General features: G+C 51.6%; 1 protein-coding gene and 1 long non-coding RNA gene across 2 annotated transcripts; one reads left to right on the top strand and one right to left on the bottom strand.

Annotated features, from left to right (window-relative positions):
- Nucleotides 1–18,854: 18,854 nt before the first annotated feature.
- Nucleotides 18,855–58,512, bottom strand: LOC119234852 (tyrosine-protein phosphatase non-receptor type substrate 1). Its single transcript, XM_037497900.2, has 9 exons — nucleotides 58,434–58,512; nucleotides 40,960–41,325; nucleotides 35,540–35,857; nucleotides 34,677–35,006; nucleotides 34,574–34,576; nucleotides 32,838–32,948; nucleotides 29,942–29,966; nucleotides 23,763–23,802; nucleotides 18,855–21,409 (listed from the first exon to the last, which is right to left on the bottom strand). Exons 1-9 carry the CDS (start codon nucleotides 58,510–58,512, stop codon nucleotides 21,143–21,145), a joined length of 1,539 nt encoding a protein of 512 aa, XP_037353797.1. The 3' UTR covers nucleotides 18,855–21,142.
- Nucleotides 56,066–90,942, top strand: LOC119234847 (uncharacterized). Its single transcript, XR_008552587.1, has 6 exons — nucleotides 56,066–56,161; nucleotides 57,549–57,702; nucleotides 64,806–64,871; nucleotides 66,097–66,155; nucleotides 90,277–90,335; nucleotides 90,851–90,942. It is a non-coding gene; the product is annotated as an uncharacterized LOC119234847 (long non-coding RNA).
- The last annotated feature ends 43,700 nt before the right edge of the window (nucleotides 90,943–134,642 follow it).

Below are 134,642 nucleotides of genomic sequence, written 5' to 3'. Positions count from 1 at the left end.
GGGTCTTATGGAGGTCAGGCGATCACTGCAGTTTTAACTCAGGTCTCTTCCACAGTGGGTCCCCAAGCCCATCTTGTGGTTACTTCCTCAGTTCTAGAATGCATAATTGGAATAGACATACTCGCAGGACCCCCCACGTGGGTCCTCTGACTTATGGAATGAGGGATGCCATGGAGGGGAAGGCCAAGTGGGACCCATCAGTACTGCCTCTATTTAGGAAAATCATACCTCAAAAGTAACACCCCATCATACCCTCACTCAACACTCCGGTCTAGCCTGTGCAGAGGGCAGATGGTGCTTGCAGGGTGACTGGATTATCAGAAGGTGGTGATTCCAATTGCAGCTGCTCTACCAGAAGGGTTTCATTCTTTCAGCAAATTTACACTTCTCCCGGTACCTGGTATGCAGCAGCTGACCTGGCAAATGCATTTTACGTCCACCAGGCCCACCAGAAGCAGTCTGCTTTTCTGGCAAGGCCTGCAATGCTTCATGCTCCTACCCCAGGGGTGTATCAATTCCCCAGACCTACGTCATAATCTGGTTTGTGGGGATCCTGATTGCCTTCCCTTCCACCTGACATCACACAGGTCTATTGCATGGAGGACCTTAGGGAATGCATTTAGCAAGCAGGAAATAGCAACTACCCTAGACTTACTGGTAAGGAATTTGTGTGCCAGAGGGTAGGAAGTAAATTTGAGAAATATTTAGGGCCTTCTACCTCAGTGACACATCTGGGGGTCCAATGGCTGTGGCATGCAAGATATCCCTTCTAAGGTGAAGGAGAAGTTGCATTTGATGCCTCTAACCAAGAAAAGCATAATACCTAGGGGCCTCTGGATTTTAGAGGCAACATATACCTCATTTGTGTGGTTACTTTGGCCCCTTAACTGAACTACTAGTTTTGACTGGGACCCAAAATAAGAGAAGGCTCTGGAATTGGCCCAGGATGCAGTGCAGGCTGCTCTGTCCCTTGGCCACAGATCCAGAATAGCTGAAGGTTTTGGCTGTTTTGCCTGAGAGTCACCTCACTTTATTATCAATGCTTCTGGGTGTAAATATATTTACTTAAGTATATCTCTATTTCCTTATTCTCTTAGTCACTCATCATGTAACATGAGATGTTTTATAACAGTACTTCAATATTGCTCATTTTACATCATAGAATTTAAGTTACAGGACATCAGACAAGAGGAAAGTCACTCCAGGCCTTTCTCTCCTCTTCTGGGGAAGGAATTCATGCATTTTCAGTCATCATTTTATCATGTTAGATGGAATTTTGACCTCGTCTTGTCTTTATTTGGAGGGGAAATGTCTCTTTATTTGGAGGAGGTGCCTCTCTGTGTTGAATTGCCAAGGTGTGGACATGTCACGGTTACATTCATGTGTCAACTTTGCTGGGCTGAGGGATGCCCAGAGAGCTGGTAGAACTTTCTAGGTGTGTCTGGGAGAGTGTTTTTGGAAGAGATTAGCATTTGAGTCAGGAAATGGAGTAAAAACATCACCTCACCAAGGCGAGAGGGCCTTCTCCAATCCCCTAAAGGCCAGGTGAGGCTGAGCCACACGCCCTGCTGGACCCGGACATCTGTCTTCTGCCCTCGGGCTGCGATGCTCCGGTTTTCAGGCCTTGGAGTGGGACTGACGCCACTGACACTCCTGCTTCTCAAGTGTTTAGACTCAGACTGACTCACACCATGGGTTTTTCTGGGTCTCTAGCCTGAGGACGGCAGATGTGGGACTTCTCAGTCTCCACAACCACATAGGGCAATTCCATAAGAGAGAAGCAATTCCTCTCTCTCATATATGTCAGTATGTGTCTGTCTTTTGGTTGTGCTTCTCTGGAAAACCCTGACGAACACGGATGTGCCTAGCAGTGCTCAGAAGAGGTCCAGAGCCCTGGAGAGGTGCTCTCAAGTTCTCTGGGGCTTACTCATCCCTCCCCACACCTCCAGTGCTCACCTCCATGACACTCTGGCCTGGGAACTTCAGTTAGGTTGTCCTTCCAGCTGCAGCTCCTTGACTCAATCCTACCTCTGAGCTCCTTCTAGTCTCCCCTATGTGCCCCATCGTGCCTTGGAACTCTTTACCGATAGTAAGCTGGGGCAATTGTAGGGTTCCCATTTTTTATTTCCCATCTCTTAGGGGCACAGCCTTTTGTCCAATTAGAAAACTGTTTTTTTTTTCTTTTTATTACTGGCTTTATTATAGAATTATTTAAAATTTTTTTGTGAATAGAAGTTGGTTTTATTCCTTTATTTTTTAAGTTCCAAATGTACACCATTGTAATTCGACATCTGTAAACACTACATCACAATCACCACCAAAGTCTAGCTTTGCTGGCCCAGTCCATTCAGCACCATCCGGCGGACCCCTCTCCCTGTCTCCCCCGCTTCCCCACCCCTTCCCCTCCTGTAACCACCAGTCTTTCTTCTGAGAATTTGTTTTCTTGCTTGTTTTGCCTAGCTGTCTCTGCTGTTGTTTCAGGTGAGAGATTAAATTCCCTCTTACTCCATGTTGGCCAAATCAAAGGTGGTTGAACCCACGTTTCTTCTCAGGGAACCAGTATCGCCCCAGGTGTTTCTGCTGGGCAATTGGGACAGAATGCTACTGATCTAAGCTGTTCTCATTCCTCTTAAAAATGCCCAAAAATAGGGCCTCCCCAGTGGCGCAGCGGTTGAGCGCTGGGTTGCGAAGCTGCCCGCAGTCTCTGCAGCGCTGGTTCGATCCCCAGCTGCTCCCCGGCCACCAGAGGAGGGTCCCACATGGCACGCAGACCTCCTCTGCCGCCCTCTGCTCCCCCCAGCTCCCCTCAGCAGTGTACCTTGGTCCTTCTGCCTGCTCTGCTCCCCGCTCTGGCTCTGGTGAATTCTCTCACCCTCCTGCGCTTCTGACTGTACCCAGTGCTTGTATAAATAAATCTTTTTAAAAAAATGCCCAAAAATAGATGACTGGATCAAGAAGATGTGGTACATATACACAATGGAATATTACTCAGCAATCAAAAAGATAAAACGCATGCAATTTGCAGCAACATGAATGGAGCTGGAAGGAATCAAGTTCAGTGAAATAAGCCAGGAAGAAAAAGAAAAATACCAGATGGTCTCACTCATAACAGGAATTTAGAAAACCTAAATAAGGGATCAGGAAAAAGACCAATTATAATAAAGTAAAAATCAAAATCAACAAGCAACTCTAAGCCAGAGACACACTACGGGAGGGTGGGGAGGAGAGGAGGGATTAGGGTCAAAATAAGGGGGGTGGGAATTGTATGGGAATATAACCAAGATGAAAATGCATACATTGTGCAAAAATGAAAAATGATGTAAAAAATATATAAAATAAAATAAAATAAAAAATTTGAGACATTTTTCAGGTATTTTTACTTTTCCTGACTCATTTAAGTCTCAGCAAAGAGGTCTTCACATGTTACAGGTGCAGAAATAGAGACTCCAAGAGCTTAGACAAAAAGGTGACGAGTTGGAAGAGAGGGGGTTCAAAACCAGGTCCTCTCTGACGTCAGATCTGTGTCGTTTCTTACATGGAATTCCCACCCGTCCTCACCTGCACCATTATACTCTGCGAGGCTTTGTGTTCATGGTGTACTTTTCCCTCTCCCTTTGGGCTCTGAGACCTCCTGTCTTTGTATTCCCACAACTCTGTGTTCCACACAGGGCCTGGCCGGTGGGAGATGCTGAGGGAATTTTTGTTGAACAAATGACTTCCCCCCTCTGTTTGCCCTCTCAGTGCTTCCTGCCATCTCTAGTCCATGTCTGTCTTTTAAGTAGGAGGTATGTTGCCAGAAGCACACACTACAGGGTGGGGGGGCACAGGTGGGATTTAAACAGCAGCTGTTACCTGTGAGATGCACCTCTGCTCTGCGGGGTGAGTGTCGTGAAGTGAGGTCAAGATGGGGTCGGCTCATTAGGGCAGAAAGGGCTGGCAGGCATTATGTAAACACAACCTCTGGGGGATTTTTTTTCATTAAAGTCCTAAGATATTGGAGAAGGGATATTCAGCTTCAGTCATCAAAGGAATTCAAATTAGTAAACAAAATATTAGCATAATTTAAAAACCAGCAACACAGGTATGGTATTGAGAAAAATATTTGTAAGAAGATACTCTCATTGCTGCTGATGGCATTATAAATCAGTATTATTTTTCTGGAAAGCCATTTAACCAATCTTATCAAAAGCCTTAAATATGTTCAGACCATTTGACTCAGCGATTTTGCATCTAGAACATTCTATCCTAAGGAGATAATCGGACAGGTGTACCGTGATTTATCCACAAGAATGCTCATTGCAGCACTGTTTATGTTAGTTGAAAACTGGGGACTTGATAAATGCATCAATTCAAAAGACAACCCTGCAGCCTTTAAAAACAAATATGCAGAAGAATAATGACAAGAAAATGTTTATGAACAATTGTTGAGCTAAGAAAACGCAATTATAAAATTATTTGCACATTAATCATAATTAATACCTCCTGTGTGCTTTTCTTATTTAATTAGCTCATTTAGTCCATACAACAGTCATGTGGGGCTGGTGTCGCCCTTTGTGGATGTAGAAACTGTAACAGGGAAGGAGGTGGAATAGCTTCCTGCACAGGTGGTGGTGGCAGAGACAGAATGCCAGCCCCGACACCAAGTCCCACCGTCTACACTTCAGCCTCTACAACAGTGGTTCTCAAAGTGTGGTCCCTGGACCAGCTCCGCATTACCTGGAACTTGTTAGAAATGCTAATTCTCAGCCCTTCTGCTCAGAAGCTCTGGGGCTCCGCATTGTATGTCTGGTGACGCCTGTGGGATTTGGAGACCTACCACGCTACACTGTTCCAACTTGTCTTGAATTTTGGTCTTAAAAAATGTGTATGGACATATAAAAAATGCCCAATGGATTTAGTCACTAAAATATTAACAGTATCATTTCAGATGGAGGGATGCGGGATGATTTTGATTTTCTCCTTGTGGGGTTTTTGTCATTTCCAATGATACAAATGTAGACAATTGTAGGGGCAGGACAGGCCACAGTGCAGGTTTTCTGATCCCATGCAGACCGGGTAAAGGAGGAGTCAGAGTCCTCAGTGGTTTTTTGCAGGTCTTTTATTGGGGTTCAGCGGGTACGTGGCAGGCTGGGGTGCTGTGGGGCTGGGAGGCTGGCAGTCGTCCCAGCCCCCAGCAAATCTTCACTCTATCTGGGCTCTCTGGCGTTCTCTGCTTCTGCTTCGGGCTGCTTCTCTTTCGGCTTCCATTTCGGCTTCTGCTGCTGCTTTCTCGGCTTCTGCTGCTGCTGCTGGTGTCCCCATGACGCCGCCTTAAAAGCCCAGTCTTAGCCCAGGTGAATCCCATCTACCTATGCCCACACCCTACTCCAGGTGCCCGCCATCAGGCATGCATTCAGGACTGCAAGGATCCATCATCTATCCTGATGGCGGGAGGGCAGAAAAGCCTGACATTTTTCCTTACCGTACAATAATGAACATTTGTAATGAGGAAAAAACCTCAGATATTTAAAAAAAAAAAAAAAAAAAAAAAAGTCCCTTGGGAGAAGTAACTGCAGGGGTGTGGACAGGAGGAGGAAGTAGTTTTCCCAAATCATTAGAAGCTCAAGCAGTGCTCACAGAGGCATGTAAATCACCAGCAGATCTTGTTGAAATGCAGATTCTGAGTTAGCAGGTCCCAGTGACTGAGATTCTGTCTTTCCAACCAGCTCCCGGAGACCACACTTTGAGAAACAAGGGCCAAAGAGATGGATGTGCAAGTCCTGGAAGGCAACCCCCACCCCCACCCCCAGAGGAGACCTTTCCAGCTCCAATGGTGTATCTTAGTGCTGAGAACAGAACAAAGAACCACTGTCAAGTGAATGCAGGGAGATGCCTTAAGCAAGGGGATCCTGCTGGGGACCAGGAAACTAGGGTTTGCTCATGGTTCTACACCTATCCAGTAAGCCATGGCCCCCCAGCACTCACTAGGCAGGGTCACACCGGGGTCCTGCTTTGTCTGACTCCATGTGGATACTCCACTCAGCCTGGGCAAAGGCTGCCTGAGATTTCAGCCTTGATCCAAACAGAGTTTTAGAAACCTGGCAACTCGAAATCAAGGCAGATTTCTGAGCAGCCCAAGGAAAGAAGTTGGAATCCCTAAGCTGAGGTTTCCGTAGAAACATTAACTCATCCACATAGGCTGTGCGCTGCATTTGGATTACAGGTTAGGCTCGTAAGCCTGAAATAAATTATATACTCTTCGTATTATTCAGCACTGTACTGTATAATAATAAATTATACAGTTATAGGCCTCAGCCCAAGTTATAACAAATTATACCACAGCGTATAATTACCCTGCACTGCACCATATAATAATAAATTAGACAGCTACAAACCTAAGTTGTGATTCCAGAAAGAGATATGAGAATGAACATGGGCTGTTGATCCATTCCTCTGATCAGAACATTGTCAGCCAAGCCCGGGGCCAGAAAAAGGGCCCTTCCTGCCTGCCTGCCTGCCTGCCTTCCCTCCTTCCGTGTATTTGGATGCTTTCTTGGTTTTGAGTATAGACTTGACCTTGGGAACCTGAGCTGACTCAAAACTAATCCCTGTCCTCAAGGGTTCCCAGGCTGTGGGGAGAACCACTTGTAACTGAAAATGCAACACGATGTGACACCAGCTGTAGGATCAGCACAACCATAAAGGCAGACAAGAGTCAAGTGCACTGGACAAGATGTCACCCCCTCACAGCCCTGCATAGGTACAGCATTCCTAATTGGCAGGAGAAATGAACAAGGTAGATGTGATTTGCTCAAGGTCATACAACTGGAAGGGCAGGCCGAGGATTTTCTAAGGCTGAAAGCTGACAGTTCTATTCCTCTGCTGTTCAGTGGAGTAGGGTTGGAAAGCAAAGTATATAAAAATTGCACGTGACACAGCTTTGGAAAGCACCATCTCCTAGTGAGTCTGGCACAGGAGCAGGCTGCCCTTCAAAGCTCAAAGGCCTGGTGTGATACTAGATTGTATCATGGGCTGATGCTAGAGGGGAATAGGCTCTGCTGTGTGCGCTTTACACGCAGCTGACCTCACCCTCTCAACCATCTTAGGAAACTGTACGCTTAGGCCCATTGGCAGATGACGAAACCGAGGCACAGAGGGGAGAGCAATTGGTCAAGGTTACACAGAGACAGAGCTGGAAGCTAAATAGGCAAGTCTGGTAGCCAAAGCCTGCATTCCTCACCACTGGACTGTTGTTTTGTTACAGGGCAGGGAGAGGTGTACCCCAGCTCCCCCCAACAAAACCTACCTGCTCTAAATGGGTTCTGCCATCCGCCGCATCAACACAAAACATATGAGACTTTAATGGGAAGGATCTTTAATAAAACTCGGAAACAATACAGGTAAGGCAAAGAGTCTAGCTTCTAAATGAAGCACCCAAAGTTACCCGTCCCCTCGTGGGTAAAAGTCCATCCAAATGGGATTGGCCCAGAGCAAGGCCCCAAAGCCTGCCCCAAGTCCAAAGCATCTTCCAGTGGGGACCCACAGAAAAGGGTCAGAAACAACCGGACAAGCCCGGAAGGAAAAGAGCAAAATCAACATCAAGATAAAAGCTGCCATTGTCACCTCCCCACGGGTCTCACCCACATCTGTGTCACCCAGTCCACGACCAAAAGGCAAGCGCAGTTTCTTCACGTGTCTCTCAGCTCCATGTGCCTCCTCCAGGTCTCCTTCTGGATCCATCCTTCTTCCTCCTTCCTCAGTCTCCTCTGCAGCTTCTTCTCTCTCTGCTCAGCTCCACCCTCCATTTGGGTGGGGCAGGGAACCTGGAACCTCCCCCTTTCCTGGGGACCCCCCTGTTACAGTTTGAAAAACAACAACAACAAAAAATCACTTGACTGTAAACTCCGAAGAAACCCTCAGGTGGCTGTGGGAGGGGAGACTCAGGGGCTGAGTCCTGGAGAGCAGGTTCCCATCCGGCTCTCAAACCCACTCGGGGCGTGCGTATGTCACTCTGTGCTGGGCCTTATTTAGCCACTCTTGTCTCTTCCTTCCTTCCCTCCCTCTCCCCCTCCCTCTGTCTCCCCCTCCTTTTCTCCTTTTTCTTCTGTCTTCAGAGCCTGTCCAGCCTGCATATGCTGATTCCGAGTGATCCAATGTAAAGATATCACTGAAGCTAAATGGTTAAACTGCTTTCAGACTCTAAAGAGCACAAAAGAAAAAGCCTTATCTAAACTTTTCTCTTTGATGCTTGTACTTAAGATGCAGCTTATCTGACATCCTGAGCAAGGAACAGCCCAACCTTGAGCTGAGCTCCCAGCCTGCTGGGGACTGACTGGGAATGCAGAGAAAGAGGGGCTCCTGGGGGAGGAGGGGTGCATCACCAGAAATCAAAGCTCCAGTTGCCTGAAGAAAAGCCTCTTCATACTTCGTGTCTGAAGTGCCCGTGACTAGTAAGTTGCAGCCAAGCTCATGTTATTGTTGCCTCTAACCTGACTTTTCAGATGAGAGATCTAGGAGGAGGGGTCCTTGGGCTCTGGCCTCATGCAAGGTGGCAGGTGGCAGGCCCCTCTGTGCATCTAGTGTGAGTCAGAAGTTTCTATGGATCAGCTAGAACAGCATCAGAAAGGAGAGCAGCTGGACTAGAGCAAAGACAGTCTGGACCCCAACTCGGACTGTCATCGCCCCAATCTCAATGCCAGGAAGACCTGCAGGAGAGCCTGGCCCCTTCCCCACAGTGCTGCCCTTGCATCTGCCCTGGGGGACTTCTGGGGGGTGCAGGGTCAGCTGGTCTGAGCGCCTCCCCCCAGTGCAGCAAGAGGAACAGCGAGCAGCTGAGCGACAGCCTCTCTCAGGGGCCTGCGCCGAAGGCCAGAGTGGGAGGAAATGATGGTGGCTTCTTTACTTGCGTCCTGGAAACCCGGAACGAAACCACACCTGTGTCAAGGTCAATCCAGGTCCTTACAGGGCAAGGAATTCCAGAACATGCAGCTCTAGTTTGGCCAGGTTGACACAGTGACCAGGAAATCCTGGTGACCAAGGAAGGACCCTGCTTGGGAGCACCGGGTTTGCCTTCCAGCTCCGACCTCCACTAGCTCTGGAGTCTCAGCGGAGGCAAATGCTTGTTGCCTCAGTTTCCCCACCTGTAAAATGTCCACACATTCAGATCTCCCATGTTGCAGAGTTGCTGGGAAGATAAAATGAGACGAGTCCAGTCTGGCCGCTGAGGCGTCATCAGCAGTTAATGAATAACAATTGCCATGTGTGTCACAGAGTTTGCCCGCCACCTATCTCTACAGGAAAAAAAAGTCCCTTCTTTTAAAAGATAAAATTTTAAGAAGTAGTATGTCGCAAAACCCTCTCTCAATTAAGTAACTCACCAGGTCCCTCTCAGAAAGATAACACAAACCATCTTCCAAAGCCTCCCAAACCAAGATCAAAATCAGACGCCACACACACCCCATCTTGAGGCGCCGAGCTCTGAGCGGGCCTTTTCCTGTCCCAAAATAAACAACACAAATAAGCCTTAAGTGATGAGAAAATAGAAAAATTATGCTTCAATGCTGCTGCAGATGCTGTGGCTGCTGATTAAAAGAAAATGCTTTCTTGAAAAAGGCCACTTATGTAAAGGAAATGTGGCAGCAGAGCAAGATGGAATGGAAGCCAGGGAGGCCGCTGCCATGGGGGGCACTGCCAGGGGATGCTGGGGGGAGGGAGGTGGGGAGCCGGATGGGGCCAGAGGGTCCAGAGGAGAGCTGTTCCCTCCTTTCCTGGTGCTCAGACATGGTGGGGAGAAGGGTTTACCAACTGGCCCTTCATCGTTGGTAACTGCAGGGCCTGTTTTCACTGCCACCTCAGTGCCTTGCTTATTTTCCCTACTGAACAGAAAAAAAAAAAAGCAAATTCTCTGCGCTTGAAGAATAGGGCCAAATTGGCCCTTGATGGGGTGTTGAAGGCCTCTCTCTGCCTCCCACTGGAAAAGGCAGCCCCTGGGAAGTCTTTTTAGCTACTTAACCTGATTCTGAAATTTTCTTCCTAACAACAGGTAATTCAAGGTTGCAACAAGAAATACAAATTCGTTGGAGACTTGTGGGTTTGTACCAGGGCTAGGTGGAGGAAAGCGTTCCCAGGAGCAACACAGGTGGAGAAAGTTCAGTGTGGACACGTGGACTCTGGCTTGTGTGCTGGGAGAGAAACAGAGGCAATATGGCGACCTGGACATGGTATTGAAAAATGTTGGCATATCAAGTCCAACCCACCCACTTCTAGGAATTCAGGGCAAGGGTGTTTATCACACAGGTGTTGGCAAATAGGGAAAATTTAGAAACAGCCTAGGTGTCCAGCGTGAGAAATTTGTTATTTAAATTATGCTGATAACATCCATCAGCAGAAACTGGCTCCTCTTCCTGCAACTCCTTCCACCATCAGCTGGTCCCTACCTACCCACCCACCCCATGGAGGCATGCTCCACGCTGGAGGTTGCTCCCCTGGTCCCTGTCTCGGGGGCCCTCTTGCTTGCACAGTCTCTGATGCCCAAACCCAATGGAGGACCTTCCTCATTCCGGCGTCAGTGCCCCTCTGATCCACTGCTGGTGCAGCAGCCAGAGTGGCTTATAAAAATGCCCACTAGAGCAAATTGCCCCTGCTCCACCACTTCTGGTTTCCTTCGGATAGAATCTAAGCTCCCCATCTTGCCAGATGCAGCCTGCCTCTGATCATCATTTTAAAAATACTGGTTCTGCAACCACCATCTTTATCACCCACCACTGAGCTCAGCCCAGTCTGGTGCCTTGGCTCTACTGTTCCTGGAACAGCAGCTAGAATATACCTGGAACATTCTAGCCCTTGCCTTCTTCCTCCTCTTTCTGCTGGTAGTAGTTGGAATGTTATGCTGTTAGGGAGTCAGGAGAGTGTATGAGTGGTTTTCCCTCCCCCACTCAGTGTCCCTCCCTCCCTGGCCTCATCTTATTTTCTCTGTTGTGCTCGGCACCAGGTGAAATGATGTGCTATTTCCGTGTGCTTGTTCATCATTGTGCCCACTGGGCCTGAGAGCAGGGGCGGAGTGTGTCGTGTGTCCTTAGCTGCTGTCATGTCTGCCACAGTATATATGTTTGGCAAATGAAGGAAGAGAAAATATTAGGGAGAGCTGTTTTCTAAAAATGAGATAGATCTCTTTGCCTTACTTGGAAAAGTGACCCAAATATATAAAGCAAGTGGAGGTAAGCCTGTTTATGTAAAACAAACAAACAAACAAACAAAAAAACCCAAGTCTATACAATAGGAATAGCTACTAGTTTTTGAGGACTCACAACCTCTGGATCCAGTTCTAACCACTTCGGCATTTATTGTCATGTCTCTTTTGCTCTTCCCAGGAACCTTCTAGGGTAAGTACAGTTTTAGGCGCCATTCTACAAAGGAGAATTGACACAAAGATGACAGGCTATTTGCCTAAGTTCACACAGCTGGAAAGCAGGGCATCCAGAACACAAATCTAGAGATTCTGACTCCAAAAATAAATTCATGAAAAGCTGTAGAGTGACTATCTCAGAGGGCAGAGAGGGATGCGGTGAGACTCGGGCGGCCTGGGGTGCAGGGAAGGGGCCAGATGGCAACACTGTTTTACAGCAGTGTACCGTCTTGGGCAAGTCAACGACCTTTTCCGTGCTTTTCTGGGTACAGTGGCTGGCCCCCAGAGCATGTGAGAGCTGCTCACATGCAGGTTGTAAGCATTTGGGGAAGCAGTTTCCCCTCACTGCCTGAAAACTGCACGCCACTTCCTGGAGCCAAGGTCACCTAGGGAGATCCACAGTGCCTAAGTGCTGGGCTCAGGTAAGGGCTTTCCCTACAGGCCCCAGGCACCAGCTGGTGCCCAGCAAGCTGACCCTCTGCCCTGGAATGCAGCTCCTGGGCGTCCCAGCCAGGGGATTGCAGCAGGGCCATTCTTGAAATAGCTGAGCTCTGAGCCAAGGTGCTGGGAGCAGGGAGTTCAAAGGGCCTTTGCTGCTGTTTTTGGAAGAGGAGACCTGCTTCTGGAGACACACATCTTAGGAGGACATGCATTCGGAGCAGGTGGCTGTGGAATTTGGTGCATGCGAAACAGCGCTATTTCTGCAGATTCATGAGGAGGGTGTGATCTTGTGCAAACTCCCAAGGTCTTATCATCTGTGACTCCCAAGATCTTATCATGGGTGACCTTCCCTTCTGAGCTCTCATCTGGGGCTGCAGCTTTAGAATCCCCTTCCCCGCCACCCCCAGCAACCTGGGACTTGTCTGCTGCCCCTGTGTGTCCGCAGTATGGCCTACGTAGATGCCATGCTGAAGAATGTTTCTGGAAGGAATGAATTTCCCCCTTCACTAGTTTCGTCACATTGGAAAGACCCCAGTTTTAACCCTGCTTCTAGGACTGATGAATTGGGTCACTTTGAACTTTATTTTCAAGGTTATAAGGCTCCAGAGGTAGCCTGTTTGGGTTTCAACCCAGGGTCTGCCTCTTTCTAGCTGAATTTACCTTCTCTGTGCCTCAGTTTCCTCATCTGGGGAATGGGACCCCCACAGGGCTTATCTCACAAATGGTCATGAGGGACAAATGGAAAGTGTTTATACTAAGGACTAGCTCAGAGTAAAGTCTGAAAAACTATGAACTTACTGTGATATCAACTATATAAAGGTCTAGCTTACAAGCTATAAGATGCACTCATTTTGAGTGTTGCATAGCTAGGCACACACATTTAGCCAGCCCCTCATTCAGGATTTCCATCTCCCCAAATGTTCCCTCTGTCCCTACAGTCAGCCCCCTCCCCCTGTACCCGATTCTCTGCTTTCCCTCATGACAGATGAGTTTTGCTGATTCTAGAACTTTCTACACATGGAACAATAGCGTGTGCACATGGGGAACACATTTGACTCAGCATGTTTTTTCCGAGATTTACTCGTGTTGTTGTCAGTACCAGCAGTTTTTTTTTTTCCTTTTTATTGTTGAAACACATGTTATTACCATTTACTTTCAGTCTCAGTTTCCTCATCTGTAAAATGAGGTTAATAACTGACGCCTCATAGAACCTGCAAAGAACAAACAGGACCTGGGATCAGCCTACTGCCATGCTGAGCCCCACACAGAGGACCCGGCACTTCACCCTGCAGCAGAATCTCCCCTCTGCTGCTCCCCTGCTCTCCGGGGTGGGGGTGGGGGTGGGGGGTGGGGGGTGGGGGCTGAAGCCTGGAGCCCAAAGGGTCAAGGACGTTGTGGAGTTGATGGGGGAGAAGCCTTCTGAAGAGATGCACAGCCCAAGATGACCGCCTTGTTTATAAAGCAGAGTGTTATTTTTTAATTCTTCGCCTGTGTCCTTTTCCCTACTTCCCTCTTTTAAGGATAATTAAAATGCAAGCTGGCACTCCCTGCAAGGAGACAGCTGAAGATTTAATTGCCCCAAGAAAAATTTTCCAGTGAAAGGTCCTGCAGTAATGGCAGCTCCCGGCCTGGCTGCCCGAGCCCCTTCGCGGCGGGCACATAACATCAGCGGTAATGCGTTAATCTGCATGTGCACCGGGTCCACTTACTGGCACTGGGGGAGCCGTGGCAGTGCGGAGGCCACCGCTCAGTCAGGCCGCAGCCTTCTCGCCATTAAACTCTCACGCGGCCTTGTTCCCGAGACAGGGCTGTGGCCCGGGGCCACGCGACCAGCTGTCGCGCCAGCTGACCCTGCCCGGGGTGGGCCTGTGGGGGCAGCAGGTCCGGGCGGCTGGGAACGGTCGGTACCTTCCACCGCGAGGGCTCGGCCTGTTGTCCTTGAAGTGGGGCCAGGAGGACGCGTCTGTGAGCGGCCAAACCCCGCCAGCTCTCGGAGTCGGGCCATCCGCGGTCCGCGCCAGGGTTGTGCAATTTCAGGGGAAAGACATCTTTGCAATCTCTCATCCTGTTTTCTAAGTATAGGCCCTTGTTTCCCCAGCTGAGGCATCAAAGGCTCAGAGCAGGGTCACCGGCTCCTGGCCTGTTAGGGAGTGTGCATCAGTTTTTTTTTTTTTAAAATCGGTTGCTCTGAACCCCACATCATGATAAAAGGCAGAATGACTCAGTGCGAAAAGTCAAACGGGCTGGGGTTTGAATCCTACTTCCAAACCTGCCCGCCAGGCACTTGCAGTTCTCTTAAGATGCCAAACAATCTCCAACGTCCAAGGCTTTTTTTTTTTGTTGTTGCTTGCTCTTTATGCTCTTTTTCCTTTTTCTTCCTTCTCTCCCTCCCCTCTGTTCCTTTCTTGCCACTAATGACTCCATGCATCTATTCATCCATCCATGCATCCTCCCTGCCCCCCAACCTTTCCCATTCCCCCAGCTTCTCATCCGCCATCTTCCCATTGCTCCATCCCTCCTCCCATCCTTCTGACAAATATCAACTGGGTGCAGCCTCTGGACTGGATACAGGAGTTGCATTGGTGAGCAAAGCCATGACCTCCTTCTTCTGAGGCAGCTGTCAGCATAGTGGAAGAGAGGGGTGTTAGTCAACTGTCACAGGTATCACAAGTATCACACAATTGTGACAAGACGTGCAGAGAAGTTCTAGACAGGGCTGTTATAGTGGTTAGACACCAGGAACAAAGGAACAAAGGAACTCAGTCCAGTCTCTGGGTTGGAGAACAAGCAAAAACGACCCAGCAAGTGCTCCAGGCAGAAGGAGCAGCATGTGCAAAGGCCCCGTGGTCCATTCCAGGAACGTTAGGAAGCTGGTGTTGCCAGTACAGGGGCCAGCTCCCACAGGAAAGGCTCATCTCTGCTGGCACTGACTCCTCCAGACCAGTTTCACATCTAATCTAAAAATTTTACTCTCATGTTCTTTTTTCAAAAGCTTGTAAATACCCATGTACTCTGGGAACCAGCTTTTCCCTCCTGTGGCTCCCTCACGAATGTGTTCTTTATGTGTGTGGGTCATATTTTATACCTGCCTGGAAATGACATGGTGACACCCCTCATCCTGGAGTACTCGTGCTGGGCTTGCCAGTTGCTCTGGCTCCCCAGCACCCTGTGCACTCACCAGGGTGGGGCCATCTTTTGTCAACATGGCGTCCTCAGACTTTTGCACAAGGCCAGGCTCACAGCAGGAGACTGGCAATTATTATCGCCTGAATGAGTGATTTTGAGCCTGTGTCTTCACTTCACTGAGTCGTATGTTCTTATCTGTGAAACGGACATCTCTACACCATCTCTGAAGGCATAAAGGGTGAAGGAAATAAGAACTCAAGTGCCTGAGGGCCTGCCTGACACATTCTGCCCGGCGTGTGCTGAGCTCTAGTGCCCCTGCTCCGAGGGATTGGTCTCAAAGGTAGGAGGTGAAATTCTGGTGCTGCGGAGCTGGTTGGGGGGTATGAGGTCACTGGTGGGGGAGGGTGGCTCACTGAGGGGTCAGAGCGGTCAAAGATGGTGTCACCTGGCATTTGGCAGGCTAGGAAGACCAGCCTGGCCAAAGCGTCCAGTCTGGGCTGTGAAGGAGGAGCAAATGTCTCTAAATAGGTCTGCGTGGGCATAGGCAGAGGGCCCTGAAACTAGGTCGGGGTGGTGGATTCTCCCAGTTTGGGAAGAGGGAGCCATCTCGGGTTAATGAGGGAGGTGGGGCATACCAGCCAGGAGAGGAGACACGCCATTTCTGAGTGCCTCTGAGCACCTGGCCATGGCATGTGGGTGCAAATGCATGTTTGGGTAGAATGTGAGCGTGTGTGAGAGTGAATGTGTGTGTGGGATAAGTGGGTGTGAATATGAATGTGATCGTGTGTGTGCAGGGATGGGTTTGCAAAGGTGTGAGTGTGGAGGCTGCACGTCTGTGTGAGTGTGTTGCAGTGTGAGTGTGGTGAGTGTGAATGGCTGTGTGTGGGAATATGTGTGTTGACTGCACTGCACTGTTGCAAAGGCCCTAGGTCGGTTCTCTATTTAAGCAGCTCTAGGACCCCTGAGTGCAGCCGCTGCTGGCCCGTTTCCCAGGTGACTGGGCTGAGGCTCACAGATGAAGGACAAGCCGAGTCACAGGGTGACGCTTCTATGCGCAGCTGCCTCGGGTTCGCGCGGGAGGAGGGAGGAGGCGTGCGGAGTAGGGTGGATGGAAGGGGGTCTCAACGGGTGCAATGACGCCAGGCACGTGGTTCATCCTCGTGGCCACCTTGGCCGGCGTGCCCAGATCTGTCCTTGTCGCTCGCTGTTTCTTGTGCTATTTGGGTCCCTGGGATGCTGGCTGGCAAATGAACTCAATGACACTGCTCAAGCCTCACTGGGCCAGACCCTGGCTGGACTTGGGGACCTTGACACCATCTTTAAGAAGCGGTCAATTGGAGCAGCATCAAAGTTTGGGGGTGGGGGTTGAGTTCCCAGGGAACAGGGCACTGGCCTTTTAAAAACTTTGAGGGAAAATTTACATATAGAGACGCAGACATGTTAGGTGCGTACTTGATGGATGTTTATGTCTGCAACCCCCACTTTGGAGACACAGAGCACCCCACTGCCCCAGAGGGCTCCCGCAGGATCCTGCCCATCTGCCTCCCCCCAAGAACATCAGGGGCACGTGTCTTTTTGGAAAACACTTTCAACTTCATAATTCTGTGTTCATGACTATGGTCATGCTTAAAGGACAGTGGGGGGACAGTGAAGACCCCAGTGGTGGCAGGCTGAGCCCTGGGAGGTGCTGGCAGGTGGCTCCAGTGATCAGGCAGGTAACCAGGACAGCCCTGACCTGACACTTTGTGGGTGAGACCACATGACGTTTCCTGGCTCCCAACAGAGTTAAGGGCACAGTCTCTGTCCCTCACTGTCTCTTCAGCAACCCCTATCCAGTGCCCACCCCCACACACGGGGACACCACTTCCCTGGACAAGGAGGCGTGGTCCCTCTGTGCTTCCATTTGTCTCGTAAGTGGGGACAATCACAGCACCTACCTTATAGGTTTGCTAAGAGGATGGAGTGAACAGATTAAGCAAGTTAATATTTGCACAGAGTCCAGACACATCTGTCTGACATGCAGTAAGTGCCTATATAAAAATTAAATAAAACCACCTCAGTCTGATGGGAACTAGGGCCGATGGGAATAGGCCAGAAGATGCAGGGGCTTTTACAGCCAAGCATTAGAATCTTGGGGAAGGGGCAGAGATTTTCCTGATCATCATATAAAATGGGTAGGGATGCAGGAGGTGAGGGCCCCTGGGTCCTCACGAGAGGGGGGCTATCATTCTCCTTTGCATGAGGAACCCACAGGGGGTGCCCGATGAATGCCAAATGGTTGACTGATTTCCTGGCCGCCAGGAAGAGGGTCACTCGGCTTCCATCAGCTTTCATTTTGCCTGCCAACCTGCAGCCCTGGGGACTTGGGCCATGGAGAAGCGAGGCCCAGGTGCTGCATAAAATACACGCCCCAGTCTCCTTGCCTGGACATGCCGTCCATCATCTCCCACCTTCCTGGAAAATGGGAGGCATTTTCCCCACCACTCGGCCTGAATTCATGCCTTGAACACCGCATCCCTGCAAGCGGCACATGCCGACTTCACAGTTTGGCCCCGAGGGGGGCCAGGCTGAGTCCTCCATCACAGCCAAGGGCCAGTAACCCCACGGGAGGCCCCTTGCTCCTCGCTCTGATCATGGGCACCAGGCCAAGGGCTCAGGGGTGACCCCGGAGGAACATGTGCATCTGAGTGTAAGTCCCAGGTCGACTAGAGGCTCATTGTGAGAGACTGGCAGGCCCCACACACCTCCTGAAACTCCACTTTCCTTTTTGGCAAAATGGGTGCAGCCACCACCATCCAACAGTGGTGAAAATGAAACGAGGCACCACTGTGTGTGTATGGGGGGAAGGGGCAGAGGTGACTAGACACCTTGAGTTCACATTGTGGTTCCACCATGGGATACTGGGAAAAAATGACTTAACTGCTCTATGCCTCAGTTTACCCACCTGTAACATAGTGATTACAAGAGCTCCTCTCTCATTTGGTGGCTGGGGGATTAAATGAGTTAATGCTGTAAACCATTTGGCCTACTCATCACCACTGCAGGCTATTATCACTGCTAATGATTTTGCATATTCAGTGTCAACACACGCTGTATCAATTATTAACTCCGTAGTTGGACACGGAAGTCAGGCAGCTAGAGTCTGAGTCTTAGCAAAAGAATGCAGTTGCAGTGTGATTCTGCATGTTACACTACCTCTCTGTGCCTTGCGAGGTCAGTAACCCTACCTATCTGGAGTTGGGAGGTTTAAAGGAGTTAACTCATGTAAAGTGCTGAACCACAGTAAGTAGTGTTGATACTATGTTAAAATCATTATATACTTAGCATCAACCATATTAATGTTCTAGTGGAGGGGAAGTAAGGAAACTAACATTTATTGAGCACCTACTACATACTAGCCCTTGATATAGTCATCGGAGAGGGTATTCTAGGGTAAACATTAGCGAGATTAGGGAGTGACCTACCTGTCCAAGACCTTATTGAGTCAACCAGACCCCATGTGTGAATTTTAAGGCAGGAAGAAGATCCAACACTCTGGAAGGCCTCTGAGTGCTGGTTACTCTTCAACCCCCACGGTAAACCCAGTGGAGTTTATTTTGTCCCCGTCATGCCGATGACAGGCCTGAGCCTCAGAGAGGTGTGTTATTTGAATGCCTGCTGCTTTGAAGTACCAGAGTGGATTCAGTCTGTTGTCTCCCGAATTCTGTGTATGCAGCAAACACAGCCTCACACTGACTCCCTCTGAGCCAGGGAGACAAGTCAGTGTGGACAACGCCCACAGGGAGGACCAAGACCTGCTGTTCTTGTTCCCGAGTCCTGGGGCCACACCTGCTGTGCTCCGGGCCCCTGGGGCTGGGAGACATACTCACAGAGACAAGGACACTCAACACCCAAAGGGGTCATTGTTACCCAGAAATCTTTATTACAAAAATATTTTGCAAGCCAAAAAGTTTAAGTTGCAACTATATACAAAATGGGGCCTGTTTCCTTCCCAGCAGTCTTAAAATAAACTCCCGAAACCACGCTCCGTCCACACTGTTGATTCGACCTCTTCCTTTTCCTGGGCTTCGATACACAAGGTATGGGAATCTCCAGGCTGCCAGGCTGGAGCTAAAGCTACAAGACTTCCTTGGAAACCTTTATTCCCCTTCCAAAATTCAAAATGAAATGAAATTAAAATGGCACCAAGAAAACATTCTTTTAAAATCCTATGTGTGTGCATGTATGTGTGCACGCACGTGTGTGCGAGTGCTCAAGCACGTGTGCTCTCTCTGGGCAGAAAAGAGGGAGATTCAAGTTTACAAGCCAACCCTTTGTAATTTGGAAACAGCCCAAGCCAGGTGGCTGGGCCACTGTGCTCCCAGATGCCACCGAGAAACTGGCTCATAGGGCCAGAGCACCCCACATGGCCTGTTGGCTCAGCAGATTCCTGGATGCCATCATGTCAAACACCAGATCACTGTCCCCTAGAGGGCTGGCCTGTGCTGAGCTCCTGAAGTTCACCTGTAGGACCTGCTGATGGGCAGGGAAGACTCAGCCCCTGCTCTGCCTGCCTGAGCCAGGAACCCCTCGGACATTAAATGGTCAAACCAGGGGTGTGAAGTTGAGCATCTCAACACTAAGTTTTGATGATCATACGTGAGGCCAATAAACAGGACTTGCAACGTCTGCTTGCCCCGGGCCCAGGCAGCCTCCAAACTGAGCTGGAAGGGAAAATTTGAGGGTCATAGGTCAGTACCTCTGCCCAGTCTCCTGAGCCAAGGGACAGGAGGCGGGTCAGTCCTGGCGTCGCTGCCGCCCTGTCCTCCCGGCTGTCTTGGATTTATTCCAGCTTGATCCTGACTGGGTTTGAGAGCAGAGGGGAGAAGATTCCCTCTGCAGGGATTAGTTCAGAGAACTGGGATGGGGAAAGGGATCGGGGAATAGCCAGGTGCAGCTTCTTGACCCTGCACAGCCCTAAAGTGCTGAGAGTGTGGGGGAACACCTTCTGCTCCCCTCCTTCCTGGCGCACAGACTGAGGCATCAGGTCTCAACAAGACTACTGGGGAGGAGCAGCCTGGAGCAGCACTGGGCAAGCCTGGACTTACCACACAGGGGTCACGGAAGGCAGTGCTCCCGGCCACGTGGCTCGACTGGGAACAAGGCCAACCGAGTCCTGAGAGAAGGCTGAGCCTTCTTCCACGAGAGGCTTCTTCCCATCCTTGGGCCTCTGGGACTTGGAGGAGCTCGGTTTCTGCTATGAGAAAACCCCTCCATGGCCACCGACTCTTAAACCTTAGACAGCACAAGACCCAACCATGGGTTTCAACACATGACAAAGAGCCGAGAGAACGTTGCTGCTGTTTTAAGAAAAAAACAAAACAAAACACCACAGATCAAATTTTCTAACACCTCAGTTTCAAGATTGCACGTTTCACATTTCTCAATAATTTACAGGCGTCCACAGCGGGATGTTGCTGAGTTAGTGCTAGCTGGAGGAAGCAAGCTCGGGTCTAGAGAGGAGGCGGGGCCCCATGGAATGTCACAGTTGGGATGACGGGTCCTCATGGAGCTCGGAGGGACACGAGGACGACGCGGGTCCATGGTGGTGGTGGTGGGGTTCCCCAAGGGTCCTCTCCTCCCCCGGGGCAGGGGGTTCTCAGTCCAGGGATGGGGAGGCCAGGACTGTTGGCAGCGACCACCCCAAGTCTCGGGATGCAGGTCCCAGAGTTTGTCCAGCTTCCCCGAGGAGAGGGCAGTTCGTTCTCAAGGGAAAACATTTTCCCAAAGCCCCATTGGGTGGTGGTGGGCGTGGGGGGAGGAGATGGGGTTTTCTCTCTCCTCACCCTGGAAGATCAGACTGCAGAGCATCAAGGAGGCAAGCAAGGGTCTCGAAGACCATGACGAAGACCCACGGTTGATGGAGAGAGGCATGAGAGTTCTTGGACCCCCAGTGGCAACTCTGGCCACTTCCCAGGTTCCCTGGCTGGTTTGGCAAAATCAGCCTCCCTGTCTAGCAACACCGGGGGTGTGGCTGCCCTGAAATGGTGGAAAGCCGAGGGTTGGGGAGACAAGAGCCACCCTCACCCTTGGGTTCCAGGGCCTGTGCCACCCCGACCCTCCAGGAGCTGGGCTGGCTGTTCTCATCACGGCTGCCCCGTGTGGGACAGGAAGGCTCACGGGAACAGACCCTAGAGCTGGCGCCGGTCCGTTTCACTTCCTCTGGACCTGAACACTGGCATACTCCGAGTAGGACGGCTCAGGCTTGGGAGCTGGCTGCTTGTGGCCCCGGTTGAGGTGGACCATGTCCAGGTCGGCATAGGTGAGTGTGTCCTCGGCTGCAGGCGGGGGGCCGGTCTGGATGCTGGCATACTCCGTGTGGTTGTTGGGGTCTGCAGCCAGGGGCGCAGATTTCTTCCCCTTGGGCAAGTTCAGGTCTGCATATGTGATGTCGTTGTTGATGTCGTTGGTTTCCTGGATCTAAATGAGATCGGTGGGGGGGGAGGGGGTCATTCTGGAGAGCCCAGCCACTCACCTACCCAGCGTGTCCTCCTCCGATGGATCTTCCTAAAGCCAGCGCGGCCACCTCACAGTCCTGGTTCAATGTCACCTCCTCCCGCGGTTCTGTCTGGCCTTCCCCCATGCTCTGCCCTCGGCCTAGACTGTCCGCCCCTCCTCCTTGCAATGAAACCCAATGTACCATGTAAATCTCAGCGCAAGCCTGGCTTCATCCTAAGACCTGCCCTCACGGTGCGGGGCTCCTGCTCTGTGCTTCCTCAGCCGTGTTTTCCACGAGAGCATCGGCCACTGAGGACCATGTCTGTTTTGGGACCTGAGTAAACGCTGATCCCCCAAAGGGTGGGGACATTTGGTCATTTAGTAATTTACTCAACAAATATTCACACAGCATTTGCTACGATGCAGAAACCATGGCTGGCACAGGAGCCCAAGTGATGCTGAACGAGTAAGTGAATGAACGAATGGGTGCATTCACTCGGGGGCTGGATGGAGACAACCATTTCAGCCTCACTCAGGGTGAACGCGGGGACTGAGAGATGGAGTTGCTGGGCTGTGGGAGAAAAGAGGCACCAGCTGGCTAGGAGGGGAGGGCTCTGCTGTCCAGAGGCCAGAGTTCAAATCCTCCTTCTGTCTTCTTTCACTGAGGACTATGGGCAATTCACATAACCTCTCTGGGCCTTGCTTTCCCCATCTATAAAGCAGGGCTAACAATAGTACCTGTTGTGGGGCTGCTGTGAGGATCGGATGAGATCATCCAGGTAAACCTCTTAGAAGGGAGCCTGGCATGTGGCGACTGTTCAATATATGCTCATAATCCCTGACCACCTGGCCCTTGGGGAAATCTCCCCTGTGCTAATCTTATCCCACAAGGGCCACCTTAAAATGGAACGACAAAGTTGGTTGCCTCTGTGCCTGGCACTGATGCCATGGACAGCGTGGGCAGCAGCTACAAGCAAGCACTGCTGCGGGGCACCACCATCACTGAAGATCTCAGGTTCAATAGCGAGAGGCACCATGCAACCACAGCCCTGTGAGGGAACAGCTATGTACCCCAAATTAGAGATAAAAACCCTTGAAATCCAGGGAGACAATGGTCAAAGTCACACAGCTGGAGAAGGCCCAAAGCGTATGGGACTCCGAAGCTGTGGTCTATCCCCGAGTCTCTCTGTCCTGAACCCTGCTGGTGCACCCACTTCTCTGCGACACCCACACAAACAGCATCAAATTCTCTCCCCGGCAAGGGCCTGGCCTGGCCCTGGGTACCCAAAGGCAGGTGGCAAGCTCCACAGGAGTGAGTGGTGGCCCCCCTGCTCGCCACCTGGGGCCAGGCACAGTAGGTGGTCAGCAAGCCTTGGCTGACTATGAATTTTTATAGTTTTCCTGACCCATTTTTCTCATCCTTTCCCTTGAAGGTCCAAAAAGCAGTCCAGAGGAAGAATGACTGGGGGGAGGCCCCCCCCCCCACCACCCCGTCTCACGATCGGAAATTGTTTTGTTTTGTAATTACTACTGAGCTGGGACCCAGGGCCACCAGGGGCCGTGCTGGTCAGGACAGCAGGTCACAGCCTATAAACACCAGCCTTTTCCTAGCCCCGAGCTTTCAACAGATGACATCGAAAATGACGAGCGCCAGGAAAATGTCAAGGACAGCTGGTGACCTCCCATGCAGGGTTCAGGGCCCAGCCTGTCTCCTTACAAGATGCAGAGGAGGCCTCTGCCTCCAAGGTCTGCCGGTGTCAGTGGATGAGGAGCAAGGCTAGCTTTCTCGGACGCAAGCCAACACTGCTCCCGGCAAAATCCCTCAGCAGCACCGAGGAGACACTGCCAGCTCGAGGGAGGGTGCCCTGGCATGAAGTAATTAACGACACAGGGTCTTTCCATCAGCAAAGGAGAGAGGTCTGGCAGGCCTACGCTGCTCTGTGGGATAAGGACGGGGCTGAAGGAGGAGGTAGAAGCATGAGTTCCTGTGGAGGGGCTGGCCTGGCTGGTGAGCCCAGGCCCAAAGACAGGCTCCTCACTGAGGGGGGCTGCAGGCTGACCCCAGAGGCATCATTTACACAGAATGCTGTGTGACGGGGCCCCACCCTGGAGCTGTGTGGCGTGTGGCACCAGTCAGGTGGCCAGGACAGACTGGGGCGCCCTGGAGGGAGAAGGAGGGAACCTGGAGCAAAAGGGGGAAGGAAGGTTCCTCCTACCACTACCCTCCCACCCCAGGGAGGCAGTCTTAATTTAGAACAGGAATTGCAACTCCTCTCCATGCAAGGAAATCACACCATTGAGTTTCCCGGGAAGGGCATCACACCAAGGACTGTACCTGGGTTATTTCTCTGGCATTCTTCTCGGGCTCATGCAACCTAAAAAGGAAAGAGACAAAGATAAAAATATCCTCACTATCTCCTGTGCCCATGCAACTCAATAAGAGTAACATTCAGGACCCACTTCCCATGGGTGGAGGACACAGCTGCGTATGGGGTGTCTGGACCAGGGGCTCAGTCACCCCCACTAAGAAGGAATTTTAAGCAATGCACTATTATTTTCTTTACCCACTCGATGGCAAGGATCTTTCAAATCCTTGGGGAAGGCCTGGGCAAAGGGGCACTTGCATAACATTGCTGGTGGGAGCGGCAACCGGTGGAACCCTTGACAGAAGCAGCTGGGCCAAATCGAGAAGTGGGAAGTTGTCCTCATCCTTTGACTCATAATTGCACATCTTTTTGTGTTTATTTATTTTTTTTAATTCAAAAATAGAGAAAAGCTTTCTCCACAAAAGCATTGGTCACAGGGCGGGGTGGGGAGGGCAGTTCTGATCTTCCAGCACTGCCCATTGGGACTGGTTAAGGCAATGAGGGAGACTTGTAGATAAAGATTTAAAATGTTTACGGTGAGGATTTTTTTTTAATCACAAATGATCACATTAAATTGATAAATGAAAAAGCAAGGCTGATCACTCTGTGGAATGATCTCAATTATGAAAAACGTGTGGGGAACGATGAAAGGAAACAGGGGTGCTATAAGCAGGGGTCTTTGGGTGGCATTTTTTTCTGCTTTATAGTTTCCCACATTCTTCAAATGTTCCGTATTATGCACACCCAGGTGTGATTTAAGAAAGAACAGAGACGGGCCAAGAGTCTTGGTTAATCAAAGAAGCTATTCATGCACTTGATTCTGTAATTGGAGGCCGTGGCTTGGCTCACCGTGGGTCATGGTCAAGGTGGTGAGCAAGCCAGAGAGGCCGGTTCTGCGGGAGTTGTGTAAATTCTCAAGGCGGCAACTCAGAGGATGTTAGCCTGGATAATGTCAGAGATGAGCAATAGGGCTTGGCAGCGGGGTTATTAATGGATTTGGCATGAGTACTTGGCTCAGAAAGCAGTTCTGGGGCACAACAGGCCTCACGTGGCCACAGAAACAGCCCTCCAGAAGCAGGGCCACCGTCTGGTGAGGAAGATCATGCAGATCTAGTGGCACCCCACTGGTTTCCAACCCTCCAGGGGCTCCCACTGCCTCTGGTTCAAGTCCAAATGCTGGTAAGCCCACCGGATCCAGTCCCTTCTAACACCCCCAGGCCCACCACTCACTTAGCTACCCACCAAGTATTTCCAAAGAGTTCCTTGATGCGACATATTTTATGTGTCAACAACAGCCTCAAGTGACCCCCTCAGCTACTTTTCTCTTGGTTAACCTTTGCGTATTCTTAAGGACAAGACTAAGTTGTCAACTCCGACAGGGGCTGCTACCGGGGCTGCTCCTCAATGATGATTTCCAGCCTTCTTGCATGTTTTCCTTCTGGCTTATGTGTCTGTCTGTCTGCCTGCTATGCTTCCTTTCCACATGGGTACAGGTGCTCGAGAGTGGGTAGAATGAATGCCAGTCGGCTGCCCCAGGGCTTCTGCACACCCAGTCTCCCTTGCCTCGTCATCTATTTCACTCCTCGCCTCTCAGATCCTGTTTTAAACTGTCCTTTCTCAAGAAAACCTTCACGGAACCTCCAGACTTATTTCTTAGAAGCCTGGTTCCCCTCCCTCAGTGTATACTGCCAACTGGAAACAACCATCCATTTTTCCCTGACTGTCTCTCCCCTGGTCTCTGCTGTCTTGGTGAGTGGCACCGCCACTACTGCTCCCTGTGCTTGGCTAATCTTTCTTTCTTTCTAATCCAAATTTAATCCACAGCACGCCTTGTTGACTCTGCCTCCAAAGTGTCTACCAAACCAGCCACTTCATCATCTTCACCATCCTAGATCCCTGGCTTCCTGAGGCGCTTCCTCCCTGAGGTCCCTACTTCAAGTCCTGCCCCTCTGCATGGCATTCTCCGCCTGTAAAATCTGTGAGACAGAAGTAATGGCACATCGTTTTTCTGCTCAAAACACCCTACACCTCCCCACCACACAGTGAGATTCATCTCCATAGCCTGACTGATGAGGCCCATGTCACCTGCCCCCACTGAGTGCGCCACCCTTCCATCCTCCACTCATTCACTCCAGCTGCCCTGGCCTCCCCGCCCCAGCCCCGTGTTCCATGAACAACGTCCAACTGCTCCTGCCTGGGGTCTTGGCACCAGCCATTCCCTCTGCTTTGCCCCAGATATTCCCATGGCTGGAGCCTGTCCAACTTCAGCTGCCTCCTAAATGTCACCTCCTTAGATAAGCCTTTTCAGACTGGCCGCCCCCACCCCCCTGTTCTGCTCCCTGCCTGGCTATATTTTTATTTTGTTAGCAGCTGTATCACCTCGTGTATTAACCTCCTGGATTGTTTGGTCACTGGCCTCCCAAAGGGTCAGGAGACCCATGTGGGCAGGAGCAGCCCACCTCCTTCCCCATGGCAGCCCCAACACCTCGCCAAGGGCTGGCACGGTACTAGCATTCCAGAACAACTGCAGAATGAATGAATGAGTGAGTGAATGAATGGATGGATGAATACCTCTCCCTTTACCTAGATGGGCCACGAGACGGGGTGTCTTTTTGCTCCCCTTTGTAATCCTGTAGCTGAAGGCCTAGCACTAAGCTGTGCTCAATCCAGTGAATAAATGAAAGAATCAGGGAAGCCCTAAATATTCTAAGAATAAACGCAGCGGATATCTGACAAGCGAGCAAATGGCAGACTGAATGAACCCCAGTGCCCAATTAAGGGAGCAGAGACACATTCCTCTCCGGTCTGAGCTGGGAAGATTACAGACAATGTTTTGCATGTTCGCTCTAACCCAGGGAGTCGGAAATAGCCAGTCTGTCCACCAGCCCTGCAGCCTGAAGGGCCCTTTGAGCTCAAAGCAGCGGCATCCCCCTGTGACACCCTCCCCGGGGTGCTCTGTTGTTACCTGCCGTCCTCAGGAAAGTGTCTGATCCCAGCCAGCGACTGAAGCTGCCGCTGACGGGGGGAACCACCATTACCACTCACTAGCTATTGCTCTGGTTTAGAGAGATGAAAGGGAGCAAGTGATCTCACGGCTCCCTTGGTAGGCTCACGTTGGAAAAATAGAAAACAGAAAACGCTCGCCTTCTCTGGGGAAGGAGAAATAGGCAGCGAGAGGCATCGGAGCAGCTGAAGAGCGTCAGAGGCAGCGTCAGAGAAATGTGGGGTGAAGTCACAGACAGCACTCACTAGCTAGGGCGCCCCCGGGGAAGGGGGGGTGACGACTTCCCTAAGCCTCAGTTTCCACAGCTATTCAAAGGGACAGTAATTTTGTAGAACAGGGTTCTCTAAGTCTGACTCAGAAACCGCAGCCTCAGCAGCACCTGAGAACTTGCTAAAAATACCAGTTCTTCATCAGAAACCCTGGGGGTGGGGCCCTGTAATCTGTGTTTTAATAAGTCCTCCAGGGGATTCTGTCTGCTACACATTCAAATTTGAGAACTGTTCTATTAAAATGGGACAGTAGTAAATCACAGGGTTTTTGCTATAATTAAAATCACCAGTGGGCTAATATAGGTAAAAGCATAGATCAGTTCCTGGAATATAAGTAAACGATAAATGTTAGCTGCTGAGGCTGTTGTCATTACTATTATTGACACTGCCCTTTTCTTCCAGGAACTTATTGTCTAACTGGGGAGAGTAGACAAGTAAAAATAATGACAACAATAAAAGCGAAACAAGAGAGATCGTTCTGTATTTCGGATGAAGCCACTGAGAGGGAGAGTTTTAAGGATTCAATGAAGATTAGTAATTGCTGGAGTGGCCTGGAAAGGCATTCATTCATTCCTTCACTCATTCATTCAACGAACATTTACTGAGCACCTATTCCATTTCAATTCAGCAGTTATTAGCAGTGAACGTGAGGGTAATGGTCCCTGTCCTCAAGGGAGATGGTTATAATATGGGGACAAGTGTAGAGACACCTTGAACACATCGGGGTGTCAGTGCAGGAACACCAGGAGAGGCCCTGTCCCTGGAGGAGGTGTTGTCCTTGCTGGGCCCAGGAGGAGAAGCAGGAGGTAAGGAGGTAAAAGGAGGGGTGCCCACTCTAGCCTCCATGTTGCATAGCCCCAGGGGGTGCTGCTTATCAAGCCAGCTGTGACTGTCACCTCCAGACTTATGAGACCCTGGGCGGTATATGAGCAGGGTTGGGGGCACATCTCAGGGAGAGAGGTCCATGTGAAGCGCTAGCAAGACAGTGGGGATGCAGCGGTGGGAGGGGTGCAGCATGAGCCACAGATGCGAGGGCTGAGGAGTGGCCAGCAGTGAGACAGTCCACGTCCCCAGGACTGGACCACAGGAGCTCGGGCAACTCAGTAGGGTCTATGGACTATGCTGAGGGCCACAGGAGCCATTGAGTGTTCTCAAGCAAAAGGTAGAAGCCGAGTCTTGTTAGGAAAAGTGTACTTGGTTTGGAGACTGTGCTCAGTGCAGGCACAGCAACAGAAGCAGGGAAGAGCCTCGCTCTGCTGGAGAGTTGCCTGCTGGGCAGGGGATGAGGAGGCTGGGAAGTCAGACAGGGCTCAGACCAGGAAGCCATCTGTGGAGGTCAAGGCAGAAAGCCAGGCTTTCTCCCAAGGGCGCTAGGGACTCACGCTGCCAGGAAGAAAGGAACACACGCTTCTCAAAATCCCTTGGGGGTGGAGGGTGAAGCTCTGGCAATGCAATCAGTGCCCCTGACACAGGACACGGGACCTCCAGGACCCCAACTTGAGACTATCCATGACTGTACCACTCATCAGCAAGTCCTGACAGCTCTATCTCAAATTAACTCCAGACTTTCACCATCTCTTGCCAATACCACCACCTGGGCCCGGCCAGCTGGGTCACCACAGCAGCTTCTACCCTCACCTCCTACAGCCTGAGCCCCACACAGCAGTCAGATCATTTCCCTCCTCGGGCTCCTTGAGCTCCTGGGAGTGAACCCCCAGTCCTGTCAACTACCACACGCCCTAGGCCATGGCCCCACTCCAGATCCTCGGTTCCCGCTTTGCAATTCTAAACTCACAAAACAAAAAATCAAAAGGTGCGCAAAACCCATTTGGTGGCAAAGCCTGACCCGAACCAACAAACTATTTATAGCGTCTACTTATCACCCTGAGTATGAACATTCACATGTTTCCATGCAGGTACATTCACGCGGCAGGTTAGGGGCTGCCTCTACTCTGCTGGGGGCAGAGATGGGGGACTTCCTAAAAGCTGCAAGTCGGGGTTAGCAACTGGCTACTTGGGCTTCGGCTGGGAGACGGTGGGCCTGTTCCTGGTCTTCCCCTCCGGCCCGTCCCTTCCTTCTTCCCCAGCCACACCGGCCTCCCGACACAACCCATCCAGGCCCTGCACGCCTGCTTCCTTGGCCAGGACACCCCTAGCCTTGTTCACCACTTCCTAGCTCAGGTGCCTGCTCAATCCCCTCTTAGAGGAGGCTCCGCCCCCCTGAGACAGCTGTGCCACTGGTCTCCATGCCCTCGCGTTTGATTTGTCACCGCCGGACACGATCACATTCATCTCCATCCTTACTACCTGCTTCTCTCTCTGGCATCTGAGCCCCATGGAGGCCTGGGCTGATGCTTCTTACTGCTATGTCCCCAGCACCCAGAACACAGCTGGCACATAGTAGGGACTCAGCAAGTATCACTGAAGACAGGATTCCACAAACTAATGTGATGTGCTGTCATTGCCTGAGCCTCTGACCAGGCCGTGGGCTCAAGCTGCGGGAAGGTCCTTTCTCTCTTCACCCTGGCATTGCCGGGGCCACTGTGCTGAGGGATTCCATGAAGCAAAGAGCAAAGCATACAACTTGGATCTGGGGGTGGCATGTGCAGGACACTTGGGGGTTTCTGCCACAGTGCAAATGGTACTTGGTGGGGGTCTCCCTGCCTGTGGACAGCATGAAGATATCAGCGCCTCCATGCACCAAGACAATAATCAAAAGCAGACCTGGCGCAGGGAGCATACAAAGGAAGGAAGCAGAAATGTTGACTGGCATGCGAGTGAGGGTCTGTGGTGTGGATCCGGCGCTGCAGTTTGTGGGGCTGTTAAACAACCAAATCACAATCGCAAAAGCATAGGAGCCCATAGAGGCACTTACCTTGTAGAAGAAGTGGAGCCCTTGGCTGAAACAAAAGAAGCAAAAGTCAGTTACTGAACCTAGAAATACACCTGACATAATGGTTTTGAGCAAAGGTTTGCCTTTGGGAACATTGGGAGGAATTGGTGAAATCAGATTCTCCAAACCATACGACACCCCTATGAACGCCCCAGTGGGGTGGGGCACTACCTTCCAGGGAGGAAGACCGTGAGCTGGGCCTTTCCGTTTTCCCATCTCTGGGGTTGCCAAAAAGCCAAAGGTTGCCAAAAGTCAGATCCCAAAGCAGCTTCAGATGGGGAGAGCCAGCTGCCTTCCCTCTGCCCGGTCTCATCCACTCGTCACACACCTTACCTGAGATGCCACCCAAGCCAGGCCCTAGTCAGGCCCTTCCCTGCTAGAGAACCGATTCTAGCAGGGCTTCACATCAAGGGGGTGTGGACCCCACTTCTGCTACCAACTCACTTGCTGTGTGACCCTGAGTGGGTCATTTCCCCTCTTGGAGCTGGAGCTCAGCTCTCTGACTTGCAGGGTGGGGCTGGATGTTCACTTATTTTTATGTCACCACTTTCCTAAAAAGGATCTTGGGAAGAAAGAAAGGGTCCGTCTGGTTCAGAGATTTTAAGCCTATAATATGGGGCATCCCGCAGAGAAACTGCGGGGTTCAGCCACCATTCGACTCCCACTTTGCTGTAACGTTGTAATTAAAGAGCAACATGCACACTCCAACATGCTCTGCGCTGCATTTCAACAGGCTGGAGGCTGTGTGCCACTGCACGGGCGCTGAGCTGGCAGGGACGCCCGGTGCCCGCGCAGCACTGGACTCTCAGAAGAGGCCACCACTCAGAAAGCTGCCGCTCTGCATCAAATGTCTCAGCGGAGGCCACTAAGTTGCAAAATGCTGGGACACAAGTTGTCTCAGAGCCCAGCAACAGGGACATCGATCACCCTCCGTGATTTCACGCCCAAGAGACTAGAAGATTCCTTGTGGGCACAAAGCTGGTAAGTGATAGAGTTAAAATCAGGACATGCAGTATTCAGGTAGCGGGCCGGCAGACCCCTCCAGGGACCAAGGAGGATGAAGGGGGTGTCATTAGGGTGGAGCATGTGCAGATTTGGCCCCAAATATGGTCCCAGGAGACCCCACTGCTCAGGTTTGAATCCTGACGCCACCACTTACCAGTGGTGAGACCCTGAGCGAATGCCTCAGTTCCCTCACCTGGAAAATAGGGTTAGTTATACTACCGCAGGGGCCGGGGGTGAGAACAGAGCAGGGACGTAGAAGAGCTGAGTGCTGGTTGTCACTATCGCTGGAGGCCACTGCTCAGGAGCTGGGTGGCTGTCTCCAGTGTCTGCATCCCTCCAAGCCCCATTCCTGCTCTGAGCACGGCTCACTAATTCCTAAGCCAAAGGTATGAGCTCAGGCATGCTGGAGCCGACATGGTCCCAGGATGAGCCTCTAAAGGGGGCCTGGGTCACTAATGGGTGCCACGAACGCTCCATCTGGTGGGCTGGCTTGTCACCATGGTGGTCGACGGACCCCACTTCCCCACTGCAGGAGGAGTCCTTCCTGTGTGGGGGCTCTCCAGCAACTTTAAGGAAACTGCCGGGAAGATCTGGCAGGACCCCTTCCAGCTTCCGGAGGGCAGCTTGAGGCTCGGCGAGTACTCACAGCTGAGGCCAGCCAGCCAGCCCAGGAGGGAGGGAAGCTTGGGGGCCAGAGGTGAGCAGGATGTTGACCAATGCCCACCCCAGCTCAGCCCAGAGGTCTGGGCACAGAGGGGTTTTGCTCTTTACAGCTGTGGGACACAACCAGCATTTTTAAGAGAATATAGTATAGAATATGACAAAACAAGAAAATATCAGAATTCCAGTTTCATAAACAGGGGTGTGCACACTGGGTTGAGACATAAAATGAATTTCTATCACCTGTCATGAAAAAAGTTTCAGACACACTGGCTTAAGACCATCTCTTCCGAGAACAGGAAAGAAAACGAGTGTATTTCTGAGGTCTGAGAATGTGCCAGAGCTAATTATTTCACAGGAGCTATTTGTGTTTCGTAACTACTTCTAAGGGAGGCTTGCTCTAGCACTTCACAGATGAAACTGAGGCCTGCAGAGGCCAAACTCCATGGGTTGGGAACTTGGATCATCTGACTCCAAAGTCAGAGGCCTTGTTACAGGAATAACACACACACACACACATGCACATGCACACGCACACACACACATATGCACACATGTGCACACACAAGCAAGGGGACGATGTCTTGGCTTTGAACTTGTACCCTCTTGCAGTGCAGTCCAAGGCTGCACACCTTGCTGCTATGAGAACTTTCCAGGGCGAGGACTCATAAAGAAAACGGACCACAGGAGCTAACACCTGCCGGGTGCTTGCTCTGGGCTAGGCACTTTCTTAACATTTTACGCAGAGTCACCTGTTTAATCCTCCCAACACCCTTGGCGGTAGGTGGGGCTATTCTCCCCACTCCTTTCCAGCCTCCTGCCAAGGGGCTGAAGGTGTCACCTGGACATGGTAGAGGAAGGCAGACATTTGCCAGGGGCTCTGGGAAGCAGTTTCTTCCCTGACACATATAAGAAGAGTGGCTGAGTCCCTTTTTGCCACTGACAGCTCCCTGCTCCCCACCTCAGCAGTGATCCCATGAGGATGTAAGGCCCGGAGCAATAGTGGCCACCCTGTAACCACAAGGGGCGGCTGTAGGAAGGATCCAGCTTGGCAGGTGCTGTGTCAGCTCTGGCACTGAGTTTCTAGTCACTGGAAGTAACTGGAATCCTCACGGCTTAGGCTACAGGTAGGTCAAAGCATGCTTGGGGTCGCTCCCTCTGGGAAGGACAGCCCAGAGGCAAACTCTTGAGGAAGAGGAGGGAATGCACCCACCTTTTCTCTGCCGGATCCGGAGGAGGTAGAGGGTGGCGATCAGCAGGGCCACCAGCAAGGCACACACCACGCCCACTGCGATGAAGACGGTTTTAAAGTCCTTAGGCTGGTCTGGGGACCACAGGGAAGAGAGGCTTCAGGTTGGCAAATTAAAAATGATGAAAATGAAAGCCCATAGTCTCTTCTCACCACCAGGCAGGCATCCTTAACAGAACATGTGAATGAGTGGGTCTTCTCAGATCTTTCGAGCCATGTTGGCACATTGTCACCCCACATGGGCCACCTGTGAGCAGTGAAAAGCCATGCTGAGGTGCCAGTGGAATTCTGGCTGTGGGAGGTGGGCAGAAATCTCGCTCATGAAAAACACAAGCCTGTCCCTCCTCATCTGGAGTGAACCACAGAGCAGCCACCCCAGTGGCACAACCCATTTGAAGCCCCAAATCACAACTGGGGTATCACACAGCAGCTGGTGGGGGTTAGAGGGGGCTCAGAGGTCTCAGGGGCTGTCCCCGATCTGTGCCTGGAACCTGGGTACAGGAGCTCCGGTTCCCAGACACCTGAAATGAAGACAGGCACTTGTCCTGCCCTGGGGCACAGACAGGAGGTCCCAGATGAGGGCACAGGATTCTAAGACACAGAAACAGGGTCGGAATCAATGTCCTGGGGTGTGAACTTGAACAGATCTCCCTCCAACACCAGCTTCCTCCAGTGTTACGGATATTAATAACAAATCTCTACTCATTGGATAGCCCCAAGGATTAACTCACCAACCAAGCAATCAACCAACTAATTCACTCTTTCATACTTTCTGAAAGCATTTCTTGAGTGCTATGAGGATCAGGTCCTAAAGTCAGGATCCTCCACAAGACAGTATGGTACCTAGCAGCTGGGACTCAAAGCTATGGGGTCACAAAGCTCATCTCCTTCAATACTGTCGTGAGCAAGCAGAGAGGCACTGACTAGTCCAGGTCACCCAGTGAGTCTGGGACAGACCCAGAGTGGACATCCACCTCCCCTGTGTCCCCACGCAGAGTTCACCCTATGAAAACCTCATCTGGGTGACAGCCAAGAACAGCCTAGCAGGGCCCCCAGGCTTCTTTAGAGCTCACCTGCTCCCCTAAATGATGCATGAAAGAAAGAAGTGACCTCTATTCTTATCCATTTAAAGGGCATGCTATGTTCCGGGCATAGCCATGCTAATGACAGATAATGGGACATTGAACAGTGACACTAACACTCCAAGGAAGGGCTGCCATTTTGAAGAAGTGAGATCCATGGCAACAGGTTGGAAAGTGTCAGACCTGACACCTTTCACTCCCCCAGAAGACTGGCAGCTGATCATCGCCTTAACTGGCACTCACTGGGTCTGCAAATGCTCCTTGAGAAATCCCACAGAAACAGCCACTCAGGTAACAGAATATGCACAAGATGTAGGTCACAGGGATAAGCTGCGCCGCCCCAAGTCCCTGCGCCACCCCGTATAGGGAGCTAGTTATGGCACCCTGGTTGGGGGGGTTTAAAGAGAGCAAGGCGGGGGATGGCGACATGAATGGCGGAGGTAGTCATTGTGAGGTGCAGACAGCAAGGGCAGGGCACGCAAGTGGGACACCCTCCCCCACCCTCTGCTCTACATGTGTTTATGCAGAAAGACCTATAAAGACATGTCCCAAACGCTCATCAGTGGCCACTCTTAAAATGTGGGGATTGGGGGAAGGGAGCTCACTTTAAGATTCTACTTTCTTTATGGAGTTCTAGATTATTCTACAAGCATGGATTACTACTTATAACATTAAAAAAATAAAATTAAATAATTCAGGTCAGTTGGCATGGTGGTCTCACCAGGGTTTGGCTTTGTGTCCTGCTTGTCCTTGTGAGCTGAGGCCGCCAGGGTGAGGGCTTTGGAGACCGCGGGCTGCCCGTCATGCTCCACCTGGCAGGTGAGCACCACATTCCCCCTGTGGGCAGAAGCGTTCACCAGGAGCCAGCTCGTGCAGGTGAAGGTCCCATCCTTGTTCTCCAGGAGAGTCGAGGGCTTTTCTGTTCGGGACAGGTTTCCATTCTCCAACCAGGTCAGCTGTAGGTTCCGGGGGTAGAACTCCTTCACCTGGCAGGTGACATTCACCTGGTTCCCTGCCGCGGGATACTGGGAAACCTCCAAGGTGGGCGGAACTGTAACAGCACAGGGCAGAAGCTCTGACCTTATGGCACAGATCCCAGGGGAGGGGGAGGCCTGTCACTGGCCCCCCACCGCAGCAGGGGGGTCACCCGGGACATGCTGGGCAGGCAGCGGCCTCCAACACTGAGGCTCTCTCTGCATGTGTGTGATCACTAAGCACAGTGCCCAGCACACAGTAGGTGCACAAGGACTGGAGGGCACAGGAGGGAAATCAACAGGCCCTGCCCCTGCAGGCAGCGGTGGGATCATAATCATTGTGGCAAATAAATGCCACCCCCAAGCACCTCCGGCAGGGCAGTAGGGGGTGCCCGGTGATGGGGTGGCCGTGGGGAAAGTTCGGGAAACTGCAGGACACGTGGGAGGTGCTGCCCTGGCAGCTGCCGGGGTGACTGGGGGAGTGACCCACACATGCAGGGCTGGTGATGGCCAAGGATGGTGGGACTGGACTCTGGGATATCAGCGCCTGGAGCGAGTGGGGAGGAGCAGGCTGTGTCTCGGCCAGGGCCGGGCTGGGGGGGGTTCACACCTCGGATGGTCTCAGACAAGTTGGCTGTCCCATGAAGACCGCCGCCCTGCAGGGTGACGTGGGCCACCTCGCAGATGACCTGGGAGCGGACGTCCCCCGGCGCCAGCTGCACCGTGGCTGTGCTGGAGACGTTGTAGGAACCGGCCTCTCCTGGGGGGTCCACGTTGGGCTGGGGGGCTGGCAGCTGTTTCCTATTTTTGAACCACTTCAGGCTGATGTCTCTGGGGGAGAAGCCGTGGGACTGGCAGGTGAAGGTCACCGTCTGCCCAGGGATGGCCCTCTCTGTGGGTCCCGATACCACAGGGCGAGAGGGTTTGGCTACGGAGGAGAATTTGTAACAGTAAGCGTGACTGTGACTCCCACCAAGGATAAGCGGGTGACACTGTTTATAACTTCATCTGATTATTGTTTCGTCTCTAGCAGTGCTGGGGGGTCATCACCCTCATTTAGGGACACCCAGTCTCCCAGAGGTGAACCAGGATCAGGGGATGGTGACAGGGTTGCAGGCCTGGGTTCAGAGTCCCCCTTCTCTCTCTCCAGAGGATTTCCAGAGTCTGGGGTCAGGAACAACATGACCTCAGTGTCTATAGCTGTTCCTGGCCAGCCCCCAGAACCTTTCCAAAGTCAGAGAAGCATTCACAAAGGAACGCAGGGGGACAGGGGACCCCGTGGAGGCTGGAACCAGGCAGCTACCCAGGAGAGGGGGCCAGGCACCTCCCTTCCTCATCTGTGAAGTGGGACACAGGGTCTCGCTCCTGGGTGCATGAGGGAAGCAGGCCGCGGAGGCAAGTTTCCCAAGATAAAGAAACGCAGATCAGTGATGAGCCCAGGCCTGGTCTCCCAGCTCTCCCCGCAGGCGGTGAGGGATTTACTCCAAACTTTTCATTTCAAACAATTTCTCAAGTAGGTCTCATTGGTGCCCAGCTCTGATTTTGAAAGGAGACAGAGGGGTGCTGAATTGGGTTTCTCCTCCTTGGGTTCTGTTTTGGCTTGGAGACAAAAGATCCCTGAGCCTGAGGAAGCCAAAGGTGGGCGTCTCTCAGTCATTAAATGGGAAAAGACACAGACACAGGCCTAGAAAGTGGCAGAAGCATCTCCCTCATCCTGAGAACACATAAGCAGTGAATCACTGAGGGCAGATCTCCTCTGGATCCTACAGGGAGCCTCCAAACTGTCTATTACTCCTCGCCACCTTCTGCAACAGACAAGACAGCAAATTCACAAATATTTGCCCTTGTAAACATTTAACTTGCTTCCTGAACTCAGCAAACACTGGAGGGCAGAGCAAGGAGGTGTCCGCAGAGTAAGTCATAATTAGCCAGCAGCCCAGGTGTCCCGCAGGGAGAAGCTGTGGTCAGTCACCCTTTATCCAGAGCCTCCTGGCTGACCCCCCCAGCCCTTCAGCCCTTTAATCCTCCCAGTAGCCCGAGGGAGGCCCAAGCAGGCCCCATGTGTGGATGAGGCTCAGGAGGAAGGAGGCTGGTCAAGGGCACTAGCAGGACAGACCACGTGAGTGACCACTTCACATCTCTGCTCTGCATCCTTGAGTCTCCATGTGTATTTCTGTGCAAAGTGATCAAAGCTCCACCCGGGCAGAGGAGTGAACACAGGCCATGTTCACAGCAGGTGCTGACAACCAGCTCCGAGGCTACTGTCCTAGTGCTGGTCACCACCCACCTGAGACTGTCAGGGCGGAGGGGGGCAGGTGGGTAGGCAAAGGCCCACAGGGGAAACACCCAGGAAAGAGGCAAGTCCTGCAGCTGCTCTGAAAAACCGATTGAGAAAAGGAAGAGAAACCCCAAATGATTCTCTCCGTTTTTTAAAATAATCCTCTCAGGAAACAAGTTTGGCAAATTTGCTTTCAACACACACACAAGACCACAGGTGCTTTCCTACAGGTTTCTCTTTACAGAGAGGTGGAACATTTTGAAAGGAGGGAAGACAGATTTCATCAGTGGCATTTTGCTATAACTAGGTGGGGAGGGCTCTGGAGCTACACTGAGTATTTGGGGCGGTTCCAGAGCCTCTGTAGACATGATTCTAAGACGAGAAGGTTTCCCCAGTGGAAAGTGGAATCTGAACAGGGAGTCTGGCTGTCCTTCCTCAGGGCGGCAAGTCACTCTCAGCCCAAGCAGAGCTCGGGAAGAGCGTCCAGGCCACTGCCTCGTACTTATTTTCTTGGGCCTCCCATAAGCTATCACGGGCACCTGCTACTGGGAAGCAGCACACCCTGAAGCGCTGTTAACAGGCCCCAGTAGCATGAAAACCACTTCAGTCAGGAGGAAAGAAGACAACTTTTCCTTGGTCACCTTGAGAACTTCTAATACAGGGATTCCAGGGCCTGGCTGTGATCAGCAGTCTCTGCCCGGGCTCATGTCTGACAATCAGAATTTCCAGGATGGAGTCAGGCCCAGGATCTTTTCCAGGTGATTTTATTTTCCAGGGATCCTAATGAGCAGCCAGAGTTGAAAGGCCACATCCCAGTTATACCAGAGGCCTAGAGAGGAGGAGGACCACCATGGCTGCCACTGAGGGACATTCTCTAGCCCAGGCACTGCCCGAGTGCGTCAGTGTCTCGCATCCCCTCCCTGCAGCTGCTGTGAGGTGGGAGCATCACTGACGGATGAGGACACTGAAGCCCAGGCAAGTGGATGAGCTGGAACATAAGCCCAGGCTGTCAGCTCAACCCGAGCTTGCAAGATCTGCCCCGACACTCAGTGACGCTGGCCACGGCACATCGAGGGCTTTCCAGATGTCCTTCCAACCTCTCCTACCCTAGAACAATAGCAGTGGTTACCACCACTTCACAGGTGGGAAACTGAGGACTTAGGGGAAAGTGAGACTTGCCCCAGATGACACGCTTGAGGAGGGGGCACCGTCGCCCTCAGCAGGCTCACGGCAGCCACCTAGCTTCCTGCAGCAGTTGGTGTGATGCTCCCCGTCTATGGGTGAGGAAACTGAGGTCCAGAAAACTAACCCTGAAGCATCACGATTTGGGGGGGCTACTCTGCTAGGTGAGCGGATAGGGGCCAACTCCTCCCACTCTCCATGAGTAGCCTCATCCTGCAGGTGAAAAGACAGACTGAGAGATGAAGGCCACCTCCTCACCCCACTGTGTCCAGGGGAACTTCCTGCAGCCTCCCAGCCGTCATGTCCACGAGAACATGCACCCCACTTTCATGACCCCACACTGACCACCTCTTCCCCTTTTCCTCTGAGGTTCTGACTCCAGGAAATGAGGAGTCATCTCTGGGTGCCCAGGCTGGGGTCCTGTAGCAACAAAGGCAGCCACGGGCTCCTGCCCCATGAGGGTCCAGCACCTACAGGAAATGCCTCCTCCTAGTATCAGTCCGCAGGGCCAGGGCTGGGAGTACGGTGGTGGGACTACAAGGCCCTCCCTCTCCACACCTCCATCCCCAGAGCTGCTCCCATGGGTGTTCAGTGAAGGAGCAACTAGGCTCCAACCAGGCCTCCAACCAGGCCCAGCACACCCGGGGGAAGCCTCCTGGGAGTTTGTACATATCTGAGCTGAGTCTTCAGGAGCAGCTCAGCACATGATGAGACTCTGCAGAATCCGTGTGATCTGGGGAGCAGAGCAGCTCTGCCTCCTTCCCAGGACTTTTAAAAAAATGCTCATTGTTGAAGAACAGAACGATACAAGATTTTAAGAAAGGGTCAGGCTTTCCTTCACTTTACAAGCAGTGGGGTGTGTCTGAGCGCGGGCTGTGAGTTAAGTTCATCTCAGCTCCCCTGGCAGCTCAGGTCAGGCGCCCTCTCTGAGCCTCAGAGTCCTCATCTATAAAAGGGGCACCTGGTCCCCCGCTCCCAGCTGGTGATAAGAGCAAATGCCGTCATGAGACAGCATGTGACACCCGACTGCTCCCTTCCTCTCCCCCTTCTTCCTTTCTCATCCAGGGTCTCATCTGGAGGGGCCTTGGGGCAGAGAAAGGGGCCCCATTAGGAGACAGCAGATCTGAGCACGGTGGAGCCACTCACTGGCTGTGATTGCCCCAACAAGGGACCCACCACAGGAAGTTGAGTAAACTCTGCAAAGCAGAATAAGCCACCTTCCCTGCCTGTCTGGGAAATGTGGGGAGACTCGACGGCTGCAACCATTAGGAGGGAAATGTGACAGTATCTGCACATTTGAAATGTGCATCCCCAACCTCGAAGGCACCTGCAGGGGCATCTCCCACATGAGCAGCTGAGCGCGAGGCTATCCCGCAGTCTGTTTCACAGCTTAACAGGAGCGAATGATGTCCTGCAACCCAGGCTGCGCGTAAACAGGGCCGGCTCGCTGTGTGCAGCGTCGTGCAGTGTCGAAGCAGTGGGCGACGTGCAGCTCAGGCCCTGGGGCAGGTGCTTGATTTGGGATCATGTGGCTGAAGGCTGGGAGAGGTTCTCCCTCACCTACGGGCCTCAGGGTCTGGAGATGAGTGATGTGACATTCCCATCTTTGAGAAACCAACAAAGAGGAGAAATGCTGGTCTTGGGTCCATGAGGACGGTGCTTCTACTCATGCCTTCCCTGTGCCAGCCTCTTCCAAGGACACAGTGTCCATATCTGGGCAGGAAGTAGCCTGGCCTGGAATCAGGTCTTGAATCTAGAACAATTCTCTCACTCACTGAACATGTGATCTTGGGTCTCTGACATCCCACTTGACCATGGGGGTCTGGCTGGATGGTATAAAGGTCCTTCCTGGGCTGACATTCCAGGGCCAGGACCCTCGGCCTCTGCAGAACACCTTCCCTGGGCATCTTTATCCCCTGAACAGTCAACCCCTATGTCACCCACTTGGGGAAGCTCTTCCCTGAGTGAGGGACATTCTGTGACACCCCAGCTCTGCTTGGAGTCTAGAGGGACTGTGTGAGTTAGTTCCTAAATCACAGGAGGATTTGCAGACAGACCCAGAGCAAACACCCCACCTCTGTGTGTCTCATCCAACCAGGCCCTCAGACTAAACAGTAAGTCTGTGCCTCTTACGAATTCCTTCTTGGTGTGATGTTCGGAACCAACTCCCTCTCTGTCCTGCACGGATTTCTCCTCACTGGAAGGAAGATAATGGAAACTCTCTGGAAGAACCTTTGCTTGCTTTGTTGGCTGCTGCTTCCACAGCTCCCAGAGCAGAGCCACACAGTAGGGCAGTAGGTGCTCAGTAAGTGCTGAGCAAAGGAGGACTCTCCCCATTGAGAGGGCCCCTCCCTGCAGGCAGGAGTGAGATTGGCTCCCTCGTCCGTGGAACCAAAGGGCTGGACGGGGTTGAAAGGCAAGGGCTGCGGAGCCAGGACGACCATGTGGCCTTGAGAATCAGGTCATAAAGAGCAGCACCCACAGCCACACCTGTTTCCCAGCTGCTCAAAAATGAAGGCTATTGTTAGTGACCTGCTGCCACACGCGGGCGGGGGCCCCACGGTACTCACCACTCACGGTGACCTGCGTGCCTGGTCCCGACTTCACTTCTGTGTCAGGGCTCCCTTTCTGGAACTTCACACAGTAGTAGACCCCAGTGTCTGCTTGGGTGATGTTACTGATGCGGATGGAAAAGTCCTTGTTGTCTCTGATTGTGGGATCTGAGACACTGGTCACTCGGGGGAAGGGGCCTTCGTCTTTTGTTCCTTTGAAACTGTAGGCTAACTGCCGGCCTGGACCCGACCCCCTGAACCACCTGACTGTCCCCACAGGGAGCAGGGAGGTCAGGGTGCAGCGCAGAGTGGCCGTCTCTCCGGCTGCCACCGACACGGACTTGTCAGGCTGGATCACCTGCAGCTCCTCCTCGCCGGCCGCTCCTGCAGGGAAGCAAAGTGGTTCCTTGTTCATCCTGCGGGACCCTGTGGACTTTCTCAGGGTTATCACAAGGACCCGCTGACAAGTGCTCACCTCGGGGAGGGGGGCCCTGAGCTCAGCACGTGGGGGTATCATCCCCTGGAACCCCCACAACAAGCCTGTAATCTGAGGCTGTTTCAAATGAGGAAACTGAGGCACAGGGAGGTTAAGTGAGGTGGCAGAGAGCAGGTTTAGTGCCTGAGCCTTTTCTGCATGCACCATGTCTGACTGGGCTTGCATTAAATCTGAATTTATGAGGAAAGGGTAACAGTGTTCCTCACAGAGGGCACAGCCTGGGCCAAGGCTCAGAGATGTGGGACAGCATGGTGGGGTGGGGTGGGGGCTCTATAAAGGAGGAAGCAGGTCCACAGCAGGGAAGTGACTTAGCAGCAGGAGCCCGTGGAGCAGTGGAGAGGCAGGAGGCCTTGCCTTTGAGGGGAGTGACTTACTGCTCTTTGACCTTGGTGCTCTCGGATGCAACAGGGGCTGGTGCTCCCGAGCTTAGTGACTGCCCGGCACCCGCAGGTGTGAGTGCCGCCCTCAGTGTGGGCAGGTCCCTCTAATGCCCTCGGAGCCTCAGCTTCTCACCTGACACAGTCACTATGACCCCGTCTCCATGGCGCTCAGGGAGAGCCGAGCACAAGCCTTGGCCAGGACAATGTCGACAAGTGGCTTTTACACCCTAGGTTAGCCACTGTGGTGGGTGTCAGACTCCTTACCCACCAATAGGCAGACAGCCCCTAGCCCTCTGCTCTGTTCTGGAAAAAAAAATGAGATCACACACGTACGTTTCTGTCACTGAGACATCACTCCCACAACCCTTGCTGAGCCTCACACGCCAGGCTGCGCTGGGTGCTGCGGACACTGGGGACACACACAGGGTGACCCCAGGTCAGGCTGCAAAGGCTGCCAGGCTGGAGGGCTACAGAGTCCCGGAGTCCCATGGGCAGCAGTGGGGAGGGGCCGAGGCCCCAAGTTGGAGAACATTAGGTCCCAGAGACAGGGACCCCAGGCAGAGAGATGAAAGGAAGAGGGGGGTGTGGCCAGAACAGGTGAACAGGCAGGAAAAGATGTGAGACTGCAGGTGCTCAGAGCAGGGCACAGTAGGGCCCCCGAGTTTAAGCACAGTAGGGGGTGGAGGAAAGGACAGAGCACCACGACCTTGGGGAAGTGGTGGGGTGGGGACAAGCACAGAGACAGCAGATGGAGAGGGAGACAGAGGCTGCAGTGCAGGGAAGCGGAGGAGACAGGCGTGGGCGCAGAAGCCCTGCGCACGTGCAGACGGGCCGTCCGGTTTCCACCTGGAGCAACACTGACTCGACAGGTGACCCTGACCTGTCCCGACCTAGGCGCCTTAGCCTGTGTGTCAGACAGGGCTGCAGCCGATGCCCTGAGCAGACCCTGCTCTTGCTGGGCAGGAGAGACTGAATTTGCCCACCAACCCGGGGCCTGGCATCACCGCAGGGGGCAGGACACCTAAGGGGAAGGAGACCCATGGACTCCAGGCTGTCTTCACAGGGGCAAGTCCAGGGCCTCAGCACAGGCCTCTTAACCTCCTGCCCTCATTCCAGTCAGTTCCCAGGCCAGGCCCACTCTGGTCCTCCGCAGACGGGAGGAGCCGCGGAGGGACAGCCTGAGGTTGGCCAGCCCACCCGGCGCAGAGGAAGAAACCAGAGTCCATGGAGGTCATGGAGGCTGGTGGCAGGCACGTGGGGGAGGCGGAAGGCCTGCTGGAAACATTCCCAGTGGGTGTGCATTCCAGCAGGGAGACTGGACAAACCGGAAATGCCACCTGGAGGAAGCACCAAGCACAGGGACAGGGGCACAGGTTGCCCTTTAACCAACCCAGCTCCCACCTCTCTGAGCCTCCATTCCAGCACACAGAGTTGGGTACAGGCATCCACCCCCGCCCTGAACAGTCCTAAGGCCTTCAACACAGGTGGGCAGTGAGTGCCTGCCTTAGAGGTGCTGGCGAAATTTTAGTTTCTGTTCCATTAATACAGATACTTTATTTCCATCCTTGATCTCTGAACTGCCATGTCCCCCCACTCCCTGCCACCAGGACATAACACCCATCAAGAACTGTTTCCAGCCCCCTGCCTACAACAGTGTCTGTTGGGCCCTCAATAAATACACACTGAATGATCACATTAATGAAGGAAGGAAGGAAGGAGGGTGTTACTTGCTCCGGGGCAAATGCTCTCTCTGAGCCTCCTTCCTCATCTGTGACAGGGAGATGCTACAGGCCTGGAGCCTGCCACTGTGCCTGGCCCATGGGCGCGTAATAAATGGCAGTTATTATTATCCTTTTCAATAACACCGCACAGGGCTGTGAGTCAGCAGCCCGTGGGGGAGCCGTGTGAGGAGAGGGGGCTGTGGAGTCGGGCGTGCGGCGTGTTGCAGCAGGGCTATTCCTGTGTGCCGCTGGAGGCCGGCAGTCACACCCGGGCAGGCGATAGGAAAATCTGGAGTGGTGTAGGGCCGCGCCCCCCCCCCCTTTTTTTTTAGCTCCTCTTGAGTTCTCTCCACCAACTGCAGCCAGATTTAGGCAGCTTAATTAATTAGCTAGTGTTTATAAAGCGTTTGAAGAATTTTAAAAGTGCGACGTATGTGCCAAATATTATTTTAATCTGTGTATGTGTTTTTTTCCAGCAGAGTTTTTCCCTTCTTCCTTGCTTTTCTTTCTCTCGGCAGGTTCTGTCTGGGAACCAGGCTTGTTAAAACTCACTCCTGTGGTTCTGGGCCTGGGGTCACCACGTTGGCAGGGCTGACAAAGCCATTTCTGGCTCGCGTCTGCCCTCCTGGCACAGAGAGCAGCTGTCCAGGGGCCTGCAGCAAGTCTGGGAGGGGCTGGCGCTGGGCAGGCGTTCTCACGCACTGCTGGTGGGAGTGGAAATTGGAACAGCCCTCCGGGAAAGCAGTTGGGCAGGAAGCGCCAAGGTGTGAAAGCTGCTCACAGCCTTTGCCGGGCTCTTACACAAGGATATAACCCCACATATGGGATGGGGTCCCCGCATCCTAATCTTGAAAAAGTTGGCGAACACAACGGCCAATGGAAAGGAAAGGTGAAGTGAATTCCAGTCTAGCCCCTACATGGATCCAGGCAGCCAAAAAAGCCATTGCCCTGAAAACTAGTAATTTGGAAATTTTTACATGGCATAATTTCAAATGATATTATGATTATGCAAATAAAACCTGTTCATTGCAAAGCATTTAGAGAAAACAAGAAAGTATAAAAACAAAATAATTATTTCATAGAATACCATCAAAGATAATGGTGATTAACATTTTGATGCTTAAAATATGAGTGAATAAAAACAATGCAAAATCATACTCGGATACTAAGGAAATGTACAAACATATTATAAAAATAAAAAATCAGAAATACCCTAATGTCCAAGGGGAGGAGACGATATGATTCTATAATGGTGAACCCCCAGGACACCAACTCTACAGCCAGCAAAATGACAATGTAGAGTTATAATTACTGATACAGAATGAATTTGAGATCAGTCAGTTACTGAGTACAGACTCACTGTGATTCCAAACTTCAAGTTTTTGAAAAAAAAAGTATGTGTGATATTAAAGATTAGCAATGATTAATGGTAAGTCATAGATTTACAAGGGATTTTGCTTTTATGTTTTCTGTTTGTATTACTTGAGCAATAAAGAAGAAGGAAAAACTGTGATTTCAGTATGATGATGACTTTGTAAAATAAAATGAAACTATATATAAATAAACACTGCAAGGGACTCTACAAAGCTATAAAATGCAGCTATCTTTGGGTCATGAATCTAAAATAGATGAGTTTTTCTCTTTCTCCCCCCTCCTTCTATTTTGGATAATTTTCAGTTTCTAAACTGGATGGATATTAAAGACGAGCCACAGTATTCCCATTTTGTAATAACAGAAACCAACACACATAATATATGTGCATGTTACATATGTGTTCATTGTTTAAATGAGCCCTCCACCTCCAGGAATTTTGTCTGGTTTGTTCACGGCTATTTTCCCAGCTCCCGATACAGAGTTTAGCAGAGTAGCTGCTTAGTAAATATTTGCTGGTTGACCAATCGAACGTCTAGAGAAAAGGTTTACAGTGATAAACACCATGATGTTGAGGGATCTTCTGTCTGGCAAATGGGAGCAAGGATGGGAGCGGACACATTTTCTTTTTACTTTACAGTAAACAATACCTTGAAATTGTTTTATGTTTGTTTGGTTTTTGTTTTTTTTTTTGTTTTTTTTGAGGTGGGGGTTATAAACATTTAATGCTTTTGGAATAAAATTAATGACATAACACCTGTAAGTTTTCTCCTGGGAGACTTCAACACAGTGGGTGGTCACTGGGCCTTGTGTTTGCTGGAGGAGGGAGCTGGAGGCCACAGGACGCAGGAAGCCGGCGCAGGGGCGGTGATGGATACTGGAGTCACCGCGCGCCAGCCCTGTGCTGAGGGCTGCGAGCGGCTGGTCTCTGGCCCCCGGAGTTTGCACATGAGCAGGGGAGACAGATTTTACAGAAATCGCTCAGATGACGATGTTTGGCATGAACCCTCCACTGAGTGACTCTGCTGGCCTCTCTGACCCATGTCCTGCCCTCTCCCTGTGACTGGCCGCGCCACCGCCCCAGTCTTGTCTGTCAAGGAGGAATGAGGCGTGGGAGAAGCAGTCGAAGGGGGCTGAGAACTGACCAGTTGGCTTTGGGGCGGCGGGGGCAGGGGTATGTATATATTAGATATATTAGCAGCATTCATTCATGTGTAGCTTTTGAGATTAAGAAAAGATGAAAACACTTTTCATCAGAAGTGCAAAAATAAGCATGGATGCTTTTCTAATGGAAAAAACAAATCAATTTAGAATGAAAACTTGGCGGGGGGTGGGGTGGGGGAGAAACGGGTCCACCGTGATCCCTGGGTGCCATTCCTCCAGAGCCAGCCTTTCCCCTCTCTCCCAGGAGCCAGCCTTGCCCAGACAGGTGCCCGCAGGGGAGTCTCCCAGGCCCTGGAAACAGTGGGTCGCTGGGGCAGGGGCTTGGGGGACAGGCCGGAGACACCCCTCAATCTCCACAGACTCCAGGAGCCTCGGGGGAGGCTGGAGCTGGAGCTCCCCGGCAGTGCCAGGGCTCAGTCCCATGACGGCTGGAACGACAGTGCAGCCCGCGGCCGGGCAGTTGGCATCCCCTTCCCTGATATCAGCGTTACCACCGTGCTGGCAGATCATTGCCCCCACAGCAGCCCATCAGGCTCTGCCTTTGGCATCTTCTGGGATAGGGATGAAGGCAGCATGCAAGAGTGTGGAGTGTGAAGTGGGGATGAAAGCGGGAGTACACAGGAGTGAAAGGGAACAGGTGCAGGAGTGTGCACAGACGTTCACATACCATGCAAGGGTGCACATGGGTACATGCACGAGACGATGTGTGCAGGGATGGTGAGTGTGTCACGGGTGCATCTGCAGGAGGACAGCAAACAGGGCACGAGGGGTGCCAACTATGTGTAGGAAAATAGCCGAACAGTAGGGGGCTGGGCTAGGTTAGGTGGGGCATGTTGGCGGAATGAGGATGTGCATGTCCCAAATTTCTGGGAGGGATGTGAGCATGGGGGTGCATGTGAATGTGCATGTGGGGAGAAAGGGCCAGGAGTGGTGTGTGCATGTGTGCATGTGCACATGTGCAGGGAGGGCATGTGTACAATGGAGTGGCATGTGTGAGTTTGTGTGATGATACAGTGCTGGGGAGCAGGGACGACAGCATGTGTGGGGACACTGTATGCACCCTGGGTGTCTGTGTACCTGCGCCTGTGGGTGTGCAAGCTGCGAACATGCCTGGCACTTATGAGCTCCTCCGTGCAAGGAGGGTGGAAGGGACGCTCCCCTCAAGCATGTGATCAGCAACTGATGGGCAGCACCCTGCATGGCACCCCCAGATCTCTCCTGCCCTCTCACCTCTACTCATGGGACTGCCCCTCTTGGGATGCCATCCCTTCTTCTCGGCCTCGGGCAGTCTTCAAGGCTGACCACCACGTGCAGGAAAGTGGTGCGCGGACGCGCCCTGGCTAGGAAGCACAACCCTCTGGAGAGCACTGACTTGCTCTGTGGGAAGCGGGAAGGTCAGCCTGCAGGAGCCCTGCTGGAGCTCGAAGCCTGAGTTCTGAGCAGTCGGACCCTGGGGCTGCGGTCACCAAGGGGTTACCCCAGGTAGATGGCTGTGTGGGCTCTGCGCTTCCCAAGAGGGTGCTCTGGGCTCCCAGACAGGTGAACAGGGCTCTACAACCACAGCCCTGCACTGATTTTCCTCTTGAATCAGACTAACTCACTCCTGCCTCCCAAGCCCCACGGTGCGACCAGGCTCTGTCCACACGCCATGGCCACAGAACCAAGTAAGGCTGGTCTCCGTGCTCATGTGGAAGCGTCCTGGACACAGGCAGGGCGCTCAGTGAGCAAGGAGAGGCTTGGGGGTGGGGTCTTGGAAAAGGTGGGTTCTGGAAAGACTTTCTAGAGCTGGTGGGCAGTCTGAAGACTGACCAAGACCGGGGAAGAGGAAAGTCATCCCAGGAGGGGTAGTCACACGAGCAGAACTGAGGGGAGAGACGAGATCCAGGCAGCAGGACAGAGTCCTTGGGACGCGCTAGGTATCTGTGAGCAAGCTGAGAGGGCCAGCCTGGGACAAGGCTAACCTGGCACCCTGAAGGAAAGCTCTCCATGCCAGCTGAACAGCAGGCCATGCACTCACTGGACAGCAATGCCCCAGGTACTGCAGCAGGAATACCTGCACTGGGGCAGCACAAGTGGGGCACTCGCGGTGAGCTTATAAATAAGAAAGGGCTGGGCCAGGGCACTCTCTCCTCGACCCCTACTGCAGGCAGCTCTGAGAACTGGGCACTGTGCCATATCCTTGTAGTCTGAACATGTAATAAGCAAATTCCTCAGGTGCCAAGATAGTCTAATGCTCAAGTTCTGGGGCCAGAAATCCCATATATCTGATCCCAGGGGAGATGACTTGGCAAAGTCACTTTCCTCTAAGCCTCCATGTTCTCACCTATAAACAAGGGGGTACTACTGTCTGCCTCCCCAAGGTCAGAGGGTCAGTAGTGAGAAGAGCTGAGAATAGTACATTCCCCAGACTCCCCTTTCTCCCCATTTCCTGCAGCCCAAGAGCAGGTCCCGCCGGCTCAGTTTCAAAGGTATGGTAGATTCCAAAACCCACGCTAGGGAATATCGTTCCTTTGGTCAAAATGCTCCTGCAGCCCCCACCACAGTCAGAGTGAGACCCGGCATCCACCCCTAAGGGCACTAGAGCCTTGCTCTCAACCACTCCAGATTCTCCACTCACCTCAGGGGCTTTGCACTTGCCACCATCTCTGCCTGGCACTCTCAGCCCCTGCAGAGCAACACGCTGGCTCCTTTACTGCCCTCAAACCCATCTGAGAGGCCTTCCCTGCCCCTCTCCCCCATATAAGATACTCCCTCCTCAATGCCCCTTGTTCTGCTTTATTTTTCTCAGCTCCCCCATCACCCAATAGATTGTGGAGGTATGTGTCAATTTCTTTAGCAGTCATCTCCCTACCCTGGCCTTAACTGTATGCTCTTGAGAACAGGGACTTGACTTTGTCCCTGGGCTATCCTCCTGGCTGATGTCAGTGGCCTGGCATTTGTCAAATGTATCTTCTAGTTTGGATTCCAGCTCTGCCCTTCATGAGGCCCCAGGAGACATCTAGACCCCTCTGGACCTCTGGTTTCTCCTCTGCAGAATGGGGATAATGATAATGGTAACACAGGGCTTGGCTCATTCTTGGGTGAAATGCATGTGAATGGCTCAGCACCATGCCTGGCACAGAATAGGCACTTCCTGCAGGGCAGGTGTTACCAAGTGTGGGCATTTCAGAAGGAGGGACAACAGAATATCAGAGGAACAACAGAGGCTCACAGGCTTAAGCTGAGAAGCTAAGGATTCCCTTCAAGGCAGAACCAGCTCTGCCCTGACAAATGCAGGAGCCACTGAGAGTGGGATTTGTGATCAGACCGAGCACACTGTTGGCAAAATGTCAGGAGGCAGGGAGGGCGGAGGCCCTGGTGAACCTTTGCTGGCTGCAGACAGGACCTGGAGGCGATGAAGAAATGCTTGCCGTGTGCCCTGTCTACAAAGCAGCAGGGAAGGACCCCATTTTGCAGAAAGAGAAACTGAGGAATGGGAGTAAGGCCTGGAGAGGTTGAGGGCCAGCTGGTGTCCTTCCAACGTGCAGTGCACTGGGCCTCTGGGACGGGCCCCGGTGGTGCTGGCTGTGCTCTGAACAGGGGCAACTCGGGGATGAGGCCAGAGAGCAAGAAGCCCTCACTTAACCATCGTGACAGCTGAGTGACATGAGGGCTGTCGTCACCATCCCTGTCCCACAGAGGAGGAGAGGAGCGGAGGGGCCGAGACTGAACTGGAGCACAGACGTCTGCCTCGCGCTTGGGCGCCAGGGCTCCTCCTGCGATGACGATGACGGGCGCCCTCCAGCTCAGGCTGCTGGATTCTCAGCCTGCCAAGGACGTGCACACATTTTCCCAGCCGAGATAAAGGCCCCCTTAAAAGTGACACGCATTTATTAAACGACATTTGCCAAGGTTTCAGCACACTCTGCTGTCGACGGCAGACAGTCTCCGGACGAGATTTTTCCCCAAGCTGACACTATTCACTGATGCCTTTTATAGCACTTTTTGCAGCTTGTAAAAGCACTTTCCATGGTTCTTAATTCCCTTAAACCTCAACAGTCTCCACGCAGTAGGAAACAGTGGCAGCATTTACATTTTGCAGATGGGGAAACTGAGGCTCAGGGTGGGAAAGACACTTGCTCCAGAGCACACAGCCAGTCAACAGCATGTGTTGGATTCCAACCCAGAAATGTGTCCCAAAGCAGCCGTTCCACCGCCTCCCCAACTAGCCAGAAACTTGGCTGATATCAAGATAGGGGGAAACAGAGGCTGAGGGGGCGGTCATGGGTTTCAGCTCTGACAGTGTCGAGCACTGACAGTGCCAGGAGCATGGCAGGCTCACCAAACTCTGCCGGGACCCAGCAAGGGTGTCACCAAGCCCATTATGCAGAGGACAAGACTGAGGGTCAGGGAGGTCCAGCCACCTGGACAAGGTCACGAGGCGGTCAAGGGGTCTGTCTCCACTGTCACCTACCACACTAGATCAACTAGTGCAACTGAGGGCCTTTGGGGAAGGCTGACCCGAGTTGGCCCGCCACGCCAAACTCCGGGCGAGAGTGTAGCACTAATTGCATCACGTTTCCTGTTTGCCTGCTCATTCATCATGGTGTCTACACCGGGGCAAGCAGTTCTGTGTTCCAAGAATTTTAAGTATAAATTCCAGGGTTTTTTGGCTGCCACCCCCCACCCCAGTTGGCACTGTATTTCTGTGCTTCCTGATGTGCTAGGGATCCCTACAACAGCACCATGGCAGGGACTGGCGCTGTGGCCACTGCCCCAGCCACAGTGGTGGGACTGTGCAGTAGCTAAGGCACAGCTCTGCTTTCAGACCAGGGTCACTGCCATCGTGACCTCAAGAGTCTGAGCCTCCTTCTCATTCAACCAATAGGTACTAACCCACTCCTGTTGCCAGACCCTGTGCTAAGGTTCCAGGAGGCCCAGCAGTGAAGAGACGCAGGCCCTACCTTCAGGCAGCTTCTCTCCTAGTGGGGCAGACAGGGCTGAATTAAGGAAACAAATACAGAAATGCTGGAAGTGCTAAGAAGCAAACATGTTTGGTGCTGGGATAAAGAACAAAGGGGAAACTCTTTTAGAAGGGGATGGTTGGGAAAGGCGTCTCTGAGGAGGTGAGATTGCAGCTGAAATCCAAAGGAAGCAAAGCCCAGGGAAGGTATTCCAGTAGGAAACAAGAGCAAGTGCAAAGGTCCTGTGGTGGGAAGGAATCTGTGCTTACGAAGAACAGAAAGAAGGTCACTGCGATTGAAACCCAGGGGGGAAGGAGAGTGTGGTATGAGATGAGGTCAGACAGAGAGGTGTGGTCCAGAGAATGCCATGCCGCATGGACCATGGACACGAGTTTGAGTTTATTCTAAGGGCCACGGGATCTGCTGAAAAGTTTGGAGCAGGACCAAAAACATTTGATTCACTCACACTGGAAGGGACATGAATGGAGGCAGGAAAACAGTGATAAGGATGCTGCAGCATTTAAGGCTCAAATCATAATTCTGCACTTATAAGCTGTATGACCTTCGGAAAGTCACTTCACCTCTCTGAGTCTTGGTCTTCATCCACAAAACTGTGATGAGAATTAAATGAGAATATACAGAGTAATAATGATCCTGTGACAAGGCCTGATATGTTCAATGTCAGGTACTCAATGAGCCAGACCCTCCTTGATCTGCTCCTGACCTCTCCTAACTCTTCCCACCTCGCCTCCCTGTCCTTCTGCCATTCCTGGAAGTAGCAAGTTATTCTAGCCTCAGGGCCTTTGCACATGCTGTTGTTATTCCTTCTGTGTGGCATGCTTTTCCCCTGATATTCCCATGGCTGCTCCTCTGTTTTATTCAGCTACTGCTCCTCAGAGAGGACCCTCTCAGCCCCCACTTGACCTTCCATTCCCTCATCCTGCTTTGATCTTCCTCAGGACCCTAGTCTCTACGCGAGCCAATGATCAGTGGGATCTGCTTTCTCTTCTGCATTAAAATGACAGCTCCCTGAGAGCAGCTGTTTTTGGCTTTTTTGTCCATGTTGTATCCTAGCACCCGGAGCTAACCCTGGTGCACAGAAAATGCTCTAGCATATGTGTTAACTGAATATTCATAATTAAAACTACCATAATGAGGACAGTAAGGCGGTTAAGAGTAAACTGAGGTTTGGATCAATTAAACTGTCACTGCCTAGGTGACGCTGGGAGGAGTCCAACTTAGCCTTGGGAAGTCTCAGTTTCCCTATCTGTAAAGTGGGGATGAAGGACCCCATGCCTTCTGGCTTGTTGGAGGATTAGACAAGAGTGCACACTGAGATGTATGTCAAAGTATTGATAACACCCAACATCTAGCCCCTCACATCCCACCCCAGCAAAGTGACGGGTGGGTGAAACAAGACCAGCAGATTGGTGTTGAAGCTGGGGTTCGTCCTCCTCATCCTGCATATGTTTGAAATTTTCCAAAATAAGGACAGGGAAGAGCTAGCACAGATTCAAAGCTCGCCCGTGTCTCGCACATAGCGCTCTGTTCCCCTCCACCACGGGCTTCCATTTCCCAAGGAGACTGTCGGCTTTGAAGAAATGGAGCACTGGAGCCAGCCCTGGCCCGGCACCACCCACGCCGGCCTCCGCCCTCCCTCCCTCCCTCCAAGCTGGAGGCTCATCGCTCACCCAGGCTTCCAATCTCCCTCCTGATCCGAGCACCTGATCTCCCTCAGCTCCTGGCGCTAATCTGCAGCCATCTAACACCCTGCGCCCCCAAATGGATGTGCCAGGAAATCTCACAGACACAAAGAGCCAATTCTGTATCACTTCCGACTTCCACCTCAGCTGTTTTGCATCTTTCTGGACTTAGGGTCTGGCGAGACACCTGGCAGGGATAATAAATCTTGCGGAGGCTCGGTCAGAGAGCCTGGCCCTGGAACGCCCGAAGTTAACAGGAAAGAAGCTTCAGCTGTGAAAATAGAGGCTTCCTTCTCCAGTGCGGGATGGAAATGTATCTTGGGAATACCCCACCTTTGCCACACACTGGTTGCCAGAACTATGAGAAGATCACCAAGATAAGAGGAGGGCAGCACCTTGAGCCTCAGTTTCTCTCCCTGTAAACAAGGTTAAGTAATGTCTAGTTAATAGCTTGGGCTTGGGGGTCAGGCAGACCTGGGTTGTCACCCTGTCACTGTGTAGCCTTGGGCAAGTTGCTCCACCTCTCTGAGCTCCTTGTCCCCATTGGTCAAAGAGATCTGATGACAGCAACCACCCAGGGTGACTCTGCCTTCCACTGAGATCACACAAGCCAAGTGCTGAGCACATTGAGGGCCGGAAACAATGGCTCCCATTATTATTACTTTCGTATTTTCCCACGGAATTCAGGATCCTGTCAGATTTCTAGCTTTAACGATGGAAACTTCCTGCACAGCCCAGTTTTTAAAAGCCTTGGCCTGGAGGACGGAGGCCTGGCGTCCCACCCAGGCCTTGCCACGGGGCTGCCGCGTGAGGCCACTGCCCCCTCCCTCCCCCAGGCTGCAGTTTTCTTGGCTGCACCACGAAGTGCTGGATGAGACACTCAGCTCCACTCTGGCTTGCCAGGTCTCAGAATCCACAGTTCCAGACCCAGGCTTCTACGGATGGAACAGAGACACCTAGAGGCAGGCGGTGCCCACAGTGCGGTGCCAGCAACAGACGTTTAATCACACTAGCCTGGGCTTCTGCTCAGCGTGTCCATCCCCCACAGCAGGAAAGCTACAGGGAGAACCCTCCAGCTGAACAACATTCGCCCATAGTCACTCGGCGGCTTTCATTCACTTTGCTGTTTTGTGAGTGCCCACTGTGTGCCAAGAGCTGTGCTAGGTGCCTTCCAAAAGTTGGACTCGATTTCCTAGCCGAGGAAATCCAAACAGAACAAAACCATAATAATTACAATGCCGGCCACTGTGTGCTGAGCTCGCTACACGCCACGCACGGCTTCAAGCATTATCACGCATTAATTGACTTAATCCCTGAACTAGAGTTGTTGACGTCATTTCTGTTTTACAGATGAGGGTGCAGACACAGAGAAGTTCAGCACATTGTCGGAGTAGGTGGCAGAGCTGAGATTCACACCCGGGGATCAGGCACCAAGCCTGTGACTTAGCACTGGGCTCTGCTGTGTCTCCACATGGAGAGGCTGAGTGATGGTTTGGCTGCAGACCCGCCATGCAAACCAGGTGTTAAACATGCACACATATGGGGACGGAACCAGGAGAAAGCCACGAGTAGCCTCAGACAGCGACAGATAAATCCTGGGGGCAGAGCTCAGCGGAGGAAGAGCTCCCCTGCTAGAGGAGGCAGCACACACTGAAGGATGAGGAGGACCTGGCCACCCGAGGATAAGGAGGTATAGGGAAGGGCACCTCTGATGGCCGGAACAGCAGAAGCGAGGGCACAGAGATCAGAGTTTAGCTGAGGATGTGGATTTATACAAAAACATTTACCAAAGTGGGTTAGGCCACATGTTAATGGGTGTTATATAAATCGAACGCCTCTTGCTCACATGTTCCTGGAACGCTGGCACAACCGGGGTCCAGCTTGGGATTCTACAACTCTGGGGCTTTCTCAGGATCTTTAAGCTGCCTGAGTAACCGGAATGCTTTGGCCTGTAGGGAGGAGGCTGGGTCATCCTGCAGCAGCTCAGCAGGTCAGCTCTTGGGAAAACAGGTGGCGGAGATAGGGCCTGCCAGGGAGGAAACCCTGGGCCCAGGCAGTTTTTAATTTTTAAAAAAAAACTTGGACCCATTTGACAGTTTTGAGCAGGGGAGTGACATGATCTGCGTTGTGTTGACAGACCAGAAATCTGAGCACATTTAAAAAGAGAGAGAGGGGGGAAAACCTTCCATCAGTCCAAGACTACAAATAAGAAAATAACCTGTCGCACGGAGCCATTGGAAGCCGCGAGCGAGTGCGTGTGGGATCCGCACACAACAGTTTTAGACTCCTTCCTCTCACACACCCCCTCTCCATCTGTTGCAAAGGGCACCAGGAAGATGCAAAGAGGAATATTCCAGCTCTGGGGGCTCCAGAGCTTGGCAGCCCGGCTGGGAGGGGCTGTTAGAGAGCCACATCCTCCATGAGTTGTCATTGGTGAGGCCAAGGGGTGTCACTGTTTCCTTCCTCAGCGCTTTCACAGGCACGGCTGTGCCTCAGTTACAAACGAGTGCCCAGAAGGACCCCTTCCTCACAGCCCCAGCCCAGAGCTTCCTAAGCCAGAGCCCCTCTCGGGCATGCCTGCTGGCTCCCACTAAGTAACCCTGATTATGTCATTGGGTGTTTCCCTTCCCAGCTACGCAGTCAGGAGGCCTGGATTCAAGGCCCAGGATCCCTCTGTCTTACTCCTTGGACAGGCAGCTTCTCCAGTTTGGGACTCTATTTTCCGCATCTGCAAAATGGAGACAGCAGCCAGCTCCTGCTTTGCTTTGCTGGTGGGTGGGATTATGCAGATAAGGGGATCAGCACACAGCAGCACACAGCGAACACCCAAAGCACACTGGCTCTCCCCGCTGCTCTCGGCACATGGTTCACATCAGGACTCCATGGTGCTGAATCACAAGGAATGAATCACGCCAGGAGTCTCCACAGGGTTGGCAAAGGGATAATTAATGGCCAGAAAGTACCCCCAGAATACCCCGACTTTAAAGGACCTGCGAACAGCTTGAGCCCACAGGGGCCCAGAGCCCACCCCACCCACCTCCTACTGCCCTGTTCTTGTGAAAGGGGAAGTGAGACAACTTCACCACTCAGGAAAGTACAGAGGAGCCACCAGCATGCTATTCTGTACTGAAGGCACAGAGATTACCAGAGAGCCCAGCTGTACCCCAAAGCCTGAACCCCAATTCAGCAAGGCTTCTTCAGGTCAGAGCAAGGCAGAATGGGAGCTCATCTGAGGTCTGCCCAGTAGGTGACCCACAGGTTTAAAGACCCAGGTGGGCCACGCCCCGAGGAGGTCACAGGTACAGTGACAGGCTCTCCTGTTGTCACAGAGCCAGGCTGCCCGGTGTCCCAAGCCTGGCACCTCGCCCTTCTCCAAGTCTCAGAATCTCTCTCAGAGAAGTTGTTCCAGGGACCAGGCATCGTCTTGGCTCTGAGAACACAGGTTGGTGACTTCACCCGCATCTTTTTAGACTTTCCCTCTGGCAGCACTTGTGCTGACAGCAATCTTTAGAAACTTCTTCCTCTTCCTCCCCCAACCAAGAAAATTCACATGGCCAGCCCCCTCCAAACAGTGATCATGTGAAGCCTCGGCGATCATGTGACACTCCCAGGCTGACAGTTCTGCCTGAGACACTAGTAGTCATTCAATCCAAAGCCGCCTTCCTAAGCCTGACATTTCAGTTTCTCACTCGAACAAATCCATTTTCTTAGAAAATTGGACAACTGCCTCCTTCTACCTTCCTACCCTTCTGTCTTGCCGCTCATCTGCTTTGTCATAAATTCCATGCCTGGAACAACTGAGGGAGGGGCCAGAAGCCTCCTCCTTGGGCCAGCCAGGTGAATCGCCTGCCACAGCCCCGAGCACCACCAGGACCCCGCAGCACACAGTGAAGGAAGCTGGGAGGCTTGAGCTACCAGGGGACACCCATGTCTTCCCCACCAGCCTCAACCAAGAGATTTATTCTTACCGCCTAAGATTTATTTATCTCAAAGTTAATCTCGGCCCCTCTGCTGCTCCCACTTTTTCAGGCTATTGATGCTGAATGGATTGGAACGGAAGTTTTATGGCCTAATCTTTAGCATTTTATAGATTGTTTTTATAAGGCAAAAGGGGGAGATTTGCTCTCTAGAAGGGTGTTGGTGTTCCTAGCCAGCGCCCCAGGAAAGGCAGGTTGCCCATCTGGACACTTGTTAATAAGCGTCACTGCTCATTTGCTAGGGACTGAGCCACAGGGTCCAGGTTGGAGAAGGGTCTGGAATAGACATTTAGAAATTAACTCGGGCCCAGTCCCATGCTTTAGGAAAATTAGGCACTTGTGAGAGATGGGTGTGCATTTGCAGGCCAGGAAGGACAGCAGGGCAGGAACTTGGACTTTTGCAGGGTATGAATGGCCAGCTCAGGCAGAAAGCAGATCTGAGATGCCACTCACCAGGGATGTGAAATATGCCAGAGCTTTCTTCTGCCAGCAAGGACCCAACTGTAACAGAAAGACCCACGGGTGGGGTGGGGTGATGCCTACGTGGATTCCCAGGGTTCAGGGGAAACTGCAGGGCAAAGAAGCTGCTGTCCACCCCCACTTCTCCCTCCTCCTACTCTTTGCTAGTTCTCCTTTTTTCCTGCTATCAGATGGTTACCAGTCTCTAGGCAAATGCTGGGGGGGGGGGGAGGGAAATACTGAGCTCATCTTTACCTCTCTCCTCAAGGGAGGGAGGTGTAGCAAGCCCTCTGCTGACAACACAGCTTCAAGTAGCCAAAAAACAAGCTCCCCATTCTTCAACCCCACCCAAACCCCTTTAATGCTGGTTCTCTGGCCTCCCAACCCTCTCAGGAGACCCACGGTTTTGCAAAACCCCTTTAAGAGGCTGGACTCCTGAATGGTGACCTCACCCCTTGGCGAACACACGATCCCCCACAGAGCCCACCTGCTGGAGACACCCAGGTGTTTGATGTAGGCCAACAAAAAGACATGATCAGAGCCACAGGTAACAGTCCCTCGGAACACCTGAACTGCAGGGAGCAGCCTCGAAGGCTGGGGGAGGCAGGAAGTGGGGAGAGAGCCTGAAGATCAGCAAAGACCATCCTGCAAGGCGCTTCGGCAACCACAGGGAATACCAGGGGGACAATCCATGGTGTTTTTACATCAGGATCTGTTGATTCCAGCAGCTCACCCCAGGGTTACCAAGGCTCCCTTCCCCTCTCTATCCGCCCCCCCACACACACACTAACACTGTTTGTGCACACCAGAGGGAGAGCTCGCTCTTCCCTAATTGCAACAGCCTGCTTCTGTTCCATCCCAGGCAGTACCCAGAGGACCTCTGCCCCCACAGCCTTCCTTCCCACCCTGAGATCAAGCCTGCCTAAGTCCAGAAAAAGCATCCGGAGAAGCCGGGGGCACCTTGCTCTGAGAGCCTGCTCCCCGTCAGACTGGCAGGGGCTGGGCGAAGTAACTCACCTCCGCCAGTCCCAGTGCCCAGCACGGTGCCTCCCACCTAGAGTCCGCAGAGACTCGGCTCTACCTCGGGCTGTGTGACCTTGGGCAAGTCACTGGCCATCTCTGGGCCTCAGTTTCTGATCTGTAGCCGCGTCTGTCAGAGGCGGCTTCCAGACCCCTCTCCCCCGCCGCGGCGCGCAGTCGCTGGGCGGCCGCCGGGGCAGTCCGCGAGGCCGGAGCCCGCCGTCCGGGGGCCGCGGCGAGGCGGCCGGGGGCGCTTACCTGTCCAGGCGCAGGACGCGGCGAGCAGCAGGCAGAGCAGCGGCCCGAGGCGGCCGGGGGCCGGGCCGGCGGGCTCCATGGGCCGCGGCTGCGGAGCAAGGAGGAGAGCGGCGGTGAGTGCGCGCTCGGGCGGGCGCGGGCTGGAGCGGGGAAATGACTAAGACTCCCCCCTCCGCTCCCCCTCCCGGCCGGGCTTCCCCCACCCCCCGAACCCGCGCCCGGGCGCGCCGTCAGCGCCGCGGTCTTCGGAGAAGCCCTCGCCCCCCCCCCCCCAGGCCGGGAGACGGAGGGGGAGACCCCGCGCGCGCGGGAAAGAACGCCAGGCCGGCCCGCGGGAGGCGGCGGGAGAGGGAAACAGACCCGAGGGAGCCAGGCAGAGAGCCAGGGGCGCGGAGAGGCGCGGAGAGGCGCGGAGAGGCGGGGGGAGAGGCGCGGAGAGGCGGGGGGAGAGGGCGCGGGGGGGGGGAGAGGCGGGGGGGGAGAGGCGCGGGGGGGAGAGGCAGGGAGCGCGAGCGGCGCAGCCCAGACAGGCGGAGCGGAGGGGCGCGCGCCGCGGGCAGGGCGAGGGGCCGCGCGGCCGAGCCGCCCCCGCCGCTGCCCACCTGCCCCGCCCGGGCTCCTCGCAGCGCCGGCGGCTCGGCTCGCTCCGGCCCGCAGTCCCGCCGCTGCCCCCGCCCTCCCGGCAGCCCGGCCCCCTCCCTCCGCCCGCCTCCCCCTCCTCCGCCCGCCCGCGAGCGGCGGGGCTCCGGCCCGCCGGCACCTCCTCGCCGAGCGCCCGCCGGCTGCGCGCCCGCCGGGCCGGGGAGGGCAGCGTCGCCCCCCGGCCCGCGCCGCGGCCCCGGCACCCCGCCCGGGCCGGCGGCCGCTGCCCGCAGCTGCCCGGCGAGCCCCCGCCCGCGCGCCCCGCTCGCGCTCGGGACCGGACGGGCCTCCGGCTCCAGCGGCGTGTCGGCTCCCGGCCCGAGACGGCCCCCGCGCCCCCCGCGCCCCCCGCGCCCGCCGCGCCCGCCGCGCCCGGACCTGCGCCGCCCGCGAGCGCGGCCAGGCGGTGGAAGCGCCGCCGGGGTGCCCAGAGCCGGGCCCCCGCAGCACTTTGCGCAAACTTGTTTTTCTAAGGTCAGCGCCGCGAGCCGGCTGCACCGGCCTCTTAAGGTGGACTGGGGAAGTTGCGGCCGCCCCCCGGGCCCCCCGACTCCGCTGCGGTCGGGCGCAGCTTTCCGCCGCCGGAGGCCGGAGGCCGAGGCGCGGGGGCTGGAATGTGGGGGAGTGGAGGGGAGGGGAGGGGAGGGGAGGGCGGGGCGGGGGTCTGGATGTTGCCCCTCCCCAAGCGGCCCTGCCCCTGTGCCCCAAAGCTGAAGGCCCCCGGTGGGGGGGTTGGGGAGCGCTGGGGGGGTTGGGGTGGGGTGGGCGCGGGTCACCGAACCCTGATTTTTCCAGCGCTGGACGGAGGTGAAGGAAGAGCAGGAAGTAAGTGAATGTAGGGAAGGGGAGAGCGGTGGGACCAAAATAGCGTGTGTGTAGGAAGGACTTCGGCACTGCCTGGAAAAGAGGCGCGGTGGGGGGAGAGCCAGGGAGAAGGGGGGCTGTGGCCAGGGAAACCGAGAGGAAGGGTCCAGGCCTCCCTGGGGAGGTGGGCGCGCTGCCAGGGGCCTCTCTGTCAGGAACAGTCCAGGCGAGGCTGTGGTTGCCACAGGGGGTGCTGGAAGGGAAAATGACAGGCAGCCAGGAGCAGAAGATAAGGCAACAGGGGAGAGCAGGGGCAGGAGGCCTGGAGTCCCGGAGGACGGAGCCTCCTAGCAAAGAAAAGCTCTCTCTTTCTCTCTCTCTCTCTCTCTCTCTCTCTCTCTCTCTCTCTCTCTCTCTCTCTCTCTCTCTCTGCCTCTCTCATTTTTCTTGCCGGAAAGCCATGTTCTCAGTATCAGCCAGGTCAGTGATTTGGAATGGGACTGCTGGTCACCTGACAAAAGAAGACTCCAGACTGTTAGAGGGAAAGACGTCCAAGACCCTCTACTGTTTGGAGGGTTTGGAACTTGGAAATAAACTATAACCAATTTCCCACCTCTTGACAAAGAGAATCTGAATGAAGTCAGGTAGGAGGGCCAGCCTGTAAATGGAGAGCGATTGGCAGCCCAGAGAAGAAGTGACTTATTTAAGGTCACACAGCAAAGCCTGGTGTAGAAACCAGGTTTAAATTCCTGGTTCTCAGGCTAAAGACGATTACAAAGTGACACCACCCAGCCCCTCCCAGCCCCTCCCAGCCTCTGGGTCAAATGACTAGTCCTGGCACCAAGTGCAGCTGTTGGGAGCATGGACCAGACTTCCTGGCTCAAGTCCCGTTTGCCACCTTTTATGATCTGTACAGAGTTGAGAGAATACCTTATCATTTCTGTGCCTCAGCTTCTTCCTCTGAAATGAAGACAACATGAATATCATCCTAAAAAGACTGGTGTAAGGATTAGATGAATTAATATTTGTTCGGCACTTAAAAAAAAATGCCTAGCATGTACCAAGTGCTACATAAGCATTTGAGAAATAAGTAAAGCATTTGACAGTAGTCCTGGGCACCCATAGGGTTCTGAGCATCAGGAATTTTCATTCCTTCGGGTTTGGGAGATATAGCAGTGACCCACACCAGGTCGCTGTCCATGAGGAATTTACATTCCAGTGGGGAGACAGATACGCAGACAAGTAGAAATAATTAATGAACAACAGAAGATTGAGTTCAGAGAGTGAGAAGGGTGAGCTCATTTAGATAAGGGTAAAACCTCCCTGAGAAATCAGGAACTGAATCATAAGGAGGGGCAGCAAGAGAAGGTTTTGGAGATTTGCTGTCAGGAAGAAGGAGAAGCACATATAAAGGTCCTGGGGCCAGGCTGGCTGGAGGGAATGGGTGAAGGATAGGGAGAGTGGTCCAGTTGGGTGGCCCGGCATCTGGTAAAAGGCCTGCATTTATTCTGCAGATGGGAAAACACTGGAGGGTTTTAAACAAGGAAACACCATATTCTGATGTATGTGTTTAAAATACCACCTTCGCTGCTAGTGGAGAGGGAGCCGGAAGGGAGCATGAAATCAGGATCCCAGTGAGGAAGATGTTTTGAGGTCCTCTTGTAATGGGGCAGGGAATGGAATGTGAGGAGTCTCCAACTTTTCAGGGTTCATCTGGCTAAGATCATAGACATACCAGCTTAGTTGTGGCTCCTGGGAAACTTCATCACCTGAATCCGTCTGGGTGGGAGAAGAGGGCAGGGCTGCTCATGAAGGTCAGAGGCAGGCAGCCTCCTGGCCTGTGCTTCCAGAAGGCTTTGCCATTCACGTTCCCCAGAACACACACACAGCCTGCCCGGGATTAGGAAACTGCGGATTAGGGGAGGATAATAATTGTACCACCTGCTATTTATATATAGCAAAGGCAAAGGCACCCAGGAGGGCCTCCAACCCAGGGGCTCTTTTCATCCTCACCTCCGCCCCAGGAGGAGGCCCTGCACCTCATTCTCCTTGTCAGCACCCACATAAAAGATCACCCTTGGCCTGCCATCAAGGCTGGGAATTTGTTGAGACCAGTGGGCACCTGAGTATACTGAGGTTAGAGGACAATTTGCCTGAGGTCACACTGACAAACTATGGCAGATAATTGAGGTGAATCAGCCACCGCCATAGTCGGTGTCCTGGGCTGCCCCTGGATTAAAATCAAATTACCTTCATATACTTCCCATTCATTCACGCGCTTGGCAATGCTTATGAGGTGTCTTCTATATGCCAGGCGGGGAATGCAGCAGGTGGGGAAAAGACAAAAAACCTGCCCCTAAGCAGCTGACATTCTAGTGGGGCAAACAAATAAATCAGCATGGAAAATATTTATTCTGTCTATGGGGATCAGATGATAGGGAAATCTGGGAGATGGGAAACCAGAGGCACCCGCATCCCTGCATTACTTCCTGAGGATGTCCAGTCAGCAAATTCCACAGCTTCACCTTCCTGTCCCGGCCAGAACGAAAAACCCCTTTTCTGCTGCCACTTTTGCGAGGCCCAGTCCAAGACTCACCATCGCCCACCGAGCACCCGCTTGCCACCCTGTTCCCTGCTTCCCCATCTGTGCTCCACGCTGCAGCCAGAGGTCTTCTTTCCTGGAAGTCAGACGATGTCCCTCCACTGCTGCCCACTGGCAAACAGTCTTGTATGAGCACATCAGGAAGCCACAACTCTGCTAATTTGACTTTTGTGGCGTGGGGGAAAATTTTATGAGCCTCAGTCTCTTCATCTGTGAAACAGAAATACAGGGCTAGTGGGGGATCCCATGTGAGCGCAGCCTGGTGGGAGAGGCCTGGAGCTCCTCTGCGGTGGGGAGATGGCGCCCCTCTGTGGACCAGGCCTTTGGTCTGCCCAGGGTCACTGAAGCCTCAGGCAGCTTTGCTGTGTTCTCGGAGGTAAGGAAATGTCCAGAGGCAGAAAGCCACCGCCCAGGGTCACTCGGCCCAGGGTCACTCTGCCGGGAGAGACTTCCTGGAACCCAGCTGCAGGGGCCCGCTCTGCTGGCACCAGCCTGCCTGGCTCGGCTCTTACCATAGCCCCGGCTGGCGACGGCAGACAGGCTGGCCAGGCTGCCTTTGTGTGGCCCAGCCTGTCAGGAGGCTGGACCTGCCAACGACCTATTTTTCTGGGCAAGAATGGCCTTTTAGAGTTAGAGACCTCAGCTGTGGAGCCAGAATAACAAAAATAAAAACAGCAAAGGCTCCTAGGCATCAGGACCGGGGAAGGAATTGCCCCTGAGGGGAGCAACTGGCAGGCTGGAGAGGACCACAGCAGTGCCCGGGACCACAGCAAGGAACTGAACTGGCTAGGATTGGAACTCAGATCACAAAAAAATAACAATTCCCCTTTGTTCAGCTATTAGGCTATACTGGCCTGTTCTTGAGGCAAGTTCATACATACCTGGGAGGCAGGGACTTGCAATCCTCTCATTTTGTGCCTGAGAAAGCTATCTCAGAGAGGTCTCCACTCACAGATCCCCTCCTCAGAGAGGCCTTGCCAGACCATCCCATTAAAATATCTCCTCCTCACAATGCACTTTGTCCCCTTTATTTGCTACTTTATTTTGCCTTCATAGCTTGCATCACAACCTGCCAGCTGTACCTCTTTGTTGCATTCTGTCCACCTCCTTAACCAGCCACAGGTCATGCAGCCTGGGTCCAGTGTCTGGTTGGACACCGGAAGCACATCCTATGGCTCAAACCCCAGCGCTGCCTCAAACTTGCCATGGGGCAGGTTGCTTTACCCCTTTGTGCCTTACCTGCCCAGGGCTTGATAGAACGATGACTAAGGTTTCTTATAAAGGTTAAATGAGCTCGTCTAAGAAAAGTCGTCGGCTACTGTCACTGCTACTAGCACTGCAGCCCTAGAGACTTCAACAATAAACAGCAGGTTGTCAATAAATATGTATTCAACTTCAAAAGGGACTTGCCCCCTATCATATAGTAAGAAATCTGCAGAGCCTGGATTTGAAAGTAGGTCTCTCTGAAACTGTGCTTCAGTACAGCCTACTTTATAATCACCTCTCCACCACCCCCTTCCCCTTCTACTGTGTTTGCACGGAATCAGAGCTGTGGTTCTACAATCAAGCAGGCAACAGCATCACCAGATGGCTGGGCCACACCCCCCGTTACTAATTTAGTAGGTCTCAGGTAAGACCGGAGAATTTCTAAGATGGTCCCAAGGGTTGCTGGTCCTGGGACCACACTTTGAGAACCACCACATCAGCTCGTGGGAATGGTTCATGAGCCCAGCCCCAGCTTCCTTTCTGTATTCCTCTGTTCTTCTGTCTTCATCCCACCGCCCCCCCTCTGTCCTTCCAGGCAAAGGCAGGGGGGTGACAGCGTTGGTTCAGCGATGCAGCCAGTGCCCCAAGCTGAGGGACTGTGACAGATCCCAGAGCTAGGGCCTAGGGGAACTAGGCCGTAATTAGTGCTTTCCTGGGGAAGTCAGTGACTAAGTGACTCCGCAAGCAAGCAGGCAGGCAGGCGGCTCGCCGAGCTCGTCAGGGGTGGGACTGCACTGTCAAGACCCTAAACACTGTTCTCAGACTCCAGGGATCTGGTTCTGAGCAAACTGAGCCCAGCTGTGCAGAGCTGAGCCTCCCCACCCCAGGGTGGCGGTCCCTCCTTGGGACAAGGGCTGGTGTCTAGATGGGAGCTGATGGCCTCAGCTTCCGTTGGGAGACCCGAGTTCAAGTGCCGACTCTGCTGGCTAATAATCCACTTCACAGCTCAAACATCGGCGTGCTTGCCAAGGCCCAGGCCTGAAGGATTTCAGTACATCTCCTCATGCTCCTCACACTGATGCTCTTACGTGTACGTAATTCTTATCCCCATTTCACAGGTGAGAAAACTGAAGCACAGAGGGGTGAAGCGGCTTGTGCAAGAGCACACAGCATGAGCTGCAGAGGTAGGCTGTGAATCCAGGAATCCTCACTCCCTCCTCCACACCCAACCTCTGTACCATCTTATCTGACTTTTGCTCTGCTATGGGGGAGGAAGGGCAGGGGGAGGGGACCCACAGTGGCCCTTCTGGATCTCCCTTTCCTTCAAGGGGCTGGCTCCATGATTTCCAGACCCCTCAGTGGTGCCAGCACTGGGCCTGTTGTTAGCACATTATAGGAACTCCTGTGTCTGCTGCCTGAAATTGTGAATGAACAGGCATTGCTGTATCCGGCTGTGATGGGATAATGGGGCTGTAACCAACTCCAGGAACTGCCCCTCACTGGCTGTGTGATCTGTCCTGGGGGCCAGCCTGAGTTTCCTCATCTGAGAACAGATTGAGAACAGGATTAATGGGTACAAAGATCAGGGGAGTCAGAGAGAGAAAGAGCAAGAGGGGGAGAGAGAGAGAGAGAGGATCAGCCAAGGGCACCTAGGACCCTTGTTTGGCCCCTGCCTCTGCCCCATCCTCTCCAACTCGGTTCCACCATGTGTTGCTCAGGCCAATACCTTGATGTTCTCCCTGACCCCTCGTCCCTTCCTCCCCACTCACAATCCTGCCATTCACTCTTCTTGGCGCTTCTTTTAAGTAAGTCCCAAATCTGATCAATCCTTGTCAGTTGAATCACCCTTGGGCGCCCCCGCCCATCTCTCCTGTGGACTAGTGCAGCACCTTCTCACAGTATCCTGTTTCCTTGCTGGACTCCCCATCTTGTCCCCGCCTCAGTCAAAACCTCCCACAAGCCCACCCTATCCCCTTGGAATAAACCCAAAGTTCTCAATGTGGGCCATGAGTCCCCTTTTTTTATCTCACCCACTCCGTCCCCTGACCTTTACTCCTCCTGACTCACTCCACTCCAGCCATACTTACCTTCTCTACGTTCCTTGAACACGCCCAGCAGGTGCCTACCTCAGGGCCTTTGCTCTTGCTGATCCTCGTGCTTGGAGCCCTCAACCCCCAGCTCGCTGTCTAGCTTGCTTATCTTCTTCTTTGGGTCTCTGCCCAAAGGTCCCCTCCTCAGAGAAGCCTGTCCTGACCCCGCTGTCTCAAAGTGCCTGTCATTTATTACCCTTTTACCCTACTTTATTTTTCTCGATAACATCTAAATATGATATGCTATTAGTTCTTAGTTGCTGTGGCTTTCCCCACTCATATTTGAGCTTCATGCAAGGTCTTTGTTTTTGTTCTCCAGCACCTGGAGCTGGGCCTCCATGAATGGCTGTTGACAGAGTGAGAGAAGGAGCTGAGCAGGTAGTGTTATAGGGCAGCCCCAATATAAAATGGGTTGCCTGACTGTGGGTCCTCACCTGTGCGCTTAAAAGGGACTTAATACTCCTCTGCAGGCGCACACGAAAGGTTAATAAAAGGTTTATTTACAAGGGAAGGGGAAATGAGGAAATGTACAACTCAGGGAGAAAAGAGGGAGATAAAGTCTTAAATGCGTCCTACCCGATCCGCCGACCTGGAATCCCAATGGCACTGAGAGCTGGCGGCGAGCCACGAGCCGTGAAGCCAAGAGCGAGCCCCCCCAAGGCCCATGTGTCTGGTTTTATACCAAACGCGGCTGCTTAACTCCACCCTCAGGTCCCAGCAACCCTCCCTTTGGTGGTGACGGGATTTGTCTTTCCCAATGTCTTGATGGCTTTGGTCTGGAGTGGGGGTGGGGTCCACAAAGCCTGCATGGGATTAGCTCAGGACATCCTTTCCCCCTAACAGGAGGAGTCGGCTACAGCGCAGCTGCAGCTCAGCCAGGGTGCAGGCCTCAGTGCCCCCAGCCCCGCTTTGCCTGGTTCCTCGAGGAACAGATGTCCTCACTGAACCTGGGTTTCCTTCCCAGGCAGGGAGGCCAGGAATCCAGTTGGCCTCATTCCTGCTCCTGAGAGGAAGTATCTGTCCTGGTCAGGAACCGGGCTGGCTCTCAGAGAAAGCTGAAGCCACACACACCACTTTCTCTCACCCTAGCTTCTGAGGAACCAACACTGTGGCCTCAGCAGCGGGTGGCCTTGCCTGCCACCACACTGCTGCCACTGGAACTAGGAGGATGGTAGGGTGGGAGGCCCCCAGAACTCATTTACAGAGCTCTCTGGCCAGTCACCTCCTGGGAGCCTCACAGTCACACTGTGTGAAGGCTGAGCTTGGAGGCTGACCTCCCCTGGCTCAAGTCTGTCCCCCCATTTGTATTGATGAGCAACAGAACCTGCCTGGGTGACATACTGGGTCAGGTGATAGACACAGATCTTTTGATACCAAATCCCTTTGGGCTTGAGGAGAACCATATACGTGAGACCCTGTTTCAAGCCTAAATCCTTTGAGGGTGTCACTGGAGGCTCTTGACAAGTTTTGCAGCCCTTTTCACTCAGTCCTAGAGCCTCAACCTTGTGACTATTGCCTATAAGAACCTCAATGGCTTCCTCTCCCCCAGGCAAAGCAAGCCCCACCCCTTCCTTGCCCAAGGGTGGGTGTGGGGAGCATCAGGGTAGAGGCGCTGGGGAGCCCACAGCTTTGGGCCCAGATTTCAGCCCTGCCAACTGCAGGTGGCGTGACTTTGGGTAAGAGACTTTGCATTTCTCTGCTTCAGATTCTCATCTGTAAAAAGGAAAAAACATGACAGCTTCTTTACAGGGCTATTTTGAAGATTCGAAAAAAATAATATATATCAAAAATCTGGCACACAGGAGGCACTCCATAAACGTTACACCACTCTCCCTCCAATTCCACCTGTCCTTTAAGGTTGTGATCTATGTATTTTCATTACATTATTTCAAGTTTTTCTGTTTTTGTGTCCATTCTATGAAGTCCATCATGTATTAGTCCAAAAGTATATAATACATTCATAAACCAACAAACACACATGGGAGGGAACACATCTTTTTACTGATAGGGGAAGGAGTAAACATTTTTTGAAGCCCAGAAAAAATGGATAAAAATAGAGAATATTAGGGCTGGAAGGGATTGTCAAGGCTTTCAATTCCCCCAGCACTCCAGCTCCCATCTGATGCACCAATCTCTCTGTTGCTCTAGATTGCCTCTAGCCACAGGGGGCTCACTACCTTTTTGGACAATCCATTTTGTACAGCTCTGCATTTTCCTGAACTCAGTGCCCACCTGTGCCCTAGGTGCTTGTGAGTTCCACAGCCTCACTGAACTGTTCCCTCCCACTCCACTGCACCACAGTTCTGGGCTTGTCCAAGAGCCCAGAGCCAGGCTGTGTGCACAGCAGGGCTCCAGTAATGTCCCAGGAATGAGTGTGTGTGGAGGGGAGAGGGAGGAAGAAGAATGAGGGAACGGGAAGGGGAACTTGCTGCTAATTCTCATCTGGAGGGTGCACTCTGCCATGACCCCACTGGGAGTGGTGCTCTATGTATTTATTTGGGACTGTTTATATGTTTATGTCTGTATGTGTGTGTCCGCGTGGCCACTGCTGTGTGGCTGTGTCTGGAGGGATGTGCATTTGTGTGTTTGCATGCATGTTTGGATGTTTTGCACTCAAATACCGGTGTGTGCTGTGCATATCTTTTTCTGTGTCTTTGCACGCTTATGTGTTCAGGGTGCATCAATGTGGGGTGGTGTGTCTGCCTCTGTCTGGTCTGTTTGCGTGTGTGAGTGTGCACATGTGTGAGTGTGCAGTCTGCAGATATCCACATGTGGTGTGCAGGTCTCTCTGTGTGTCTGCCTGCCTGGGGCTCTTCTTTGTGTGTTTCACTGTGTGTCTGCGTGATTGTGTCTCCCCTCCTCTGCTCAGCCCTTTCAGAGAGCCTGGGGTGACTCCCTGCCGCCTAGTCGACTGAAGGTCTTCTGAGTGGCAGGCAGCAAGGGTTCCACACCCCTCCTCTCCTGCTCGGCTGTGCTAATCACTGGGTTATATGCAGATGGCAAATGTGCGGCTGCCAGGCTGGGAGGAGGGACTGTGGAGGGGGGTGTGCAGATGAGCAGACTCCGAGGAGCAAGAAGACAATTTAAAGGCAGAAAGGGGAAAAACAAGCCTGCTGGTTTTGGAGTTAGGGTGTGGGGTTCTCTCCAGAGGCATGCATTTTATTAAGAGGATGTGATGGCTGTGGTGTTTTCCTTCCTCTAATCAAGCTAGAGTCTTAGATTACAGGATTCTTAGAGTCTTAGAATTTTAGATTATAGAATTCTAGAATCTTAGCCTCATGCAACTCTAAACACTAAGAGCCGAATCCAAGGACTCTAATCCTCCTGGGGTCTCAGCATCTTCAAGCAATTCTTCTCTTCTACTTCCTCATCTTGCCTTCCTTTGTAGAGAATCATGGCCAGGAAGTGACCTTGCAAGTTCATCTAGTTCACCCCTTGACTCAGGCAGGGCAGAGGAAAGAGAGAGGGCCCAGGTAGCCAGGACCTTCTTGGAGATGTTGAATTGGAGTCTTCCCTTGGCGGAGACTACCTCCTGGATGGCCCGGATGCCCACGTTACCCCTGCCACCTTCTGCAGACTGCATTCCTATCAAAGACAAAGGTGCTGTGTTCCCAGGATTGGTTTTCAGTCATTCATGAGCTGGTATAATAGGCTACAGGTGGGGAGAGCCAAGGGGTGGCTCCTCTGAGATCCTTGCTGGTGGAGGCTCAGTAACCCAACCTGGAGTGGGGCAGATGGCTTACCAGGCAGCCCCATTCCCCAGGATGTCTCCTTCCTCATTGCTTTCAGGGCAGCGACCAGGCTTTTATCTCAAGGATCCTGGGAGCCATGGACTGTTGGTGAGGGAGGCCTCTCCACTGTATTTTGGACTTTCTCCAGGACTCACTCAAGTGCTTCACAGTGGCAACTTTTCAGGCCCCAGCTGTTAGGCATTCCATCACTCCCTCCATATGTGTCTAGCCACACCAAACTCTGTACATGACTTAAATCTATTTTACTTCATGCCTCTAAATCTTTGCATGGATTCTTTCCTCTCTGCCTCTTCTTCATTGTGCAAACTTTTATTCATCTCTGGAATGCAAGCTCCTGCTCAATTGTGACTGCCATGGGACAAAGAGTTTTACTTGTTTAATGCTTTATTTTTCAGAACCTACAACAAAGTTTGGCACACAGTAGCTATTCAATAAATGTTTGTTGAATGACTAATAGATTGATCGTATCCTTCAGATTCAGTTCATTTCCCCTCTGATGTCCTTATTCTCTACCCCCTTACAGATGTTTCCCTAGAATGCATACTACCTCTAGGATTACCTGCAAACCAGAATTTACCACCTAGGGCCATAATTTTTGCTCCTCTGTCTTTCTTCTTTACCAAACAGGAAACCCCTTGAAGCTGGGACCAGATCTGGTCAATTTTTCTACCTACAGCATCCAGTTCAGAGCCTGGCAACCAGCAGGTGCCCAGTAAACACAGGGCACTTGTCAGCAGCTCAGCTTGGTGACTTGAAATCCCCTGCTGGCCCCAACTGCAAGTGCTGGTCCAAGCTGTTGGCAACATCTGCTTCAAAGTCTCATTTGCAATTATACGTTCCCAGATTCTTGCCATTTAATATTTAATAACCAGGCGGCTGGCCTTCTCTGGCAGCCACTTAAGCCCCTGATTACCTCTTATTTGAACTTGGCCCTGAGTGAGGCAGGGACCACAGTGAGGTTAAATATGAAGTCGGTATCCTGAGTCTGGGGCCAGCAAAAGGCCGGAGCCTCAGGGACAGGAGGCAGGAGTGCCCCATGGCCTGACATTCCTGGATGCCCTTAGCAGGCAAGTCAGGTTGGACAGGTCAGGCTTCATCTGGCTCCACCTCTTCTCCGTGCCATGTACGGCTGTGCCCGATCATGCCCTCATGGGCCAGGGAGGAGAAGAGAGGAAAAAATGTCAATGGGACCTTCCCTGACTCATATCCGAGCTGGGGGAAGAGGAAGAAAGGGGGATTCCACCGGGGCTGTGTGCCAGCAGGAAAGGTGGGTCATCCTCTGTGACTTGAGTCCCCGGAGCCAGGGCCACTCCACATCGGGGTCCGTGGCACCATGGAGTAGGAGCTGGCAGCCATGCCTGCCTATTCTGGCATTGGATTGGGGAGTCCTTCCAAGTCAGCTGTGGAAGGAGGTGAGGGAATGGTAATGACCCAACCCTTGGGGTTGCCCAGAGCTGCTGCCCAACACTGGGAACTCCTCAGGCCAGGGCATCTGGATCTGTTCTGCAGGCTAACCTCTGCAGGACTCCTGCGGGAGAGGCTGGGGAGGGGCCAGGGCATCAGTCCTGGGAAGGGTCAGGAAAGGCCAGGGCACTGAGGTTGGACTATTGGCTGGGCTAAAATCTCGGGGTCCAGAGGAGGGACAGGAAACAGCCTTCAGAGTTGATTCCTCAGTAGAAGCTGGAGGAAGATGCTGCTGGAATTCACACCTAGGATTCAGACTTTTCAGATCCCAGAAGGGATTTTACAGGGAGACTTGGCTTCTGGGTTGTGCTCTGCCCCTAACAAGCCCAGTGACCTTGGGCAAATCCCTGCTGGGTCTCATGTCATCACTCCTTCCAGCATGAGTTCATCTGACCCAACTCAGGAAATTGACCAGAAATGCCACCCTGCAGGATCTCCAGGGGTGTCCCAGTAGACGAACACGCTGCTCTTGCAATGAGCAATATTTGCTGAGCACCTACTGTGTGCAAGGGGCTGTGCTAAGTGAATTTTTTACTGATATACATGACCCCATTTAATGCTTGTCCTTCTGCTTTCCCATTCCCTTCTCCATTCCAGTCCATTGGCCTCTGTCCTCTTGCCCTGGTGTTACCCTCATCGACCACCACCTGTGGTAACCCCTTCCACCTCTCCCACTTCCACCCTGACCCCTGCTAGCATCCCCAACTAGCAGCCAGGAGGCCTCTGAACAATTCACAATGGATCAAGTCCTTCTCTGTTTTTAAACCTTTAGGGCTACTATGGCTCTTCAAATCAAATCCCAATCCTACAGCTGACACTGCTGTTATGTCCAGTCCCTCTGGGCACTCCACACTGACGTGGTGCCGTCTTCACTGCCCACACCGCTTCAATCACACCAGCCTCCTTCATGTTCTTGATCGTGCCACTCAAGTCCAACTGGGGGCCTCTGTGCTTACTGGTCCCTCTTCCTGAGACCTTCCCGTGGCTGCTGGGGCTGGTAGCGCCAGGGATGTGCTTCTTGATTTCCCCCTGCTGGGTCTCCTGCCTCGAGGCTGAGTGTCTGGGATGACCCAACTTTACCTACTTCACCTACTGGAAGCTTCACCTTCCTCTTTAAAGGCCACCCATGGAGTTCCTGTCCTGGCCTCTGTGTCACTTGGAAGTCCCCATGGCAGAGACCAGCCATCTCCAGCTCTCTCATCCCTCACCCCCCACAGGGGATTTCCAGTGCTCTCTTCTCTCCGCTGCATTCATAAGCTAATGGGATAACAAGACACGTCACCCATTATCTGACGCAAATCTCTTCTGTTGCCAGCACCAGTTCCACAGCTCTGGTCACCCTGTGAACCAGTCCATGGGCTTCCTGCTCCAGGCCCCAGCCCAGGCTGACACACCCACAGCAGTCCCTGCAGGCCTCAGGCCCAGAAGGAGGTCTTGCTAGTCCTTGTTCCAGCCTCTTTACTTGGGCCTTCTGCAAATTCAGTCACATGATTACATTTCTGACCCCCACTGAGTAGACTTGGAGTGGGTGTCTGTGCTGACCTCAAGTGGCAGCCAGTGGGGTCTGGACAGGGACTCCACAGGTTGACACTGACCCTTATTTTTCTAGTAGTCACATACCAGAGACCAGATGAAGATGAGGAGGTGGCAAATCACAGCCCCTCTGTTGGTCAATGGGACACTAAGCGCTTGCTGGGGGGCACAGGGGTGGATGTGTGTATGTGGGGGTACAGTTGCATAGGAGAATTCTCCAAGTTTGCCTCCTTGGAAACTTCCATCCTGTGACCCCACACCACCAAAATACACCTGGCCTAGTTCACATTTAGTGTCACAATCATATCCGGTTCCCCACCCCCGCTGAGCACATGCAGGAGAGAGCTCTGGTGCAGAACAGGGGTTAGGGACTAGGATTGGAGGGTCCCCCTCCTCTTACTTTACATCTCGGGGTGACCTCACCCATCCTCAGACCCAAACTTCCTCCCCACCCCATCACTCCCACCAGGTAGCTTTGGATTTTTCTTGGGTGCCCCTCCTGGATACCCAGCCTCAAAGTGCCTGCAAAGGAACTTCCAGTCTCCCTACCTGCTCTCCTCCACCTGGTACCCTTTTCCTCCCAGCTTCCAGAATTTTCTCGTGAGCTCCCTTAGCCTGCCTCCCTTGCCCTCGTCTCAGGCTAGTTTGGTCTGTCTTAGAAGGGTTTCTCCCAGCCACCCCTTGGCCCCTTGCCTCCAGTCTCACTGCCTTCAGCCCAGCTTTTCTGTGCCACAGATCAGGCCTCATGAGTGCAAAGACTGCCCTCTACTTTCAGCGGCTCCTCTGCCATCCTTGGCTCCATCCAACTTCTTGGACAAGACTTCAGGGTCCTTCTAAGTCACCAAGTGCCCCCCAGACCCTCTTGGCAGCCGCCTCCTGGCAGGTCTCTGAATGTGGCTCCAGATGTTTGTGTAAGAGCTTTCTTCTTGCCACATCTGCTCGGCAAACTCCTCCTCATCTGTCAAAGCCCAGCTTGCAAGGGTCTCCTCTGAGGCGGCTTTTCCAGCAAGTTTCCCCTCCAGTCATGGCCCCTCAAGCCAAGCATGTCCTCCCTCGGCGAGCCTCCCAAGAAATCGCCGGCCTGTGCTGCGGCAACCGTCCCTGCAGACTATGGGGACCAGGACGGGGGTAGGGTGGAGGGGTGGGCAGCAGGAGACAGAATCCCATCTTTATCTGAGCAGTAAGAGAACAGTCCCCGGACCCCTCTCCCTGCCTGAATTTTAATCCTGCTGCTTTCTCATCTACAAAATGGGCAAAAATAATCATATTACTTCCTTTGAGAAGTTATTTTGAAGACGGAACGAGCATATAGCACTCAGAAACAGACCTAGCACAGAGTAAATGCTCAATAAACAGTAGCTCTTACTCTCACTTTCAGATCCCACGGAAGCAGGTCTCTTCCCAAACCAATAAAAACCTCATTCTGTCTAGCTCAGAATTGTCTCTAAGCCAGTGGTTCCCAAACTCAGATGCTCCTCAGAACCAATTAGGATTTTATGAAAAAAGGCAGATTAGGGAGCCCCAGCACATGGGGAAGGAGAACCCTGAGAACAGACTTTCTCACAAGTTTACTGCATCCCAATATGATCACATGGCCTGAGGCCAGACTTAGACCCAGTGCTCTGAGGGGAACTAAAGCATGGGAACGTGACACCCAGTGGCCAGCCCCTTTTTGCCCCCATCTACTGCCCCAGCACAGGTTTGGGAAGTGACAGTGGGGCCAATGCCCTGTCCCTGAACCCAGAGGGCCTGGCCTCCAATTGTGAATTCTGGCTTTCTTCTTTCAGGCAAGTGACATAGCCTGTCTATGGTCCATTGCCCTGTCTGAGAGATGGGGAACCTACAGGTTCCACATCCTGTCATGAGGGTAAGGGGAGCCCCTAGTGTGAGATGCCTCAAGAGGAAGACATAGCGAGTGCTTAGCAAGCAAGGGTGACTGTTACCTGTGCCCTCAGCCGTTTGTCTTCAGAAGCCTGATCTCCCTGAGTGTTTTATTTTCTGGTGATGGATTTCAGCTCATGATGAGGCCTGCACCTGCATACAAATGCCAAGAGGACAGGCATCCCCTGGGATCTGTCCTCGCCTGCTCTCCACACAGCCCCCGGCTATGATTCCCAGCAGGCCCGGAAGTCCTAGGGCCTCCTGTGAGGCTGGGACCACCATGGCCTGTTGTGGCCGGAAGCAGCCAGGCTGCCGGCCCCTTTGAGAGTGGGTGTCCTTGTGAGAGAGTGACCGCTGGGAGGTCTTCAAGGGAATCGGGAGCTTCTGGGACAATCGGTCACTGTTTGGGGGAGTGAGGTTGGCAGGGCCTTGCCCCTCGGCACTGAGCCCCTTCCAAGGCCCTGCCAAGCCTGGGCCTGGTTTCTCACTGCCTGCCAGTTCCAGGGTGCTTGGGGAGGGGCCCTGGGGGGATTCATCGTCCTGTCTTCAGAGTCTTAGTGGGGGCCCAGGAGGCCTGGGCAGGTTTGCAGAGGCTCTGAGGAGGCCCTGATGTCTACCAGGCTGTGGGATTCAGAGTGTTTAGACTCATACTGGGCTGCCAGGAGTACCACAGGCCTGGGGATGCAGAAGGCCTGTGTGCTTTTTAACTCTGGGTGGCCTTAGTCAAGTACAAGACCATGAAGAAAACAAAGTCTCTGCCCTCAAGTAACCTATGTTTTTGTGCAGGGAGATGGGAGTGAAAGCTGGAGATTGTGTAAGGGAGAAAAATAAGGCAGCTCGAGGGGACACAGGTAACACTGCAGGGGCTATTTCTGCCAGGAGGCTAAGGGGGAATCTCTCTGCTGACATTTGAGCAGAAATCCAAAGGACACTGAGGAATGAGAGAGACGTGTGGTTATCTGGAGGAAGAGTGTTCAGGCGGAGGGAACAGCATAGGCAAAGCTGCTGAGCAGGGAGAGGACCTGGCGAAGGAAAAAGAGGCCAAAAGGGTGAAACTCTTTACAACCACCTGAGGGATGGTCCCACCACCATCCCCATCTCATAGATGGGGAAATTGAGCTCAGAGAGGTTAGACAACTTGCCAAAGGCCACACAGCCAGTAAAGGGAGGTACCTGACTGGAAATCCACTCATTCTGATGCCAGAGTTACTAAGACACTCTATAAAGGGTGTCTTTAAGGACACCTTGTCATCCCTACCTGGGTCCACTGGTGCTGACTCTTTGGTTTCCCTTCCATAGTTAGCGGGGGTTCGTGCTGGACACCCTGGAGCCTCTCTAAGGGCCTTCCTGCATGCCTGGGGTCTGCCAGGCCTGGCTGTTAGTCCTGATCTGCACTACTGTGCCTTGCACTACTGGCTGATCTGTAAACTGGGATCATTTTCCCAACCTCTAGAGCCTGGGAAGAGGCAGTGAGCTCAGGACATGGTGGATGATTAAAGTACATTTATCTCCCCCCCTCCAGGCCCCTAAAGCTGTGGTCCTCATACCTCAGGGCAGCCTTTCTGGGCACGTGTTCAGCAGGGGACATCCTCACTCTGTGGATGCTGAATCTGCAGACCCGGGGAAGGAGGGGCTCAGCAGATTTCCTAGGGATTCTGAGGACCGCCCCGGGGCAAGGCTGCTATAAAACCTCACACAAATGGGAGGCTTAGGAGGCCCCCTCCTAAGAGGGGGCCCCTCTTAGGAGGCCCCCTCCTGTCCTCTCCCAGGGCTCTCTCCGCTTTTCCTCCGTGGCATCCATCACGCTTGTAATTACTTGTTTAGCATCTGTCTGCCTCTCCGGGCTGCGCGCGCTTGCATTCTCACTGGCCTTGTTCATGGCTGGGTCCCCGGCACCAAGCGGCCTGCCTGGGGTGTAATAAATGTGTGTGTGAAAACAAGCAAACAGATGCCTGGCTGGCAGAGTGAATGCACGCGCGCTCTTTGGAGCAGCTGGACTCAGTGTCCCCCCGAGGCCTGGGTTCTAACATGGGCTCTGCAGTCCCACACTTCTTGTGTTATCTTGGACAAGTCACGGTTCCTTTGGACATTTACACTCATTAGTTGAGGTGGGGCACAGGGGATCCTGGAGAGTTCTGGGGGAACTTGTGGGGACACATTCTAGGGAGACTTGCTTGAGCAAAGGCGAGGAGGCATGAAGGTGCACAGCTTGCTGATAGCCACTGCCTTGTGAGTGAGTGAGTGTGTGAACATGGTGTGTATGGGTGTAGGAAGGTACGTGAGTAGGGTGTGTATGTGTGAAGGTGCATGAGCATGGTGTGTATGGGTGTAGGAAGGTACGTGAGTAGTGTGTGTATGTGTGAAGGTGCATGAGCATGGTGTGTATGGGTGTGTATGGGTGTGTGAAGGTGCATGAGCAGGGTGTGATGGGTATGTGTGGTGTGTGAGCAGGGTGTATATGAGTGTGTGTGAAGGCTCGTTTGGGAGTGTATATGAGTGTGGTTTGCACCTCAGCATCTAAGGATGCTGAGGCACACATCTGCTCCACATCTCTGGGGGAGGGGCGTGGCAGGCAGTTCCCAGCCCTTCTGGGGACCAAACTGAGGAATTTGATGCTATGGAACCTGGGAACAAGACAGGTATCTTTGGGGAGCCTTTCAGTCCCATACTGGAGGCCCCTAAGACCAGGTTGATGAGTCCAGACTTGGGCCTGTGTCCAGGGAGCCTGGGGAGGGGACAGCACCCTGGAGGTAGATCCCTGGCCAGTGGTGCTGCAATGGAGGAACCCCCAGGCCCCAGGTCACATCTCCCTTCCTGACACAAGACCCCAGCATGAGTTTCTCAAGCCCAATCAGCAGCTCAGCTCAGTGACAGGTGTGTGTGTGTGTGTGTGTGTGTGTGTGTGTGCGCGCGCGTGCACGCACACTCCAGGCTGACTCTTAGTGGACCCGTGCCTCTTTGAGAGGGAATTCTATCATGGAAATCGTTCGGTGGCCCCTGGGTGGCCCGGGGTCGCGAAGCAAGCTGGCACTAGAATATTTCCAGCTCGCGGTAATGAAAGCAAGCGGCAGCTTGGCGTGTTTTCAGGCTTGAAAGCCGTAGCGCATCGCTCAGTCACCGGCGGGCGTTATTACCCACTGCTAATGGGGGCTGCTGCTCCAGGCCATGAGGGAGAGAGGGCTCAGAGAGGTTAAGTGACTTGCCCAGTGTCACAGGGGCCAGTAATGGGAGGGCAAAGTCCAAGGCGCAGAGTTTGGCCTCTCCCCCTCCCCCAAGGCCACGCTGCTCCCCGGATGGATCATCTCTGAGTGTTGCCTAAGCGCTGGTTTCCATAGCAGCAGGGCCATTCCTGCACAATGGATCCCCCCATCTCCCTGGGCTTTGCTTGGTGGAGGCTGCAGGGGAGGGAGATGCTCTATTTTGGGGGACCATTAGGGTATAAGGTGGGGAGGAACTGGGCAGGCCTATTGGGTGGCCCCGGGGCCAAGACACAAGGGCCACTCTTTTATTCAGTTCGTCAGTTTCAGCGCTGGGATCAGGTTCATTTCCAGGTGGAGGATGGGGAGGGAGGAGGAAGAAATATGAAAGCACCAGAAGTACAGAATGGGAATGACAGACAAACCAAAGACAGAATACATACGCCATGACAGAAAAAAATGAAGAAACACGCACTGTTTTGCAACAAATTCTTTCACCTCATGGTTACCACTGTGGGTTCTGTTCACCCCCATTTTACAGATGAGGAGACTGAAGTAAGAGCAGCGATTCTCAAAGGACAGCCCCAGAGCCAGCATTTCCCCTGGAAGGCGGGAGGGGGAGGGTTTTGGTTAACATGCAGATTCCCTGATGCTACCCTGACCCGGCAGAGTCAAAATGGAGCCAGAAACCTGCACTGAGTGGATTCCCAGGAGAAATTTCTAGAAAGCACCCACTGTTGGAACAGCTGCCTTCCACGTAAGATGCAGAGCCAGGACTTAGGACCCAGAAGGGAGTCAGAAAGACAGGAAAGTGACAAAGAGAAGCTTTTCAAAGCAAGACAGATATGCCTCGGAAGAGGCAGCAAAGAGGAAGAGAGAAATAAGTCAGAAAGAGACACGTGGGGAGAAGTTCACAGGCCCAGGAGAAGGAGCGCCCTGGCAGGATCAGAGGGCTTCACTGACTAGGGACTGTCAGTCTGAATACTGCCCTCCGCCCCTCCTCACGACAGCCCTGAGAGTTAGGACCCATCACTCCCCTTTTCTGGATGAGGAAACTGAGGCATGGAAAACAAGTAAATAGAGACTTGGTTAGAACCTGCGGCCTGACACAGGTCATGCCCCTCACCACCAGGTCGGGATGGCTACTGAGTGGCAGCCAGATAGGAATCTGGCTTCCAGCAGAGCTCACCCCACCCCCAGAGTGGACCCTGATGGCCCTCGGGTGGTGTCAAGGCCAGCTGGGCATGTGCTGAGGGCCAGGACACTGAGAGTGGCCATTGGTGACCATGTGGACAGAGCTTGGGATCAGATAGGGGCCCAAATTGGCTCTCTGTGTCACCATGGGCAAGCTGCTCACCCTTTCCATGCCTCAGTCTCCTCACCTGTAGTTGGAGACGTGAATAAGACCTGTCTCCAAGGGCTACCGGGAGGCCCTATCTGAGAAGGGCTTAGAACAGAACCTAGTGCTAGTACATGCTCAGTAATAGCTAGTTGTCAGGAGCACCTAGAAGCCTGGGAGTCATACAGATGGTCCCCACTTCTGGTGGTTTTCTTGGGCTTCTGTGCCCTGAACTGGGACAGTGAGTTCTACCCTCTTCTGAGCACCTGATTAGATCTATGAGATTCTACTTTCTCCATCCCAGCCACTGGGCAGTAAATTCTCCCTCCCTGATGGGAAGCCGGGTACTGACCATGTCCCTTTTATTTGCTGTGTGACCTTGAGTAAGCCCCTTGACTTCTCTGAGCCTCAGTTTCCTCATTAGTAAAGCAGAAAAAGTGACTTGTGGTATAATGAGAGTTGAATTCTTTATTGCTTTTATTTTTATCCATGTGGACATCCACATGGATTACTTTATAATAATTACAATAATTACTTTATTGAGTACCTACTATGTACCGAGCATTGTTCTAGCCTCTGAGAATACATCAGTGAACAAAACAGCGAAGATCCCAGTCCTGGTGGACTTGACACTAGCACAGGAGCTGCTAGACACTAAACCAATAGTAAGTAAAATACAAAGCATAATGGATGGTGATGAGGATTGTGGAAGTAATGATTAAATCAAGAAAGGGGAATAAGGAGTGAGGTAGGGGAATGCAATTTTAAATAGGATGGTCAGGGGAGGCCTCTCAAAAGAGAGACCTTGAAAGAGAGGCCACCTTCTTCCACCTTGACAAGAGCTTTGTATGCAGAAGGGCCACGAGCGTGCCTGGCATGTTCCATGAATGTGTGGCCTGCTTAGCTGAAGAGTGAAAGGAGACTGGCTGAAGGCAAGTCAGGGGGGCAGCAGGGGGCAGGAGGGCAGGACCTCATGGGCCACAGTGGGAACTCTGGCTTTTCTGGGCATGCAGTGGGGAGCCGCAGGAGCTGACTGAGTGGAGCAGGGCGTGACCTCACTTTCATTTACTAACTGAGTGTAACCCTGATGGCAAGATGGGATCACAGTGCTCCTCCACTCTGCAGCAGAAAAGGGGGGGTCGCCCGAGCCTTGGACTCTGCCCTCAGGCCCCACTAGGCCCCACCCGGCCAGCCACGTGGTGCTGGCATTCCACACTCCAGGCCTGGGGCTCTCTTCTCCTTCTCCCCACTTCTCAGCCTTGACTCCTGCTTGTCTTCCCATCACCTCCTGGCAGCCAGCCCAGAGTCCTTGACCTGCCCTCATCCCTCCTTTCCCAGAGATCCAAGAAGCAGGATCAGGCAACAGGTCTTAGCTCCCAAGTACCAGGTTCAAATTCTGCCTCAGTGCTCTTCACTATAAAGTGAGGGAAGGATAATAGCCCATTAAAAGCCACCATCCCAGTAAAAAAGAACCCCAAAGATTCAGTCATGCATCAAGGGGCGCACCGCACTGGGTTAGGAAACATCAGAGCTTTTATTCAGGCTGCACTGCCCCAAGGCGGGAGTCGCGAACTCGCCCTGCCCATCACCCACAGGAGAAAGGCCTCGAGGTGCCCAGCCATCATGCCCCTGACTTGTATTTTATGTATCATTTAAATCATTTAATCTTCCAACAACTGTCTGGCATGGTTCCTACTATCATCCTTGTTTACAGATGAGAAAACTTAGGCTCTGATAAGCAAAGTAGACCAAAGTCTCATAGCTAATCAGCAGCCAGAGCCAGGATATGAACCCAGGTGTTCTAGCTCTGGGTGACTAACCACTACGTTATGTGACACTGACACTGCCCTGCCCCGCACCCCAGCCCCAGCCTGCACCTCAGCCCCAGCCCACACCCCAGCCTCAGCCGAGGCATGTAGTTTGGATGTTAATCTAGGAGTCTTGCTTGGGCAAATCCCTGGAGCCTGTCTCCAGCATGTAGGACAGTGTGCAAAGAGTTAACTTTTCCTGGTGAGATTTCACACTGTGGAAAGGGAAGCTTCACCCCAGACACAGGCAGGCATCCCACACCCACCTCCACACCCAGCAAGGGTGAGGAGTCTGCCTGCACAGCAGAGCCTCTAGAATGTGATTTCCTGAAGTGTCACTTCACCCCTGCCACAGCCCAAACACTGTGGGGCTGGGCCTCCCTCGCCTGCCCCGCTTTGCCCAGGGGCCTCTTCTACATAGATTTTCACTCCGGCCAAGGGACTACAGAGAACTTGCTTCTGCAGGGATGAGTCCTGGCTAAAACCTGCCCTCCCTCCAGAAGCCTTCCCCAGCCCTCGCTTCCCTTTATTTAGTTCCTTTTTGATTCAGTGGCTGTCTGCTGAGGACCTACTGGGTGCCATGTGGTGTCACAACCAGAACCTTGCTTAAGCATCACTGCAATTTCGTGCAGTTGGCCATTTAAGAAAGTCACCAGTCAATATTGATTGAGCTCTTACTATGTGTCTGGCACTCCACTGGATACGGGGACACAGCATAGAAGAAGCAGACAGATAAGGACCTGACTCTTGGGGGCTTGCGGTCCAGGTAGAGTAGACAGACGATGCGGGGAGAGGCAATTGTGGGCAGAGTGGGATAAAGAGGAAGGCAGGGGTGCGGTGCAAGCACAGAGCAGGAGCTCAATAGAGATCCGTGTTTGAATGAGCAGCTCTGAGTCTCCCGCAGGATAATAGATCTCTGCAAGCTCTCCGGAGTGTCCCCCTATTATATTAATCAGGGCAGGATAACTGCTGTAACAACAACCTCCAGATCTCAGTGGCTCAACCCAGTGCTGTTTATTTCTCACGCCTGTCAAGGTCCAGTGTGGTCAACTCCCCCCAGTCATACAGAGACCCAGCCCCTTCCACCCCGTGCCTCTGCCATCATTTGGGATCTTGGGTTCTTTTCTGGACCTTCTGCATCCCCCAGGGGAGGAGATGGAAATGTAGGCATCCCTGTGTGGGAGGTTTTGTGGGCAGGTTTGGGAGGGACTCAGAATCACTTACTTGGTCTTTTTGGGGATCCAGGTAGAGGCCTAGAAGTGAAGGAGGGAGTGGTGTCAGCACCCAGATGTCTCAACTCCTCCAGATATTTCCAGTAGGGGAGAGACAGTTTTCCTAAATAAAGAGTGCTCAGGAAGGGGGCATGGGCTTGGGTGGCCACAAACCTTCTCTCTGGCAAGGTTTCTTTTGGCATCAGGATTCTTTTGGCACCAATAGACATAACCCCAATTCAAGCTCAGTTAAGAAATAAAGGGAATTGTATTGTTGTGGGCAGGGAAGACAGATTCATGAATGGTTGAATAGAGGGACTCAACAAAGTCAGCTTTTCTGCATGACTGTCCAATAAGCATGCTGTGGGGAAGACGGCCATTCACAGTCAGCCCCAGAATCACAGCTCCAAGGTCAGCACACCTGGGGGGAGCTGTGGTTTCTTCCTCTTACATGTCATATCCATGTCCACACATCAGCCTCACAAAATCACTTTCATCCTCCTGGTTGGAACCCACGACCCCCTTGTTTGAGAGGTCTTGGTAGAAGCCCATATGGCGTGGAAGGAGGCACCATTTTCCCTACAAAGGACTCTGCTAGATAATATCATCAAGTCCACTGTAGGGGACTTTCTAGAACTTACCAGAACTTTCCAAAAGCATTTGGGTCTATCACACAATCCTAGATGTCAAAGGATAAAGGAACCCTGAGAAAACCAGCAACTGATATCTTTATTAATAGCCAATTTCCAGGAGTCAAGTGTGGGCTTTGTGCTTTATGGTGTCAACATAATCTTTTCCCTCTCCCTTCCCCCTTAAACTCAGAAATGGTAGGGGGGTCAAGAGATGATTACCCAAATGTCAGCTAAAAGACAAAGCTGCTTAGAGACCGTGTCCTAGGCATGCAGGCCAATGGAAACAGCCCACCTGAGTCTCCCAAGTGGACAGTGGGCCTCTCCGCTCCAGGTGGATGGACGAGCACCGAGCACTGTCCCCAGACCGTGAGGGCAGGACACGCCTTCACAGGCGGGTGATACAGGCTCAGCCCTTGCCCTCTGCTCACAGTCCTGTCCAGGCTCCTGGCTCTGACAGAGGCCTTGCCCCTGCACAGGGGTAGGGGCCTGGGCCTGAGACCTTGGGGAGTACCAGCAAGCACCCCTGATGGGGAAGTTCCTACTTCCTAAGGAAGCAGATGAGATTTATGAGGGGCAGGGAGTCAGAGAAGGAGCATGTTTGTTTTCCTTTCTTTTTGGAAAATGACTATTCAAATAACAATCCACTGTGAAATTTTTAAAGAAAAAAAATAACAGAAGAGAACTGTAAAAATACAAGCCACCTTCAATTCCACCATCCAGTGTTAAGTTATCGTTACATGTCGGTGTAGATCCCTCGGGCCTTTGTGAGTGTGTGTGTTTAAACAAAATTAGAATCTGCTTTATGCATAATTTCCTATCCTGCTTGTTTTAACATTCTATATAAAGCATTTCAGCATGTCCACGGGGCTGGAGGCAGCACGAGGGTGGGGAAGGAATTGTGTCTATTGATGACCGTGGTGTCCCTGGGGCTAGCCTATGTGCGGTGCTCAGAAAATATTATTGAAAATAATGACAGTGACAGGTAATTGGTAACAAGCGACTTCTGACCATGCATGTAATTGTACCCTCCCATAAGCACTTCTGTGAACCACATCTTATTACAGATCAGGACACTGTGATCAGAAGAGCTGAAGTCGCCCCCCCAAGGTCACACGTGGGCCCCATCTCTGCATAAACACGTGCATTTTCCCACTTGACACATTTTCTTGCCACATTCCATTTCTAATCAGGGACTGAGGGGGCAGCTCTGCTTCCCCTGAGACAGGGAGCTCTCCATTTGGAAAGGTCGCCCCACCTGGGGCAGGGCCCTGGGGGCTGTCCTGGGGCAGGCTGTCCAGGTCTGATAAGTCCCCCCTTGACCAGCCCGGACCCAGGATGTCCCTGTGTCCCTCCCTCCCTGGGCCTGTTGCGTGACCCCTGTCTCGGTGCATGGGCCAGGGCCTCTGCCCATCCTCCCTGCAGTCAACATCCTTCCTCACTGCCCATTTACTATCGTCTAGAGCATCTAGAAGGTCCCTGGGGTGGATGCTGGTGATGCAGCACCCATATTCCTTGGCTCCTTCTCTTATTTCAGGTCACCCTCTCCCCGTGTCCAGTGGCCAGTACATAAGTCTGCATGGGGATTTTCTCTGGCCACTGAGCCCCCTTGGCTCCCAAGCCTGCCCAGCAGGTGGGAAGTACTGGGAAGCTGATCCCTCCTGGCAGCCCTCAGCCAGTTGTTACAGGAATTGGCATCTAAACAATCCAGTTCCTTTGCCCTCAGGGGAGGGGCTCAGTTCTGAGGCTATCCCATGGTCAGCCCCAGTAGTAATTGGCTGGACAATAAAGATTCACTGGCTCCCTTTCCTTCACTGCCTCACTCTCCCACTCCCCGTAGTGTTTTCTGGGGTCTCTTTCTACAGGGGTCTCTTTCTACAGAAGCTTGAATCTTTGGTTCAAGGCTGGCTTGGTAGGGAACCCACCTAAGACTTCTATTCTTTCTTCCCTGCAGGCACCACCCACTTTAGGCCTCCCCCACTGACATTCCCCAGAGTCTTTGTCTCTGAGGAGTCCATTCTCCACATTTGTCCCCAGGGTCACCTTTTAAAAATATGTTTTCTCTACCCCCCACTACTTTGCTGACTTCCCCTTGGCTCCAGGGGTAAGTTCTCAGCACGGAGTTCCAGACTCTCAGTGTTTCTACTCTGTTGACCTCTCCAGCATCTTTTGGACTCATGACCCTGTGCTTGGACCCTACTAACCTCTCTCTCATGTCTCTGCCTTTGCACTTGCTGTTCCCCATGCCTGGCCTGCTCTTTCCTATCTTGGTCACTCAGAAAACTTCTACTCATGCAGCAAGACCCATCTTAGAAGTCACCTCCTCTCTGAAGCCTTCCTAAAGCATCCTAGATATCGACAACCCCTGTCTTCTTTTGTGTCCTGTTTGTACATTCTCCATCCCTTTTATCCAAGACTTACTACCTTATTGTAGTTGTGTGTTTACATGTCTGTCTCCTCCCCAGGACTGAAGACTCCTTGAAGTTAGGCTCAGCCCTCCTCACTTGTCTCACCCCGGGGACAAATTAGGTTTGTCAAATGAATTAAGGGGCTCCTTACTAGCCAAATTCTTGCTCAAAACTCAGGAACCGAATAGCTTAGGATAACACGATGTCCCTCAAGATTTTAAGCACGTTGTCCAACATCCTGCAATGTGCACTTAGCATGGGCATGGATTTGGGTGGCAAGAAATACTTATATATGAATGAATTAATTACTTAATGAATGAGGGAGTTCAAAGCTGAGAATGTTCATCAACTCTGGGCACAGACCTGCATGAAGTTGGTTGAGAGAAGAGAAGGAGGGAACAGGGAGATGCCAAGCCAGAGCCAAGAAAGTTGTTTTGCTTTGGAATATATTATTTTTGCAGGTTGCTATAGTTACCGCTGTGAAATTAAAAATTAAAACCTTGTGAAAGAGAGAGGGTTGACTGAGATGAGGCAGTTCCTTGACAGGCTGAGTTATTTATCTTTTTCCCATGTAACATCTGGTTATGTGCTTGCAAATTTATTTTTAATTCTGAGCTCTAAAAAGGATTTCGCGGTGATGCAAGGTGCCCGGATGCACTGCTTGGGAGGGGATGGTGAAGTCGGTGGTATCCCGGGACGATGGGTGACCCCCAGCTTGTCCCCAGACCCTTGCTGCACAACCTCTAGGAACTAGGGGGCGGCTGGAAGGCGTTCCGGACCCCCTGCCAATCAAGCAGCAGCCGTAACCATGGTTCCCAGATGCAGAGCCAGGATGGGGGCTGCGCTCACGCTGGTTCCTGTGGTTGTTTGAGCATGAGGACAACACGGCTGGGGGTCGAGGGAAGCTGTGAGGTTCTCTCTCTTCAGTCTGCACCGAACCCGTGCAGCCCCATGTGACTCCTAGGAGCTTCCTGCACCCCCAGAGTGGCAATGAGTAGTTTCTTGAAGACAATGGCCGGAGTTAGAAGTGGGATCTGGACACAGCCCAGTCATTGCTGCTGTGTGACCTTGGGGTACCCCCTTCCCTCCCTGGGCCCTCTTCCCCCAGTTCTTCAGGGAGGGGTTAGAGTGTGGGATAACCCTGCAGGCCCCTATTCCAGGAGTCAAAGTGAGTCTGAGGCTTCGTTTGTACCTATTTTTTGCTTCTGCCTGACTGTCCCAAGTGGAAGGAAGATCGGGGCCTAGGCAGGCTGTCCTGAGGCCCCCTTTCCTTGCCAGGCTTCCTCCTGCTCCAGACCTTAATTCCTCTGCCTAGAACTCTCTTTTCCCAGAAGTTCAGGGCTCCTTCCCCCACCTACTCAGGTCTCTGCTCAAAGGTCAACTTCTCAGCAAAGCCTCCCCACCTCCCTGTAGCACCCATCACACCTGTGGGTAAGTGTACTGCTCCCATCTGTCTGTCTGCTGTTTGCTTTTTCTCCTAGGATTAAACTCCAAGAAGGCAGGGGACTATCTGTCTTGGTCACAGCAGGGCCTGGCACACTGTGGGATTTAACAAATATTTGTCAAGTAAATGGATGAATGAATGAATGGATGAATGACTGAATGAATGAAGAAGACAGCTATTGGTCCCTGCCATATGCCAGACTAGGTAAGGACAAGTTAGGATAGGTTAGAACTGAGGGGGAAGTAGATGAGACAAAAAAAAATCATAAGTTAGGAAAAAAGAATGTCAAAGGTAACTTCGAGGCAGGAAATAAATTCCCTCAAAATGACTGTGTGTGTGTGTGTGTGTGTTTATCATGGGGAGATTCTTTTCTGCTGTGGTAAAATTATCATCCAGGGTGGGAGATAGAAAATAATTGTATAGATAAAGCCTAAATTATCTTATAATAACAAAAGCAATAAACTACCATGTGGCAAGTCCTCCTTATATATAGAACACAGAGCTCTGGACAGATTAACTCCAATCTTCACAAAAGCCCCTCTGTGAGAATAAGGACTTGTCTGTTATTTTTGCCGCTGTATCCCAGCCCCTGGTGCATATTAGGGGCCCCAAACTCACTTAGGGAATGAACCTCCATTTTATATTCAAGGTGCCTGATCAGAAAGGGCGAGTGATTTGTCCAATGACACACAGTGACAATCTTTGACTCTGTCCACATCGAGAAGAGGGATCTTCTTCCTACCTGTTCTCTTTCCCCTTCCCAATCTTTACAACTTGTCTGACACTCTGCATAGCTCAGAGTTTGAAGACCTTGGGCTGGATGCAATGAAAATCAGGCCAAGGGGCTCTAGTATCTAAATTGCAACTTAGCCTGTTTCCCGTGTCTCTGAAGCCTCCTGGCTCATTGTCATCCTCCCCTGTGCCTGACGGGGCTAGTGTGGGAGGACCAGAGAACATTTTGTGGGTAGACAGATTCCAAACTTCTTGACAGGTCTGGACTCATTACCCAGGCTCCCCCATGGGTGAGCTCCAAAAAGCATGGCTGAAGCCCTGGGCCTGCGTGTTCAGCGGGGATGAATAATTAAAGAACCATCAGGCGCCAACAGCTTGACGAGGGGGTTGCTGTGTAGCTGGCAACACCACATCCCAGCCCAAGTCTGTTTTTGGGTAGAGGCCTTTATTTCTGACGGCTGCTTCTGTGCTCCCAGGGCAACGGATCTGCAGCAGAGGAGCCTGATCTGATTGTGCTAGTGGACAGAGGGCATCCCTGGGGCAGGACAACGGCAGCCAGACAATCAAGGGTCCAGCCAGCGTTGCCTACTGGACATGGCCGGGGGTGCTGAGGGAAGGAGGTCTCTTTTTAGTTCCTATTGGGTGTCTTTTTTTTCTTCTGCAAAATGGGGAAATGTCTTCCACTTGGCAGGGCTGTTGAGGCACTGAAGTCGGGTAATGTGAACTGTGAAGTGCCGTGTAAGGGTTGAGAGAGATGCATCCACTCACTTGCTCACCGTCTGCCTCCCTGGCCAAGATGGGAGTGTGGCTGGAAGGACCTCAGGGGCTTTAGTCACCTGTGCTCACCTGGAACTTGGCAGCCCTCCACAAATATCTGCTTAACAGTCAGACGCAGGATGGGTGCATTTGGTAACTGTGGGCCAAATCAAATGTGGTGCCTGCAGGTCCAATTTGCTTCAACTATGGATTTTCTTGGCAGGTGAACTCAGGGCAGGAGCTCCCCTGCCATCTCTCACAATTCTCAAATGGGTTCACATCTGTTGGTCTGGCGGCTGGTGACAATGTGGCCTGACAAATAATTACTCAGGAACCTTTTCTGAGCCCCAGCCCAGGCCTCATGTGCATTTTGGGAGAGGTAGAAAGAAGAAAGTGTGACCCCTGGGAGGCCATGTGATTCCACAGAGGGAGCATGGGCTTAAGGCAGGCATTCCTCAGGTCCCATCTCCTTCCCACCACTAGGAAAGTTAAGAATGCACCCACAGCTATAAATAACAGAAAGTTTGCTACTGAAGCATACCTAGTCGGGACTTACTGCCTTACATGGCAGGATGTGGTGTTGCCAGCTACACCACAGGGTAAGCCAAGGGGACTAATGTGGTTCTTACTGATGCCTCTGGGGACCTGGTGTCCTTACCATCTTTAGTGTGTAGCCCTTGTCCTCATCCTTGGTGCGTTATAGTTGCAAAGTGACTGCAAGGACTCAGGCATTGCATCTCTGTCCCATGTTGCAAGAAGAGAAATAGACAAGTGTGACCAAGATGTGAGGTGTGTCATTCCTGCTCCACCAAGTACCACCTGTGTCTTCTCAGGCAGGTTCTGTAACCTCCATGTGCCTCAGTTTCCTCATCTTCGAAAGAGGGATCATGGCCTTTCTTCATGGACCTGTTTTATGAGGACAAAATGAGTTCATTCATGTGAAAATCTTAGAATTATGTCTACCCTATGGTAAGCATTCAAAAAAAAAATGTAGCTTTTAAATTCTTGTTATTATTCTAGGGATAAAATTTTGACACCAGTGAGAACAATTAGACCCCAAACATCTGAGGGGGCCTCCAGTTCTGTCTCAACCTGCTGTGTAATTTTGGATAAGATGCTGCCCCTCTCTGGGTTGGAGTCAATACAATGATTCTGTACAATGAAGATCTGGAACCCCAGGGTCTCTACAGTTCTCCCCAAATGGGATTCAGGATCCTAGCAGATAGTCATAGTCAGCTGGCTGGTGATTCTCCCTTCCCAGTGAGTGTGACTTGTTATGAAGGGGAGCAGGGTCTTGGGGAAGGGAAATTTTGACAAATTTGGGGGCTCTTCTAGGTTTGCTAATTCTAGATCCCTCCTTCCCAGACTTGGTGTCTGGCCCTGGGTGGGTGGCGTCTCTGTCTCAGGGAGACCTGAGTTTCCCCACTCCCACCTCCAGCCTCCACTTTCTCTCGTTGGCCACACTTGCTCTTGGTTCCTGCCACCCTGCCTTCCTTCTTTAGAAGTCACTTCCTCTTGTTGCTATCCCAGCAGGCATACACTTTGCTGTGAAGTCAGTTTCCTGGAGGGGAAGGGCCCTGCAATGGGGAAGGGGTGGTGAGGAGGTTCCTTGGGCCTCTCTGTGACCTAGTATTGTGCTTTTTTTCCCTTGAGAAAGGGGTTAAGAAACCTCTCTACCCTCCTGAAAAAAAGTGTTTCTTTCTTGGTTGGTGACCTCAGCAAGTTCCCACTACTTGTTGGGCCTTGGTTTCCTCCTTGGTGAAATATGGCAGCCAGATGCCACAGTTTTGAGGGAACTAAGCAGACTGGGGCCTCTGAGTGGAAGGTCTGTGATGGCAAAGGCTGTGCTTGTCATACCAGCCCCTCAGACCCCAGATGTGGTGTCAAGACTTGTGGGGAAGGGGCAGCTTTTTATTTATTTATTTATTTATTTTTATTTATACAACAACCGGGGTACAGGCCAGATGTTCAGGAGGGTGAGAAGACCCACCAGAGACAGAGCAGGGAGAAGAACAGGCAGACTGATGAAATACACTACTGAGGGGTGCAGCGGGCATGACAGGAGAGGTCTGCTGCGCCATGTGGGAGACTCGCTGGCCGGCGGGGATGGAGCTGGAGCTGCAGAGGCTGGACAACTTCATAGCATGGTGCTCAACCGCCTGCGCCACTAGGGGAGGCCCGAAAGGGGCAGCTTTAACAAGGTCCCATGCCTCAGCCCCTGCCTCCTCGGGCAGCAGTTTCTCCTTGGTCTCCTTGGCATCTGTGGAAACTCTGGTTGGAAGACAGGACTCCGAGGTTAAAAGATGGGGTTTTCTAAACTAATGTTTTATTAACTTTTGTTCCAGGCACTCTGCTAAATGTTTCACCTGTTTTAATTTGTGCACTCCCAAAGCAATGCTATGAGGTAAGTCCTACGGCTAGTTCTGTTTTAAAGACAAGGATAATGAGCAAAGGGAAGTTTAGTATTTTTGCCCAGGGCCACACAGCAAAGTAAATAGGGCTTAAACCCTGGCAGCCTCACTCTCACTACTGTTTTCTCTTAGAAAACCACTGATTCAGCTCCTCTTTCTGCTTCCCAGCCTGGTACTGAAATCCTGCTACAACATTTCTCAACTTACACACATTCAGGGCTGGGGCGCTCCCTACCTCCCTGAGGACCATGGTTGCCTGCACTAACTTGAAAATTCTTCCCCAAGTTTGTGAATTCCTGAACAAGTCCTCAGGGCTCAAAAGGGTTTCCTGGGAAACGGAAGCTTGCTCAGCCCTCAGGGACCTGGTGCGGTCTGGATCATAGATGGAGAGATTTAGAAGAAGCCAATGAGCCTCATGTTTTGGGTCACAGGATAAGACATCAGAATGGGGGTTCAGAGCATGCTCTGGAATTATTGCCTCCCTGAACTTCAATCCTGTCTTCTGCAGGATGGCACTTGTAATACCACTGCCTGGTTGATGTAAACAAGAAATCCACGTCATTAAAGCAATGTTAACTGGTGCTTGGTATCATCATCATCCTTACCTACGAAGTCCATCTTGTCCCTGCACATTTTAGGAATGACTTGGTCCGTGGCTTGATCATAGAACTGATGAGGTCAGGAACTTGATTCTTGGGTCCTCTTTGGCATAGAGAAGAATATAAGTAGGCTCTTCCTTACAGCTTGAGCTGAGCAGTGGCAGATTAAGTAGAGGTTCATCATGCCAAGTGAGAGGCTATTGGTCAGAGGCTGGCCCAGTGCGGGGGAGAGGCTGCCTTGTGGGCACATGGTGGTGGGAGAGGCAGGAAGTTACTTCTACGAACACAGCATCGATGGGGTAGCCAGGTGTTCAAATGCAAACATCGCTCTGTGTTTGGCTGGCAGTTTCTATGCTACATTGGAGTGTGAAGACAGTTTGGCTGGGTGTAGGCTAGACTGGGCAATCGTTCTAGACTTTCTGGAATATTTTAGGTGGTTTAGGGACACAAGAGGCAGGATACCTCAGTGAAAACAAGGACTGGGGAAGCACTTGCCACCAGTGTGAACACTCTGGGTCCGTTCTAGAAGACAGAGAAGTGGTTAAAGAACTAAATGTGATGATTCAGCTGAGGAGTTAGAAAAGTTGCCAACTTTTTGTCCTAACCATATTGATAAATTTGACACCTAATTCCAGTTTGCTGCTCTCTCTTAAAAAATCAGAACGAGGGCCTCCCTGGTGGCGCACGGGGTTGAGATGAAACCTGTGAAGCTGTCTGCAGCCTCTGTAGCACAAGTTTGATCCCCGGCCAGCCAGGGAGCGACTCACATGGCGCAGCAGACCTCTCCTGTCTACCCCCTCTGCTCCCCTCAGCAGTGTATTTCAGTCAGTCTGCCTGTTCTGTTCCCCACTCTGGATCTGGTGAATCCTCTCACCTCCCACACCTCTGGCCTGTACCCCAGCTCTTGTATGCATAAATAAATAAATCCTTAAAAAAAAATCAGAACGATCCTACATCCTTGACCTGTTTTCTCAAGAGGCCAAGCCAGGTATCTCGGACTGTTCCCCACACCACCACCCCCGTCCCCAACTGAGTGGAGGAGCATGGACTCTGTAATCTGTCAATCCACCCCCTGCCCACAGGCAGGTCAGAGGTCAGCTGGTCTAGCTTTCTGCCCTAACAATCCTGCCCCAGGCCTTACTACCTGCTGAGAGATCCCCTGGAGAGGAAAATTCCCCACCCCTGGAGGTGTTTGCTCAGGGCTGCTTGAGGATGAATATTTCCTTTCATAATGTTGCTGATCATTTTTCCCTCCAGGCAGGAGAAGAGGCTCTCCCAAGCTTCTTGCAGCTGTGGTGCCCTGTGGGCTCTTAATCAATGTTACATGACAATTAATAATACATCCTCCTGCTCCGACTCTATCACTCCATGCAAACTGCTCCCTCTGACAACCTGGCAAGATTTTGGCCAGATGAAGCCGAAATCAAAGGCCTGAAATTAGAGCTGAAAACTTTCCCCCTAATCACTTCTGGGAGGGAGTCAGGAGAGCATATCCCCTGCCTGTTGTGGTGCTGAGTAAGGGTCTCATTTTACCCTCATTATGACTCCATTGGATGACCAGCCCTGACTTAGAAATGAAGACAGGCCTGGGGGCACCCACTGACTTATGGCTGGGCATCAGTGTGACTCAGTAGGTGTGCAGAGAATCAACATCTCTAACAAGATCCCAGTGCAGCTGACCCTGCTGCTAGCCCAGGGCTCCACTTTGAGAACAACTGATTTATTTAACTAATACTTATCCAGCACAGGGAATGTGATGATGAATGCTGCAGATGTAGTCCCTGCCCTCTTTTTTGTGAAATCCACCCGTTGCAGCACATGGTGGCTAGGGAAGAAGGTTCTAGAACCAGACATGCTTGATTCCAGATCTGGGGCTGTGGGTGACATGCTCTGATTCAGGGCAGTTTACCTGACTTTTTTGAGCCTCTGTCAGCAGCTATTTAATGGTAATTGTGTCATTAATATTGTTGTTAGGTCTCTGATCTAGGCTGTGGAACAAGGTCCCCAGGGAGTTGAGATCAATTAATTTATTCACTCATTCATTCAACACTTGTGTCTTGAACACCAGCTGTTGGAAACCCCAAGAAGAGCCCCAAAAATAATCTCCCTACTCTCATGGAATCCACTTTCTTGCCATAAGCAAATCCATATATAAGTCAGAGAGGTGATAAGTGCTATGAAGAGAAACAAAACAGGGCATGGCAGAGATGTTGGGTCTGAGAGATACGGACAGGCTATTTTTTTTTTTTTGGGTAGTCAGCTGAGGCCCTTCTGATAAGATGACCTTGAACAGAAAGCTGACCAGGGAGTTACAAGCCAATAGGTGTCTGCAGGGATGGTGTTCCAGGCTGATGGCACAGTGAGTGCAAAGGGCACGTGAAGACCAAGGTCTACATATGCATCCCACCTGGACACCTAATGGAGATGCATCCAGGGGCTCTTGACCTTTGTGCTTTGTGGGCTCCCAGCTGTCTGCATCTCTCTTCCCCAGCCCTCTCCTTCCCACCAAGGACTGGCCATCTCTTGTACCCCCAGGGTTGCCTAGCTGCCACAGGCCACTACCTCTCTAGGCTCCACTTGACTCACCTGCAAAGTAGGAAACATGATCTCCTTCTACCTCAGGTTGTGCTGCGGGTCAGAGACTCCAGGCTGTGAAGTTACTTTGCAAGATGGGTGCTTGGTAGGTGCTCAATGAATGGTGGACTTCACTGTTTCCTCCTCTCCCTCCTCCCTTCTCTGCTCAGCTTAGAGAGACCCAGGAATCCAGGTGGGAGCTCAGACCCAGAATTCTCACTTAGCCAGGGAGTGTGTCTCATTTGCATAGATTTGCATAAGGCCTGGAATGGTGTATATCTCTTTTTGCCTTTAGTTCCTGTTAGCTCACGTCACCATTTAAAAATAGGGTGTTGATCTTCCCCTTTCCCACCACTCCCTTTGCCTGTTGGAAGAATTTCAAGCTATTAATCAAATCTGCCAGGTTTGGGAGCTGTTTTTATTTGGGCCTAGTGCAGAAGGGGGTCAGCCACTCTAGGAAGCTGTTGATTATCTGCTTTAGTGGAGGGGAGATGACAGCCATGATCTCACACAGTGGAGGGTCCTAAAAGCTTTAAAGAGAAAAGTCAATTTTGTTCTTTCTGCCTACAAAAGTAGAACATATAGACAAAATGGGAAAATACAGAACAGCAGGAAAAATTTCCCCCAAAAGTACCCATAATAACTCCAACCAGGCACAATCGCTGCTAACATATTAGTATATTTCTTTCCTGGTTTATTTTTTTCCCCATGCAATTTTTATATAGCTGAGATCATACCATATATATATAAAATGTTGCAGCTGGCTTTTCCCATTAACAAATATCATCATTTCCTTTTGTTATAACAACTTTTGTAAACATTTTTCATGTTCATGTAATATTCCATCACACCATCTCTTAATCCTTCTCCCGTTGGGTTTATTTCTCAAGAGAGAGCCCAGAAATGAGGCAACTAGAATGGAAGGGGAAGATAAGCTTAAGGCTCCGGATAGATTTTTGTTAACCTCAGTTGGTATCTGTATTTGAGAATGTACCTTTGTGGTGGTGTTGCTACAGGACTCTGAAATCAGTCCCAGAGCACCCCCACATACCCTGCAATGAAGGTAGGTGATGCAGTGACCCTCTTCTGCAGCCTGCTCCTCCACAAGTCTCTCCTGGCACCCCACTCAACATGGGGGACCCCCAACTTTCTGCTGGAGTGGATGTGAAGGGTTAGATCATCTGCTTGGTCACAGACATGTCTGGGATAGAATGTGTTTAGGAAAATACTCAGTCAATGAAATTTGACTATATCTCCAAGGTTGTGTGTTTCTGCTCCTCTAAGTTCAAGTTTGCAAAAAAAAAAAAAAAATGAATGCCTTTGGCTCAAATAAATATTAAATTCTAATTTTTATTTAATAGAACAGTCTAGGGCATGTGCAACTACCCAACAATACTGTCTAGACTGCAGTCTCCATTTTTTTGTTCTGCCATCACTGGCTTAGTGGCATTTGTTTTCATAGTTGCTTCCTCATGATTTCAAAATGATTGCCACACCTTTAAGACTCAAACCCTCAGTCTAGGTTTAAAAAAAGGAATGGTAACCAGGAAAAGGGGTGTGCCAGTCACATCTATTCTTTATATCAGAAAGGCAAAAGCTTTTCTAGAAGTCCCATCTAGCAGACTTTTGCTCGAATCTGATTAGCCAGGATCAGGTCACAAAGCCATTTCTGAACCAATTGTTAGTGAAGAGCAATAAGGCCATATGGCTTTGAACCACACAAGATTCACCTCCAGGGCTCAGGTAGGGGCCTACCCACTTTGATCAGTGGATTACTGGTGCCATGGAACAAATCAAAATTTCCTGAGCAGGGAAAAATGGCATGGGGTGCGTGGGATGAGTGGTACAAGGCAGAGGACAATGCCATAGGCTTTTATTTTTTTTTTAAAGATTTATTTATGCATACGAGAGCTGGGTTACAGGCCAGAGGTGTTGGGGGGGGGGTGAGAGGATTCACCAGAGACAAAGTGGGGAACAGAAAAGGCAGAGAGGCCAGTGTACAAAGTACACTGCTGAGGGGAGCAGCGGGCAAGTCAGGAGAGGTCTGCTGCACCTTGTGGGGTGCTCCCTAGCTGGCCAGGGATCGAACTCATGCTGCAGAGACTGCAGATTGCTTCATACATAGGCTTTTTAGGAAATGTGGTTTCATTTCCTGGGGTCAGCTGTCATCGGCTGATGCCATCTCTCTTGCTCCATGACTGGCCCAGGGATGAGCACAGAGTCTGAATAGAGCCAAGACACCCAGTTGGAAGAACAAGATTAAGCAAAAGTTGACAAACTTTTTTTTTTGCTTGAGTAGTTTCCTTTATGTGCTAATAAATAATGTGAAGCTTCATAAAGGGAGGGATGTCACATAGCATATCCTCAGCACACTGTCTCCGGAATCCTTTTATCATGGGACATCACTGTGAAATGCTGACAAGCGAAACTCTTGGCTTTTAACCTGAGATGGATCAGAACAGTGAATACAGAGGGTAGGGAGGAGCATTAGGAGAGCAGTTACATGTTTCAGCTTTCCAAATATTTCCCTGAATGGCCCGTTTCCGCCTGAGGGAGGTCCACTGTCAGGCAGGTCAGACAAGTGATAACTGGAATTTGGGACAAAGGAAATTCCAGAAGCCTCAATGAGGCAGGGGGGATGGAGAAGATGAGGGTCTGGTTCTAGATAGCGCTGCTTCTGTCTTTCTGGGCAGCCATCTCTGCAGACCTCAGTTGTCTCATCTGTGAAATGGGGTGGGACCAGATGCCAGTGACATTCTTCCTGGCCGTCTCCAGGCCAGAGTCAGGGCTAGGTCTGTCTGTGCTTTCTCAGTCCCAGGTCCTCCATGGCAGCCTGAGAGAGAGCGAGGAACACGCCACTTCACCCAGCCCTCCAGGAAGCCACGGTCTAAAGGCTCACACACATGCGCACACGCACATGTACACATGCATGTGTGTTTTACATATAATAAACAGTAAGCTGGGGGTGAAAAATAGGTTTTATCCCAATTGCCATCAGTCCTAGAATGCTGTGATCCTGAGGCATAGCTAGGCTCAGTGGGAGACGCGCCCTGATCCTGTAGTGATGTCTGCTATGGACAGTTTGGGGGTGATGGGCTGGTGGAACCAGAGGAGAACGCAGCCAATTGATGGTTAAGGAATATCTTCTGGAAGAGAGGGATTGGCATTGGCAGATGAATAAGTTTGAGAGGATTCCATGCTATTGTGTTCGTTTTCAGAAAGGCCCCTCTCTGCCCTTGGTGAGGGTGGATGGGAGAGGGCAGGATGGATGTGAAGGCATCGACAAGAAGCCCCTGACAGCCTGCCGGGGGAGAGCAGGGTGAAGTGGGCAGCACAGTGGAGAAGGAAAGGGAGGGGCCAGAACTGGGCATGGGTCCGGGTGTCTTGGGTAGGTTGCCCAATCCTCTCTCCATGAGGGTTGGATGGGGGAAGGAGAGGAGAGGTTGGGCCGCCAGCCGCTGCAGGGACCAGCTTCTACAGATGAATGTGCTGTTGACCTTTGCTGAGTCTAAGTAAACAAACAACTCAGCCTGCAGCTGTGGAGCTGGGATTGTGCAGAGCAGACCAGAGCCTGCTGCCACCTCTGGCTGCCTGGGGGCTAGGAGGCTGCTGAACCCTGCTCCAGTGATGGCCCCTGTCAGCTAGCCACCCAACAACTGCAATGAGATTCTCCTGGCAGGAGAGTCCAGCTAAGCAATTTTGCTGCTGCTTCTCCTGGTGGGGACTCCCTGAAAAAGTTTGGGGGCCTGGGTGTCCTAACAACAATAAAAATGATCAGCCTTCAAAATGTACCTCAAATCTAAAACCTGCTATTATCTCCACTGTAATCACCTTCATTCCAGGAGCCATTATATTACCTGGATCATCACTGTACACTCCCCACTGGCCTCTCTGCGCCCACCCCTCCAGTTCACTTTCCACATAGAAGCTAGAAGGACCCCATTAATTGAAGTTAAGTCATGCTACTCCTCTAATCAAAAACCTCCAATAGCGCCCCTCTCACAGTTGAAGTCAAGATCATCTGCCTCCCTCTTAGCAGGCCCCACCTCCCATTTACCTCTATGACTTTATTTCCCATCATTCTGGACTACTCAGTTCTGGCCATTCTGGGCTCCTGACCTTTCTACTCACTGACTGTGAACACTCATGCCTCAGGGCCTTTGCACCAGCTGTTCATTCTCCCTGGAGTGCTCTTCCAGATAACCACATGCTTCCCTCCATTGCCTGTTTTAGGTCTGCCCAAATGTCACCTTCTTAGTGAGGCCTCCTTGACCACCCCCTATCTAAAGTCAAGTTCATTTTCTTCTCTTATGTCCAGTCTGATGACAACCTCATTAAAAGAATTCTTCCTCCTGATTCATATTTTTTCCTGAACAAGATTCTTGTTTTTCCAGTCATCATATATATAGATATGGATATAGAGCTCTCCATCTTTTTGTATGTGTGTGTGTGTATATATATATATATATATATTTATGAAGGTTCGAGGCATAGCTAGGTTCGAGAAAGAATATATTTATTCTTTCTCTCTTTGTAAATTTCCCATTAAAGTCTCATATGTTTTGTGTTGATGCGGCGGATGGCAGAACCCATTTAGAATAGGCAGGTTTGTGGGGTTTGGGCTGCCCCTTTCCCTGTCCTATAACACTTTTTCCAATAGATCCTTTAATCAACTCATTATAATTATGTAAAGTCCTTGTTTGAGAGTAGAGCACTGTTTATTGAGTACTATGTGGTGGGTATTGGACTAAAGACTTCCATCTTTTCAACAAGTTGATTCAGATGAGCAGCTCAATAAAAGAAGGTGACTTGTGCCAAGGTCCCCTGGACAGGAAGCCAGGACACTGGGTTACCTCCCAGACTGGCTGCAGAGATTTTGCTCTAACCAACTCTGATAGTCCACCTCCAGCCGTGAACTCTGCCAGAGACACGACTCAGCTCACCAATTTATCCACAAAGGATCCAGGTGGCCTGTCCCCATGGCACTTCACCGTGGCCAGGTCTCTGAAGAGTGGATCCCCTCTGCTTGGCTTCCCAGACCCCCACCATCTGGCCCTCTCCCCTTTCCTCCCATCCGCAGAGCTTCCCAGCAGGATGCCAAGCTGGTCCCCTCCTCTGCCAGCATGGCTCTGCACCTTGTCCTCAACTTCCTCACTCTACCCGAACCTCATTCTCTGTCTCTCACTCATTGATTCATTCTTTTAACCTTTTCTCCAGGAGCAAATTTAACTCAATATATTTAACTCAGTCAAAGAGATAGGCTAGAAGCATGCAGCTTCTGGAGCCTGAGAGCCTGTTTTGAATTCTGGTCTTTCCCCATACCATCTGTGTGGCTTAAGCATCATTCACCGCTCTGTGCCTCAGCATCCACATCTATAAAGTGGGGATAAGGGCAGGACCTACCTCAGAAAATGCACGTGAGGATTCAGTGGGTTAGGTCAGGTAGGAGTATCCACCAGAACCCGACACTCAGGCCCCAGCAGAGTGTTTGCTGTCCCTAAAAGGGACTGCTACAATATGGGAGGGGCAGAGGCGACTCAGACCTGACCCTGCCTTCTGGGGACCCCAATTCTGAGGGGTATCAGACATGCAGAACCTGTCCCTGTGGTAAGGGCCAGAGATAGCTACAGCACATGCCCGGAGGCAGCCAAGAGCAGGGCCTCCCCCAAAACTGCTTGGCAGCTTAGAGGAATAGAGTCACTGGGCTGTGAAAAGTCCAGCTGGCCAGCCTGTGGCAGGAGTCCCCTCCTACCGCCCTTCCCCGGCCCCCACCCCCACACTACCAGCACATGGGCTATCATGGGCCAGAGAGAGATCACAGGGGCTGCAGGCACAGGGGTAATATTGAGGCTGTTCCGGCAGACAGATGCATGGATGGAGGACACACGCAGACATGCCCACAGTTGGGCTTATCGATGGGAATGAGTGTGCTCAGATACACACACATGCATGCACACAAAGTGCACACGTTGCTGTTAGCATGCAGCAGACGCCGGTCCAACATTTCACATATGTTAATTTATTTGATCCTTACCACAACCTTTGAGGTTATTAATATCCCCATTTTGCTGATGGGAAAAGCAAGGCAGAAAGAGGTTAGAAAATTGAACCAAAGTCATACCAGGCTAGGGGCAGGATTTAAATTCCAAGCTTGAGCCCTCAACACTGACTTGTGACGCACATGGGCACTGTCACACTCACCTTGAATTCAGACACAGACACATGCCCCCCATGGACATGGAGATATTCTGGGGTCTGGGGCACTCATGAAGACAAGATAAGGATGTCACCAGAGTAAACCACTGTTTACGTCAAGACGCCCCCGCCCCCAGGCCCAAAGGAGCACATGCTCACACAGACATGACTCAAAGGCAGGAGCCCCAGATGTTGCCCTCTGCGGTCCTCCCGGTGAGGCAAGTGACTTTGCCTTTCTGAACCTGCCTGCCCTCCCCTAGACCATGCCCCTTAGCCACAGCGGCCTCCGGGACACTCCCATCTCAGGGCCTTTGCACCTGCCTTTACCCATAGGGACCTATCTGCCTCATACCCTCATTTGCCTCCTTCAGGTTTTTGTTTCAAGGTCACCTTCCCAGGGAGAGGTTTCCTGGTCTCCCTACTTCAACTGTACCCTCCTTCACTCACCCTGCTCTTCCCACACCCCATCACTCTTTTTGCATGAATCCATAGCCTTCTTCCCCACAGACAAGTTTGTGTACTCACTTATTGATAATGTCTCCCCTAAAGTGCAGACTCCAGGAAAGATGGGATTGTTTCTTCATGCCGGTGTCTCCTGAGCCCAGACAGTGCCTGGTGGGATGGGGAATGGCCAGTCATGGAGAGTGGGGCGCCAGTTACAATCCCTGGGAGGTGTTGGGAAGATTGGGTAGGAAAATCACACTTAGACATGTCCTTCTTGGGACATAGTATCATCTCGGTGCTCTCCAGACAGCTAGTGGGTAACATGTGACTACATTCTCCACTCTGTCTCAGGCAACCCCTGGGTGTATTGAATAAATCATGGAAGGTGGAAGGTCCTTTGCCAGCCGCTGCCCACAGCCCCTCTGCCTCTGCCACTCTCTTCCGCTCATGTGCACCCCTTGGGGGCGTCTTTCCAGGCCTCACCTGTGTCTGGAGACTGCACAGACCTAACAACACACACAGGTCATGTACATCCACCATCCAGCAATGGCACATCCTCCATTCTTTCACAACTATTTATTGAGCACCTAGTGTGTGCCAGGTGTTGCACTAGGGTGTACAAAAGTGGGAGTCCTGTCCTCTGGCTTAGACATTTTTATAGAGTAGGCGATACAGAAGTATAAATTATTTCCCATGGTCACAGAGGCTTTGAAGAGTAAATTCAAGCAAAGGGCTAAAGAATGACAGGAGCGGGCATCTGTCCAGGAAGCGGCAGCATGTTCCTGGCCGCCAGGGCAGAGGGTGCCAAGGTCCTAAGGCTGCCACGAAATTAGTGGGCTGGGAAAAGAGAAAGGGAGCAGGGAAGCCAGTGGGCTTGGAGGGGAATGAGCCGAGGGAGGGCAGGAGAGGTTGGGGGTGGGCACGACATGAGTGTGCCGTGTGATGGGGGCCGCAGGAGATGTGGAGCAGAAGGGACGCTTCGTCATGTGTGCACAGATTTGTTTATTGTGGCAAAATACACATAACATAAAATTTATCATTTTAACCATTTCAAAATAGAAGGTCAGTGGCATCGAGCATATTCACAGACTGTGCAGCCACCTCCACGATCTCCCAGAACGCTTCTCATCTTGTAAACCTGAAGCCCTGAACCCATTAAACACTTCCCTCCACCGCCCTGTGCCCCCAGTCCCTGGCAACCAACATCTTACTCTCTGTCGCTATGGGCTGGATTATTCTAGATAACTCCCATAAGTGGAACCATGCCGTATCTGTCTTTTTGTGTCTGGCCCGTTTCACTTAGCATAATGTCTTCAAGGTTCACCCTGGCAGCTCGAGTCACAATTGCCTTCCTTTTTAAGGCTGAATAATAGCCCATTGTATGCATATCCCACATTTTGTTTATCTATTCATCCCGCTGAACCCTTGGGCTGCTCCCACCTCTCGCTGTCGTGTGAATCCCGCTGCTGACTCTGCAGAGTATCTGCCTTCAGTTCTTTGCTTCTTCAGGATTTGTACCCAGAAGTGGAACTTTCCTCACAGAGTGTCTCCTGCGCTGGAATATTGGGCACTGGAGTCTGGGGGAGAAGGACAGAAGTGGGGAGATGGGCAGGCAGCGGGCTGGAACTTGCGCTTTGCCCTACTTTCATCCTGACCTCTTTCCGGTCAGGGGACTTTTGCTTCTACTATTTTATTCACCTCCCAACTCTGGAATTCTGGAAAAGCATAGGGCCCCTTTGAATAGGCAAGACAGGTTTCAGAGAAGGAAGGAGTCCCAGCTGCTGTCCTGTACTGCGTCTACCTTGGGGCTGATGATGGGATGTGGGAGGTGAAAGGACACCCTGAGAGGTGAATGGACACTCCGGCAGAGGGGGCAGCCAGAGACCTCACAATGAGAGAGACAGAGAGATTCCTGTCTGTGCCAAGACACTAACTGGGGAGACTGAAAGCCAAGCCAGGATGTCCCCAGGCCCGGAGAACACCCCCTAAGGATTTTCTGCCGCTCAGAAAATCCATTCTGTTCACCTGCAGCTTAAGTGCTCACCCTTGCACACCACCTGCTGCCCTAAGTCAAGACTGGGGTGCCTCCAGAAAGCATGAGGAGCCTGAACCCCACCACTGTTTGTGCCTTCTGAGACCCTAACAGATCCCCCTTGGAGGATCCATAGTCCATCTCACAATGCCTGCCTTGGAAAATGAATGAGGGCAACCCACATTCTTTGAGCTGATGCATCAGGCCCTTTCTGTACAGCGCCCTCTCTGTCCTGACACCTGGGAGGAGACCACTCTCTGGCTGTAAAAGGGTGGTACCCAGGAAAGGGGGAGGTTCCAGGTTTCCTGCCCCCCCCCCAAAAGGAGGGTGGAGCTGAGCAGGGAGAGAAGCTGCAGAGGAGACTGAGGAAGGAAGGAAGCAGGATGGAGAGCCAGAAGGAGACCTGGAGTCTCCTCTACAGCTTCTTCTCCTCCCTGCTCAGATCCACCCTCCTTCTGGGGGGGGGGCAGGAAACCTGGAACCTCTGCCTTTCCTGGGGACCACCCTGTTACAAGGCCACCAGCAGACTGGCCAGGGGTGGGCTCCATGAGGTTGTCTCTGATGCCCTGTGCCACCATCTCTCCCACTACCTCCCCTTTTCATCCTGAGGGCAGCAGGAGGGAGTTTTGACAGTGTCACCCTTCTGACCTTGGCCAGGGTCTGCTCTGACCCAGGGCACAGTTTCTATGGGTGTTTTTTCTTGAGACATACTTTCCCCTCCCCCCTGTTTTTTGTTTATTTGTTCACTGTTTTTGCCCGATGAAGGTCTGGGGCATGAAAGGAAGAGATTTTGTTTCCATGTGCCAGGGCCCCCTAGACAGAATAGAGACAGGGGCCAAACTGTTCCCAGCTGGCTCCCTCTCTCCTACAGGTGTCCAGATCCTGTGGTGCTCCCTAACCACAACCCAGTGCTGCCTCTTCCCATAGGCCTCTCCTCCTGTCCTCTTCTCTCCTTCTGTCCCTGCTTCTCTTCTCTGCAAGATCTTCCTTCCCACAGTCAACCGTTCTCCCTCCTTGCTGGCCTCAAACACATGGAGTAGGAGGCATAACCCTGCCTCTGGGCCTTTGCACTTGCCTTCCACCTCCCTGGAACTCTCTGCCACTGATTTCACTCCTGCACCTCTTTAAGATCTTTGCTCAAATCTGACCTTTTCACAAAACCCTTTCAGCCTCTCATACAGTTTCAGACAGCAAACTAGCCCACCCCTGCCTGGACTCCCCAGCCCTCCCTGCCCTGCATTATTTTTCTTCACATCACTCAGCACCACTCATCACCTGTTATTTATTCACTCGTTTACCTTTCTCTTCCCTCTACATCATACACCCCCATGAAGGCAGGGTTTTCTGTCTGCTGTGTCTCCAGTGCCTAGAAGACCTCAAGAAAGGACCTCAAGAAAAATGCAATGGCCACCTCTCCACTGCCATTGCCACCACCCTGGTCCAGCCTGCAGTCTTCCTTCCTCTGGTTGCTGCTCCTCCCAGCGTCAAAATGAACTTGTTAAAATGCAAAGTTGGCCAGGTCCACTCCTGATGGAAGCCCTTCAGCGGGGCACATCTCATGTGTAATGAGCCCCACCTTAGCTGTACCTTAGCCAGCAAGACCTGCTGATGGGGCCCCAGTTACCCTCCACCTCATTGCCTCACCCCTCTCACTGCTGCAGCCACACTGTCCACCTTGGTGCTCCTTGGACACATGGGGCCCCACTTCAACCTCAGGGCCTTTGCACCTGCTGTTCCAGCTAGCTGAAACGCTCTTCTCCATACTTTTCACAGCTACCTCTGTCACATCCATCTCAGCCAATACTGCCTCCTTAGAGAAGCCTTTCCCACTACCTAATCCATTTCTCTCTCTTTTTTTTTCATCTCTATGGCAAGTCTCACGATTCAACTAGTTTTACTTGTGTGTTTCTTTATTATCTCCCTTACTAGACTGAGCTTCCTGAAAGCAGGTACTGGTGAGCTCACTCCTTGCAGCTCAGAGGAGACACCTAGCACCCAGTAGGTACTCAATGCAACCTGGTTGAGTGGGTGAAGGTGTCTAAGCACTTGTAGGCATTTCCCCCTCTTAGTCTTCCCTTGTCCTTGGGGAACCCATCTGAGGGATGACAAGACTGAGTCTCAAGAGGTTGGGCAATGTGCCTGGGTCACACAGCCAGCCAGGGAGGGGTGTCCGTATGCCTGTGTGTGTGCAGGTGTCTCTGGGTGCCCTGAGTGTGTGTGTCTGGCACACATCCCTCTGGATTTCCATGTGTCTGTGTGTATCTCCCTGTAGCTGTGTGTATCTCTGCCTCTGTGTGTATGTGTGTATGTGAGTCTGTATACCTGTGTATGCCATTGTGAGGCCCTTCATTTTTTCTGATCTTGTGTCTGTGTGTCTCTGAATGTGTGTGCCCACCCCTTTAGCTCTGCGGGTACCCCTATTCAGTCAGCCCCAGACCCCTAAAGGTCCTGTGAGCTCCTAGCTTCCAGATTTCTGAGCAGCTTGGGCTCTGGGAGGTGGAGAGGGTCAGGCACCGTGCATCCTGGGGTACCCTAGACCCCAACCCCTGGGCTCCCACCACCTCCCCAGGATTGGCTCCTGACTTAAATTTTTGAATCCCAGATCGGGCTGCCAGGAGTCCGCACCGGGTTGCACCGGGCTGGTTCCCATGGCAACATGGAAGCTGCCAGGCTCTACTCATAAAACAGGTCATAAAGGAGAGCGCAGGGAGGAGGAGGAGTAGGACTGCAGGGCTGAGGGAGGGGCCCTCGAGGAGGGTGCTGGGGCCTCTGCCTGTGAATCCCCCCCCCCCGCCCATCATCTGTCGGGCAGGGGGCAGGTGCAGGGGACGGGGGCTGGTAGCTGCCCTGGGTTGAGTAGCTCCTGTGTCCGAGCCTTAGTTTTCTTCCCCGTGAATGGGACTAATAATGACCCCGCGGTGCTGCTTCCAGGTACCACATCACCTGGGTCCACAAAGGCCCCGGTGAGGGCCCAGCAGGACTAGAGCCCAGGTAGAGGCCTCCAAGCCTCCACCAGTAGAACTAAGAGCTCAGGGGAAGAACATGGCAGGTGGAAAGAACTAGACTTGAGAGAACACTGCATTCAAACCCAGCGCCATCCGCAGGCTGTGGGACCCGGGGCAAGTGGAGTGTCTCAGAGTCAAACGTGTTCACCTTTAAAATGGAGACCAAAATGTTGTTGGGTTTTGTGGGAATGAAAGTTTATAAAAACAGCAAAGACTGCTGTGGCTGTTCATCATAATAACAGCTATTAGTAACGAGAGTGTTTATTCTGTGCCAAGAACTTGTCTAAATGCTTTGCACATAGCAATTTATTCCATCCTCGCAAGTTATAATTATTCCCATTTTACAGATGAGGACACCAAGACACAGGGGCTGAGTGCCTCGCCTGAAGTCACACCCTCCTGGAGGTAGAATTCACTTAGATCTGGAGCTCCTGTGCTCTTGGCCGGCTCTTGCGTTGAGGCCTCCTCTGCCTCCCTGGCATGCGGCCAGGCTGACCCACGCAGTGAGGGTGATCTCCACAGTGTGGGCCACACAGAGGGTTTGGAGAGTGTGGGTTTGGCTCCTTAGAGGGGAGGCGGCTATAAGGATCATGGAAACCACGTTCTTCAATATCCCCTGCTCCCATTGCTCAGATGGAGAAATGGAGGCCCGGAGGGAGCTAGTGACTTGAGCAAGATGGCAGCTGCTAGGATTCCAAGCCAGGTCCCTTTGCCCAAAGCTTGTCACACTCTTAATAAACCCTCCTGCCCCCTGCTACCCCAGGCTGTTGGTTATTTGGGCAGGAGAATGCACAACAATAACAATGCTTGCAAGTCATTCTTAGGGATAGAGTGCATAGTAGGTACCAGGTGTGGTGCCCCCCTCATGCACCTCACTCGTCCTTGAGGCAGCCCTATAACATATCAGGGACACATTGTGCCTCTTGCCCATTTTAGAGATAGAACACTGAGGATCACAGAGGTGATGCGACTGCCCTGGGTCGCAGGGCCGACAGTGAGAAAGTGGACATGTGACCCCAAACCTGCTGATGCCAGCAGGTTGGCCTCATTCTGTAACATATTTTTGGGAGTGCCCTTGGGGGTGGTCTTGTGCTGACTGTAGCTAGGACCCTGGGGAAGTCACTGGCAGGGAGGGGAACCACCCTTTACCAATTTTGTTTTAAACCATTGATTCATTCACTCAACAGATATTTACTGAGGGCTCACTCTCTGCCAAGCACTATTCCAGGCACTGGGGACACAGCAGTGAGCAAAACGGGCCTGCCTGGGCTTGAGGGACCTTATATCCAAGTGGGGAGAGGTCAGCAATCAGCAGAGAAACAGGGAGGATGGGAGTCAGTGACTGGAGAAAAACCCAGCAGGAAGGGGCCAGCGCAGGATGGAGGAGTCAGCGAAGGCTTCTCTGAGGTGGTGACATTTGCACAGTGACCCAAGACCGCGAGGGTGTGACCGTGTAGGGCTATCCGAGAAAGGCTTCTGGCAGAGGAAACAGCTAGAACCAAGGCCCCAAGGTAGGAGCATGTCTGGCGTGTTGGAAGAAGAGAGGAGAGGTCGTGTGGCTGGACGCAGTGAGGGGACGCAGCGAGGAGGTGGCGGTCAGGGGGAGTTGGACCTGGCAGGGCCATCTGGGATTTTCTTTGGAGTGAGATGGGAGTCACTGGAGGTTCTGAGCATAGGAGTGGAATAATCTGATTTAAGTTTTAAGAGGATCCTCTGACTGCTGGGTGAGGAAGAATCGCAGGGAGTCAGGGAAAGCAGGAAGATGAACTAGAAAGTTACCGTGCTGTGTCAGAGGGTGTCAGAGGGTGGAGGCCGCCGTGCGAGTGAAGAGGTGGTGCGCTCAGAGGGGCACGTTGAAGACGCTTTATCAGTTCAGTCACAGGCTTGGGGTAGAAGAGCCGTGATCCGGGCTGACTCCCTGCTTTTGGGCTCCGGCAGGAATGGAGTTGTCTCTAAGGAGGCCGGCTTGCATGCGTGCTTTGCACATCTCAATTTGTTTAAGCCTCTCTTTATCCCAGTGGTTCTCACACTTGAACAAGCATTGAAATCACCTGAGAGACTTGTTAAAACCCAGAATGCTGGGCCCCACGGTCAGAGTTTCCATTCAGTGGATGTGGGGCAAGACCCAATAATTTGCATTTCTAATCAGCTCCCCGGTGATACTGATACTCTTGGTCCAGGACCTGTCCCTGAGGGCCACACGACGATGCCCACGATCAGGATGATGATGAGATGATGACGTCATTGTTCCAGCTGAGAGGAAGGAGCTCAGAGAGGTGAAGTGACCCCCCAAGTCCATACAGCTGGAAGCGGCTGATCAAAGAACCGGCAATTGACCAAGGTTTCATGGGTCCTTGGCCGGCTCCTGGTCTCTGATGGGGAGCCAAGGGAAGCTTATCACCACCCATCCATCTCTCCACACGCGCTTTTCAGGCCGAGGCCTCGGGGACCCAGGGCCTCTCCAGTCTCAAGATTATTGAGAATTTTGTTTCCATAGATGCCATAATAAAGGAGGGGGGTGCAAGGTCGGATGCCATGGCCATTCTCTGCAGTTTCTCCCCCTCCTGGGCTTACTTCTTCCTGGCACACTGCAGGAAGTCTGGTAAGGTTTGCTGCAAAACATGGCATCCTCATCCCTTCAGTTCACAACCACTGGCCGGGGCACGGAGGCCCTCTGCATGGAGGCTGAGTGGGGGGGTGCCAAGCTTGCTGCCCCCTTGAAGTTAGACATGACCATGGACTTGATTCCACCAGAGTTCTGTGAGCATAAGTGAGACATGCCTCCTCCTGGGGGGGTGTCTTAAGAACTGGGGAGCAAGTTGTCATCTCATCCCCAGCCAGGGAGCCGGTGGGCTCTGCATGGGAGGGCTTGCTGGCTTGGGTGACTGAGCATGATAGGAAGCGGAGGCCCTGCCAACAGGAGACGGACATGTAACATGAGTAAGAAATAGACCTTTGTGTTTTTTTTTAAGTCAGGGGCTGACAAACTTTCTTGGCCAAATAATGAGTATTTTAGGCTTGTCGCCGTCCCTCAGCTGTGCCGCCATAGCATGACAGCCATGATGTCAGTGCGTGGCCGACCCAGGCCTGGAGGACTGGAGCTTGCTTGTTTCTGCATCAAGGCCTAGTGGTGCTGATTACTGCACATGCATGAGTGGCCCCACTGGTGCCGGGGAGGAGCCCGCTGACCGGGCCGCGTGCAGGCAGCAGGTAGGGAAGTGCATTTGGCTTTGGCTGAAGGCCTTGTGGTTTTCCTCCCATGTGCTCTTCCCCTCCCCTTCCTGGTCTCCACCCTGGGAGGCCGACCTGCAGTACCCTATCAATGGCCTCCCCTGTCCTCGGGGCTCCAGTTGGATCTGGGCTGTGGGGGAGCGCCAACATAGGGGGAGATTGGGGTATTTCCTTCTTGAGGGCCTTGAAGGGTCTTCTTGGACAGGCTGTGTCACCTGACCGAAAGCCGCAGCTGCTGTCAGGGACTCTCTCTCTCTCAGGGACGGTATCTCCTCCCTCCTCTCACCCTTTTAGCTGATAACAGCTCCCTTGCCCCAGCCCTGGGGTATTGCCTGATCCTTTGTGGGTTCCTATACCTTTCCCATGCCTTCTAAATCCCCTTTATTAAACTCTAATTAAATGACCCACCTGGAGGGTGCCATCCGCTCCTGCTGGGACCACTTTGGGGCATACCTGTCTGGGCTGGAATTCTGATGAATCATTTCATCTCTCTGAATCCCTGGGTTTTCTCTTCTGCATAACGGAGCGAGAGGAACCTGCAGAAGAGAAAGTGGAGTTTCATAATGAGGAGATCTGTACAATGTCAGGAGGCATCGTAATTAGTGTTAGGAAAGATGGGAGCGGGAGAGGACAGAAGGATCCTCACAAGGGCTTGAAGAGGGCAGAGTCATCATCCCATTTGCCAGCTGAGAACTGAGGCTGAGGCGGGGTGGTATGGCTTGGTCAGGAGCTCGAAAAGGGTCCCAGCCCTGGACTGACACCTGTACTGGTGGTGTCTGAATTCTGTTGAGGCCCTTCTGAGAATATGGCTGGAAAAGCGTCCCTGAATGTAGAGGATGACGTATCAGCCAGGCCCAGGTGCAAATGTGAGCTTCACCACGCCTTGCTGTGTGACCTTGGGCAAGTGATACCACTTCTCTATGCCTCATCTGAAAATGAGGCTAAAAATACCTAGCTGGTGTGAAGATTAGAACATAAGCTCTAGACAGGCAGGCCTCTCTTCTCTTTTACTGCTGTATGCACAGTGTCTGGCAAACAGGTGCTTAATATTTGTTGGTTTGATGAGTGAATGAATGCATTTATACAGTACGCTTAGCACCGCACCTGCCATTAGAAGCATCAGTGAGTTGCCTCAAGTAAACACTCAGCCTGAACTTTGTCTTTGCCTGGTTAACAGTGGTGACCTGTCTGGGCCTGGAGCCTGCAGCCTGGGCCTTGTTCTACCACTTTCCAGCTCATTTCAATTTCTTCATGAGGGTGAAAGACTCAAGCTAATACCTGCCTCGTGGCATTGCTGAGGGTTGCAGGAATCTGAACCTGTACTGGCGCACAGTGAGCCCCAGGCAAGGCGACCTTCATTCCTGACACTTTTGCTGGTGGGACAAGGGAGCTGGGCAACTTGCCATGTGACATTGGACAATCTGCACTCCAAGGGCTTCAACTCTCTCATCCACAAAGGAGCCTGGGGCTTGAAGTGGGAGTCTTCTGAGGGCCTCTCTAGTTGCAGAGCACTCAGCTACTTTCCTGGCCAGCTTGCCACACCCTCTGCATGTGGCATCTGGATGTGAATAGCCACTGCCTGAACACCTGGGCCGGGGATGACAGCAGTGAAGACACTGACCGCACTGCTAATGGGACAGTGCCCTGACCCTCATTACAAAGCTGCCAGGTGGGAGGAAGGCCTGGCAGGAACATAGGTCCCTGCCCTTTCCAGCCTCCTCCTCCTCTGTGCCCCCACGTACTAGTAGAGCTAAGTTGCTGGGTACAGGGAGAGGTGACAGTCCCTTGGGATGCATTCCTCACAAGTGCCACCGAGCTTCCTTTTTTAACCACCATGAGCTGACTAATGCGAGTGTGTCAGTGCTCTGGTGGCAGCACAGGTGCCCCAGGGAACGGGTGCGAGGTGGAGAACCACCCGGGAGAGGAGGCTGCTGCCTCAAGAGCTGCCGGGATGCCTGGGGTCCCTGAGAGTTCCCAGAGCCTGAGCCAGTCACTGGACACGCATCTCCAAGCCCCGTCCCTCCACCGCGCTCCTGTCCTCTGAAACCACTCCCCCTGCTCCTTTTAAGCTCTCTGAACCTCAGCCTCTTGGCTGAGGGTCCACCTCTTTTTCTGAATGTCATCCTGTCCCCTGTCTCAGCCCCATGCATCTTCCCCTCTGGGTAACTGCCCCCTGTACCTCCCCAGAGCAGACCCTCGGTGGGCGCTGCAGGGTTGGCGCTCAGGTCTCCGCCCCTGCGGGGAGGCAGCAATCGTGGCTCAAAACGCAGTTCAGCAGCTTGTAGCTTCTCAGGGCCTGGTGCAACTCTTTTCACACTAGGGTTTCGTTTTGCCATTTGTGTAATGGGAAGGTTAACTAGGTAAACGCAAGTCCCCTCACCGCACTGACCCGGGAAGTTTCCCTAGAAACCTGCAACCCCTCATCTGGGTGGGATCCAAGCATGTCAGCGACCATCCTCCATGGTGACAGTCCCCTCATGGCCTCCACGTCCCCTGCACGGCAGCTGTCTCCTTGGCATATTTTTGAATTTGTCTTACTGTTGCAAGAGTACATCCAACTTCCCTTCCCGAAATCAGCACAGTCTGGCTCAAATGGGCCCTAATTTAGTCTGGTTCCGGTCATATTTCACAATCAAAAACTTGCACAATCAAAAACTTGCCCAGAGTATCTCTCTTGACATTGGCTCATCAGCCTCCCCAGAGTTCCCCCTGTCAGTTAAGGGAGCATACCTAGGGCACAGAACACTTCAAGGACTCATTTTGAGGGGCCAGTGCAGGATTTGGGGACTCTCTGGCTCTAGGGCCAACTCTGGTTTCTGTGGCACCCCCAGCTGCAGGAAGTATATTTGACTGATGGTTCCAGCTGCTGCCCCTTGGGACCGGCTTTGGCTACCTTGTTCATGTGGAGCCCCCCCACCCACCCACTTCCTGTGGGCTGCTCTCAGCCAATGGCAGCATGATAGAGAGAAACAGAATTCCTCCAGTGGGTGACTTTAGCTCAAGGACCTCCCCGTGCCCCATGGGCCTGGCTGAAGCTGTCCTGGAATCGTGCCACAGTCCAAGACTCTTTTAACCTCCCTGCCCTGTCCATCTGTCTGTCCCAAGCATCAGGCCTGATCACCACAGTCTGAAGGCCCTCCTTGTCTTCCGTTCCCTCCCTCAGACTCTCCTGCTTGTCTCATCCAGTCTTGATATTCCTTCTTGGGGGAACAAGCGGATGCAGGCAGCCCTGGTAGGCTGCTGAGGTAACGCTTCTCACGGCAAGCGTTAACAGTAGCAACTAATATTTAACGAGCACATTTTGTGGGCTAAGCTCTGTCCATCTGGCCCTAACCACAAGCTTGTGAGGGAGGAACTCAGATATTGCCACTTCACAGTGAGGAAACTGAAGCTCAGAGCAGGGCCTTACTCAAAACCAAAATTAGAAAATGACGGTAGAGTTTCCAAATTTTTTATTAATATCTGTCGCCCCCTTTACACTCTATAAGCCAGCGAGGACAGGGACTAAGTCACTAAGTAAACTAAATTTGTCACTGTACCCCACTCCTCAGAGCCCCCGTGGCCCGTGACGTGAAGAAGGCTCTCAGTGAAAATTTGCTGAAAGTACAAATAAATAAATGAGCATCAAAAGAAGAGTGAACAATGGCCAAGTGGCTTCGCCACAGTATACAAAGGCTGCACTTAGGCTGTGAAAAGAAGATTTTGTTTGAAAGTCCTCAGCCCCAGTTTAAACATGACTATGAGTTTGAGTTTCTATATTTATTAAAACATATTTAGCTTCTCTTTCTTTCACTCCATTCTTTCCACACTGAGGAGGCAGAGCAGAGCAGAGCATTGCAAGTAGCTTGTTGAGTGTAGTAGGCCTCCCGGCGCTGCCACCCACCACTTTCTGGGCCTCGGTTTCCTCATCAATGAAATGGAAGCAGGAACGTCTATTTCCTCAAGTGCCCGGCAGAGAGGGCATTGAATGGGCACACAGCGGGTCCTGTTTTCCTGCCAGAGCTTCCTGTCAGCTCACAGAGGTTCCTCTCAGCCCTGGTGCCAAGCGTGGGCCGAGTGGGGGGAAGGTCTAGTGGCCTCAGTGGCTGGAATATCAGTCCCCAGAGGGGCTCAGGAAGCCCGGGGCTGGCAGCCTGCTCCCTCCCCCAGCTGCAGCCTGGCACCCAGCCAGGCTGGCGAGTCTCAGGCTCCTGGCTGTCCCACTTTCTGCCGATAGCAGAGGGACCAAGCGTGAGTCACTGCTTCAACACCAGGTTTCTGCAGCTGCCCTTGGGCCAGCCAGGCCTGACTGGATTAGTAACTGGATCACAGTCCCCGCCTCTGAGAGTGTTAGGGGTTCAGGAACTTGAGGCTGGTTGTGTCTGCTGCAGGAGACCTAGCACCAGCTGTGCTAGCCTCCTCTGGCCTCACTTCATCGATAGGGAAACGGAAGCCCTGAGGGGCCCAAGGTCACAGTGAAATTCAGAGGCAGAATAGGGACTAGAAGGTGCATTTCCTAGCTCCCACCGCAGGAGGCCATTCATTCATTCATTCTAGTCTGCTTCCTAATTATAAAAAATATATCTCAATTCTGTCCACTCTCCCACAACCCGTCACCTTCCTGGGGCCCAGCCACTGGCAGTTCTCACCTGGATGGCTGAACAGCCTCTAGCCAATCATTTTTCACATAGCAGCCAATGGGGGCTTTCATAAAAATAAGAATTAGATCATGCTTCCTCTTTTACAACCTACAGTGTCCTGCCTCACTCAGAAGGAAAATCCAAGGACACAACTAAGGAGACACCAAGACCTATAGATTTAGCCCCTGCCTTCTGCATCTTTCCTCTTACATTCCTCCCCCTCACAAACTTGGTTCCAATCATGTGGGCATCCTCCATGTATTTGGAAGATTCCATATTAGCACCAGGTTAGAGTCTTCCTGTGTACTGCTCCCTCTGCCTGAGCAGCCAAACAGCTCTTCCACCCACCCCAACCTGCCAGCGCCCCTGCCATGTTTCCTCACAGCTCACTCATTGCCATTATTGTGTTGGTTCATTTGTTTAGTCATTTAGCCAGTATAGCCCCCTAAGAGGGGGATGCTTCCTGAAGACAAGGTCTTATTCTCCACTGCGGACCCAGTGTTGAAAAAGTGTGTGCAGAGGAGGTGCTTGACAAATATTTTTGAACGGGTGAATGAATGAATGAGTAATGGAGTTGGTGGATATGGAAGGAGAAGGACTGATCTTGGGGGAAAATTGCCAAAGAAAAAGTCTACTTATAGTTCCTTGCCAGTTTAATCCCACTTTTTCTGTGTCTAGTACCCTCCTCTTTTCTCCTAGGCCCCCTTCTCAGCTCCTAGTGGCCCTTTTTCTGCTGCTTGCTCTCTCTAGCTACTGACTCACCCCTATTCTCAGAAAAACTAACACTAATTCACACTTCCATTCAAAGAAGTTTTTATTTTTAGCTGCCTTCAAAGGTTGAAGTCAAAGGAATGAATAAGTAATGGTGGAATCTCTGCCACTAGTGAAGGTGGAGACTGTCCTGACTCCCGAAGATCAGATTCATAGGCAGTTATTGCTCTTTCTCAGGTGAGGGCTGGGTGCCCACCCTCAAGTCAGACTGGACTCTACAGCCTTCTGGATTTTGCTGGTCTCTGTCACCTCACTCCCCTCCCTCGCCCACCACTTTCCCAAGATAAATCAACCAGGTCAGTCAACACGTTTTGATGAAAAAGAAACAAGTTAGTCTTTTGACTCGACAAAGTGGGCCTTTCTCGAGGCAGAGGGGCTGGGGCAGTCGGGAGCATGTGGAATAAGCACTGCCGGGCCAAGACAAGGCCCCTTTTGTGTTCAGAGACAAAGATAGAGTGTCCCGGCAAGATGGGGCCAGGGCCTTTCCAACGCCAGCTCCGGCAGCCCGGATTGGCTGGCGGTCAGACAAGTCTACCCCGTGACTGAGCAGCCCAGGCTCCTAGCCACCAGCCACCCCACCCCTCCCTTTGGCAAACAATTGGAATTGGAGTGAAATAAGTCAAAAAATCAGACCGTCTACATCCTGGTCACCTGGTACTCATGGAGGCGGGATGTCTCAAATTCTACAGACCTGGTACTTGTGAGATCAAGAGGTCATGAGATTTTCACAGCCTTTGGAGATGAACAGAACCTCTTGGGTTGGTTCCAGGTCAGATGACCTTGGACAAGTCACTCTCTGAGCTGATTTTCCCATCTGCAAAATGGCATGATAATATGTCACCTTCAGCTGTGTACAAGTTCAATGAGACGGTGCCTCTAAAGAACAGGGCACATACCAGCACAGAGAGGGCACACCATTATGATGCACAGCACTTTACTGTCTATGTCTCAGTTTACATCTAGTATCTCTTATGCTCAGAATACCATCACCACCCTTTCCCTCATCCCCAGGAGGTGGGGAAATCATCCCCCTTGGCTGACAAAGAAAAGGAGGCTTAAAGGAAATTTGGAGAAGCTGGAATTTGGAGTTGAGGCATTCTGCAAGGTTAATAATGGCATGAGGCTGACAGATCCTGAGATGGTAAAAGAATCTTCAGGGCAGAGGGTCAGAGACTATTGCTGGGTTGTACCCCCAGGCCTTTGCACATGCTGTGCCCTCAGCAAGGAATTTCCTTTCCTTTTCCTTCTGTGTTTTATTTGCTTGTTTGCCAGGTTAAAGTTGTCTTGCCTTTTAAGACTCAACTTAGGAACCTCCCTGGTGGCATGGGGGTTAAGTCTCAGCACTATCATCACTGCTATGGCTTAAGTTCGATCCCTGGCCAGGGGGTTAACCCACATATGGCAGAGCAGACCTCTCCTGTCTCTCCCACTGCTCCCCTCAGCAGCATATTTCAGTAGATCTGTCTGTTCTGCTTCCCACTCTGTCTCTGGTGAATCCTCTCACCAACCCCCTTTCTGGCCTACACCCCAGTTCTGTGCATGAATAAATAAATAAATATTTTTTAAAAGACTCAACTTAAACCAGGAGAGAAAGAAATTCACTTTTTTTTTTTTTTTAAAGATTTATTTATTTATTTATACAAGCACTGGGTACAGTCAGAAGCACGGGAGGGTGAGAGAATTCACCAGAGCCAGAGCAGGGAGCAGAGCAGGCAGAAGGACCGAAGTACACTGCTGAGGGGAGCAGCGGGCGGCAGGAGAGGTCTGCGCGGCCATGCAGGACCCTCCTCCGGTGGCCGGGGAGCAGCCGGAGATCGAACCTGCGCTGCAGAGGATACGGGCAGCTTCGCAACCCAGCGCTCAACCGCTGCACCACCGGGGAGGCCCAAGAAATTCACTTTTCATTGGGAAATGTCCTGTTTAAAATTTTCTCTATGTGAAGAAATGTTACAGTAGAAATATTTTATTGAATGTGTTTATTCATTTAGCAGATACTCATTGAGCTCCTCTGTTCAACAGACACTGGTAAACAAGACTCCCCCAGGACCTAACATCTAGTTCAGTGGCTCTCAGCTTAGCCATACATCCAAGTCATCTGGGGAGCTTTAAAAATTCCTGTTCACCCCCATGATGCTTCTTCATCTGGTCTACATTAAACAGCTCCAGTGCCCTTCTAGCGTGCAGGGGTGTGGAGGAGAAAATGAACAGATCACCAAGTGAAGGGGTATCTATGTGAGGGGGAACTTGGCGGGGAAGAGGGCAAAGTGGGGTTGCTGTGTGAGTCCGTTTGGTCAAAGAGGGCTGCCCAGGGAGGGGACACTGGAGGATGCCAAAGAAAGTGAAGGCATGCATCGTGGAAAGCCTGCGTGTGTGTGGAGGAATGGCCAGGGTGAGATTCTGGCGGAACAATGGCTCCATGGCCAAGGAAAGTTCTGAAACTAAGCCTCTTGCCTTGAAATTAACTCCAACTGCCTGGTTCCCCAAACTTGAAGGAGTTAATGCTGCTTTGAGGTTTGGAATTTCTTCCCCTTCCTGTGTATTTTGTGGCAGGTCCTCTTACCTTTGGCCCTAGAGGGTGGCAAAGAGAAACCTAATCCAAAAATTGCAATTGTCCTCACCTCCCCCAATGTGCTCGAAGTGGCATCAGAACCTGTTTTTCCCTCCTATTTTCTTGCCATCCCCTCCCTGTTGTCTTCAGAGGTCAAGATGCTCCACACCCATGAAACTGGGAGCAGGATTCAACTAAACCTGGTCCCACGGGTCCCCTGAGCTGGAGAGGGCTCTGAATTCACAGACCAGAGCAGGCTGGGCTTGGGCAGCTGTGGAGTAAGGTGCCTGGTCTACAACTGGGCTGTAAGCACTGGTCAGTATCACAGGGCCTGTCAGTGTCACCTTGTCCAGTGGAATTCAGACTTAGAATCTCAGAGTTCTTGGTGTTAAACTAATAACTTAGACATTTATTTTAGAGCATTGCATTAGAATGGTGTTAAGTAATACAGACATTTCATAGAGTCTTAGCAACTAAGATTAGAAGGTTGTGTTACCATGTCTTATAATATTGTGGAGGGATATTATATAATGTTATGTGTTACAGTGGCATATTATTGTAGTGTTCCATTAGATGTGGGTTAGAATGGTGCTAAAACATTGAAATAGAATGTTAAGTGGTGTCAGAACATTGTATTTGAATGTTATAATAGTATATTGAAGGGTTACATTAAAATATTGTGTCTGAATGTTTTGTTAGCTTGTTTACTTAGAATGGCATGTTGAATCTTAAAGTCCAAAACTTTAAGGTGGAACTGTCAGGTGCTCTGATGGGATGCAGAAGGAATACCTGGCCTGGGGTTCTTGAGAGGAGTGGGTTTGGGTTCAGCTTTGAGGCTGACTCTTTCCCCAACACATTCTCTCTTGGGGCCTCAGTTTCCCCATCTTGAAGGCAAGGGCTGTTGCCCAGTGTGATCTCCAGAGCATCTCACACACTGACTCTGACACTGAGCTCTAGAATCTGGCCCTTTGCCTCCACCCAGACAGGAAGTAGGATTCTCGTTAACAATGAAGTTGATCTTATCATAAAATGAATGACTTTCTGGGAGTAAACAGCTTCCTCACTGACAGGAAAAGTAAGATGATCAAGTGGCCAGGGTGAGAGAAATTCCAGAAGGCCAGGACACAGGGCTCCCAGCCAACTGTTCATTGTGTCCCTAAAGACAAAATGGCCCCTCCACCCAGAGTAGGATAAACCAGGGATCCTGCCTCTTCCCCCTAATAATCCCCAGTTCCCATGCCCTTAGCTCTCCCCAGACCCCATCCTTACCTCAGTCCTGGGATCCCCACCACTGACTGAAGGAAAGAACTGAGTTCTGAATTCTTGTCCCCACTCCCAAGCCTTGGCCAGACCCTCCTCATCTTTAAGTTCCACCTTCTTCCTTGTGTGGGTCAGGCCATATCTGAAGTAGGCCTTGAATTGTGGTTTGAACAAAAATATCTTAGACTCCTCAACTTCAACCTTTAGTGTTCTATATTCCCAAGAAGGAAAAGCAAGGGATGGCCAGGTGACTTAGAAAACCCACATGCTCACACATGCTTTGTTTGGTCCATTTTCAAAATTTTCATGTACTCATGAAGTACATAATCTAAGACAAGGCTTAAGAGATGGTCCAGGAAACCAGCAAATGACAAGTGCAGTTGTGCAAGTCTCTTCACCTCCTGAACCTCCATCCTCAACTGTAAAATGGGATAAGAATCTTGATGTTATTGAATATGGTGGGCATGAACTTGAGATAATATCTGCAAAGCATTTGACCTATCACATGACAAGCACACTGAGCTTGTTGAGGTTGAGCTTGTCCAGGCAGGCACATATTTCACACCTCATTACTGCCTAGGGTCTGGGTGCCAGTCTCTCTGTGTGGTCCAGTTTGGAAAGTAACATCCTGAAATGAAAGAGGAAACCTTAAGAGAAAGTCAGTTGTCTCTGTGGTTGGAAGAAGACTTTCTTAGGAAGCTGAGAGTAAGCATAATGGTTTTGTTGACACAGTCTCTTGGAACCCGCAAGGAAATCTGATATAAGGCAGAAAAGGTCTTGAAAATAGAAGTCAAGAGGTTGGGCACCATCCTAAGCCCACAACACTTCATTGACCTTTACCTATATTTGAAATTCAGTGATTTGTAAAATGGGAAATAGAGAGGGGTATTCTTTTACAGAGCCATGTGGGGGATCTGCTTCACAGAGCAGAAGCAGGCTGAGCTTGGCAGATGTGGAGGGAGGTGCCTAGGTCTATAACTGGCAAATAATAATTTTGAGGTTTCTTTGTTTACAACAAGTCATATCTCTATTGCTGCTTTCAAGATTCCCATTTTGCCTTTGGCTTTGACAATTTGATTTTGATGTGGCTTAGTGTGGGTCAATTAATGTTTATCCCACTTGGAGTTTGTTTAACCTCTTGGATTTGCAGACACATACCTTTCATCAAATTTGAGAGGTTTTGGCATTATTTCATTAAATAATCTCTCTGCCCTTTTATCTCCACACTCTTCTGGGACTCCCCAAATGTATATTGGGCCTTTGATGCTACCCCACAAGTTCCTTAGCTCTGTTCACTTTTCTTCATTCTTTTTTTCTTTCTTTCATTCAGACTCAATAATCTCAATTGTCCTAACTTCAAGTTCACTGATTCTTTCTTTAGTCACCTGTATGAGATAACGTGTGCTTAAATCTATCCCTCCAGTGAATTTTTTCATTTCAGCTGTTGTACTCTTTAGTTCCAGAATTTCTGTTTGTTGCCTTTTTATGATTTCTACCTCTTTGTTGATATCTTCAATTTGTTTGTATATCACTTCCTTAATTTCATTTAGTTATTTTGTCTATGTTTTCCTTTAGGTTTTTGAGCATATTAAACTCAGTTCTTTTAAAGTTCTCATACCATGAGTCCAATGTTTGGGATTTCTCAGGGTTCATTTCTGTCAATTTATTGTGTTCCTTTGAGTGGGCCAACTTTTCTGTTGTTTTACATCTTTGTTGTGACATTTTTGTTGGAAATTAAACATTTGAACAAAAGCTGTCTCTCTTAACCTTTGTAGACTACATGCTGGAGTAATCCTCCAGCAAGGTGAATGCTTACGATTTTCTTGGATATTTTCTGATCAGGTATCTTGGTTGAGCCTACATATAACTTTCTCAATTTCCCCATATATACAGTTGCTTTTAAATGTCTAAATTTCCCCAAAGTCTTACCCCAAATACCCCCATATTCTCCTTGGGGCCACAGATGTCCAACCATAATCTCTTGCCCCTGGCATCTGTGGGTTTATCTTCTGCCTGAAGTTTTGATGACCAATGCCTGTTGCTTTCTCCTACCTGAGATTCAAGTTAGACAAAACAGGGACCAGCCATTCAGGCAGTTCTCCTCAGGTTGGAAATGTTACAAAAAAGGAGGGAACTGGATCCTGGGTTGCTGCCTGCCCCAGACCAAGGCCACTGCTATGCCAGGAAGAGTCTGGGACAGGGCTGATAAAACCACCACAAACCTTTTCCTATTGCTTTGAAGGTGGCTTTACTTGGGTGAATGTTCACTTGGTTGCTATACATCTTTGACTGTTTTCCTCATATTAGTTCAACCCAGTTTCTGCTATTTTTTTTTGTTATTGATGTTTCTTTTTTTTTTTAGTACATTTTATTTATTTATTTATTTATTTATTTATTTATTTATTTATGCAAACACTGGGTACAATCAGAAGCGCGGGAGGGTGAGAGAATTCACCAGAGCCAGAACGGGGAACAGAACAGGCAGACCGACGAAATACACTGCTGAGGGGAGCAGCGAGTGCGGCAGGAGAGGTCTGTTGCACCATGTAGGACCCTCGCCCAGCAGCTGGGGATCGAACCAGTGCTGCAGAGGCTGCAGGCAGTTTTGCAGTCCAGCGCTCAAGCACTGCGCCGCCAGGGGAGGCCCTGTTATTAATGTTTCTGGGGAGTTGTGGGGGAGGTGGCGGCAGAGCTTGGCATTCCCTATCTGCCATTTTGCTGCATCTGATGAAAGATACATTAGAAACACTCAAATATCTAATTGTACAATGCAGGGAAATGACAGCATTGCTGGTGTGAATGTGAGCAGAGCAGAAGCTACTTTGGGTAACTGACATCGGAAAGACCTTAGGGAAAGCCTGGGATTTAAAAATACATTAAAAAATTTTTAATTGAGGTAATATTGGTTTATAATACCATATCTATATAGGGATCACACCTCTTTAGATGCATGGTACCACACTATGTCCACCACCAAAGCATCCTTATTCCTCTACCATAGTTCATTGGGCCCTTCTACCATTTGCAACTCACTCCTGCCCTTCTAACAGCCTCAATTCTGCAGTCATATTTTGTTTTAATTTTATTTTTTCCTTTGTTTTATTTCTTTATATCCCACATACAAATTAAATTATCCAGTATGTCTATTTCTTTTCTTCATCTATTTAACTTGGCATAATCCCCTCTGGTTCCATCTTTGTTGTTGCAAATGGCAAGATTTCATCTTTTTTATGGCTAAGTAGTATTCCATTTTGTGTATATATACCACATCTTAATCCACTCATCTGTTGTTGGTTGTTTCCATAACTTGACTATTGTAAATAGTGCTGCATGAACACGGGACAGATTTTGAACTCAAGGAGGAGGAAGAAGAAGTCAGGAAAGGAATTGAGAAAAAAAAAAGAAGAACAAAGGCCCTGAATTGGGAAAGAACTGAGGTTTTTCTGGGCTGGTAGACTGATACGGTGGAGCCAAAGGAAGGCCAAAGAAAAGAGAAGCAGTGTGTGGGGGCAGGATGAGCAATTTGGGCTTTAGTTTGTGATGATGAGTAACTGACAAAAGGTTTTGAGAACCAAAGAGACCTTGTGATCTTTGTCTGAAACGATAAGGCTACTGTGTAGATAAGGCCGAGATAGCCTCCCTGGTGAAAGATGAAGCCAGCATCTGAGAATTAGGGTTCAGCCTATGGCAGGAGGCACAATGAAGCTAAGAGTTTTGTGGGAACATCCTGGCAGCACGTCTGAGGGCTTCAGAAGTGGACTGAGGAGGAGCCTTAGCCAAGTCAAACAGAATCTGATGCCTAGACATGGTTGGGGGGCCCACATTTGCCCCCAGGGGCTTCCTTTGAAGTTCTGTGCTCTGTCTCTCCTAGCACGATTTTCTCTAGGGAAAAGTCAAGCTGTGTCCCTGGAATTTGCAGAACCAGCATCTAAAAAGTTCCATGTTTTTCAAATGGGAACTGGACTATTGGAAAGGTAGGGAACTGCAACACAGGAGAGGACATGGCCATGTCCAAACAGCAAGTGGGCCCCCCTCAAGGTACACCGGTCAGGGACCACATTCCCAAGTTACTGCTGATCTTGAGGTATCAGCAGGCTCCATGTGTCTGAGGTTAAACACACAGATTCCAAGCTGGGCAGCCCTGACCAGAGTCTAGACTCCAAGCGTGATGCTTCTTGCGCTGCTGCCCCTCTCGGAACTTCACTTTGCTCATTTGTGCCACAGAGGTGATCACAGTCCCATTGTGAACTCTGTGAGCTAATGTGTGCAAAGCACTTAACAGGAGTCCAGCTCATAGTGAGAGCTCGACAATTGATATTTGCAATGACATTGCTAATTACTGTAATAATTGTAATCATTACCCGAGGACTCTGCCAACAATCGTAGGTGCCCAGCAGAACCACAGAATCCAACTTGCTTAGGTTTGGGAGGCTGCCAGAGGGAGCAGCCCCTTCTTCTCATTCTATCTTTCTTAGCCAGAGAGTTCCCCTGCTCCTGGCCCAGCAGCCTGTCTCATGTTCAAAGTGAAATGTCATGGATGAAAGAGAAGGTAAGGGAACCTGTGGTAGGAAGACTACTGAGCGATTGCCTTCGTGCCTCATGGGTGGGTGGCACTTGAGCTGGACCCTGAGGCTGGGCTGGAGCTGTGCGTGCCCACGTAGCAGGCTGGCACTCCAAGGCAAAGGAGGAGTTTGGGGCTGGGTTTGGAGGTAGCAACATGTTTCTTATTCTTTGGGGGTAGGCAGAAAGGCGGGTGCCTCATTTGGCCACAGTGAAGAATTAGCAGTGGGAGGGTGAGGACACAGAAATAAAGCTATTAGCTGTGGCTAATCACAGATGCTGGGGTCAGGGGCTTATTCTTTACCCTGAAAGTGGTGGGGACCTAGGATTGTTTTCTGAAAGAGGGACATTCTTCAAGCTGAGCTTCAGGAAGACCCCTCTGCTAAGGGCCCTGATCCCTGAGCAGAGCCATTCCCTTTACCTCGGTCAGGGCCAGGGATGCCTCATGCCTAATCTTAGCAATGGGAGTGTGGGTGGAGGGAGATTCCAGAGGAATGAGGTGGTGGCATCTACAAGACTTGGCAAATAATTAGAAGTGACCGAAGTGACCGGGTGACAGCAGACCCGAGACCGACTCCCAGATGGCCTGCGTGGGCAGCTGGACAGTTGAATGGAGGCCATGGAAGGTGTTGGGGGCAGCACTGAATTCACCTTGTTTGGGGAGCTTATGGGATCTTGCTGGACAGTTGTCTCCCTAGGTCCAGACTTAGACAGGGGCCTCAGGATTGGGGATGGGTATTTGACAACAGTTATGCCCCGAGTTTGTTCTGATTTGCTGAGAGGCACAGGCAGAGGAGAGGAGGGGTGGCCGGTGCTGGCTGCTGCTGTCACCTCCACCCATGTGTGGCCCCAGGCTGGCCCAGGACAGGCTTGTTTCTTCCACCCTTGCCAGCCCTCTTCTCAGTTTACACTTCCTTTCTGGCCCTCACAGAGCTGCGTCATTTTAGGGAACTTGGAAACCAGGCCTCGTGTCTTTAACTCACAAAATTATACACTCCAATGAGCCGGAAAGGGGCTTTTGGAATAATTCTATTGAAAATATGTGGGTTTTCGCCTTGAAATGATCTTCCTGAAATTATCCCCTTTCTCTCTTTATAAATATTAAAAAGAAGGAATCAGAGCTTAGTGCTTTAAATCCCTATTCAGGGACTTTCTCATCTGCCTCCCAGGAAAGCAACCAGTCATTTCTGAGGAAGAAAAGGAGGAGGCTGGCTCAATTCTCTTTAACATGACACCCCCCGCCTACCCCCACCCTAAAATCCACCTTTTGGAGTACCCCTGACCAATCCTTCCCTGTCCCCCCCTGCAGCTAAGCTGGGATTTGCTGGAATATTGTATGTCAGCGTGGGGGTGTGAGAGAGAAGGAGCAGGCTTGGCATGGGGGGAGGGAAGGTGAAGAAGCTGCAGAGATAGGAGCTGAGAGAGACAGAGAGAAAGCAATCGAGAGGCGGAGAGTGAGAGACAGAAAAACACAGAGAGATGGGCTGGGGCAGAGACAGAAACAGAGCTAGAGCCGAGAGCAAACGTGGAGAGAACGAGCACGAGACACAGAGAGGCAGGAGGAAGGCAGGCATGGAGAGAGTGGGGGTTAGAGGAGGCAACGGGAGCTGGAGGCTGAAAACAATACGGAGAGAGGCCGATGGGACGGAGACCAGGCGGTGACACTCTGAGGGGTGGCAAGGACCCGAGGCTGAGGCGGCTTGGCTGTACCACTGTGCCAACTGTGTGCAGGATGGGGCCGGTGGAGGGGAGGCCTCGCTCCCTGCCTGGCCCTCTGTCACCAGCCTCGGTCCCAGGACAGGGTTCACCTCTGATCCAAGGGGGAGGGCTGAGGGCCAGGGGAGGAGGTTCACAGGAGTCCAGCTTGGGAGATGGGCAGAGGTGAGATGGAGCATCAGATTTACCAACCACTGGGTGTCACTTTAGACATGGGACTCAGTCTTTGGGGCCTTGATTTTCTTAACTGAAAAATGGGGTGATCATACTGCTTTGCGGGTTGTTGTGACACTGGCTGGGGCTGGGGCTATGGCTCTACTCTAAGGCTGCCTGTCAGGGGCCCCAGCAGTGCCTGGTCGTGGTTCTTGCTCGACCTCACCTGCGCCGGTGACATGGTCCATTCTGGAGCCTGAGACTCAACTGCAATCTTTTGTGATCCCAGAGCTGACCAGCACTGACCCTGGAGACAGGGCAGTTAAACAGGGTACCCCACAGTCACCTCAGAAGGGGAAATCTGCAGGTGAAAGGGCACAGGAAGCTTTTGAGGTTGAGAGAATTCCCAAGAAGCCTTTCCCAGGCAGCCCCAGCCAGGGCAAGAGGCTAGGGGCTTATGGACATAACTGGTCTCCATCTTCCTGAAAGGGGACCTGGTAGGAGGAAGTGCACTGCCCAGGGCCCCCTTTGTGACCTTGAGCCCCTCTGTGGCTTCTGCCTGCCCTTAGACACAAAAGGTGCCAGACTCCAGGCTCTGAAAGGGCCTTTGAGGTCCTCACATTCCAGGGGAGTCCATGATTGTAAGCAGGTGGGGGTGGGGCGGGGAGGGTGTCCCCTGCTCCTCCCTCCCTCCTCCCCCCACCCTGCAAAACCGCGGCAGGAACAGAGGCCCACTGCCTTCTGAAGCCTTGGTCACAAAGCACGGTGGTCGGTTACCGGTTACCACATAAGCCAAGCCCTTGATCTGCCCGTGTTTGAGGAAACCCTTTGTTCCTTTCAAGCCTCTATTCTCTCAGCTGGGGTTGGTACAGAGACTGAAGCAGTGAGTTTTCTCTTTCTTCCTTTTCTTTTGGATTTTTAAAAATAACTGGCTTGCCTGATCAGGCAGTGTTCCAGAATTGGGTTCCCAGGCTGGGGTTCAGGGCCAGGGACTCCAATAGTCCTGACTCCTGGGAAGGCCTGGGAGGAGAGAGAGCTGAAAGGCTGGGGGCGGGGGAGAGACTAAACCTGTGTTGAGAGAGACTTGGGCTCAGCACCAGCACTGTAAGGCTGAAGAACACAGACCCACTATGGGGATTTTAATCCTGGATGCAGCACCCCCAGCTGATTGGCCCTAGCTCACGCTGGATCTCAGTTTTGTTAAGTATAAGATTAGAGGCCAGAGCAGAGATGGCTGCCCATCCCACTGCTAGGTCCATGCAGACATTGCTAATCGATTATCCTCCCCCCATGGAACTTGATGAGCCCCAAAGAACCTTTTCAAAGCAGTGCTCTGTGTGTCTATTGCCAGTGGGATTCGGTGTGCAGATTGAGGCCTGCCTCATATCGCACGATCATCATGTAGTGGGTACTCAATAAATAGCTGTTGGATGAATGGACAATTTTTTTTCAGTTCTTACTCCTTGCCAGGCATTGTTCTAAATACCTTCTAAGCAGTGAATAAAACAGAGTTCCTGACCTCAATCGAATATGTTGGGAGAGACAGGCAATAAGCAAATAAGCAGAAAACTCTATCTGATGTCAGGTGGTAGCAGTGCTATGAAGAAAAATGAAGCAGCAGAGTAAAACAATAGAGTGGCCAAGGAAGGGTGTGGGGAGGGGGCACACCATCGATAAGGTCACCGGAGAAGCAGAGAACTCAACCAAGTGTGAGAATCTCTTAATACCCCGTCACTAAGACTTTGATTCTAACCTGGTTTCATACAAAGATATTTTCTGTAGCATAAGATTCTAGAATCCTATGAATCTAGGCGCCCATAACTAAAATTATAAATTTTGACTGCCTTACATTCCATGACAATGGCTTGTGACACTGAAATCTAGGATTCACAGGAGTATCTTTTTGCTTGAATAGACCAGGATTCATTGCCTACCTCTCCCCGCCACCCCTAGGAAATGGAGCTGAAAATAGAAACTATCAAAACAACAAGCCATTCCAGCTCTAAGAGCCATAGTAAACAAATGGTCTAATGTTGCTCCGATGGTTTAATTGCAGCAGTTCCAGACAAGCCCATTCATGAAGGATCTTCAGTTGATGGAGAGGAATGAGCCCCAGGGAAGAGGGGGCTTGTGGCTAGCCCTGGGTGGTGGGAGGAGGTCTATCTGCCACCTCAGGTGAGCCCAATGCTCTGGGCAACCAGTTGACTTTCAGCAGCCAAAGACCTGGTTGGTTCCTTTGCCTCTGGAGACCAAGATGGGGGATGTTTTAACAAAGAGAGTAAATAAGGACTCTTGGAAGAGGTGGCATTAGAACTGGACCCAAAGAGTAAGAGGACACCAGATTCACAGACAATAAGGGAAGCGAGTCCCAGATAGAAAGAAGAGCAGGTGACAGGTCCTGAGGAAAGGGAGAATTGACTGATTCCCAAAGCAGTTGGAGACTAAGAAAATGAAATGAGGCCAGAAGGGCAGGAAGGGGTTAGCATTAGAAATGACATAACGTAATTTCATATTAAAAAGATTTCTGAAAGCTCTGAGAAGAATGGACTATGGAGGCAAGCATAGAGTAAGAAATTTTGGAAATTGTCCTGGGGAGAAATGATAGTGGCTTAATTTAAATGGTGACAATGGATCCATCTGTTCATCAACCCCTTCTTTTTCTCCTCCCTTCTTTTCATCTCTCCATCCCTCCCTCCCTTCCTTCACCCATCCACTCATCCATCCACTCATCCATCCATCCATCCATCCACTCATCCATCCATCCATCCATCCATCCATCCATCCATCCATCCATCCGTACATCCGTACATCCATACATCCATCCATTTATTAACTAAACCCTTAATGTGTGTCTCTGGGGAGTCAGGTACCATGCTGGGATGGCAAGGATGAATTAAACATGGTTCTCAACCACAAGGGGTTCACAAGTCAGTAGGGTACACACGATTACAATGTGTTGCTATGAATAACCCAATCCCAGAATGCACAAGGCACTGTGACAGCTCCTGGAAGTCATTCACTGAGCCTGGGAAGCTGGAAAAAGCCTTACAGAGGAGACACTGATGTTTGAGCCAGGCCTTTTGAAGGACATGGAGTTGTTGGACAAGCAGGAGGGTGTTCTTGGCACGTGGACAGCTGGAGTGAAGACAGGGAGGCTGGTGAGTGCGCACGGTGTGCCCTGGAGATACGCAGCTGTCCAGGTCGGTGGACCAACAGGTGTGCAGAAGGACACTGGGGGAGGCATTGGGTCCACTTAGGGAGAGATGGCATTGACGCTGGTATGCTGGGCCTGCCCTTCCTGCTCAGTTCTGCCTGCCCCTATCAGAGCTGAGTAATTTAATTAAGTACCAGCTCTTAAACAAGATGCAGCTGTTTAGCAGATGTTGCCTTCCACCCCAGATGGAGGTGCATCTTGGCGGCGGGCATAGCCTTTCCAGGGCGTCTAATTTGTGAGGCTTCGGAGAGGAAAGAAATTCAAGATGATGCCATTATTATTTAATGACCATCATTCATTACAAAGCCCTTGCCCCCCAGTGCCATTCCCGCCTGTCAGTGGTGCCTGTTGGCGTGGGACTGGAGACACAGGCGACGGCTGGCAGGTGGGCTGGGGGATTTGACTTGCTGCTTCGCACTCAGAAAATAAGAGAGTGAATGCAAAAGTTGTCAGTCACAGAGTCCCCAGGAGCTTCTTCGGAAAGTGGAAAACGACTTGTCCCTCATTCTTCATGAAAGGGACATGAGTAAAAAGTGCTGTCTGTCGAGTCCCACTTCAGGGCCTTGCTTTTCTCTGGCCGGGAATCGTGTCCTCCAGATGCCAGCAAGGTTAATTCTTCCGTGTCCTTCCACAGTGCCTCCTTGCCAAGGCTGTCCAGACCACCCTGCCCAAGAAGCAGTTTTCTCCATCATTCCCTGCCCCCTCCTCGCTTAACTTCCCTTGGTCGGAGATGTGTATGTTTGCTCAGTGTCTGCTTCTCTCCTCTAGAGTTCAAGTTCCCAGGGCAAGGATTTTTGTCTGTTTCCTTCATGTTGGCCTCCCCAGCACTCAAAAGAGTGCTTGACACAAGACGGAGCTCTCTAAATATTTGTTCAATGGGTGGGTGAATGATCAATGGATCTCATTGAACATATGAGAAAAGTTTCGGGGAGATAAAACCACTTTCCCAAGAGTTATCTAGCGTGTTTGGTAACTGCCTCCCCACTAGAAGGGCACCTCGGCAGAGAGCAGAGTTCATCTGTTCTGTCCACAGCTGACTCAGCTCCCCAACTGTGCCCAGCCCCCAGGAAGTACTTCACAAATCCACTCCGAGCCAAGGAAGAGCTGGAGATGGAGGCTGGGGCTTTCTCCACAGGATGGTGGGGAGCTCCAAGGTTGCTTCTGTTTGCCTGACACCTCACACATACATACTTCTTTCGTCTTGGAAGCAACTCTGCCAGATAGGTTTCAGCCATGCCATTTTACAGGAGGAGAAAGTAAGGCTCTGTCAGAGAAATGATTTGCCTTGCCCAAGGTCATTCTGCTAGTGAGTGGAGAGCTGGGCTCTGAACCAAGGCTTCCAGAGCTCATTTGTCATGTTAAGGGAGCCCGTGTTTAAGACTTACTGGCTGGGTCCACTTGAGTTAACAGCTGCCTGGCTAAGAGCTCCACTCTGAACCCAACAGGGTCTGCTTTTCCCCCTCAAGGTCAACAGTATCAAGGCCAATGTGAAACTCACCCTTAATTCACAACTCCCCTGCTCTGTCCATTTAAGTGAAAACTTTTGATGTTATTTTAACCCAAATCCCCTGTCGACTTCAATGAAGCTTTGAATCCATGAGGAAGGTCAGACAGCATTTTTTGGAGGTGGCACAGGCACCCAATGGAAATCACATTAGCATACTCATTATCATCAGGGCCCTTTGAATGTGTTTTTAGCTGTTCCCTTAAAGTGAGTCTGTGGCAACCTATCCTTTCTGTGCATAGGCGCGACATGGGGCCATGGTCAGCTCTGATGTGCTTCTCTGTGTTTTCCAAATGATGACGGTGAAGTTGTGTTGCCTGAGGTAATGGAAAGAACAGAACGTCATCCACCTGGCACCCTGTGGTGAATGAAGTGCATTGTCTGGGCTTGAAAGAAATAGCCCTTCAAGGCACTTGAAGTTGCTGTAGTCTTGGTGGAACCCAAGGCAGGAGCTCAGGTGTTCAGCTGCTTTCCCAGGAGGCAGGTCCCCATTAACAGGAGGCCCCTGGTGGGCTAAGAGCTGGGTTGACAAGATGGTTGTCAACTCGGGAAGGACCAGAATCGCCTGGGGAGCATTAAGCAACACTCAGTGCCCAGCAACCCCACACCAGACCATTTAGTTTCAAGCCTTGGGGTTGAGGGGGAATAAGTGGGCATCAAATGTGTGTTTTTAAGTGCCCCCGCCCCACCCTAATGACTCCAGCATGCCAGCAGGCAGCTAGGGAGCAGAGTCGAGCTGCTCCCTCATTCAGCCAGGGGAAGGAGGAAGGAGATGTTGGAGGTGGGTTAGAGAGCAAGGTGGGACAATAGGAAATCCTTGGGGCTGTGCTGGGGAGAAGGAACTTCAGAGGAAACACACTTTTTTTTTTTTTGAAAAGACATGGGGAATCTTCTCTTTTTTTTTTTTTTTTAAAGATCCATTTATTTATACAAGAGCTGGGGTACAGGCCAGATGTGCGGGAGGGTGAGAGGATTCACCAGAGACAGAGTAGGGAACAGAATAGGCAGACTGACTGAAATACACTGCTGAGGGGAGCAGCAGGTGAGTCAGGAGTGATCTGCTGCGCCATATGGGCATCTCGCTGGCCAACCAGGATCGAACCTGCGCTGCAGAGGCTGTGGACAGCTTCACAGCATGGCACCCAACCGCCTATGCCACCAGGGGAGGTGCAGAAACACACTTTTTAAAGGAAATTTTCAAACCACACAAAAATGGAACTAAGAGTACAATGACCACATACCTGTTATCAACTATCAACATTCAGCCTTCCTGGGGGGCGCCGTGTGCTGTGGGTGGGGTGGGGGGGAGGACCAGCGCTCCTCCCTAGAGCCGGCACTGTGATTCTGTGACATCGATCCTGGGGGCGCAGAGCCCCATCACCAGGCTCTTGGGGAAGGACAATGGGAAGCCAACAGCTGGGACATCAGGGCTTTTGTATTAAGGAAAGAAAGTATATTTAAAGTATATTTAAAAAGAAACCCCCAGCTATTGGAACTAATTCCTCTGTGGTTCTTATGTTTTGGATCAGGGCCTTGGGAATCAAGAGGGGGACTAGCTTGCGAACGTCAAGGGGCAACTGGGCAGGGGTGTCTCCAGGAAGCCCGCTTACATGGGCACTTTTGTTCATCAGACAAAGAGTCACTGAGCACACACAACCAGCTGGACGTTGCGCTGCAGGTAAAGGGGGCACAGCAGTACCCGGTGGGTGGAGATGCTCCCTCCACAGCTGCGAGTCTAGGGCAGGAGATGAGCAGAAACAAGAATATATAGCACGTCAGAGAAACAACAGCAGGGAGGGAGCCTGGCATGGGTGGCAATTGTTCATAAAGTGCCACGGGAAGACCCCTCTGCCAGGGGAGGGCATTTGAGCAGACCCTAACAAGGTCGCAGTCATGCCTGAGGAGTGGTCCTGGCAGAGGGGAGAGTTAGGGCCAGGCCTGAGGGGAGGGGTGGGTCTTCAAGGAACAGTTGGGCTTCTGTTTTGGATAGGGCAGATTCCAGATGCCTATGAGACTGGCATGGAAGGAGAGGGCTAGCCTGGAGTCATCCCAGGTGGCGGACGAGAGCACAGGTGGAGAAATGGAGCAAGGACTGACCTGGTGTTAACAGGAGGGCCCGGCTGGCCGCAGGCCTGGGGCTGATTCTTAGCATTTCCTTGAAGGTTAAAAGTGAAGGCTGATCTGGATCCATTTTAGTCAAAAAGGGCAGGTTAACTTGAACCCCAGGGGCAGTTGTAAAGTTGCAAGTTGCAAACCGGGATTAAAAGGTGTGACTTCTACGAAATCTCACAGGATGCAGTTGAGCCACTGCAAACCCGTGCAAGACACAGTGCTGCCAGGACTGAGTCAGTTCACAGCCCCCTTAGCGCACGCACAGATCTGCTCATCTTCACCACCTCCTCCTCCTCTGCTCCCTTCTCTCTCTGGGCTTTGCCTTACTCATTGCCCTGCGCCTTCATATTGTCTTTGCGTTATCTCATCTTATTGGCTCTTTCGGCTTTTATGCATTTTCCCATCTATCCATGATCACATTCCACCTGGCAGCCCCTGATTGGTGAGTTAGTTGCGCTAGGCCTGTGGGGAAGCTTTTGTATAGGTGATCTCATTGGCTGCCGGCTAGGCTGTATTTGGGCAGCCTTGGGTCAGCTGACTCCTCCCACTCCAGTCAGTGGTTGCAGTACCTGGAGAGGTGATATGTGCAGAATATAATATGTAGTAGTAATGGCCACAACGCAGCACACTGATTAAGGTGGACTCTGGATCCCACAACCTGGATTTAGGTTCAAACCCAGCTGCCACCACTTAGTGAGAACTTGGGCAGCCTATTCATCTAACTGTTCCTCCATCTCTAGCTCTGTAAGTGGAAGATAATAATGTTAACTACATCCCAGGGTTGGGGTACATATGTAAGCTAATAATGGAACATTTATAGCACGGTATGTAATTAGGACTCAAAAATATTAATTACTATTGTCATTACCATGGATCGGACATGTCATTTGCACTAAATTAGGTGCTTTAAAGGCAAAATCTCATTCAATTCTTCACAAAATCCCAATGAGAGAGGTTCTCTTTTTTTGTCCTAATTTATAGATGTGAAAATGGAGGTGCAGAAAGTTTACAAGATATGACCAAGGGTCCTTCAGTGAGCAGGGAGGAGCTAGATTCAAACACAGGTCTGTTTGGCTCCAAAACCATTGTTCTGAATCCCTCTTCCCTCTACAGGGCACTTATGTAAACACCCACCCCAGCCCTTCCTCATGAGGATGGGGACAGAGATTTCCAGAAGGAACAGCACCCTCCCTGGAATGCCCACCACCCCATGCCTCCCAGCTTTTTGCCCTCCAAGGGGCCAAACGCCTAGTGCCCTAAATGCAGTCTGCTCAAATGCGCACGGGGCCCCACACTGACTCTGGTCTCCAAAGGCTGTTCTTTTTTTTTTTTTTTTAAGATTTTTATTTATTTATATACAAGAGCTGGGGTACAGGCCAGAGGTGCGAGAGGGTGAGAGGATTCACCAGAGACAGAGAGGGGAGCAGAACAGGCAGATGACCGAAATACACTGCTGAGGGGAGCAGTGCGCGAGGCAGAAAAGGTCTGCCGTGCTATGTGGGTATCTCCCTGGCCGGCCGCGATTGAACCCGTGCTGCAGAGGCTGCGGACAGCTTCACAGCACTGCGCTCAACCCACTGCGCCACCAGGGAGGCCTCAAAGGCTATTCTTAACCCTTGCCCTGTGGGCTCAGCACCTAGGTAAGTTAGCAGAAGCAGATTATCCTTCCAAGTGGACAGATGCAGAAACTGACACTCACTGAAAGGCTGGAACCAGGATTTAACCAGGCCTGCCTGCCCCTCCCTCTCCACCACCGGCCTTGTAGGGCAACACCAAACCCGAGGAGCTGCTGTGTGTTCTCAAGCAGGCTGAAGTACAAGCAAGAAAAACCTGGAGTCACAATGTGGAACCTCAGAGGTGGAAGTCACCTTATTTAACGGGGTCCACAGAGGCCAGGAGGTCACCAGGCCTGTACCCCGATGACTGCTTAGTGATGCAGCCAGTGCTGCAGGTCACTGTCTCATCATCTGGGGTTCATTTGGGGTGTAAAAAAATGGAATGACGTGAATTCGTGTGCCAGTATAATTTCATGAAATATGCCAGCCTGACCCTGGGGCTTGATGCAGGCCTCCAAGGAAGGATGGCAGGGAGGAAGGGGGTGGGTGGGGTTGTATGCAGGCTCTTGGCTCACGGTTGCCTCTTCTAACGCTGACACACCAAGCGTGGGCCTTGCCCAGGCTCCAAGGCGGGTACCAGTAAGCATTCCCTGGGCTTCACGTGTGTGGGTGTCTCAGTGCATCCCTGCAAGCTGACAAAGATTTGAATCTCTACCTTGCACCTGCTCACTGTGCGGCCTGGGGTAAGTCACTTAACCTCTCTGGGCTTCCTTACCTCACATGTCCTCTCTGATCAGGTGATTATGAGCACCAAGCAAGGTAGGTCCGGGTAGTGCTGAGGGCAGTGACTGGTGTGTGGTGAATGCTGTTATTGTTCCAGGCACTAAGAGCCCATGCCCACCTCCCACAGAAAACTTTAGACACTTGCTGTCGGCATGGGAATGATTAAAAGATTTACCTTTTAGGAACATAAAAAAATAATTTAAAAGGAAAGATTATTTTGGTGACAATGTGGAGGATGTATTAGGAAGGACATGATGGGAAATAAAACATAACCATTAGGAGTATGTTTGGCAGTTGGTAGCAAAAAAAAAAAAATCCAATGGTGGAACAGATTTCTAGTTGTTTCTCATTATTCACTCTGGCCTTCTTTTTTAGTCAATAGAATCCTTAATTTTCAGCTGGGCCCATGGCAGTCTGGAATGAAGATTGCAGTTCCTAGTCTCCCTTCCATATCCTAGGTATAGCTAAATGGCTGTACCTATAAAATGGCTATACCCATGAAATGGCTAAAAAATGGCTGTTGTTCAAGGCTTTGTTTGTTGTATGTTATGCAGCAATAAATAACCAGAACAGAAACTGTTGGCTGAGGATGGTGTAACATGTTCTTATCAGTGAGAATTTTTCTTAAAGGGGATGGTATTCACCTTCCTTTGTGCTGCCTGGAATTTGAGATGTGATGACTGGATCTCAAGCAGCAATGTTGAACCATGTGGTAGATGGCTGCTGAGTCTTTGACTATCCTTTTTTGGAGAAAAAGAATTTATTTGGACAAGTTTATTTCCCCTCCACTTGAATTTGGCCTCTGACTTCTTGAATCAACAGAGGATAGTGGAAATGCTGCTCTGCCAATTCTCCTGGCTCTTAAGAGGACTGGCAGCAATTGCTATGGCCTCTTGGATTCATCAGCTGCTTGGGAAAGGTTAAACTGCCCTGCTGGAGAGACCTTCCAGAGACAGCCTGAGGCTGCAAGGAGGAGAGGGGCCCAGCCAAGCTCCATATTCCTGTCCTCCCCACCAGGAGCAGGCATCCTACTAAAACCTTACTCCAGATGAGCTGACTATGGCCAAGTGACTAGTCAAAGTCCCTGGATAGGAAGGATCACCCAGCTGAGCCCTGACCACATTTCTCATGCACAAAACTAGAAAATAAGAAAACAGCTGTTGTTTGAGTTTTTATTTGTTTTTATGCGATGTAGCAATAAATAAGCAGAACAAAAACTGTGGGTTGAGGCTGTCGTAACAAAGTCAACTCCAGAGTTCTTGTTACATGAGAAAGCAGACCTTATTTGTTTAAGCCTGGATGAAAACTTGGACCTCAGTTTCCCCACATTGTTAAACTGAATGCTAGCTCCTGCCCTGTCACCTCGATAAGTGTCTGCAAGGATAGAATGAGAATGAAGAGAAGGCCTTTTTCTTGTAATGTAA

Source organism: Talpa occidentalis, unplaced genomic scaffold (genome assembly GCF_014898055.3).
Source record: "Talpa occidentalis isolate TD23 unplaced genomic scaffold, MPIMG_talOcc4v2.1 talOcc4.10, whole genome shotgun sequence".
NCBI lineage: Eukaryota > Metazoa > Chordata > Mammalia > Eulipotyphla > Talpidae > Talpa > Talpa occidentalis.
This window is presented reverse-complemented; position numbering and strand designations above follow the sequence as displayed.

Coding starts and splice junctions, on each gene's coding strand:
- LOC119234852 (XM_037497900.2), bottom strand. CDS start 58,512: ATGGAGCCCGCCGGCCCGGCCCCCGGCCGCCTCGGGCCGCTGCTCTGC. Junction 23,803..29,941: donor GGCTCCACTTCTTCTACAAG/GTAAGTGCCTCT, acceptor TTTCCTTTTTAG/GTTGCATGAGCCCGAGAAGA. Junction 21,410..23,762: donor ATGCCAGAGAAATAACCCAG/GTACAGTCCTTG, acceptor GATCTCATTTAG/ATCCAGGAAACCAACGACAT.